At 31.7% G+C, this 118,268-nt stretch overlaps 2 protein-coding genes across 2 annotated transcripts; both read right to left on the bottom strand.

Moving 5' to 3' along the window:
- Nucleotides 1-23,769: 23,769 nt before the first annotated feature.
- Nucleotides 23,770-68,258, bottom strand: LOC129985049 (uncharacterized). Its single transcript, XM_056094974.1, has 7 exons — nt 67,705-68,258; nt 66,914-67,124; nt 65,303-65,510; nt 63,462-63,535; nt 26,250-26,457; nt 24,083-24,156; nt 23,770-23,805 (listed from the first exon to the last, which is right to left on the bottom strand). Exons 1-7 carry the CDS (start codon nt 68,256-68,258, stop codon nt 23,770-23,772), a joined length of 1,365 nt encoding a protein of 454 aa, XP_055950949.1.
- A 36,422-nt stretch (nt 68,259-104,680) lies between these two features.
- On the bottom strand, nt 104,681-111,450 carry LOC129985048 (probable cyclin-dependent serine/threonine-protein kinase DDB_G0292550). Its single transcript, XM_056094973.1, has 3 exons — nt 110,897-111,450; nt 110,107-110,317; nt 104,681-104,812 (listed from the first exon to the last, which is right to left on the bottom strand). The coding sequence occupies exons 1-3, from the start codon at nt 111,448-111,450 to the stop codon at nt 104,681-104,683; spliced, it is 897 nt and encodes a 298-aa protein (XP_055950948.1).
- Between the last annotated feature and the right edge of the window lie 6,818 nt (nt 111,451-118,268).

Here is a 118,268-nt window from a genome sequence, read left to right as displayed (position 1 = left end):
CCAAAGATCAGGCGACATTTGGAAACTTGGCACTTCTGGCGACTAAAATATTTCGGAAATTTAGCAATAGCACAATGGGGTCAATTCATGGTCACGTGTCAGGTACCAAACAAACCGCTTCTGTTCAATTTTCAACCGTTCTGCGCATGTCATGATGTCTGCCGATAACATTGACACTGTTTACATTGTTTAGTAAATATTAAGCTAGCCGATCAATTATTAAAAACTTCTGACTTTTTTAAAGATATTATTTTGAATTATTTTCTCCAAATTTTCTTAGTTATATAATTTTATTTCTTATATTAAAATTTTAATTAGTATTTTTAATAGAATTATTGTTTATGCAAAATTAACTAACATCGCTTTTTAATTCGTTTGGTGCCGCTTTATTCTTTTCTTTCCCATATCCCCCCGCCCCCATTTTTTTATCCGAAGGATACATTTTGACAAATGACTATGGCAGTGTTTTTGAAAAATTACATATGTTCTTTTTTACATATTATTTAAATAGTATTGAATGTTGAATTTTAGGAATATAGTTCCCCCAGTTAGTTCTTTTTTAAAATAATTATTACTCTTAGATAAGTTAATATTTTAAAGCTTACTAATGAAATTATTGTATTTTTTTTTCTTATGTAATTACTTTTATAAATATTGAGACTTTGATGTTTTCAGTTTGCTTAGAAGAAAGAACATGAAACTTAAATTAGTATATATTAAATAAATTATGTTTACAATTTCAAATTATGAAATGTAAAAGGTATGGATACCTTTTTTTAAATCTATGCAACTTATGGATAAATAATTTCATTTTAATTTGTAGAAATCATTAAAGGAAAACAAACAAAATCACGCTTTCATAATTTTTATTTACACATTACAAATTAAATATATATATATATATATATATATATATATATATATAGAGAGAGAGAGAGAGAGAGAGAGAGATAAAATATATGTGATAATTATTTGAAAAAATATGATCAAATATATGTTTCAATGTACTCACTAACACAAAAAACCAAAAAAAAAAAAAAAAACTATTAACTATTTATCAACATTTATTTTTCTAGACACTTAGAAATAATATAAACACAGTATGACAAGAATGTCAATGTAAATGATGAAATCAATTTTATTCAACAGAAACATCCTAGATACTAAAGAACAGGTTTTTTTTATCACTAATAAAAACATAATGTTGAACAGTATACTTTTAAAGCAGAACATTTATGAAATTTTTTTAAATGCTAAAGTTACATTGATAAAAACTATATTGAATTAATAAACAAGAATAAGGTCATGATATATATATATATATATATATATATATATATATATATATACAGCGAGAGAGAGAGAGAGAGAGAAGTTAAATAGGATATAAAGAGGAGTTGAAAGAAACACTTTTATGCTTTCACAGAATTTTATAATTCAAAATTGATATGTTAAAGAAATAGAAAAAAAAAAGTGAAGCATGCATGTAGCAATGAAGTTGGGAATAAAAATTATATAATAAATGCTGATATGGAAATTGATTTTCAATGAAAAGACCTTTATTTATAAAAACAGAAATAACTGAGGTGCACAGTGTTATAACAGGATATTATGAAAATAGTGAATTTCAGTTTAAATACAATAAACTATTGACATTTCAATTTTTAACAATGGAAAAGATATTTGATATAAATTCACTTTGAATCCATCACAAATGTGCAAATGTAATTAGAAAACTAGTAATATTCACTTCCACCTAAGTTTAGCATTATAGCAGTTGTTATTTTTGCAATAGGAGTTTGTTTACTTACATTAATTAAATTTAGATAAGATTTTGTAAAAAAATGCAATGTAATACTCATGTGAACATTTGAAAACCTTCTAAGCATATTCAAAATTATCAGAAATTTCATCAAATGTGAATGAAGTAAATTAGAAATGCACTCATGATTTTGTTTGATTGCTTTTGGTGGCAAATCGCTTACCGATTTCTTTTTCTTCGAAGAGTTTTTCTAACAAATTACTGGAACAGCTATCTATATACTTATAATAAAGCCCAATGTGTGTGTGTGTGTGTGTGTGTGTGTGTGTGTGTGTGTGTGTGTGTGTGTGTGTGTGTGTGTGTGTGTGTGTGTGTGTGTTGGCGCTCTACAGGCCAGACAGTTTGACATACAGCTACCAAATTTGGTACATGTATACCTTGGAGGTTGGGAATGTGCACCTGGGGTTTCGTTTTTCGAATTTTTAATTAGAATTTTAATTATTAATTAAGAACTAACTTTCCCGCCAAAAAAATCTTCCATTTTCCCCACCGCCAACTTTTCCGCCAAAAAAATCTTCCATTATCCCCAGCGCCAAACGAGAAAGGCTTCAGTTTTTTTTTTTCTCCCAACAGTAATGAGGCTAGGGTTAAAATTTTTTGACGGATTTTTTCAATCGGTTCTGTTTATTTTATTAATGTTTGATACATTTATAATTAAACATTGTTAATGAATCAATCTTTCAGATTCATTCTGAAGTACTTTTGAATTAAAATAAAACAGAATAAAGGAAATTAAAAATTTCTAATCCGCATAGCGTTACCCCAACTGGCGTAGAAAAAATCACGTATTTGCGTTACGTAACCGGCGAAGAAAATTCACGCATGCGCATTCTGTTCTGATTGTTGCCATGACAACGTTATCAATGGATGATTTAAATTATTTTTGGGTTAGTTGCATGCTTTTGTAAGTAAATTGTATTTATGTTATTTATATATTTTTTTTATATGCTTATAGTTTTAAGTACATCGTTTTTTAAGTAGTTTTTTTTAAACCTGTTTTCAACCGTTTATTTTAAACGATTCGTTTTATTTTCTTAGTGTTTGATGCATTTAAATTTAAACATTGTTAATTAATCGATCTGCTCATAATGAATCTAAGAAAATTTTGTTGACCAACTCTTGAGATATTACATAAATTTAAAAAGATATTCTTTAGTGCCCATAAAGTTTAAACGCTGAGTGACTCTATTTTCAGTAATCAGATTATAAAAAAATGCTTTGTTTCAGTAAAAAATATTATTATATTAATTGAAGATAAATTCTTTGCACTTTAATTTAAAGCATAAATTCTACGGGTGCTAACAGAAAATGAGAGAGATACATATTACGTTATGACTGAAGGCCTTTATAATATTATGAATGAATTATATGATAATCAAAATTTGAAGTTTTAAAATATTTTGATGAAGAAGCTATTAAAGTAGAAATTGCATAAAATATTTAATTATTAAAATTTTAACGAACATTAAGATTGGCAAACCGGCTGGTCGCCAAAGGCGGCTAGTATTTAATAAATGGACACACACTGAAGGAATTCTTCAAAATGATCGGAACATATCCCCGACTTCGAAGGCTTGAAAAAATCTATACCAAAGCTATCAACCCAAGTCAGGATTGTTGAAAGGAAATAAAAAAATTTATCATGACAGGCACTCTTGTATTTCGCATTAAAGCATGCATCCATCAGCACACCAGTATTTCCTCTGTTAACACATAATAAGAGGAAAGAAAACGACTCAAAAATTATAACTTCAAATGTAAACAAAAAAAAATCCGCTTCATACTCGGCGGAGAACGTTAATGGCAGACTGATCGACGAGAGCGGCGCGGATGAAACTTAAATGCCATGCGCAAGAGGTACATGACATGTGACTTTTACGTCACATGAATTGACCCCATTACATTTCTTTGCCCTTGTTGCTCTAAAGCGTTCGATGCCCTGTCATAGAGAATATGAAAATTCGAGAGATGCAGTCAGTCAGTCAGTAATCAGTTAGTAGATGAATCAGTCGAACCAAGAGAGTTGGGTAATTGTGTGAAATCTTCCCTTCGAGATTAAAACGAGTTTTCTCTAAACACTTGTGCTATCTGAGGTTGTTTAATAACGATTTTTTTGCTTGTGCGCTATTATGTATTACAAGTGTCGTTCTTGTGTATATTTTGACTGTGTTTTGTTGCTGAGTGTTTGTGTTTTCTGTTTAAATCAAGTGTTTTTATCCGGTATTCAACATATTGGATCTTTTCACTATACACGCCCACGGATGGGTATTGATTACATTTCTTACCAATATTGTATCCGAGTATCTTTTAGTCTCGCAACTATTAGAGTGTCCCATAAGTTTCGTTCCTATTTCAAATATGAAATGAATACACATTATTTACTGTATAAGATATTATTTATTTGTCATATAAGAATCCCTTTGCTCTATTACCTTTTTCCATTTTTCAGGAAGCCTCATCATGCCTTCTTTCCAAAATTGTTGTGTTTGTCGCAATAACGAGTCCTCGAAGCGCGCATTTTATTTCGCTGATGGATTTAAAGCGCTTATCGCAAAGATAATTTTTTAAGGAGAGAAAGAAGTAATAATCAGATGGAGCGAGAACTGGACAGTATTCAGGATGTGGTAATACCTCCAATCAAACTGTAAGAGTTTCTCTCTTACGATTAATGCAATATGTGATCTCGCGTTGTCATGGTGAAAAACAAAGCCTCGTCGTTTCATTAATTCTGGTCGGGTTTTTTTTGCTATAGCCGCTTTTAATTTATCCAATTAATGACTTTATTTCGTATAATTTATTGTTTCACATTGAAAAAAGAGCTCGTAAAAAATTACATCTTTCCAATCTTTTTTGAAAAAAAAAAATCTTTTTTGGGGTAGCACAAACGAAACGTATTGTAAAAGAGCTCTGTGCCTACTGAAACCGATGACATAGACGGCTAATAGATAAGCCTGCATATTTGCACAAAGGCAGCCAGATAAGATCATTCATAGCGCGATGAGAAAGAAACAATTAGGGACACCCTGATATAATATATTAAAGTTTATAGAATCATTTAAGTTATTAAAATCCATTTTTTGATTCATTTGTAAAACGGATTCATCGATGCATTAAGAATGATTATATTAAGATCGTTCTGTGCAAAGTGGCAGTAAATGAAACACGATGTAATAAAAACTATTTTACCCTTAAACTATAAATATTTTGTATTTGGCATATCATAAAGCTCTTTATAATGTTATTTTAAATATGAGCTTGCTTACATCCATTTTTCAATAATTTAGAAGTTGCAATAAAAAGTTGCGCCAAAAAGTATTAGAAGCCATTGCATATTATAAGTGTTTAGAAAAGATTTGTTAACGCTTTTTATGCTTTTTTTGGGGTGCAAGAATTATTAGTAAGAAGAATGCAGAATTAAAATCAAACTTCAGCAGCAATACGAATACTTTCTATAACTGTTTTGCATGCCCTTAAAATGTTTCAATAGTTAATTCCTCCTACTATTGTGTCGTAAAAGTAAGACTAATAATTGTTGAATTTTAACTTATAATTGTAAAATAGCGATAATTTGATACGTATATATTTTATTATGAATGGAAATAATATCTGGAATTATTTCTTTATTTTTCAAGTTTCAAGTCTATAAAAAATAGATTCGAACATAGTAAATCTATCTATACTTATATAAAGCTCAGTGTGTGTGTGTGTGTTTGTGTGTGTGTGTTTGTGTGTGTGTGTGTGTGTGTGTCTGTGTGTGTGTGTGTGTGTGTGTGTGTGTGTGTGTGTGTGTGTCTGTGTGTGTGTGTGTGTTGGCGCTTTACAGGCCAGACCATTCGACCTACAGCTACCAAATTTGGCACATGCATACATTGGAGGTCGGGAATGTGCACCTGGGGTCCCTTTTTTGAATTTTTAATTAGAATTTTAATTATTAATTAAAAACTAACTTTCCCGCCAAAAAATATTCCATTTTCCCCTCCGCCAACTTTTCCGCCCAAAAAAATCTTCCATTTTCCCCACCGCCAAATAAGTAAGGCTTCAGTTTTTCTTTTCCCACGTTAAAGAGGATAGGCTTAAAAAATTTTCGGCAGATTATTTCAAATGATTCTGTTTATTTTCTTAAGGTTTGATGCATTTTTAAACATTGTTAATAAATCGATCTTTCAGATTCATTCTGAAGTATTTTTGAATTAAAATAAAACAGAATAAAGGAAATTAAAAATTTCTAATCTGCATAGCGTTACCCCAACTGGAGTAGAAAATTCACGCATTTGCTTTACCATAATTGGCGTTGAAAATTCACGCATTTGCGTTACCATAATTGGTGTTGAAAATTCGCGCATGCGCATTGTGCTCTGATTGTTGACAACGGATACGGACTTACGGACTTTAAAGGCTTACTATGTTTTCGACAGATTATTTCAAACGATTCTGTTTATTTTTTAGTGTGTGATGCATTTAAAACTAAACATTGTTAATTATTCGATCTGTTCATGATGAATCAGAGACAATTTTGTTGAAAACTTCTTGAGATATAATATATATTAAGAAAAATATTCTTTAGCGCCCATAAGGTTTAAATACTCAGCGACTCTGTTTTCAGTACTCATATTTAAAAAAAATGTTTCGTTTCAATAAAAAAAAATATTATATTTATTGCAGTGTAAACATTTCCATTTTAATTTAAAGCATAAATTGTACTGGAGCTAATAGAAAATTGGACAGATACATATTACGTTATGGCTGAAGGCCTTTATAATATTATAAGTGAATTATGTGATTATTAAAATTTCAAGTGTTAAAATATTTTAATGAAGAAGCAATTAAAATGGGAGATCTATAAAATATTTAATTATTAAAATTTTAACGTGCATTAAGATTGGCGAACAGGCTGTTTGCCAAAGACGGCCATTTCTATAGTAAAATAACAAAAATATTAATGTTAAATAATAAATTGATTTTTTTATGTGTATTTAGAAATTAGTCTTGAAAAAGGACGGCCTAATCCATAAATACATTATTTTATTACTTATTAATTTATTTGAAAATGGTTTTTTTTTAAATGGTACGTTACCTATCATTCAGCATCATTACTTTTTTCCTATATATGAATTAACGTGTTTTCATATTTTCATCCAAATATTTCTTTTTTTTTTCGAACAGAATGCCTGCTTTATGATTATTATCTTGATTATAATGAAAATTATTGAACAAGATATTAAAATTTTAAATTCTGACTGCTGAAACATAGTGAGTTAACACTGCAACAACCTTACAGCAAATTTTATGAGTGTTGAAGAAATAGTTACATATGAACACTGCAGTCAAGCAGTACACAAATTTTTCCGTTTCTAAACAAATGTAGAAGGAATACTTCTAAAATGCGATGAAAAAGTATCTTATATCTACTAAGGCTGATGATTTCGCTATAGCAATCTCAATTAACGCAGTTTCAAAGTGTAATTATTTACCTAGAAAGAAGTTTTAAAAGCTTCAAAGAGACATACACAAAGAAAGCAGCAAAAACTGAGAAATGTCTCCAAATCAATCAAACGGAGAATTAAAAAAAAATTATAAAAAAAAAACGATGAGAGATTGGAAACTCAACAAGACAAATACTCCTCGAACTTTTTCATCCTGGTGAAAAAAAAAAATAAGTAAAGCTCCAGGAAATGCAATCAAGAGAATAAAAGATTTATCTTCTTTTATTTCAAACGGATGGCAGCAGCTAAGAAGTACGTTTCGTATTGGTTGGTAAGCCGTCCGTGTCCAGCAGTAGAAAAATAGTTATCAGTGGCTTTCAAAATGGTATATATGTGATCTATGTGGAACCTAACATTATCGGAATATATCATCGTGAGTTGAATTCTGTTCCTCATATCGATTGTGGCGGAATTATTTCTCGGGAACAGGTTTTTATTTATGTCGTGAAATGGAAACCAACCCAATTGGGGATCAATCTTAACAAAAGATCTCAACTAATTTCGCTTGTCTCGAGGACTAAGCTGTTAATTTTATTTCAGTTTCTTAGTTATTTTACTGTATTCTGGGAATTGTGAGGAATAGTTTCACTTTCTCATTTATTTAGATGTTTAAAAATGAACACATTTTGGACTGGTTCAAAATTTATCGAAACTCTGTATTTAACAATTATACTTCCAGGTTTGGGAAAAATCTTCTTCATAAATTAGTATTACCAAAAAATTATACGATAAATGATTTCTCTGAAAAGTTCAATTTGTTTAAAACTACGAAAACAATTAAAATTCATACAATTATTTGAGTCGGTCCATTATTTGTATATAAATATTTAACATTTCAGTTTTAATTTGTTTCTTGAAATATAACTTTGAAATGTTTTAAAATATGAATTTTAAATAAGTAAAAGTGAAATTTAAGTGAGTAAGTAAAAGTGAAATTTAAGTGAGTAAGTAAAAGTGAAATTTAAGTGAGTAAGTAAAAGTGAAATTTAAGTGAGTAAGTAAAAGTGAAATTTAAGTGAGTAAGTAAAAGTGAATTTTAAGTGAGTAAGTAAAAGTGAATTTTAAGTGAGTAAGTAAAAGTAAATTTTAAGTGAGTAAGTAAAAGTAAATTTTAAGTGAGTAAGTAAAAGTAAATTTTAAGTGAGTAAGTAAAAGTAAATTTTAAGTGAGTAAGTAAAAGTAAATTTTAAGTGAGTAAGTAAAAGCGAATTTTAAGTGAGTAAGTAAAAGCGAATTTTAAGTGAATATCAATAGTAAGTAAAAGTGAATTTTAAGTGAGTAAGTAAAAGCGAATTTTAAGTAAGTAAAAGTGAATTTTACGTGAGTACGAGTAGTAATGTAGCGATTTGGTAATAGCGAGGACCAAAGTCGTAACCTTATGGTTCGTAACATAACCATTAGACAAAAGTGATCATTCCATTCCAGAGGCTGTTATCTGGCTCATAAAGCTTCACCACAGTAAGTAAAATTGAATATTAAGTGAGCACGAGTAGTAAGTAGAATAGAATATTAAGTGAGCACGAGTAGTAAGTAGAATTGAATATTAAGTGAGCACGAGTAGTAAGTAGAATTGAATATTAAGTGAGCACGAGTAGTAAGCAGAATTGAATATTAAGTGAGCACGAGTAGTAAGCAGAATTGAATATTAAGTGAGCACGAGTAGTAAGTAGAATTGAATATTAAGTGAGCACGAGTAGTAAGTAGAATTGAATATTAAGTGAGCACGAGTAGTAAGAAGAGTTGAATATTAAGTGAGCACGAGTAGTAAGTAGAGTTGAATATTAAGTGAGCACGAGTAGTAAGTAGAGTTGAATATTAAGTGAGCACGAGTAGTAAGTAGAAATGAATATTAAATGAGTACAAGTAATAAAAAAAGTCAATATTAAATGAGTACAATTAGTAAGTACATGTGAATTTTCAGTACTTTTAATAAAATACGTTTAAAATAAAGTTCTATTCATATGCCTTAAGGTTAAAAAAATCTTTTAAAGAAACTATAATAAATCTGCTTCATAACAAAGGCATGATAGTTACTTGGAAAGACAAAGAAGAAATTTTTAGCTCTCTTATCTATCATTATCGACCTTCCTAAATGTCAACTCTTCTTTAATGAATGACGTATTACATCCCGACCCACTAAATAAACTCCATTAGCAGTTTTTTCCCTTCATCCTAAAAAGGAAGTACAAACGGGCAAGAAAAAGGAATTTTACGTTGTCGGAAGTAAAATACTTTGACATTTTTTCCACGAAGCTTATCTCTTAATAATTTACTATGGAAAAGATGATTTGAAAGCAATAATAAGAAACATTTAATTATTGTGCGAGTGAAGAGATTACGGAGAAGAAAACTTAATATAATTCCTTCAAGTTGCAGTTAAATTGCAACGGTATGAACTTAGTCAGTTATGCCTTGGAATCGGCTTCATAGTAGAAACTGGCTGATAATTTAAATGTAAAATATGAGCTTCATAATAGAGACCGATTGGCTATATAGTACAAATACTATACATGAAGCAAGTTTCAGAATTTCATAAATGATTTAGGTCAAAATTTTAGAAGAAAGTTTCAGATTTAGAATAACAATAACATAAAGCTTTAGAATAAGAATATAGTTAGCGAAGTAAAGTTATGACACAATTAAAAAAAGACCGTTCTTTTGTTCCTCTTGTCTTCTAACTAAAAATTATAATTAAAACGTATTTCAGAGGAATATTTGATAATCTCGGAGAAAAAGAATCAACAAGCTTGAATTAATTAATTAGATGGATGCAAATTCCATTTTTTATTTCAATTTTAAATTAAATTCTAATATTTAAAAATTCAAAGTATTTCTAAAAGAAAAATTCCCCAACTTTTTATATAGTTTCGTATTGGTAGAGAGTATACATTGAATGCAAATTATTAAAATATTTCATTAACAAAAAAAAATTACAAACGAATTCCCAAAAATATAAATATGCTTCTCCAACTAACTGTTAGACCAATATCTGGATTCTTTATATACTCAAATAAAACTTGTCTGAAATCTCTCAATATAATTACAATTATTTTTAAATAATACAAAGAAAGAAATCAACTAAATCTATGAAAATTTTTCTTTTCAAAAGAAATGGCGAATATTTTTTTTTATTTTCGAATAATCAGATGACAGCTAAAAAAAAAGAATCTCGGGTCATTAAAGTTGATTGTTTTTCGAAAAACTGCCCTTTTAAGAAACACGAGAAAAGGTTTTTAGAAAAATTTTCCATTTATCAGCAATAAAAAAAGATACATGTGAACCCCTCCCTTCATAAATCACTGATTATTGAAAAATTCTGTTCTTCAAAAATTCTGTTCTTCAAATTGATACGTATTACAGAAAGGCAACAAAAGAAGCTTATAGCGCATTGGAAGAGAGCCAAAACTTTTGTTTCTGGTGGAAGAATTTTTCTCTTACTTTTTCTTACGTGTATCGCGTGCAAATATTTCAATCGGGAATAGTAATGAGGGGCTGCAGTTTTGGTGAATGAATCTGTTTGTCAAATTCATTCTTCCTTCGTTGAGGTATGCGCTGTGGACAGAGACCGCAGAAGTCTGCTGATGCTTATAATTGCAAACGTTATAATTGCATTGTAGTGAAATTATAACTGTTTGAAATGTTCTTAATAAATTCCTTTTAACAACCTTTAGTTGCATACTAAGTCTTAAATCAATAGTTTTCTGATATATAATATTTGAACGTGCGAATGGAACGTTATTGAAGTATTAAAATAATTTCATACGAAAGTGAAGTTTAAATGCATCAATATTTAAATTAATTTTCTTTGGAGTCAACCCTTCTTCCCCGCCAGCCTTTCCTCCTACAGTAGTAACAGACAACCCGCAGAAGGAGACATATAAAGTTATACCAAAAATTAAATTAAATATCATCAGTATTGTATTACAGAATTTCTACATTTCTCTGCTTTGGGAATATTCAGTTATAATAGTAGAAAATTGCCTCACTTGGAATACTTGCACATTGTCAATTAATAGTAAAAAAAAAATGTTTCATGATTTCAGTTAAAAATTTCTTTTAAATTGAGCAATGAGTTTCTGGAGCAAAATTATCCTTTTTTCACCAAATTCACGTTTTTATAAATTGCATATATTAATATATGATATATTTTATGTCCTATATTATCATTTCTTTGTTTTTTCCTCACATTTAATATGAATAAAAAATCCGTAATTTTGCTCTTTATTTGAGTCGGCATTTAATGGTTTTAATGCCAAGACAAGTAAAATTGGTTAGTAATAGTACGTCATTTTGAATATTCTGAACTATTGAGCAATTCGTTTTCGTTTAATATTGTTACGGAACTCCAATTCCGCTAAGTCCGTAAATTCACTAGGTTCGCTTGTAATGGGTGTGTGGAGTGAAAGCAATCAACAGGCCTCAATAAAGAACGACGACTTTTATTAAGCACGAAGACAAGAATACGCATACAACAGATATACAGCTGAAACGAACAGAAACTCACAGCAGCACACTTCAACAAACAGTTGCCCACAAGTAGTAATCGGTAGTAATAACGACCACAGCACACAAAGCGGCTGTTTTGTGTGCTGTGTTTGTTATTATAGTTCCGGGTTGTGCTTATAGTTCCCAGGAAGTGGGCAGAGAAGGTTCTGGATGAATCAGGTGTATATCGGTTCCTATTTGAAGAATCGCTAAAATTCACGAAGTTTCCAGTAACACCTTTTTTTCTGACACTGAAGTCGTCACTATCGTTCTTCTTCTATCAATATATCATTCTTCTTTTCATTTAAAACAATTTCCATTTGGATTCATTTCCCTGTTTCCAATGTTTTAGAAATTACCTGTCTTTGTATAAAGATGAAACTGTCTATATTAACACTGATATTATTTCTTTACATCTTAAAAAGATTGCAAATATTAAATGTATATAATAAAATAGGGTTTTAATCAAAAGTTTTAATAAGTGTTTTGTATCAATAACATTTATGGAAGATTATTAAACGCAATACTATAAAACTACGCAATTTCTTTATCAGAATATTTCTATATATTTTTATTTATATTAATACATTTTAATCTCTATATATTTTATTTCATTTGTTTTATTTTCCTCTTTATTAAATTCTTCTAAGAAAATTGCTTCTTAATGCTTTGAAACAGCTCAGAATCTTTCAAATTCATCATTATTTTCAAAAAAGAATGGAACTCGTTTTAATTCACTTGTATCGAAGAAGAGGAAAAAGATGGAGATATCAGCCATAATTTATATTATATCCATATTCTAAGCTTTTCAATCTTTTTTTTCTATTGTGCTGATAAAGATTTTTATTCTTGACTTCTGCTTCAAAGTTTACAATAAAATGTTTTGAAAACCTAAACGTTGTATTCTTTGGATTAGGGTACTTCACTCGAACTTATTAGTTTACAAATCCAAACAAAATCATGCAAACTTTTACCTTAGAAATTGAATGTTTATTAGCAATATTAATGTGTTTTTGAAGAGAGGAAATGATCCTGCTGTTTTTTTTTATTTCACAGTAAACAGTTTGAAAATTGCATCGAATAGAAGCGCAGACATTTTCTTTTCATTAAAATTATTGGAAAAGAAATAAAACAGCAACTAATTTCTCAAGTCAATGCGTTTTGAAAAATCTTTCCCAAGTCTATTCAGTCATTGGAACGGAAGATCATAAGACCGACTGTTTTTGCATTTCTTATAATGGTATTTTGTCATTTCATTTTTTCATTCCTTCGCTTTATAACTTTTTCAATCTTTCTGGATAAAAAAAATGACATATCTCTGGATTTTTTCCAGAACAATTTTTTACATTCGCAGTTCTACTTTTATATAAATGATCGTTTTTTGTGTCTCGTCACTGAACGAGAGTGTTTTTAACTTTAAAAATATATTCTTTCGCTTTCGTTAATACCTCATCTGAAAATTCTTATGAATTATTCGTGATGAAGCAAAGAATATTCTGATTGTAATATATAAATTTCGAAGAAATTAAATTTTTTATCTAAAATTTTAGATAAAAGCCTACTTTGGAAAATGTGAAAAAAAAAAGAATCGTAAGAAAGTTCTAACATATACCGAGAAAGAATTAAAACTGTTGATGTGTGAATAATTCTAAAAAATACTAATTCCTGTTGCTTTTTTAAGTACAGAGGGCAACAAAAAATACTTTTTTGAAACTTATTTTAATTTTGGTAATTGATTGTTATGTTAGTTCTGATTCTCGTCTTATCACTGCAACCACACAAGTATAAATTTTTATAAGTATAATTTTAATATTTTACAAATAATAATAGCTAAATCCCTGTCATCCTATATCTGTCAAAATTGCCAAAGATTCTAAGAAATCAACCATTGCATTCGAAATTTACTCCGCTCCTTGATGCCATCCATCACTTGGTATTTAGTTTTAAAAGCGCCAATTGGACACAGACAAAAGATCCAGCGGAAACGCGTGAAAAAAATACTCACTCAATATCACCGAATCAATCTATCTTGAGACAGAAAAATTTCGAGTTATTGGAAACGAACGAGACATTCCCTCTCCTTTTCAGACTTTTTTATCTTGCAGAAAAAAAAACAAAGTAGGAACAAAATGTATGTGTGACCGGCAGAAGGAAAAAATATTCTTTTTTCCTTTTTGGTGGATGGCAACAAAAAGAAGTACGTTTCTTATTGGTTGGATAGCTATCCGTGTTTAATAATAGAAAAATACCGATCAACAGGTTTCAAAATGATATAGCTAATGATGTGTGGAACGTGGCAATATTAAAGTCTTAAATTCTGGGCTATATCAATTGTGGCAAAATTAATTTCTGGGAATTGGTTTACTTGTGATCTCTTATATAGTTCAATAAAAAAAAATTCCATTTGGAGAACAATCTATATTTTTAAGAAATTTTTCTGCCATTGGTAGAAATTATTAATTCTTTTCCAGTTGCTTTATTTAAATTAATATTATGCCTTAAAATAGCAATTTGTAGAAAATTTGATTCATTTTATAAATGTAAGTTTATTTTCTAACTGGGTATCAAGAGTCAGCGATTTGATTCACTAATTAACGGTCTTATCATGATTCTGTTGGAATTCAGTTAGCATAAACAAAATAATAATTTACGAATGATAAATTTTGCATGTATTTAATAATTGAATACGATGCGCATTTTTGATAAATATTTAAACTACATAACCTCTATGTAAAATGAAATTCTTTTTTCCCATCATTTCTAATTACAATTCGTTTGATCTTGTAGCATCTTCCGAATTGATAATTTTCTTAATTTTTTTCGGGTACATTATATAGGATCAGACATTTTAAAAAAATCCAGGGAAAATTATCGCTTGTTATATTTATTCGTAATGAAAAGATTATGTCTGCAATGAATTTAGTAAAAACATTTATAAAGCAAATTTTTTGTGTACTGAATTTTTTTTTTCTTTTTATACAATGTCAAGTTTTATCTCTATTTAGAGTTCATGTATTTTGGAATTTCGAAATCGTTTGTTTTAGTAATAGGAGTGGAATCAAAACATAATTAAATTGATCAATTTACTTTTAATTATTTCCTGAAAAAAGTAAAATAACATTGTCAGCGAGAATACATGCTTCTACTGCAATTAAAATCTATAGAGCTTTTTCCACTATTGAACCTAATTATCGCTGAATTCAACAATGCAGATTTTTGGATTTTTTTCCATAATAATATGAATTTCTCAAATTAGCTTATTCATATATTTTATTTCTCTTTGAAACTGAACAACAAAACAAATTCGATATTTTAAAGAATGGGAATAACTGATAAAAATAAATTGTTACAAGTTGTTGAAAATCATCACAAATTTATTTCACTGCACATATTTATTAACTTAATCCAAATCTCGCTCCTTCGAGAAAGCATTGGCATTCCCTTTTTTCTTGTTGTAACATCCCTTTCCAAAAGAAAAGAAATGAAGAAAATATCGAATCCCATCCAAAGGAAAGAAGGTTGGTAAAGAATCCTACAGTTACATTCAGGAATACACATTTTTGACACACCATCTTTCATCTGTAGCTGTAGCTTTACGTGCAACACAGGGGCACTCACATACACAATTCCGTTCTGAAGCATAGAACAGCCTCGTAGTATCTCTGAATCAATCTCTCAGTGGATAAAAAAAATATGAGTTATTGGTAAAGCAACGGCATGAGACAAGAATTCCTCTTTTAAGGCCTCCCAGTTCTGAAAAAAATAATGTTCGCGAAATTGCAAAAGGAAAGTATTTGAATAGATGTATGGCAATTATTTATCGGTTTAATTCAAAAGGCGTAATTTTTTATTTATTATTTTATTTGTTAATTATGTTATATATACTTATAATTTTACTTTAAAAGATTCGGAATCGAGAATCATTTTTAATTATTTTATCAAATTTGAAGAAAAAAATATCAGCATTAGCGTATAATATTTGAAAAATATCATCACACATACACACACACATTTAAAAAGATTCACAATTGAGACGATACAATTAATTTATACAATAAAATTATATAATATATTTGAAATTTTTTTCCACATTAGGAAAATATCAATATAATTTATTGTATTTGAAACAGTTTAATACTTCTCTTTCCTTCATTAGGAAAGTGAACTGCATTCGTCAGTAAGAGAATCATTGACGTTAATGTCAAAACTCCAATCCTGCAAAAAAAAACTGTTTCTTAGCTTTGTTTTTAACGTTAAACGTTTCTGGAATTGTTCTGACACCTTTTTCAAACTCGGTTCGCCTTCCCGATTGCCTTCGTATGAGCGGAAATAATGATCAACTACAATTACTTTTTCCTCCGTCGAGAGACCCATCTCCAACACTTCCTTTTCACTACTGCGTGTAGCTGGAGATATGCCTCGTCGACAAACACAGCCACGCATTCCAGATACGCAAGTTTAGGAACCATATATTTTGGCGCATACTGTACTTTACTTACTTTTTCCTCCTTTCCTTTTTCATGTATTCAAATTCCTACTAATTTAAAACGTTTAACTTGACTGTCTATCTTATTTTTTCTCTTTTTTGCAATTATTGACCTTAAAAAAATCAGATCATTACAAATTTAATAGATTAAAATGCATGTGCAAAAATTGGTTCATTTTTAGAGGCTGCAATATTGTCACACATTTTGCTGATATTTAAAGTTTATTATTTACTTTCGTTATATTAAATAATTAAAACCTTTCTTCCAATGAGAATGTAATGATGGGAGATATATCATGATAAAAATTTCTTTCTTTGCGTTTTGGGTGTGAAAACAACTAACGTTTCAAAAATTATAAAATCAAAAGACAAAATTAAAAAAAGCATGTTGCTTTGTAAATTAAATGAACCTATTATGCCTAGAAAATGGCGTCCATACATAGGAAAGCAGCATCACCGACTCCCTTTAAATTGTTATGGTGCTACAATAATTTGTTATTCATAAAAATTTACATATTGGCAATCAGCCAATACTTTTTCTTCGATACTTCTCTTATGCTACGTTTCCCATGCCATTCGAACTTCTTATGCAGTATAGATATCTTTGGTCTTTAAACCCTTAAAAAGTCATATTTTCAAGTTTGGAATTGACAGGAATTTTAGAAAGGAAATTAATTTAGCTAATTAAATAAAAGGAGTATGATTTATTCATTAAACTGATGGAATTATAATTTACACTGACTTAATAACAATCAATATAAGACCCCTGCTTTGATAAAATGGTCACTTTAGTTTCAAATTTTAGTCCTATATTTACATGCAAGTGTTTTATTTCATATCAGTATCTTTTATTTTATCCAATTTGTTTATGGTCGTTTTTGCTTATGATTGCGTAGCATCCACATTTATGTATAATACTATTGAAGCAGATGTCCGGTTTTATAATTATGCAAAAATAATGAAACACGTTGATTCATAAACATCTGTACTTCATAAAGAGAGTAATATAATTTTGATTCATAGAATTTATATATATTTTTTTAAATTTGTTTGTTTTGAAATAGAGAAATTAAGTCTTTTTTATCGATTTGCGTGTGGTCTTCTTACAGCCTATAAGCCTTAGGCAACTACCTAGTCTGCCTAATTGCTAATTAGAAGTTCTGCCACTGACAAGAAGTAAGAAATTGAATATCAAAGCTTTTCATTGAAAGGTCTAGCGAAAAAAGTTGATATTTTTTTCTACATTAAGGGCAGAGACATTATAATTTCAAAAAAACAGTAATAATAATTTATTTGCAGTAGACTGTAGAAACCATATCATTGGATAGAAGTTATTATATTCGTATTTCTGTAGTTTCAGCTGAGTTATTTGGTTATTAAGACCCTTCATATGGCAACAGAGGTGGCAAAAGAAACTAATAAAATTATTCCTAAGAACTTTTGTCCTTAAAAAAGGTCAATGAAATTTAGTTAAGTTTTTAAATATTTTAAGAACCGTTCTTTTTTTAATAGAAGGGAACCATTAAAAAAGATTGTTTAAATGATAATTCTGTTTAGCGTTTCTATTTAAGAAATAAATTTTTCTGTTAATGATTTAAATAGTGGGATAAAGGTAATACATTACACAAAGTATAATATCTCAGATAATATTTTTATAACCGCTTAAGAACAACTGGAATCAAAGTGCAACAATTTATACGATTAGGAAATAATGTTTCTTCTTTCAAAATAATTGTAAAAGTTTTAAAAGCAATATTTTTAAAATAAAAGTTAATTAATCTCTTTTTAATACAGTTGAATATAAAACATATAACTTAGAATAGGAGAATACTAATTTACATAGATCTCGAAAATATTACTTAATTGAAAAATATAACAAGAATAGCTACGATAGGCTAACTAGGAATACCGAGACACTGAAATGAAATTAAGAATGCCGATTTGATGTGTATGTTTTGAAGTTCAAGACTCTGCAATTTGACTTTAAGCAACTAAATGTAAAGAAATGCATTTTAATGAATAGAAATGGGTATTTCGGAATTATTTTTTATGATTAAAAACTAACATTTTGATATTTTTTGCAATGTCTAACGGTAACAATGACGAACAAAATTAATTTTTAAACCATTTTAAAATTTTACCTTTCAAATATAGCGATATAGTTGCCATGCTTGTTTTTAATAAATTTTTAAATGTTTTTAAAAATATATTTTGCATTATTTTCCAAAATGACTCCATTGCTGCGAAAAATTTCAAATCGTTTTCATTATTTCAGTTATTTAAATTACCGTTTTTAATTTCTTAATTTTGAAATCTAAGAAAGAAAAATAGAGTTTAGTATCTGAGCAATTTAAATGAAATAACAGAGAATGTGGTCAGAGCACCGAAAAAAAAATCCCACACTTTGAAATCAAGTTATCAAAGAACTTAAAATTTGAGCCTATTGCAAATAATCATGCATACATTAAACGGAATACAGAAAAGGCTATTTGTTAAACAAATCATATACTGAAACACTTCACTTTCATATTTAAATATTCTCTGTAGATTAATGACCGTCGTGTTTTGTAGATAGATATTTAATGTGACATCTCCGACGAACCAGCTAAGTCAAGAAGATGGTTAGTAATATGTACAATGATATCAATATAAATTCAGAAACAGAAGCAAATAACGAGACGTCAGAGGAAAGCAAATATATCTTTAATGTTCAATATGCAATAAAATAGAGAAAAGTAAAACAGTTTTTTTTCTAAAAATCTATAATTTTTTCAAAGGTAATTAAAATGCTGTAAGGAGAGAACATTCATCCTGAAAAAATAAATGAGAGTATCTTAGAGAGCCGTTATTTCGCCCAGAAAAAATATATCAGTAGCATCCGAGATCACATTGTCACATTTTCTACCGCAGTAGCGAAAAACATACACTAGATGAAAAAGAAATTAAACTCCATAAAGCTTTCTTTTATTAGAGGTCTTCCCTTGATCCTTTTACTTCTTTGTGCAGAAAAAGATAATAAAGAGAAAAAGAATTACAAAGAAATGGTTCCATTACACATGCTTAACTCCGTATTTCTAACTGGCCTTGCTATGTTTCAAGTAAAACAACTGAGAAAATCTTTCTTACAGTGACGTTTTTCGAGATTTCACACTTTCTGATTGATATTTTCACTTCATTGATTATAATATTTTTAGTGAAGGAACTGTAATAATTCAAATCAAATCAATAATATACTATATCAGATCGCTTTATTGCAATAGTATTTCCGGATCATATGTTAGAACTTCAGAAAGACGATATGAAAAGATGTCAATTCATCTCAAAATTATTTTCGGTAAGCAGGATTTCATATTGCGAAAACTTGTAGACAGAAAGAAATGAAGATAATATTCCATTTGTACTGGGAAGAAATTGTTCAATATCAGTGTCGTTTCCAATCTATATAAAAAAACCAAGTTCAAGAGAGCAAGGATATGAGTAATGTTAAACTTTTGGAGGAGAAAATCAAACAAATCTACATGCCCTCATCAATCTATACAATTGGACATGGCAATTGGCAGAAATGTGTATGAGCTTTGAGTAATAAATATAATGTGACAATTCATCCCAGACTACTGTCATATTGAGTCCATAGAATATGAAATTTCAGTTCGGTGAATAGGGAGTATAAAAACTTTAGCAATTCATTTCACTCCAAGCCAGCTTCAGTCCCTAGAGTCTGGCATTCAATTGAAAGATCAGAAGAAGGATGCTGTGCTGTTTATAAATGCTGCAATTCCACTTTTCTCAGTGCTTTTTCAGTCCCTAGAAATTACACTTTGAAAAGCTGAAGTAAGGAAGGATTTCAGTAATGCGGTTATCCCCGAGTATCTGATCCGTCTATATGCCTTCCTCAGTCCATAGAATCGGGCATGGTAGATGGTAGGGATGTATATGAATTTGGAGTAATAAATATTTTGCGATGATCCCATCCCAACTACTGTCATATTCAGTCCATAGAACATGAAATTGCAGTCGGAAAGAATTGTGAGTATTAAATCTTTAGCAATTTATTTCACCTCCAAGCCAGCTTCAGTCCATAGAGTCTGGCTTTAAACTGAAAGATCTGAAGAAGGATGCCGTGCTATTTATAAATATTGCAATTCAACTTTTCACAGTGCTTTTTCAGTCAATAGAAATTCCACTTTGAGAAGCTGAAGGATTGGAATAATTTTGTTACCGGCGAGAATCTGATCCATCCATATACCTTCTTCAGTCCATAGAATCAGGCATGGTAAATGGTAGGGATGTATATGAATAATATATAGCGATGTTTCCATCCCAACTACGATCATATTCAGTCCCTAGAATATGAAATTGCAGTCGGAAAGTATTGTGAGTATTAAATCTTTAGGAATTAATTTAACTCCAAGCCAGCTTCAGTCCATAGAGTCTGGCTTTCAGCTGAAAGATCTGAAGAAGGATGCCGTGCTATTTATAAATATTGCAATTCAACTTTTCTCAGTGCTTTTTCAGTCAATAAAAATTACACTTTCAGAAGCTGAAGGATTGGAATAATTTTGTTACCGGCGAGAATCTGATCCATTCATATGCCTTCTTCAGTCCAGAGAATCAGGCATGGTAAATGGTAGGGCTGTATATGAATAATATATAGCGATGTTTAAATCCCAACTACGATCATATTCAGTCCCTACAACATGAAATTGCAGTCGGAAAGTATTGTATTAAATCTTTAGGAATTCCTTTAACTCCAAGCCAGCTTCAGTCCATAGAGTCTGACTTTCAAAGGAGAGATCTTAAGAAGGATGACGTGCTATTTATAAATATTGCAATTCAGCTATTCTCAGTGCTTTTTCAGTCCTTAGACATTACACTTTAAAAAGCTGAAGGATTGGAATAATGGTGTTACCGGCGAGAATCTGATGCATCCATATGCCTTCTTCAGTCCATAGAATCAGGCATGGTAAATGGTAGGGCTGTATATGAATAATATATAGCGATGTATCCATACCAACTACGATCATATTCAGTCCATAGAACATGAAATTGCAGTCGGAAAGAATTGTGAGTATTAAATCTTTAGCAATTCATTTCACTCCAAGCCAGCTTCAGTCCATAGAGTCTGGCTTTGAAATGAAAGATCTGAAGAAGGATTCCGTGCAATTTATAAATGTTGCAATTCAAAAATTCTGAGTGCTTTTTCAGTACCTAGAAAGTACACTTCCAAACGCTCAAATAAAGAATAATTTGAGTAATGTTTGAGCCTTCTTCAGTCCGTTGAATCAGGCTTGGAAAATGGTAGAACTGTATATGAGTAATAAATATATTGCGATGATTCCATCCCAACTACGATCATATTCAGTCCATAGAACATGAAATTGCAGTCGGAAAGAATTGTGAGTATTAAATCTTTAGCAATTCATTTCACTCCAAGCCAGCTTCAGTCCATAGAGTCTGGCTTTGAAATGAAAGATCTGAAGAAGGATTCCGTGCAATTTATAAATGTTGCAATTCAAAAATTCTGAGTGCTTTTTCAGTACCTAGAAATTACACTTCCAAACGCTCAAATAAAGAATAATTTGAGTAATGTTTGAGCCTTCTTCAGTCCGTTGAATCAGGCTTGGAAAATGGTAGAACTGTTTATGAGTAATAAATATATTGCGATGATTCCATCCCAACTACGATCATATTCAGTCCATAGAACATGAAATTGCAGTCGGAGAGAATTGTGAGTATTAAATCTTTAGCAATTCATTTCACTCCAAGGCATCTTCAGTCCATAGAGTCTGGCGTTCAAATGAAAGATCTGAAGAAGGATGCCGTGCTATTCATAAATATTGCAATTCAACTTTTCTCAGTGCTTTTTCAGTCCCTAGAAATTACACTTTGAGAAGCTGAAGGTTTGGAATAATACGGTTATCGGCTAGAATCTGATCTATCTATATGCCTTCTTCAGTCCATAGAATCAGGCATGGTGAATAGTAGAACTGTATATGAATTCTGAATAATAAATATATAGCGCTGATTCCAACCCAACTAGGATCATATTCAGTCCGTAGAACATGAAATTGCAGTCGGAAAGATTTGTGAGTATTAAATCTTTAGCAATTCATTTCACTCCAACCCAGCTTCAGTCCATAGAGTCTGGCGTTCAAATGAAAGATCTGAAGAAGGATGCCGTGCTATTCATAAATATTGCAATTCAACTTTTCTCAGTGCTTTTTCCGGTCCTAGAAATTACACTTCGAAAAGCTGACTTAAGGAAGGATTTCAGTAATGTGGTTATCCCCTAGAATCTGATCCATCTATATGCCTTCCTCAGTCCATAGAATCGGCCATGGTAAATGGTAGAATTGTATATGAACTCTGAGTAATAAACATTTTTCGATGATTCCATCCCAACTAGAGAAATATTCAGTCCATAAAACTTGAAATTGCAGCCGAAAAGAATTGTGAGTATTAAATTTTTAGCAATTCATTTCACTCCAAGCCAGCTTCAGTCCATAGAGTCTGGCTTTCAAATGAAAGATCTGAAGAAGAATGCTGGGCTGTTTATAAATGCCAAGTTAGGAAGGATTTCAATAATGTGGTCATCCCCGAGAATCTAATCCATCTACATGCCTTCTTCAGTCCATGGAATGGGCATGGTAAATGGCGCAATAGTCTAGGGCATGTTAAATGGCAGAGATCCGAGTAATAAATATATTGTGATTATTCTATCCAAAACACTCTCGTATTGAATGTATAGAATGTGAAATAGCAGTTGGTTAAATTTTGACTAATAAAACAAAATTTCATTTCTTTAAATGAGAGTTTTCGTTCATAGAATCCTGAATTAGAATCATTAGATTTCAGCATTATAAGTGCCATGTTTATTCCTTATGATTACAGGTATTGAGAAATCTTTGCGTGTAAAGCATATATTTTCGAATTTCCATTCATTTGAATATTAATTTTAGTTCATTGTTTTTGACTCGGGCAACTATTTAAGCAAGAACAGAAGAAACAAGAATTGAATGCTTAGCTCAAATTAATTCTATATCATTATTAGTTTCAATTCAATCAATCAAAATTATGTATCGAATATTAGAATTAAATAACTGATGTTGACATGATCCTTTGAAGGAGTTCCAATCATACCAAATTATTTTTAGTTCATAAAATTATTAATCAAAAAGATGGTAATACGGAAGCTTTGTGGGTTAAACAGTTTCATAAGAATAATCGTATATATTACTGCAGGTATTTTGCTGGATTATATTTTGCGGCTTCAGTCATTTTTATGATGCATTAGAAGTCCGATTGTATTAAATTATTCCGAAGTTCTATTTGCAGTGGAAATAGTGAAATTTCTTCTTTGTCTTAATGGTACAAAAGTAGATTCTCTCATCCATATAATGAATGAATCAATTTTTTTCATATTTCTATTATGCTTAGATAACCTATTGTAGTGATAATGTTTCAGCAGAAAATAGATTTCTGAGCATACTTTTTCAGCAAGTGTATCCATCCTTGAATGTGTCTCCAGGCTAGAAATTATAGAGTATTCTCAAGAAGTTTGAAATAGAACCTTTCACATTATCATATCTGAAGGCAAATATTTTCATACCGTGTAAAATAGTTTTTTCAAAAAATTAATCATTTCTCAATATATGAAAAATATGATTATGAGAATAATTTTGGGGATAGTATTTTAGAGGTGAGCATACTTTCAAAAACGTATTATTAGTTCTACTTGATGCAGGGAATGCAATTTCGAAACATTCTGCGCAGAGAGGAACAGCGTCGCCTAAACCATTTACTCACCCTCCTTCTGATGGTTGGTCCTTCTATCTGATGATGATAAATCTTCGGGCCATAAATGCTCTCACTTGTCGGATCTATAAAATTGAAGTGATTTAATAAATTACAATAGAAATAATCCTCAATACATTTATTGCATATCAGATTTAATCGATCAGTTTTTATTCCAACATGAATTAATAAAAACTACACAATACGCTTGGAACTAATAGCACTTGATAAAAGAATATTTTTTTTAACTGTGCCCAGTAAAATGATTCAAAGTGTGGTGAGATGAATTAAATTCCGAATGAAAGTATATATAGTACACTACCGAGTATCCAGTTTTTGACTGTCAAGCTCCTTACAATCCGGCCTAGTATCCGTTTATCCTAATTAAATGAGAAAGGCATAGAGTCTATTAAGTTAATTATTAAAAATATTTTCACAACCTAAAATCTGTAATTTTTGACTCTTACTACACTTTGCCTTTTTATATCTGTGTAATGCTTTATCAATGAAAAATAAAATCAGTTTGAGCCAATTTTCTTAAAAATAGGCCTAAGATGTACGTTAATGCTTTGCTTATGTTTCCTGCATTTAAGTTGGACATTACAGAATTTATGTTAAAATAGGAACAGTTTATATCTTTTACTTACTTTTTTTTCTCAAAGAAATTCTTGAAACGAGCAGTGCAATATATAAACATATATAAACTACTAAACTAGACCTTTCTGTTTTAGGACGAAACGTTACAGGCTACTGCTTCTGTGACTCGCCGAACCGATGCGATATTTCAAAACCCTACACATGTTTTGAGAGGATAGCTTTTATCCACAATATCTATGCTATTTAAACTAATGATTGTTAAAGTAATTGCGAGAATTTATTTAAAAGATAACCGTGGATTTGTTAAATCTTTTGGAGATTTGCTGTTTTGCCAAGAATATTGGTTGTTCTTAATATGAATTTCATACGTTAATATTCACTTAGATCCGTCAAGATAGTATCTTGAAGGTCAAATTATGGTTGATATCGAAACCGTATAATTATAATAGCGTGTTATTAATTAATGAGAAAATGATCCTTTCAAGTGTATTCTTAATATTTCAAAAAATGTGTTTGGAATATAGTTTAAATTGCACATTTTCTTTTGCCGTAATGTGATTTCACCTTCTGATTTCTCATTTACACTTTAGAGAAGATTACCGTGATTGTTGAGCCGGCGTCCTTTCATAGGGGTAACGCGTCTTTCCCATGATCTAGGCGTCCCGGGTTCGCGATGTGGTTCGGACTCGGTTGATCTCTAACCTGTGTTATATCTGTGAGGTGCGTAAATGCCTCCCCCCCTGTAAAAAGAGGATTTTCCAATCGAGCTTGTGTGTACTATCTTCATATGAGCTAGAAGTCAGACTTCTGCCCTCGGGTACTCAGGGGTCTTTACCCTGAGAAGCTACTGCACAAAAACTTGGCTTAAATTAGCCACACGAAAAAAAAACCGTGATTGTTCTTCCTTAACTTTAAACAATGACAGAAAATCACACGATTAAATCTCTACTAATAATATAGATGAAACTGTGCAACTGTCTATGTGTGTGCGTGTTTTGGTATTTTACGAGCATTTGAAGAATAACAGTTTGCGGTATTGAAATTTCAGTATCTCAAAGATGTAAGATATCTGTCAACGGAAATTTAAATTTTAAGTGCATTAGATACAATGAGATTGGAGACTATTAAAATGCCTGAGCGAAAGTATAATTTAGTAAATAAGATAGGTGTAAGGTTAAAAGTAATGCGAATAGAATCTCTGTCAGAGCTCAGGTAGCACCATATTGCACAATACATTATATATTATTCAATATTATACGACATTGCTAATATTGTTTTATATCATAAAATATTGTACAATATAGGTGTGCTACTAGAGAACTTGAAATAAAAAAAAATTCTACCTAAACAAAAATATTAAAAGATTTGATATTTTTTGCAGCAGATTATGCCGTCAGATTAGCCGTTTGCTCAAGGTTAGTTTTAAATAAACATGATACAAATTTATTGAATTCTTATTTGATTGGACTGAAATACGATTGAGTGTATATATAACCATTTTAAAATATGTAAAAAAAATTTTGTATTTCTACGACTTGATTTAAAAAGTACATCATATGAAAAGATTTTTTGGAGAACTCACTTGGGCGTTGCCAGAGTGCATCAACATCGTTACAAACGAAATCTCCCTGCCCAAGAAACTTATGTTTCATGCCAGTTTCAGCCGTGATTCTTGCAGATGGATCGGATTTGAGGAATGAATGTATGAAATCCAGAGCCAGTTTTACATCCGCATAAGTGATTTCCACTGCAGGGAGTGCTGTTTTTATTTTGTCTGTGAAGGCTTCTTCCTGAAAATGAAGAAATCAGACTCAGATTCCCGAAAAAAATATGATTTTATGAAAAAACGTTAATTTTTATTCTTTGATTGTAATTTAAAGAAGATTATTATAAATTAGTCAAGAAAAAAAATGATTCTATTTGTAAATACAAGGCCGATCCAAATGTTTCGAATTTTTTTTTTTTTTTATTATTTACAATCATTTTACCATCCGTTTCATAACGTCATGAATTAATTCAATTCTATGAATTTCCCAAAGCCCTTTCTCGCAATATTAACCAATAAAATTTTTAAATTCAAATTTATATGTTATTCTATAATAATCTTGATATAAGAAAAGAAATTTTTTTCAGCATAAAAATTAAAATTTAAAATTTCTAAAATTATTAATATTTCTAATCTTGTACGTTTTTGCTTTTATCTTTCAATGCTTCGTACAACAGAAAGAAAAAAAAACCTTATTTGTTCTATCAACCGAATTCGAAGACAAGAGGGAGAAAATGAATCGTTTTCTATCTTGATTTGTTCTAATAAAAACGTATAAGTTTTATCCAAAATCGTTTTAAATTGCATCAATAATTTACATCTAAGAAACCTAATAGCTTATAAGTAGAAAAGTAGAATTAGCAAAAGTTATATTTAAATTTATTTTTTAAAAGTGATTAAAAACCTAGCAAAACAAGTAAGGAAATGATATTAATGCCACTCAGAAGTTTATTACCTGAATTTAGGATTTTTTGGTACTTTGTGATTATCCCATCGACCATTTTCGCCAAACCCCATATTATCGCCAAAATTTCTTTGTGCAAATAACCGCAACAATTATTAACTTTTTATTATGCTGGAGTCAAAGGATTGTGCCTTTTCGCCAATCCTTTGTCGCATTTTGAGAGGATTAGCGCATTTTCGTGATCGTTGACTCGAGAACGTTATATTCCCATAGTACCGATTTTTTTTATAGCTCAGAAACTTTTAAATCTCATTTAATCTTTCTATATGCTGGGGAATACATGTGCTAAATTTCGATTTAATCCATCAAGAGGTGTGGAATGGTTTAAGGTTAAAACAAGTGAATATTCAATATTAAGCACGTTGCAAGAAAGAAAGAAATGGATGCATCCGTCTAATATCGAGTATGGCAGCTTCATGAATGCAGAATTATTGAAACACGATGAAGCATAGACTCAACTAATAATTGAAGGTGACTTGGAGGTCCTTCACACCAAGAGTGTAGTCCACAAATATAAGGGAGAATGAGGCGGTGGAGATCTCTTCTAAGCAGCACGTTGCACGCCATACCAGACACAATAATATGAATGTTTGGGGATTTAGGAGACAAGGAAAGTGTGGAAATTCAGAAAACCCTCCCTCCCCCCGGAGCAACCTGGTAGTAACTATCGACATGCGGAGTGCTGCACTGTTCGTTTGGAAATATCAAAATCAATTGGAATGTTCATCGGATATGAATAGATGCAGGACGCACATGTGCTCGTCAACTATCAGAGTCATCTCCTGTCCCCATAGTACTCCAACTGCACAAGTTCTCATACCATGACAGTGCCTTCGCCAACTTGATGTTGCCCGTTGACACATAGGGTATGTACATGGATTCATGAAGTGCTCTCCATACCCATACACGTTCATCAACTGGATACAGCAGAATGCGAGATTCGTCAGCAATGCGTTCCCAGTCATCAACATTTCAATATAATTTTTGGTGCACAAAGACATGATGTAACGCTTTGGGCTTCCAGTCAACAACGGTAAAAAATTGACTTTCAGGACCGATAGCCCATATCGATAATGGTCCGTTGAAAAATTCACACATTGAAATTGGTTGATGCACCAGCATTAAAATCCACGGCAATGTGAGGAAGGATTGCTGGTATTTTACGTTTAATGATTTACATGATTTGCCGTTGGTCCTGTTCTTTCACGATTTTTTTCTCGGACACTTCGATGTCGAAGATTTGAAGATTAGATTCTCGATCATCGTACAATCTTGAAATGATCATTTGCGAAAATCGAAAATTTATCACTAACTCGGATATGATATGTCACATCTTCTTTGCGCCGACTATAGCATTTCATTGAAATTCGCTTAAATCTTGATAACCCGATATTTATCATCTCTCTAACAACTTTGACAGACACTTACAATCCTATATAGATGCTGCTGACCGTATCTCGTTACTCGGATCGGTTTCATAGCTCAATTATTTGCATAACCAATCCTATACCAAATTTTCTGGCCCTTCAATGTAAGCAGATCTGGGGTCACGGCAGTGCCCCCGCCAAGTCGAGCAAAAACAAGCGGCACGGCCGTACTATCCTTTTCTCGAAGCAGTTCAGGCCATTTTCAACCCCCTATAACTTCGTTGTGGTTAAAATTAGAAGCCTGAATTTTCAGTAACCAAGCAGGCATTATATAAACACTGTATATTTCAAATTTCATTAAATTTGAACCAGTAGTTTAAGAATTATAACTAGTCAAAGTTTGTGAATTTTGTCACTGAGTGACTGACAGATCATCAAAACTCTAAGGCACTTCTAGCAGACATAGAATCTTCAAATTTAGATTACAATTAGTGTTTAGTGTATAAATCAAGGAAAAACTAAAATATCCATGTAATAATGGACGGATCGATAAATTTTTCGAAGTTTCGAGCATTATCCATTTTGTCGGCAAATTCGTCGCCAAGTCGCCAAATGGTTGCCAAGTTTGTCACCAAGCTCTCGTATCACTGGCTCGGCATCCGGCAGCATCCAATACAGATTACTGTAAAACGGTCTTTCATATGATGACACTATTCTCGCTGGGAAAAATTAATTAAATCTCAAAATTACAGGTTTCTAACAATATCTAATTTGAAATAATTCAATTTGAAGCTGTGGAAGCTGCAAACGCAATGGGTGACTTTCAGAAAATCAATCTGGTAGAAGAAAGCAAACTGATCTTCAAAGTGAGATCGCAAAACTTAATGTCGATCAAAAAAGAGTCTTCGATATGATCACAAATAAAATGGACACAACCGATAATAACGCTGACGTTTTACGCTGTTTTGTGAGTGGAACTGGTGGCACTGGAAAGAGCTTTTTAATAAAAACTCTGAAAATTTGGGTTAAGACTTATTTAAACAAAAAAAGTGGCAGTTAGTACTCCAACAGGAATAGCTGAATATACATAGAATAGATTGACTATACATAGACTATTGCAATTGCCTGTAGAACACAAGCAAATACCGAAGTACAAACAACTTTCTGATGAAGTGTTCCTTCTGAGATCAGATTTGAAAGAAGTAGTGTTGTTTATAATAGACGAAGTGTCGATGATATCCAATGTTTAACATATATTTACTTACGCTTATCTGAAATATTCGACACAAGAGACGATCAGAATGGGTAGTTTGGAAAAAAACATCTTGTAGTTTTCGGAGATCTCTTACAGCGTCCGCCGTTAAGAGAAAAGTCACCTTTTGAAAAGCTATCAACTGATGAAACTAACAAGTTATTAGGTTCCCTCAGTGTACCGAATCTGTGGACTGAACTGTTCATATACGTTGAACTTACAATTAACATGCGACAGCTCAATGATTTTGACTTTGTTGAAATGCTAAATAGAATAAGATTAGGTGCGACTACACAAAAAGACTGCGACTTACTCTCGACTAGATTAATAACTCTCAAATCCAATTCAAATGAAAACAGATTAATTGAAATAATTGAACACATCTCGAAACTTCCTGATGATATCGTTTGCTTATTATCTACAAAAAACATGTGTCAACAATTAAATACTGCAATGCTTAAATCTCTTCCACATCCCGAAATAAAACTTACAGCTGTAGATAGCATAAATTTCCCCAGATACCTAACAAAATGAGCTCGTGAATGCATAAAAAAATATGAAGACGATGCTTCTATGACTGCAGGCCTGGAAGAGAACATAATTATAAAAATAGTAGCAAAATTCATGTTAAGACGAAATATTGACGTGAGTCTTGGTTTAGATAATGATTCTATCGGTATAGTGCAAAGAGTAAAGGTTGATCAGGAAAATACAAAAAATAATTAAGAAAATATACATTGCATTTAATAAAGAACATGTTTACGAGCTTAGTCCGGTCAAAACTAAATTTGAAATTATTAATAGAGCTTATGTTCATCACGAACCGTTTCCCATATGTATAGCCTCTGCTATAACTATACACAAAAGTCACGGTCTAAGTCTAAATAATGCACTGATGGATATTGGTTCTGCAGCGTTCACATCCGGTCAAGCTTACGTGGCACTTCCGAGAGTTACAAGTCTGGACGGCTTACATCTAATAAATGTCGACTTTGCAAGTATTAAAGCGCAGGAATCCTCAATTTGTGAATACAACAGACTAAGAAGCATTTACCATCCAGATTTGTCAAAAATTGTAACATCAAAGCTTACGAGAAAAACCCATAGAGACAGAGACTGGGCTTTGAGAAAAACTGTGGCTGAATCTCAAGAAGTAGTACCGGAAAAGAAAAAGGGGAAGACTACATACAAAGATAAGAAAAGGACTATCTACAAAAAGAAATGAGATGCCATCAAAAACATAACTTGTAAAAAAAAACAAGTCTCGCAACTCAGTTCTTCTGTCGTAAAAAGTTGTGAGATCCATGTAATACCAAGTCTGTCCATTTATTCAGTCCCTACTTAAGGGTCCTTCTGTCTTAAGTTATTACGTAATTAGCTAACCTAACATCTTATGGTGACCATATCAATATTAAAAATCTTTTATTGTTTAAATAAATAGATTGACTGGAATGAATCGCTACAATATTGTAACGAAATATTATTTTCCTTTGTTGAAATTCCTTTGTTAAAATCCTTGTAATAATTAAGCAACTTTTTAATAGTCACAGCAGCAGTTTGTTGAGAAATTAAGTGTTATACTCTTGGTTTGTTGATATATTTTTAAATACAAGAACTTAAAAAATGAGAATTAAATGAAAAATAATTAAAGTTTTAATTTCCGAAATTAAGACCATTAAAAATTATAACACGAACATTTTATCACATCATGTTATAAGGTTTTTTTCTCGAATACGAAGAACAGAAAAAGCATTGTATTCGTAAAAAAATTTAAATTCAAAATTTTATCGAATTCCTATGCTTGAGACCTCCATTTTTGGCAAATTGTCTGTATACTCTATTACAGTATAACTCAAGCCACTTTGTATATTTGTATCTTTTAATTTTATTACATAAACCAAGTTAAATTTGTATATTGCTATCAAATTTTAAAAGAAATCTATTCATTGAAAGTCAGTCCTTCTAAATAACTGCTACACATATAAAGTTAAATAAATAAAATTTGGTGCACAATTTTAGCACTTATAATATAGATTCTTAAATTTTGAACCAAATCTGTCAAATTATTCACCGTTTGTTGGTCTGTAATTCCCCATACGTGTAAATCGATTATCATAAACTTCATGACTTATATCAGTAAAATTTGAGATTATTTTGAATATCTGTAAATTAAACAAATAGTTTTTATTTCTTGTAAATGAATTAAATGCCTCATTTTAAATACTGTTGAAAGTGTATATGAACATTTTAAAGTTTGGTAAAATTATTGTTGGCTGATGTGAAAGTTGAAGCCGAGTGCATACAGATTTTTTCCGAAGTATATACATATTGTTACAATGATATACTAGTCGTATTTCCAGTACGACTAGTGCCATCGTAAGAAAGACAGGATGTACGATCTGTCCTGTGCGTGCTAAGCGTCAATGAACTCAGAGCTTGGCGACTATACCATTTAGTGACTTGTTGACAAAATCGCCAAATTCATCGCCAAAATGGATCATACTGGAAAGTTCGAGAAGTTTCACGACTCATCCAGAACTACATAAGACGCTGCTCCCTGCCGCCAACCTCTTTCAAGAACTTTTCCCACTCCAGTCTGAACCATCATCGCAATTCTCCAAGCCACAGTCGATCGGAGATGGCGCTCCTAATTAATTCCTTGTGTCCTTGTGCTGCGAGGCAGAAGAGTGGTGTAAGGGAAGTCGTGAGAGAAGTAGCGAGTCGGCAACTAAAGCGAGAAGTTCAGCCGTAGGAGAGACGGTAGAGCGAAGCTGCCAGGAACCCCTCTCCTGGTGGATTCTGTCTATCCTCTTCGTGTGCTGTTGTCTACTGAAGTGTGCTACTGTCATCTACTGTGTTCGTCTCTGCGATGTCCTGTAGACGTAGTCGTTGTCTTTGTGATGTCCTGTCTTCGTGTAAATAAACTTCGTTGTTGTTTTTCTTCTATTGCCACCTGCTGATTAAGCGTTCTCCACACCATATCACTTCCACTATCCAAACGAACCCGGAAATTTCGTAACAGTATATATATAAAGATTGTGTAATTTTGATAAAGTATAAGAATAGTATGGTGTAATTGTGAACCATCAAGCACAGCAATTTTTATATGTATTTTTTAATAATAGCGAGATGTTATATAGAATAAACTATTTAATGAATATTTGAATTATCTGCCGTTCTTTTTTTTCTTTGACAATTTATATCCCCTACTAAAAGTAAGAGTCGAGTGAAGCTTCAACTAAGATTCTCAAAGGGATCTTTTGCATATATAACTGTCAGCAATCGAATTCCACCTCTTAGTAAAGTTTCTGAGTCCGACTGCAAGTAACAGAAACGGAAAAATAGGAGAATTAGATATTCATATTTCGGAAACTGAACGCTCGTAATTATAATAAATGGAAAGTAGATTTGAATATAATTCTGATTGACGAAACAAAATGTTGAGAATTTATTGAAAATGAAGAAGTTGAAGACCCGTCATATGGAAACCAGGCAAAAAATATTGTATCAAAAAGAAAGAGCCTACGCCATTAATTAGTGTTTTTGTGAGATGACACCTTCAGATGACGCAAATAATTTATCATTCAGTTTCTTAGTTCTAATAAGTAATCTCACACCAGTAGCACTCTTAGTAAATATAAATGTTTCTCAAAGACTCTATAAATATATTGCAAATATTAGAATATAATTTTAATGTCAAAAAGTATTATATTTACTTCATTTTTCCATACATATAACAGCTACTAGAATATTCTAGTAATAGCGAATATGTAAATGTATGTCGGCGTCCTGACATAGGGGTAGCGCATCTTACCCGTTATCTAGGCGTCCCAGTTCAGGTATGGATGTTCTTCTGTGTTCTATCTGTGAGGTGTGGGAATTTGCCTCCCCTCCAATGTAAAAAGGGGTTGTGCAAGAGAAAGTGACTCATGAAGTAACTAAGTCGTACTCTTGGTCCTAGTTGGTACTACTGAAAAAACAAGAGGCGCTCACCCGGCTTACTTGCTGACAGATAACTGTCAGTGGTCTTGTAAAGAGACATAAGTCCCAACAAGACACACATAGAACGTATTACTTGCTACTACGTATTTCTTACTTTTATTTATTGCAACGCAAAACAATTGTCAACCATAATAAACCAGTGATCAGAAAGCAATTTCTTATTTCTTATGGGTAATGCTAGTGTTGCAACGGGAAACGAACAAACTTGATTTTTTTTCGTAGTTTCTTGTAATTCCTTTTTTTTTTATTTAATTTTATTTTTTTTATATGATGCATCTGTTCATTTCCGGTCTGGTGGGCCCAGAAGAGATTATTATTATATTGTTTTTTTTGGTATTAACTAGTTGTCGGTTAGAACTCCTAAAGGAGTGTTTGTATTTTAATAATCTGCATTAAAAATGTTAAAATGTTACAGAAAACGTCCTCACTGCTTTTGTCATGTAGTCAGTAGAGAAGTTATTGGATATTTTTAGTGCAGGCAAGCTATATCTCGGACACTTTGGTTCGAACTTTGTTCAGGAGAACGGTATGTGGATTCTTTTTTGTTGATCAGTAGTAATTAAAGAACATCAAATCCGCAATAGCTAGTGATGGAAAAGCATATTGTCACATTTTTCAAGCAAATTTCGAACCTAAATCAAGGACAGGACTGATAAGCTCAATCGTTCTCCTCTATGAACTAAGGCTCAAAGATTTGATTTGATTCGATTTAGTGGAGTATAGTGGCGCAAAACACATTCCTGATGAAAACAAAAATAATTTGTCTTTACTTGAGAAAAAAATTTTGCGAGTATTTTCAAATTTCCTTATGAGAAGAATATCTTCCTGTCTTTTTATAAGATCGAAATTCCGAAATAATTCGATAACATTTTGCCATTTACAACTTTTAAGATTTTTTTTTAAATGTCAATCCGAAGAAAATGATCGAAATACCGAGAAAGTTGAGAACAGACGTTTTCTATTATCCACCAAACTGGGAAATCACGATTAAGATTATATTCTGTTCAAGTCACGATTATTTTCAGTTAAACGCGATAAAAACTTAAATATTAAACGTTTCAACATAGTAACATAAATTTGATTGTTTGTTTGCTAATATTTTCGACCTAGATGTAAATTTCCCAGGTGTCAAATTATTATTTATAATTTTTGTGTAAAATTAGGATGGAAACTTATAGTTAAATGTAAAATCAATATATTTATATAAAAGTCTTAAAGAGAAAATGTATAAGATATATTCCGGATTATTCGAAACCAAATGAACATCATCTTTTCCAAAAAATCTATATATGGATTGAACTCATCGCTTGAAACTCATCCCATTTCATAAGGCCAATTGATTTCAGATTGGTATCTAAAATTATATTATAAATTTAAAAAATGATTCTGTTTTACTCATTTAGATGGATAATTGCATACTATTTGGTAAGAACAAAAATAATTTAAATAATATATTGTTTAAATTCAAATTTAAATTACATGCAATTGAATTTGGTAAGTAAAATGGTAGATGTAAATATTTAATCAAATGGTGGAGGATTGGGAATTTTTAATCAAATTTAAGTGTAAACTTATAAAACGACGTACCTTAATAAGTTAAAATTTGAAAATTTGGCAATAGGTTTTGCAAATCTACTTTTTAAAAACGACATAGTTCCCAAACTGTTTCAGATTCATTTATGGGGAAATGAATGGATGCAAAAGTTTCCCTACCAATCCTTAATGGCATGCATAATTTTAGGAGACAAAGTCGATCTGATATATTTCATTTAGTGTGAAACTATATCTCAGTTTCTAAAACAAAAATTTGTTTTATCATTTGTTAAAAATAGTTTGTTACATTTTCAGTCCTAATGGTTATAAAAAGGGTTTTTCCGAATGTACGTGATTGCAGTCTTACTGTAGACTTGGACGCAAACTAGAGAAGCAAACTGACAAATCTCTATTGAAATATTGGATATTTTGCAACTGCCATCAAAACTCCAGTTTCATGGAAACCACAAAAACAGAAGTGCATCGCACTTCGTTTTATGAAATCAAAATGTGTTGCGTTGATAGATCGTGCAGAAATTCTTATGGATTAAAATGTATTAAATAAAATCAATTTATTACGATATGAACGATAAATCTGCTATATATTTTAGTGAGAATAAAATTGAAAATGCTAAAACTAAACAAACCTATATTCATCAACATTACATTAGAAAATTATTAGATGGGAATAAAAAAAATGTTATAAAATGCAGACTTTGTAGATTTAGTGACTACGCCTTGACTATAAAATGCATATTTAATAGTATAAAAGATGAATGAAGATCTTTGTTGCATGTTGTTACTATTTGATTAAATTAATGAAGGTGAAAGTTACTTCGATTCAAAATTATATATATATATATATATATATATATATATATATAATATGTGAGTTGTTAACAACTTAGAAAATTATTGTGATTTCTACGTTCTTTTTTTCTTTTTTAAACTCTTTCGCTTAATGTTTCCCTCACATTCAATCATGCCTTGAAACTGTCTCAACGTCATCTTTCTCATGTAGAATAAATGATTTATAATAATAAGACTTCTTTCTTAATCTTTAAGGACAAAATAACTTCAATATTGAGAAAGGAATCATCATTTAACTTTTTTTAAAAAAATAATAACAAGAAGTTTATTTTAAGTTTACATTATAAGGACAATTATTATAATGAGGATATTTTAAAATCGCTTGTTTCTTGAGGCAAATAACGCATCTTAATAGGTTTAATCGAAATATACATGTTCATTGGACTTCACTATTTTTTAAATATATTAATAATATATATTAATTCGAAATAATATATTAATTTGAAATAAATTAGTAAACCCTAATCCACTGACTTGGCGACAGTATAAGGCCCCAAAAAACTTTGTCGTGTTTTGATTATTCCAAAAAGACATCCTCAAAATAAATATTAACGTATTTTTTTCAGCTTTAACAGTAATTATGATTCTAAAAGAGTAATAAAACGCTTTTCACGATTTTTACCTTTATTAAATTGTTAACCGGCGACCAATTCATATCGTTTCGAATCTGTAAAATCTGAGCTATTCCTGGGAACGAGGCTGCCGATTTTTTGGCTAAAAGGGATAAAACAGTCCTCGAGATATCTTTGAAAAGCCTTTCATTTCATTCAGTCAAACTCCTTATAAAAAGTAGATTTGCCTCCAGAATAAAGCAGAGAGCACTGTGTGACTCTGCCGGCAAGCCATTGGCCTCACTGCTTGAGGATACAGAGTTGATACCAGATTTTCCAACAATTGCAGCTATGGCACTTTCCCTCCTTACCACAGATCTTGATTCTTAGACGCATACATGTATTGGCCTGGACTTTGTGACTCTCCCTTATGTCCTCTATGCGGACAACATGAAATTTTTGATGCTACTCGTCTTGATTCGTGCTCTTCACTTGTATTTTTAAACTGTAAAAATTTAGAAATGTTGGAAGGCTGGAGATCTAATGACGTCATAGCCAATCTTCTGGGCATTTGTAATAAATAAACAAATCTGAAATATTACTTCCCCGCACAGTTGGCATCATGGTAAAGAAGATAATTTTATAAATAACTCGAACGAAGGGTAAATAGATGTTGAGTTGGCGCTTCCTAGCTCATACGATATTTTTAAACTCGGTGACTATTGGGAATTTTAGAGATAGCTGAATTAGAATTAATCATTTGTGTTGCTTTAAAACATTTGATGGCCTCATCATATATCTTCATACTATGCTAAGAGCTATTGAGAAGGCAGCAATGCGATTTAAGTTGCTTTCAGAAAAGAGTAAACACATTTTAAACCGATATTTTCATTTGATATTTTGCTTAACAATATTGATGAAGCGCCATTCCACCCCTGGTGGTAAGTTTTTGAACTTTCTTCTTTGGCATAAAAGAAATTCCAATGACCATTTTTAAACTATTACTGAGTTTGGTAACACTTTGTCCAGTAATTTTCTGGTTATGACCACTTCAAAATGGAACTTTAATTATAACCACTCTACATATCAAAGTGTTCAAAATCGTTTCAGTTAATGAAATACAATTTTTGATTCATTTGTAAAGCGGAATCATCGATGCATTAAGAATGATTACATTAAGATCGTTCTGTGCAAAGTGGCAGTAAATGAAGTTATGGAAAAAAAATTGATTATTGTTATCCCTTTCGATACTTACCACACAAATGGGAAAGTAAGTTATTTTGCAAAACCTAATAAAGAATAATTAAATAATTATTAGTTCACATATGAAAATTCCACATTCAATGTATTGAAGAAATGCGTTGAAGAGGGATTTCTCTTTTCATCTAATTTTAACTATTCCGCAAATGCCGTGCTTAAAGGCTTCTATTCAGTTGTTTTAATTTGATGCAGCTTCGCAGCTTCTTTTCACATTTACTTCAATTGAATAAAACTTATTCTTTATTAAAGCATTTTTTCCACAGTGGGTCTGAGATTTATCCAATCAGCAAATGCTGAGAGTAAATTCTTTACAATTAACAATTTCTTGAAAATGTTCCTTTTTTTAGCCGCTCTAAAAGTTTTTTCAAGTTTTTTATCCATGATAAATTTCCAACCATATTGAAGTACTCATAAACTACGAAACAAGTATTCATTGAATAAATAATCAATGCTCTGATTAAAATTCTTTTACCCTTGCCAATTAAATATATTCCGTCTCGTCTTTTCTCCGTTCATTTTATTCGTAAATTTTATCGTAAAGATAATCTAGTTCCTTCTAAGAAATGATCAAGATGGAAAAAAATGCTTACCTCTTTATAAAATGAAAAAAAAAATGGCATTAATTCAATATTCGTTTCATCGTTTGAAGTTATCAATATCCCATCTGCTATGCGCTGTTCTTCTATCAAATTCCAACGTTTCTAAAGCTAGATTTCCGCAAGTTTATACTTAAACAAATTGTATGTAAATTCAGTTCCTATAATTTTTATCAATAGCATTCGTACAGATATGAGCTCTAAATGGAGACTATTCGTTTTCATTTCTTTTATTTCATTATCGCTTTAAAGTTGCTTTTAATATTTAAATGAATCACAATTATCGCTTGAGAATTAACGATTATTTTTAACACACATTTGGATATGACAAATTTCGTGTTTCTGCATTGGTTTTGTATTTTAATAAATCAATCCGATTAGTAAAGTTAAAACTAATTTTTCCTTAAAGGAGTTAGAATGCTGTCGATTGAAAAATATTTAAAATAAAGGTTTGTTCTTAAAATGGCAACTGTTCTTCATAACTGAGACGACTAGTTAAATTTTCAGACGACTCAATTGAATATGTAAATATTTTCCTTGTTTAATCCTTTAATGTTTGAAAAATAAGCTGAATTTTTTTTAACTACTTGACACTTTTGCATATTTATAATGTTAGATAACTGAATCGTTCACTTTAATAGGAATTTTTTATGGATAGAAATCTTAATATATGTAAATCTTTAATTTCATACCATGTAATCTTAATAAATTTTAATAAATTGATGTTTAAACATAAAATGTTCTTTCAGCTTCGATATAATTATTGAAGAAAAGCAAATTTTCTTTTATTCAAAATATCAGTCTAGCCCCATTGATTTTAGTTAAACTATGTCTTGACATAATTAAAGTGATATTTGCAAATGCAATGAAAAAGTATCATATTTTTGCTAAAGTTCAGAATTCTACTATTGCTTTCAAAATTAATGTAGTTTCAACATGTAATCCTTTATCTAGGAATAGAATTTTAAACCTCCAAAGGGATACACAAAAAAAAAACTAGTAGAAAGGAATGAACGAACTGTGCAATATCTAAAAATCAATCGAAAGGAAATTTTTTTTAGAAAAATGAGAGATTGAGAACACAAGAAGACAAATACTCTTCAAATCTTTTCATCCTGCTGAAACAAATGAAGCTACAAAAAATGCGATCGGGAGAATAAAAAAATTATTTTCTTTCATTTAAAACAGATGGCAGCAGCTAAAAGTATGTTTCGTATTGGTTGCAAAGCCTTCCGTATCCAGCTGTAGAAAAATGGCTATCAGCTAATTTCAAAATGGTGTATATTTGATCAATGTGGAACCTAACATTATCGGAATATAATATTGTGAGTTGATAATTGCTTCTTTTAAAAATTGTGGCAGATTTAATTTCACGGAGCAGTTTTTATATTTTCTTATATAGTGAAATTGAAAAAGAAACTAATCCAGTTGGGGATCAATCATAACAAAAGATCTCAATTTAATTACGGTTATCATTAGGAGAAAGCTGTTGATTTTTTTTCAGTTTCTTAGTTCTTACTTTTGTTTAAACGGAGAAAGGGAGATAGACCATTATTGAAGAGTGGGCTCTAAAATGTGTGGTGACCCCGCCGGTGCGTTATTAGTGTATTTAAAATTAGATTCTTTTATTTTGATTATTTTCTATTTTATAATTTGATTTTCCAATCAGTATTACACATATTATGCCGTATAATCACACTCTTTTTTAATACCTTACTTTGTTTGTCGCTATGAGTCGAAAATCGAAGCCAATTATATTAGTAAATATATAAATTGAGACAGTATAAAAAAACTGTGTGTTGTCATCAATAGCATATAAATATATATAGCTCAAGCTGTAATAGATAATAAGTGAGTGAAAAAATGATTATACAATTCCATGTTTATGAGTACGATTCAAGGAAAATAAGTCGTTAAAAATTCAGAAATACTCCTTCTTAATCCTATTTTTTTTAAATGCATTAAAAATCCGTGCTTAAATTAAACATGACATGGCCTGATTGTGAATTTTCCTACATTTTTATTACATAACAATCTGTAATTTTCATTTTATATTCTTTTTTTTAAATTTATACTATTAGGCATTTTCCTAATAAATTCAATTTAATTATCTAGGGTTGGGAAAATTATCCTCATAAATTATTATCGCCAAAGGATAGAAAGTTAAAAAAGCCGTGTGGTTAATGATGTTTTTGAAAAGTTGAATCAATTTATTGAGAACTATGGAAGCAATTAAAATTCGATCAGACAACTGACTCGATCTATTGTTCATATGTAAATATTTAACATTTAAGTTTTAGCCTGTTCTTTGAAATAATGTGTTAATTTTCAAACACTTTAAAATGTGAGTTTTAAGTAAGTAAAAGTAGTAAGTAGAAACGAAGGTTAAGTAAATAAAAGTGAATGTTAATGGAGTAGAAGTTAGTGAAAGTCAATGTTAAGTAAGTAGTAGTAAGTAAAAGTGAATTTTCAGTAGTTTGAATAAAATTCTATTCCTATTCCTGAATATATATATAAAAAAAAACTTCTCAAGAAACTATAATAAATATGCTTCATACCAAAGGCAAGCGATTTTCTTGGAAGGACCAAGAAGAAATTTTTAGCTCTCTTGTCTGTCATTATCGACCCTCTTTAATGTCAACCCTCCCTTAATGAACGACGTATTACATCCCGATGCACTAAAAAAAGTCCGTTAAAAGATTTTTCCCCCCTTTATCTTAAAACAGAAGTACACGCGGGGAAGAAAAAGGAATTTTACGGTGTCGGAAGTAAAATACTTTGACATTCCGTAACACCACTTATCTTTTAAAAATTAACTATGAACAAGGATATTTGAAAGCAATAATAAGGAACATTTAATTATTGTGTGAGTAAAGAAGCCACAGAAATGGAAATTAAATACCAATCCAGTAAGTTGATAGAAATGTATCGTCTTTGACAATTATTGTTTTATATGGGTTTCATAACACAGATTTCTTTCACACAGATTGCTTACATAAACTCAAAATATATAGATCCGATTGCTGTTAGAGATATAATATGTCGAGTTTACAACATAAACAAAACGGATATATGTAATTGCTAAACATGAAGAAAATTTCAAAAAAATTTTGAGCTTATCATTTTAAGAAATAATTTCGAATGCTAGCTTTTATACAGTTAAAAATACATTTAGCGAAGTAATGTTTGATGCAATTTAAACAGAACATTCTAGTATAGAATAAAAACGTATTTCAAAGAAATATTTAAACATTATTCAGAAAAAAAAGTCGTCAATCTGGAATTAATTAATTTTCTTTGAATACATAGTATTGCCACTCAGTATAAGCTGAATGCAAATTATAAGAATATTTCATTCGCAGTGAACAAAAATTAATTTCCAAACATATAAATAATTGCCATCTCCAATAACTGTCAGACACATATTTGGATTCTTTGAACTCTCATTTAAAACTTGTCTGATATCTCTCAAAATAATTAAAATTATTTTTAGATAAGACCTACAAATTAATGAAAATCATTCCTTTCAAAAGAAATTACGAGTAACTTTTTTTTTCAAGAAATTAGCCGGTATCTAAGAAAAGATTCCCAGGTCATAAAATTTGATTGTTGTTTTTCGAAAACTAACGTTTTAAGAAACACGGGAAAAGATTTGTTTGAATGTTTTGAACAAATATCAGCAATATGGAAATACATGAGAACACCCTTCCCTCCATAAATTACTCATTAGTGAACCGCTTTTGAAAAATTATTTTCTTCAAAATGATACATATTACAGAAAAGCAATAAAAGCAGAAACTTATAGCGCATTAGAAGAGAGCCAAAACTTTTCTTCCCGCTGTTGCTTCTGGTGCAAGAATAAAATAATTTCGAATCCTGAGAAGCAGCATCCTATAGACCACTAAACTTTTCTCTCTTGCTTTTTCTTACTTGTATCGCGTGTAAATGTTGCCATCAGGAATAATAATGAGAGGCTGCAGTTTTGATGAATAAATCTCTTTATTAAAATCTTTCCTCTTTGAGGTAGGTATGCGTTGTGGGCAAAGCGTGCCGAAGTCTGTTGATGCTTGTATTCTCAAAAGTTATCAGTCAAGCTATAAAGTCAGATATATAGTGATATTATAGTTATTTGAAACGTCTATATTAAATTCCTTTTACAACTTAAAGAAAACTCCTAAATCATTAATTTTCTGACAGATCGTATTTTAACGGTGAATAAAACGCTGTTGAAATATTATAATAATTTCATGCGAAGATTAATTTTAAATTTATCAATATTCAGATTAGTCCTGTTTGGAGTCACCTTCGCCCCTGCCTTTCCATCCACTATAGTAACACGGATAAAGAAAAATAAAGTTAAACCATTAAATTATTTTTTTAAAAATTAAATTAAATTCAACATTATTACAAAAAGTATTATATTACAGAAATTCTCAGTTTTGGGAATATTCAGTTGGAATAGTCGAAGATTGCCTTACTTGGAATAGTGTTGCACATTTTTAATTAACAATTAGAAAAAAAATGTAATTTTAAAGAAAAAAAATATATTTTTTTAAAATTTATTGATCATCCTAACAATGAAATCAGCTTTCCAAAAATACATAATTTAAATAGTGAAAAAAAATATTAAAATTGTTTCATGATTTCAAATAAAAAATTTCTTTTAAACTAAGCAATGAGTTTCTCGCAGCAAAATAATCTTTCATTCATCAAATTCACGTTTTTACAAATTTCCAATATAAATACTTCATATGCCTTACATCATTTCTTTGTTTTTTCTTCAAACATAATATGAATCCAAAGTCCGTAGTTTTGCTCTTTATTTGAATCAGCTTTTGATAACTTTAATGCCTAGACTTGTAAAACTAGTTATTATAGTGCATGATTTTGAGTATTCTATACTATTGAACAATTCGTTTTCGTTTATTATGTTACAACATTGGTTCCCAAAGTGGTCCAGGTGGACCCCCAGGGGTCCATAGGAGACCACACGGTGGTCCACGTAGACGTGAAAAGAAAACAGGAGTTCACAAGTTGTAAGTGGGGGTCTACGAAAAATTTTCTGTTTTTTAATAACAAAGAACAAAAATTTTGGCTTGGATTTACCTATCAACGTAGGCAGGTAGCATCATTCACTAGGTAGGTACTCAAAAATATTCGAGACTCAGTTTAAACACAGAATTGAATAGAACAATAGATAATAGTACAAGTGTACACCACATGTCGATACTTGCAAAGTGCCGCCCGTGCGCCCACTCTTCCGGGATGTTTGTTTAGACCTGCAAAGGGATGAAATGCGACTTGCGCTGTGCTTGCAATCTACATTAGTATAAATACGAATGCCAAGAACAAAACGTTACTCATTTGTTTCCGGGATTTTGAACATAAAGGTGTGACAGTGAGTGAATCGATGTCAGTGTTTGCAGTGCCGGAAAAAGTAAGTATCTGCCTATTTGTTATACATATTTTTATTGTATATTGTAATTTATCAATCATATTATATTTGTTTTACTATTTGAATGTAGTAGGTAGTTATGTAGTAAAAATTAATTACTAGAGTTTATTCAAAACTTCTATAAAAGGACAAAAAGTCAGGGAAGATTAAACTTTAGGTACCAAGGTACTTTTTTGTTTAAAAATATTTATTTACGTGACGACGGCGATTAATTAAAAGAGGGGTGTTTCCGCAAGCATTTTTTTTATTGTAATAATTATATTCTGTTGTGTTATAATAGCCATATTCTGGTAAAATCGCCTCAAAAGCAAGCATTTTTTTTACAGGTCACAGCTGATACGGAAAATGGCTGAATCTAAGAAGAAATGTCGACAATACAATGTTGATTATTTGAAATTTGGTTTTCTTCCATCAACGGCAGACAAACGATTGCCCATGTGTCTTTTATGCAACAAAGTTTTGAGCAATGACTCTATGAAACCATCGAAGCTCGAAACCCATCTAAGAAGTTGTCATCCTGAAAAAATAGGTAAAGATCTGAAATACATTCAAACATTGAAGGGAAAATATGATAGAGACCTACCATAAATAGTATGTTTGCTTCAACGTCTCAAAGTAACGATGATGGCTTGCGGGCATCTTACAATATTTCGTTGCTTATAGCGAAATCTGGAAAACCGCACACCATCGGAGAAGAGTTAATTTTACCCGCTATTGAAGAGGTTTTAAAAACGGTTCTGCACAAACCTCCATTTGACGTACTCAAAAGAATTCCTTTAAGTAACAACACTGTACAAAGACGTATTGATGAAATGAGTTGTGATATAGAAAGCTTCTTGTGTAATTATCTGCAAACCACTCATTTTTCTATTCAATTGGACGAGTCTACTTTGCCTGGTAATGAAGCATTATTATTGGCATATGATCGATTTGTTATGGATGAAGAAATCCATGAAGAGCTGCTATTCGCAAAAACTTTGAAGTCGGACACTAAAGGCGAATCGATTTTTAATGTCCTGAGTGATTTTTTTTACAGAAAAATCTATTCCATTTACAAACATTATTTCGGTGGCAGCAGATGGAGCTCCTGCCATGTTCGGGCGATATCGTGGGTTTATAAGCCATCTTAAAAGAATAATACCAGGACTAATTGCAATTCACTGTGTCATCCACCGACAACACCTTGTAGCGAAAAATTTGAAAGATAGAATGCATCAATCGCTTCAATTTGTGATTAACGCAGTTAATAAAATAAGTAGAAATGCTTTGAATACCCGTTTATTGGCACTATTGTGCGATGAAAATGAAGATTTCCAACGACTGCTCTTACATACTGAAAGTTGCATGCCTATCGAGATTTTACTCACTTTTCGAATCAGTGATAGAGTGTCTGGAAACGAAAGCACCAGATTTAAAAGAAAATCTTATCAAATATAAAGCGGACATTGCGTACTTAAGAGATTTGTTTATAAAATTCAATGACGCTAACTTGCAGTTACAAGGGGACAGCTTTAATTTAATAAAAACAAAGGGTGTCATTTCGGCTTTTCTTGGTAAATTGAAATTAATGAAGCAAAATATTAGTCGTTTCTCCCAGTTTCCGCACTTGTCACAGATAGAATGTCTTGATTAAGATAATCAGACATACGCTCAATATTTGAATACCCTGCATGATGACTTCAAAAATGGATTTGAAGATATTCTGTCGATGGAAATACCACCATGGATCATAACCCCATTTGATGAAACGGAAGAGGCGAATGTGATATTACAAGAGGAGCTACTTGAGCTCAGCACCAACGAAGAACTGAAGGTGAAATTCAGAAAAGGCTATCAAACATTTTGGCTGCAAGCAGAAATCCCCGAAAAATATCCTGGGCCTGGGCTGTGGATAGCGTTTCCCTCGTCATATTTTGTTGAAAGAAGTTTTAGTGCCGTTACCAACCTGTTAACAAAAAAAAGGAGCAGATTGAACATCACAGAACGGAGAGATTTGAGATTACTTCTTACAAAACTGAAGCTGAATATTGATAATTTGCTGTCAATTCATCAAGTGCATCCGTCTCATTAGAAGTATGACTATTTTTTATTGTTGATTTACATTTCAGAGTTCATTGTTGATTTTTTTGTCAATTGTTGATTGTTTGTAATAATAAATGTTTATATTTTGTATAACCACAAGTATTATTTTAATAAATATGACACAAAAAAATGTGCTACTTTTTTTTTCTTCTTAACACCCCCAATTTAGGGTGATATTTTTAGGAGTTTTGGGAATACAGTACAAATGTAGCAGCAGGGGGTCTACCGAAAGTAGTAAAACTTTGAAAGTGGTCCACGAGAAAAAAAAAGTTTGGGAACCTCTATGATACAATATCAAAAATATCTTACTAAATTTGATAGATTAAACCAGGGATTAAAATGCATAATTTTTGAACTTTTTGACAAACATATTTATAGACTTAAGTAAAATGGTATATCATTCTTCCTTTCATTTAAAACATTTTCCATTAGGATCATATCCCTATTTCCAGTGTTTTAGAATGTAGCTATCTTAAGATAGAGTTGAAACTCTATTTGTTAACCCCGATATTGTTGTTTTATATCTTAAAATGACTGCAAATATATATAATAAGTTGAATTTTAATCAGTGTTATGAGACAATAACATTTATAGAAGATTATAAAATCCAATACCATAAAACTAAGCAATTTTTCGTCAGAGTATACTTATGTATTTTGATTGATATAAATATATTTTAATCCGCATATCTTTTATTTCATTTATTTTGCTTTCATCTTTAATAAGTTTTTCTAAGAGAATTTTTCCTTAATGGTGTGAAACAGCTTGGAATCGTCTGGAGGGATTATTTTAAAAAAAAGAATAGAACTCGTTTCAATTAACTTGCATGGAAGAAGATGAAAAAGATGCAGAAATCAGTCATAATTTATATTATTCCCATTTCTAAGCTTTACAATATTTGTTTCTATTGTGCTGATAAAGATGTTTATTCTTGACTTCTGCTTCAAAGTTTGCAGTCAAAATTTTTAAAGCTTAAATCTTGTAAACTTTGGATTAGGATACTTCACTAGAACTTACGTTAGTTTACAAATCCAACCAAAATCACTCAAATTTTTACCGTAATAATGAAATGTTCATTAACAATCTTAATATATTTTGGAATTAGCCTTCTGTTTTTTATTTCAATTTTAAAAGTTTGGAAATTGCATTGAATAGAAGATCAGACATATTTTTTTTTCATTAAAATTGTTGAAAAAGAAATAAAACAGCAACTAATTTCTCATTTTAATGTAATTTGAAAATCTTCACCATTTCTATTCAGTCATCGGAACGGAAGATTTTAAGACGATTGTAATGGGAAAATACTTAAATGGTATTTTCCGATTTCATTTTTTTAAAATTCTTTCGCTTTATAACTTTTTTTTCAAACCTTCAGGATAAAAAAGTAAAAATTCTTTGGATTTTCTCCAGACCAAATTTTTTTATTCAAAATTCTACATTTATATAAATGGTCGCCTTGTGTCTCTTTCATTGAGTGTTTTTAAGCATAAAAAGAAATTCTTTCGCTCGGGTTAACACATCATCTGGAAAAATTATTTTTATGAATTATATTTGTTTATGTAAGGAATATTGTGGTTTCAATATATATATATATTGAAGAAATAAGAAATAAATATTTTAGAACAATGTCTAACTTGGAAAATATCAAAAAAAGAATCATAAGAAAGTTTCGATTTATGCCGAAAATAATTGCTAATGTGTGAATAGTTCCAAAAAATACAAATTAATGTTGCTTTTTTAAGTACAGAGGGCAACATAAAATATTTTTTTAAAAATTGTTTTAATTTTGCTTACTGATTTTTGTTATTTTTAGTGCTGATTCTCGTCTTGTCACTGCAACAACGCAAGGACGTCCAAAAATATCTCTTATAATTTAAATATTTTTTTTCAAATAATAATAAGTAAGGCCCTGTCAATCTTTTTTTACCCAAACTATTGCATTCAAAATTGCCTAAGCATCGAAGAGTTCAATTATTGCGTTCGAAATTAACTCCGTTTTGACATGCCATCCAACACTTGGGATTCAGTCTTAAAAGTACCAATAGGACACAGACAATGGAGACAGCAGAAAAGTATGAAAAATGAATCACTCAGTATCTCCGAATCAATCTACCGGGAGACAAAAAAAATGAGTTATTGGAAACGAGCGAGCAGACACTCTTCTTTTCAGATTTCTTTTATCCAGAAGGAAAGTAACAAAGTAGGAACAAAATATATGTGTGACCGGCAGAAGGAAAAAAATGTTTGTTTGTTTTTCTCATTGGTGGATGGCAACAAAAAGAAGTGTGTTTCATATTGGTTGGATATTTGTCCGTTTTCAATAATAGAAAAATGGCGATCAATAGCTTTCAAAATGATACAACTGATCGTGTGTGGAACATGGCAATATTGAAGTCTCAAATTTTAGGCTGTTCGTTGATCCTTCTTTTCAATTGTGGCAAAATTATTTTCTAGCAATCTATTTACTTACCAGCCCGTATAGTTAAATAAAAGAACAATCAATAGTTTTAAGTATAATGATTTTTTTCGCTCAAAGAGAAAATTATTAATTCTGTTACAATTGCTTTATTTATTATACTCTATATATAGAAAACCATGAGAGTTTTTCCTTTTTAAAAAAAATTAATAATATGCCTTTTAAATGGCAAATTGTGTGAAAAGTTGGTTGATTAATTTTATTGATGTAAATTCATTTTGGAATTGAGTAACAAGAACGTGCAATTTGATTCGATTATTGATTATCTTATCTATGTTCCCTTTGAGATTCAGTTACCATAAAAAAGTAATAATTTGTAAATGAAAAGGTGCATATGAATTTAATTATTTAATATGATGCGCATTTTTCACAAATATTTAATTTAGATCACTTCTTAGTATAAGTATGTTTTTTTATCATTTCTATTTACAATTCATTTGAATTTCAAACTTCTTCGCAATTGATAGTATTCTTAAATTTTTTTTCGAATATGATTTTTATTTTACTAAAATAAAAAAAGAAACTTTTCTTATGAAAAATTAATGCTTTGTTGCCTTTAATTCGCTATGAAGAGATTATGTTTGCAATGGATTTGAAAAAAGCATTAAAAAACATTTCTTTCTGTTCAAAAACCTTTATTTTATATATTTTCACGTTTTATCTCTGTTTATATTTCGTAATTATATGTTAAAGGAAATTTAGAAAAAAAATTGTTTTTGAAATTCATTACTAGATGACGCAAGCGTGAAGGAAACAAAATGCAATTAAATTGATCTATTAACCGATAATTATTTCCTGAAAATATTAAAATAACACAATGTCATCGAGAATGCACATGTGTGAATTAATTTAAATATATGAAAAATCGAAAATGAAGGGAAAATTTAATTTATTTCTAAATTATTTTCTCTATGAAAGGAGTTCAAGTTAAATAAATATGTTTAAAAAATCATAGACATCAATTTAAAAAAAAAATTGGCACAAAAAAAATTCGAGTTTCATTCTCTCTTGAGATGGATGATAAGTTTCACTCTGTTCGCAGCATCTGTATTAGAAAAAGGAGATAAGAAAAATAAGAGAGAAAAAGAAAAAGATGAATAAAAGAATTCAGAAGATTGTAGCGTGTTAAGTTTTGACATGTTTTCAAATGGTTTCATTGTATCAACTGCTGGATTATATAGACAACGATTTTTTATTACACAAATTATGTAACGAATACGACCCGAAAAACATTGTTACTATTTTCTTTCGTAACATTTTTACAACAGCAAAGCTATTGTTACACATTTGTAATTTTGTTTCCCTGTATAATGGGATCCTGGTCAGAAAGATAGTTCTACAGATAGGCTACTTGCTGGCGCTTATGTTACAAATACGTGTGTCTTGCAGTGAACTTAACTTCGTTTCGCAGTTGTATTTTGTAAGAATGTTTGGAATGGCTACAACTGCTCTTCCGTGCTGATCGAATGTCTTCAGTCAGCATCATAATTAAGAATAAATGATAATATTTTCTTTTCATTCGGTTAAGTAATTCGAATTAGTATACAATGTCTGCTAAATTAAAAGAACCAAAAAAAAAAAAAAAATGGGAATGGATGACGAGTCCATGATTCTTGGCTCTGGCGATAAATTTGGCGACAAATTTTAAACTTCGACAGGAAAAATTGATGGATACGGAATATTTAAGAACCACAGCGATAATTCCATTTATGCTCAAATTCCGCCTGTTCATTCTAGAACTTTCTTTGCTCTAATAGAAATACATCAAAAGCCAAGAAATTGAGCTTGGGTTGTACAACAGTCGAGTAGAGAGAAGGATTGAGCTTTCACTAACGTTTTGTTGCATTGCCGTTTTTTTTTATTAGCTTTACGTTTTTTATATGATTTATTGTTTGTGTGCTACTGTTCATGGGTAGACACCGACGGTGTATTTGTGTTTCGCTGTTGTGTTTCTTTGAAAAATAGAGCGTATTTATTCGTTATTGAGTATATTAACCACGGAACCGGGATCTCGAGGATTTTGGATTTTTCCATAATAATAAGAATTTCCTATATTAATGTAATCATGTATATTATTTCTCTTTGAAACTGAACAACAAAATATATTCGATATTTGAAAGCATGGGCATACCAATAATAATAAATCGCTATATGATCCTTCCTCACTAGCTTTATTAATTTATTTCACAGCACAGATTTATTAAGATTTATTTTACTTTGTGCAGATCACGTCCCAAAGAGGAAGCATTGTCATTCTCTTGTTTTCTTTTGTGTACATCCCCTTTCAAAAGAAAAGAAAATGAAGAAAATGTTGAATCCTATCCAAAGGAAAGAAGGTCGGTAAAGAATCCTACAGTTACATTCAGAAATATATTTTTGACATACCATCTTTCATCTGCGGCTATAGCTTTACAAGCAACGCAGGAACTCTAGCACAGCATGCCGAAGCTTGGAACAGCTTCGCACTATTTCTGAATCAATCTCAAGGTGGATAAAAGAAATATGAGTTATTGGGGAAAAACAACGTCAGGGGACAAGAATTCTTTTTTTCAAGACTCTCAGTCGTGAAAGAAAAAAAATGTTCCAAAAAATAGTACAGCGGAAGTATTTTTTTAAATCGATGGCAGCATTAAATAGCGTGTTTCTTATTGGCTTTAAATCCTATCGGGTTCCAGTGGTAATAGAAATATAACAATCAATAGTAATAGAACATGATGTTATACACATTTGGCAAAATATTTGGAATATATATATATATATATATATATATATATATATATATATATATATATATATATATATATATATATATATATTGTTCGTTAAATATGAATCGCTTTAGCTTTATTAAATTTTGCCTCTTTTAGACATAGTTGTCACCAAGTAATCTGTATCGACCGGAGGTTAAAAACCTTGAGTTTAAGGACTCCTGTCATTCCCTTCAAATTGGCAAATCGACACAGTTGTTAGCTCTGAATTGGGTTTGGAGATATTCTTTTATCTCTTACATTTAGTTTTAGAAATTATTAATTTCTAAAAGTAAATGTGAAAAGTTTATTAACTAATAATAAAATGCTTTCAAAGGACAATAGTCTTCTTCAATAAGACAAAACAAGTTTTTAATTCTTTCACTTTAGTTGAAAAGTAAAAATTTTACATATTTATAAAATTAGCAGGAATGACGAGAAAGCTTAAAGGAGTTGGCATTCGCATTGAAATATCAGACTCTGCTTTTAATTCAGACATATTTTTTCTATGGTTGAAATGCGATGAATGTCAAGTATCGAATGAAAAAATATATATATATATATAAATATGTTTTCGAAACTTTGAAATTCCAGGAAAAATTGCGTCTTGGTATAATTAGAGACTCTCAGTACTTAATAACACTAAAGATAAAAATAAAAGTGCTTTATTTCAAAATAAAACTATGTGAAATATTTGTTTAATTTCGATTTTTTTTAATGTTTTCTAAAATTATCTGCAATGTTACTTCAGTGTATATTGGAAAAAAAATCTATTCTATGAACTTCTTATTCCTGGAATCGGTTTTATAGCATTTCTGACAGAAATTACAGAAAAAAAAAATTGTTCATATTTTAAATAAAGAATGCTAATTAATTTTTTAATTTAATTTTATTTTCTTGCATTTACCGTTTTTACATTTCTATTTCTTGCATTTACCGTTTTTACATTTCTATTTCTTGCATTTACCGTTTTTACATTTCTATTTCTTGCATTTACCGTTTTTACATTTCTATTTCTTGCATTTACCGTTTTTACATTTCTATTTCTTGCATTTGCTACATTTCCATCCTTTCTCTATAAGATTTGGAATAATCTTCATTGAGATGCATCATGATGTGAAAAACGTTTGATTAAATTATGATCAAAAAATATATTGTTTCAGAATACACCCTTTTCGTAAATTATATAATTAGAAATGTATATGGATAGAAAAAAATAACATATATTTTAGTTCGAGAAATTGAGTTAAAATTAATTTTTGTAAATAATTTGTTTCGATGATATTCATCAAATTTATTGTTTGTCTTAATTTAAAGAAGATTAAGATTGACCAATATTGTAGTTATTATTTGTTGAACAAATGATAGTTTGAAAATTTTACTGCGAACCATTTCCAATAATTTAGGGCTAAAGTTGAATTAAGTTAATTTCAATATCTAGAGAGGTTTGGATGACTCAATTTTCTATTGAAATTTGTATCAGTAGGTACTTTAAAAATCATGAAATCCTTATTTCAGTCTAACTCGTATGGGTTAAATTAAATTGAAAAAAAAACATGAAACATTTGAATTTATCTTCGGTAATTTTAATATTTATGCATTCAGTTACTGATTAGAATTTTAATAAAACTGACATTGTGTTTAAGAGACTAAAAAAAATGTACGGCTTTTTTTTTCTATTTTACTCATCCTAGAAATGCTTTTTTCTATGATATCTTATAAGGTTGGAAATTTAAAAACATTTTAGGAAATAATACATTTAACCATTTTAATTTGAAATTTTCAAACAAAATAAAACTAACATATAAATTCAATAATTCTAAAGGTTCATTTTCGATGTGAAAGACAATAGAAATTGCTATTTATGTATTTTCGAGTTTTTATGTCATCGTAGTTTCAAATATATAGACAGACGGAAGAAGATTTTTCAAACTCGAAGAGATATCTCAATCTTCCTGAAATTCAAAAAGTCAAAGTTTTTATTTATTTATTTATTTTATGATTCCAATTATTACTAACCTAATAATTCATGTGACAGAAAGCAATAGAAGGGACAAAACTTAAAAAATAAGAGAATGCCGATTTATGTTGTATGTTTTCAAATTACAGACTCAGCAGTGTAACCTTAAGCAACCAAATTTAAAGATATAAACTTAATTAAGGGACATAAATGCTTATTCCAGAATTATTATTTTCATGATTAAAAACTAAGATTTATTTTCCAATGTCCTACGGAAACATTGATGAACAAAATTAATTTTTAAACCTTTTTAAAATTTAGAAATTATCCTTTTAAGTATAACAATTTAATTACCATGATTGTTTTCAATAAATTTTTAAATAATTGTTTTTAATATATTTTGTATTATTTTAAAGAAGGATTCCGAAAAATTTCAAATCGTTTTTATTATTTCAGATATTCAAATTATCATTTGGAATTTCTACCATCTAAAATCTAAGAAAGGAAAATCTTGTTTAGAATCTGAGCAATTTAAATGAAATAACAGAAAATGTGATCGGCGCATTGAAAAAGAAAGCACAGACATTGAAATCAAGTTACCAAAGCATATAAAATTTTGACCGAATAGAAATATTCATACATACATTAAAGACAATACAGAAAAGACTATTTATAAAATTAATCGTATAATGAAACATTTTCAATTTCAGGTTTAAATATTCTATGTAAATAAACATATATAATGGGCGTCATGTTATGCAAGAGAGACTCACAAAATTTTCTATAAATTTTTAAAATATTTAACGTGACATCTCCCACGAACCAGCTGAGTCAAGAAGATGGTTAGTAATATGTACAATGATAACAATATAAATTCAGAAACAGAAGCAAATAAAGAGACATCAGAGGAAAGCAAATATATCTTTAATGTTTAATAAGCAATAAAATATAGAAAAGTAAAACAGTTTTTTTTCTAAAAATCTATAATTTTTTCAAAGGTTATTAAAAGGATCTAAGGACAGAACATAATTGTTGAAAAGAAAATAAATGAGAGTACCTTGGATCGAAATTGTTCAGAACAGAAAAGTTGAAGCGAGGAAGGATTTGAGCAATGTTATCGGAGGAAATCTGATCCATATACAAGCCTTCTTCAGTCCATAGAATCGGGAATACGGTAAATGGTAGAACTGTATAAGATCTCTGAGGAATAAGCATATTGTGATCCAAGCCACTGTCATATTCAGTCCATAGAATATGATTTTCAATTTGATGCATTGCAGTTATAAAAGCATTAGAAAGAGTTCTTTTCGTTCCACCCGAGCTTGAGTCCATAGAGTCTGGCTTTCAAATGGAAGACCTGATGAAATATGCTGTGTTATTCATAAACGCTGCAGTTCAACTTTTCTCAGTCTTCTTTCAGTCCCTAGAAATTTAAACTTCGAAAGGTTGTAGTTTTCGAAGAAAATCAGATCCATTCACATGACTTCTTCAGTCCATAGAATCGGGCATGGTAAATGGTAGAACTGTATAAGATCTCTGAGGAATAAGCATATTGTCATCCAAACCACTGTCATATTCAATCCATAGAATATGAATTTCAATTTGGTGAATTGCAGTTAATAAAGCATTAGCAAAAGTTCTTTTCGTTCCACGCGAGCTTGAGTCCATAGAGTCTGGCTTTCAAATGGAAGACTTGATGAAAAATGCTGTGTTATTCATAAATGCTGCAGTTCAACTTTTCTCAGTGTTTTTTCAGTCCCTAGAAATTTACACTTCGAAAGGTTGTAGTTTTCGGAGAAAATCTGACCCATTTACATGCCTTCTTCAGTTCATAGAATCGGGCATGGTAAATGGTAGAAAGGTATAAGATCTCTGAGGAATAAGCATATTGTGATCCAAACCACTGTCATATTCAGTCCATAGAATATGATTTTCAATTTGGTGAATTGTATTTATTAAAGAATTAGCAACAGTTCTTTTCGTTCCACGCGAGCTTGAGTCAATAGAGTCTGGCTTTAAATGGAAGACTTGATGAAAGATGCTGCGTTATTCATAAATGCTGCAGTTCAACATTTCTCAGTGTTCTTTCAGTCCCTAGAAATTTACACTTCGAAAGGCTGTAGTTTTCGGAGAAAATCTGATCCATTTACATGCATTCTTCAGTCCATAGAATCGGGCATGGTAAATGGTAGAACTGTATAAGATCTCTGAGGAATAAGCATATTGTCATCCAAACCACTGTCATATTCAATCCATAGAATATGAATTTCAATTTGGTGAATTGCAGTTAATAAAGCATTAGCAAAAGTTCTTTTCGTTCCACGCGAGCTTGAGTCCATAGAGTCTGGCTTTCAAATGGAAGACTTGATGAAAGATGCTGTGTTATTCATAAATGCTGCAGTTCAACTTTTCTCAGTGTTTTTTCAGTCCCTAGAAATTTACACTTCGAAAGGTTGGAGTTTTCGAAGAAAATCTGACCCATTTACATGCCTTCTTCAGTCCATAGAATCGGGCATGGTAAATGGTAGAAATGTATGAGATCTCTGAGGAATAAGCATATTGTGATCCAAACCACTGTCATATTCAGTCCATAGAATATGATTTTCAATTTGGTGAATTGTAGTTATTAAAGAATTAGCAACATTTCTTTTCGTTCCACGCGAGCTTGAGTCAATAGAGTCTGGCTTTCAAATGGAAGACCTGATGAAAGATGCTGTGTTATTCATAAATGCTGTAGTTCAACTTTTCTCAGTGTTCTTTCAGTCCCTAGAAATTTACACTTGGAAAGGGTGAAGTGAAGAAGGATTTCAGCAATGTTGTTATCGGAGAAAATCAGATCCATTTATATGCCTTCTTCAGTCCATAGAATCGGGCACGGTAAATGGTAGAAATGTATAAGATCTTTGAGGAATAAGCATATTGTGATCCAAAGCACTATCCATAGAATATGATATTCATTTTGGTGAATTGCAGTTATTAAAGCATTAGCAAGAGTTCTTTTCGTTCCACCCGAGCTTGAGTCCATAGAGTCTGGCTTTCAAATGGAAGACCTGATGAAATATGCTGTGTTATTCATAAACGCTGCAGTTCAACTTTTCTCAGTCTTCTTTCAGTCCCTAGAAATTTAAACTTCGAAAGGTTGTAGTTTTCGAAGAAAATCAGATCCATTCACATGACTTCTTCAGTCCATAGAATCGGGCATGGTAAATGGTAGAACTGTATAAGATCTCTGAGGAATAAGCATATTGTCATCCAAACCACTGTCATATTCAAGCCATAGAATATGAATTTCAATTTGGTGAATTGCAGTTAATAAAGCATTAGCAAAAGTTCTTTTCGTTCCACGCGAGCTTGAGTCCATAGAGTCTGGCTTTCAAATGGAAGACTTGATGAAAAATGCTGTGTTATTCATAAATGCTGCAGTTCAACTTTTCTCAGTGTTTTTTCAGTCCCTAGAAATTTACACTTCGAAAGGTTGTAGTTTTCGGAGAAAATCTGACCCATTTACATGCCTTCTTCAGTTCATAGAATCGGGCATGGTAAATGGTAGAAAGGTATAAGATCTCTGAGGAATAAGCATATTGTGATCCAAACCACTGTCATATTCAGTCCATAGAATATGATTTTCAATTTGGTGAATTGTATTTATTAAAGAATTAGCAACAGTTCTTTTCGTTCCACGCGAGCTTGAGTCAATAGAGTCTGGCTTTAAATGGAAGACTTGATGAAAGATGCTGCGTTATTCATAAATGCTGCAGTTCAACATTTCTCAGTGTTCTTTCAGTCCCTAGAAATTTACACTTCGAAAGGCTGTAGTTTTCGGAGAAAATCTGATCCATTTACATGCATTCTTCAGTCCATAGAATCGGGCATGGTAAATGGTAGAACTGTATAAGATCTCTGAGGAATAAGCATATTGTCATCCAAACCACTGTCATATTCAATCCATAGAATATGAATTTCAATTTGGTGAATTGCAGTTAATAAAGCATTAGCAAAAGTTCTTTTCGTTCCACGCGAGCTTGAGTCCATAGAGTCTGGCTTCCAAATGGAAGACTTGATGAAAGATGCTGTGTTATTCATAAATGCTGCAGTTCAACTTTTCTCAGTGTTTTTTCAGTCCCTAGAAATTTACACTTCGAAAGGTTGGAGTTTTCGAAGAAAATCTGACCCATTTACATGCCTTCTTCAGTCCATAGAATCGGGCATGGTAAATGGTAGAAATGTATGAGATCTCTGAGGAATAAGCATATTGTGATCCAAACCACTGTCATATTCAGTCCATAGAATATGATTTTCAATTTGGTGAATTGTAGTTATTAAAGAATTAGCAACATTTCTTTTCGTTCCACGCGAGCTTGAGTCAATAGAGTCTGGCTTTCAAATGGAAGACCTGATGAAAGATGCTGTGTTATTCATAAATGCTGCAGTTCAACTTTTCTCAGTGTTCTTTCAGTCCCTAGAAATTTACACTTGGAAAGGGTGAAGTGAAGAAGGATTTCAGCAATGTTGTTATCGGAGAAAATCAGATCCATTTATATGCCTTCTTCAGTCCATAGAATCGGGCACGGTAAATGGTAGAAATGTATAAGATCTTTGAGGAATAAGCATATTGTGATCCAAAGCACTATCCATAGATAATGATATTCATTTTGGTGAATTGCAGTTATTAAAGCATTAGCAACATTTCTTTTCGTTCCACGCGAGCTTGAGTCAATAGAGTCTGGCTTTCAAATGGAAGACCTGATGAAAGATGCTGTGTTATTCATAAATGCTGCAGTTCAACTTTTCTCAGTGTTCTTTCAGTCCCTAGAAATTTACACTTGGAAAGGGTGAAGTGAAGAAGGATTTCAGCAATGTTGTTATCGGAGAAAATCAGATCCATTTATATGCCTTCTTCAGTCCATAGAATCGGGCACGGTAAATGGTAGAAATGTATAAGATCTTTGAGGAATAAGCATATTGTGATCCAAAGCACTATCCATAGAATATGATATTCATTTTGGTGAATTGCAGTTATTAAAGCATTAGCAACATTTCTTTTCGTTCCACGCGAGCTTGAGTCAATAGAGTCTGGCTTTCAAATGGAAGACCTGATGAAAGATGCTGTGTTATTCATAAATGCTGCAGTTCAACTTTTCTCAGTGTTCTTTCAGTCCCTAGAAATTTACACTTGGAAAGGGTGAAGTGAAGAAGGATTTCAGCAATGTTGTTATCGGAGAAAATCAGATCCATTTATATGCCTTCTTCAGTCCATAGAATCGGGCACGGTAAATGGTAGAAATGTATAAGATCTTTGAGGAATAAGCATATTGTGATCCAAAGCACTATCCATAGATAATGATATTCATTTTGGTGAATTGCAGTTATTAAAGCATTAGCAACATTTCTTTTCGTTCCACGCGAGCTTGAGTCAATAGAGTCTGGCTTTCAAATGGAAGACCTGATGAAAGATGCTGTGTTATTCATAAATGCTGCAGTTCAACTTTTCTCAGTGTTCTTTCAGTCCCTAGAAATTTACACTTGGAAAGGGTGAAGTGAAGAAGGATTTCAGCAATGTTGTTATCGGAGAAAATCAGATCCATTTATATGCCTTCTTCAGTCCATAGAATCGGGCACGGTAAATGGTAGAAATGTATAAGATCTTTGAGGAATAAGCATATTGTGATCCAAAGCACTATCCATAGAATATGATATTCATTTTGGTGAATTGCAGTTATTAAAGCATTAGCAAGAGTTCTTTTCGTTCCACCCGAGCTTGAGTCCATAGAGTCTGGCTTTCAAATGGAAGACCTGATGAAATATGCTGTGTTATTCATAAACGCTGCAGTTCAACTTTTCTCAGTCTTCTTTCAGTCCCTAGAAATTTAAACTTCGAAAGGTTGTAGTTTTCGAAGAAAATCAGATCCATTCACATGACTTCTTCAGTCCATAGAATCGGGCATGGTAAATGGTAGAACTGTATAAGATCTCTGAGGAATAAGCATATTGTCATCCAAACCACTGTCATATTCAATCCATAGAATATGAATTTCAATTTGGTGAATTGCAGTTAATAAAGCATTAGCAAAAGTTCTTTTCGTTCCACGCGAGCTTGAGTCCATAGAGTCTGGCTTTCAAATGGAAGACTTGATGAAAAATGCTGTGTTATTCATAAATGCTGCAGTTCAACTTTTCTCAGTGTTTTTTCAGTCCCTAGAAATTTACACTTCGAAAGGTTGTAGTTTTCGGAGAAAATCTGACCCATTTACATGCCTTCTTCAGTTCATAGAATCGGGCATGGTAAATGGTAGAAAGGTATAAGATCTCTGAGGAATAAGCATATTGTGATCCAAACCACTGTCATATTCAGTCCATAGAATATGATTTTCAATTTGGTGAATTGTATTTATTAAAGAATTAGCAACAGTTCTTTTCGTTCCACGCGAGCTTGAGTCAATAGAGTCTGGCTTTAAATGGAAGACTTGATGAAAGATGCTGCGTTATTCATAAATGCTGCAGTTCAACATTTCTCAGTGTTCTTTCAGTCCCTAGAAATTTACACTTCGAAAGGCTGTAGTTTTCGGAGAAAATCTGATCCATTTACATGCATTCTTCAGTCCATAGAATCGGGCATGGTAAATGGTAGAACTGTATAAGATCTCTGAGGAATAAGCATATTGTCATCCAAACCACTGTCATATTCAATCCATAGAATATGAATTTCAATTTGGTGAATTGTAGTTATTAAAGAATTAGCAACATTTCTTTTCGTTCCACGCGAGCTTGAGTCAATAGAGTCTGGCTTTCAAATGGAAGACCTGATGAAAGATGCTGTGTTATTCATAAATGCTGCAGTTCAACTTTTCTCAGTGTTCTTTCAGTCCCTAGAAATTTACACTTGGAAAGGGTGAAGTGAAGAAGGATTTCAGCAATGTTGTTATCGGAGAAAATCAGATCCATTTATATGCCTTCTTCAGTCCATAGAATCGGGCACGGTAAATGGTAGAAATGTATAAGATCTTTGAGGAATAAGCATATTGTGATCCAAAGCACTATCCATAGATAATGATATTCATTTTGGTGAATTCTGGTTATTAAAGCTTTAGCAAGTGTTCTTTTCGTTCCACGAGAGTTTCAGTCCATAGAGTCTGGCTTTCAAATGGAAGAACTGATGAATATGCTGTGTTATTCATAAATGATGCAGTTCAACTTTCCTCAGTGTTCTTTCAGTCCCTAGAAATTTACACTTCGAAAGGTTGTAGTTTTCGGAGAAAATCTGATCCATTTACATGCCTTCTTCAGTCCATAGAATCGGGCATGGTAAATGGTAGAACTGTATAAGATCTCTGTGGAAGAAGCATATTGTGATCCAAACCACTATCATATTCAGTCCATAGAATATGATTTTGAATTTGGTGAATTGCAGTTATTAAAGCATTAGCAAGAGTTCTTTTCGTTCCACGCGAGCTTGAGTCCATAGAGTCTGGCTTTCAAATGGAAGACTTGATGAAAGATGCTGTGTTATTCATAAATGCTGCAGTTCAACTTTTCTCAGTGTTCTTTCAATCCCTAGAAATTTACACTTGGAAAGGTTGAAGTGAAGAAGGATTTAAGCAAGGTTGTTATCGGAGAAATTCTTATACATTTATATGCCTTCTTCAGTTCATAGAATCGGGCATGGTAAATGGTAGAAATGTATAAGATCTCTGAGGAATAAGCATATTGTGATCCAAACCACTGTCATATTCAGTCCATAGAATACGATTTTCAATTTGGTGAATTGCAGTTATTAAAGTATTAACAAGAGTTGTTTTCGTTCCACGCCAGCTTGAGTCCCTAGAGTCTGGCTTTCAAATGGAACACCTGATGAAAGATGCTGTGTTATTCATAAATACTGCAGTTCAACTTTCTCGGTGTTCTTTCAGTCCCTAGAAATTTAAACTTGGAAAGGGTGAAGTGAAGAAGGATTTGAGTAATGTTGTTATCGGAGAAAATCTGATCCATTTACATGCCTTCTTCAGTCCATAGAATCGGGCATGATAAATGGTAGAACTGTATAAGATCTCTGAGGAATAAGCATATTGTGATAATTCAATCCAAACAAATGTGATATTCACACCATAGAATATGATTTTCAGTTTGGTGAATTCTGGTTATTAAAGCTTTAGCAAATGTTCTTTTCGTTCCACGAGAGTTTCAGTCCATAGAGTCTGACTTTCAAATGGAAGACTTGATGAAAGATGCTGTGTTATTCATAAATGCTGCAGTTCAACTTTTCTCAGTGTTCTTTCAGTCCCTAGAAATTTACACTTCGAAAGGTTGTAGTTTTCGGAGAAAATGTGATCCATTTACATGCCTTCTTCAGTCCATAGAATCGGGCATGGTAAATGATAGAACTGTATAAGATCTCTGAGGAATAAGCATATTGTGATCCAAACCACTGTCATATTCAATCCATAGAATATGAATTTCAATTATTGAATTGCAGTTAATAAAGCATTAGCAAAAGTTCTTTTCGTTCCACGCGAGTTTGAGTCCATAGAGTCTGGCTTTCAAATGGAAGACTTGATGAAAGATGCTGTGTTATTCATAAATACTGCAGTTCAACTTTCTCGGTGTTCTTTCAGTCCCTAGAAATTTAAACTTGGAAAGGGTGAAGTGAAGAAGGATTTGAGTAATGTTGTTATCGGAGAAAATCTGATCCATTTACATGCCTTCTTCAGTCCATAGAATCGGGCATGATAAATGGTAGAACTGTATAAGATCTCTGGGGAATAAGCATATTGTGATAATTCAATCCAAACAAATGTGATATTCACTCCATAGAATATGGTTTTCAGTTTGGTGAATTCTGGTTATTAAAGCTTTAGCAAGTGTTCTTTTCGTTCCACGAGAATTTCAGTCCATAGAGTCTGGCTTTCAAATGGAAGACCTGATGAATATGCTGTGTTATTCATAAATGATGCAGTTCAACTTTTCTCAGTGTTCTTTCAGTCCCTAGAAATTTACACTTCGAAAGGTTGTAGTTTTCGGAGAAAATCTGATCCATTTACATGCCTTCTTCAGTCCATAGAATCGGGCATGGTAAATGGTAGAACTGTATAAGATCTCTGAGGAATAAGCATATTGTGATCCAAACCACTATCACATTCAGTCCATAGAATATGATTTTGAATTTGGTAAATTGCAGTTATTAAAGCACTAGCAAGAGTTCTTTTCGTTCCACGCGAGCTTGAGTCCATAGAGTCTGGCTTTCAAATGGAAGACTTGATGAAAGATGCTGTTTTATTCATAATTGCTGCAGTTCAACTTTTCTCAGTGTTCTTTCAGTCCCTAGAAATTTACACTTCGAAAGGTTGTAGTTTTCGGAGAAAATCTGATCCATTTACATGCCTTCTTCAGTCCATAGAATCGGGCATGGTAAATGGTAGAACTGTATAAGATCTCTGAGGAAGAAGCATATTGTGATCCAAACCACTATCATATTCAGTCCATAGAATATGATTTTGAATTTGGTGAATTGCAGTTATTAAAGCATTAGCAAGATTTCTTTTCGTTCCACGCGAGCTTGAGTCCATAGAGTCTGGCTTTCAAATGGAAGACTTGAGGAAAGATGCTGTGTTATTCATAAATGCTGCAGTTCAACTTTTCTCAGTGTTCTTTCAGTCCCTAGAAATTTACACTTCGAAAGGTTGTAGTTTTCGGAGAAAATCTGATCCATTTACATGCCTTCTTCAGTCCATAGAATCGGGCATGGTAAATGGTAGAACTGTATAAGATCTCTGAGGATTAAGGATATTGTGATCCAAACCCTTCAGTCACTGTCATATTTTGTCAAGTGTGTCCATCTTTTAATGTTTCTCGAGGCTATAAATTATGGACTATTCATAAGACATGTGAAGAAGGAACTTTCGGTTTATCATATTAAATGTCGAATATTTTCTTGCAGTGTAAAATATTTTTTCAAAAAAATAAATAAATAAATATTTTGTTCAGAATATAAAAAGAATGATAAATAATAATTTTGGGTAGAGTTTTTTGGAGGCGCGCATGTGATCACAAACATGTTGTTTGTTCTACTTGATGCAAGGAATACAATTTCTGAACATTCTGCGCAGAGAGGTGCAGCGTCGCCTAAACCATTTACTCACCCTCCTTCTGATGGTTGGTTCTTCTATCTGATGATGATAAATCGTCGGGCCATAAATGCTCTCAGTTGTCGGATCTAAAAAAATCGAAATTTTTTGATAAACATAATGGAAATAATCTTAATAGAATTTCTTTAAATTATATTTAACTTATCAGTATTTACTTCATCATGAATAAATGGATACTAGATTAATTAATGAAAAATAAAGTAGAATTATTCCGTTTCCTCATAAATTTACACCATTTCAAAATTTAAATTTTTTTTAAATAGTACGAATCAAATAGTATTGCAATTTTTACGCAATTAAAAAAAATCCTAATTTTCAAGATTAGCTTACCTTGTTGCACTGAAATTGAAACCACTTCAATGTTTCATCAAATATTTAATCGGATGATTTTTTTCGGGAAATTCGCAGTATCGAAGGCTATGGAAGAACTATTCTTCTTCGTATAATAGTTTGTAAGACGAATAGAAAGTGAAATTTGAATTTAGCAAAGATAGAAGATAGTTGTTACCGGACTTTTACGTTTTAAGAGCGTTTTTATACGATGGGTCTGATCTCTATTAGAAGGGCTCATGTACAAAATGAGCAAAACTTACCCAAGATATTTAAATAACATGTTTTTGTCTGAAGTGTCGTCGGAATGTTGAACATGAAATGATATCAAAATGTTTTCGCTGAAATTAAATGTGACAGATATATCTGCCGAATCAGCTGAACCCGAAAGGCAACTAATATGGATATAAATATTTAAAAAGGCTCATATTAAATAGACCTATGCATTTTATCATCTGTAATAAAATATTGGAAACAAATTTTCATAACAACAGTCAAGAATCCGTTTTTAAAAATTATGTGACTAAATATTTTTAAAAATTGCTAAAATATAGCAGAAGTTTGTGTATTTATATTGATAGGATTAAAAAAGATTTAAATTTTTAATATCATTTTCAATATTTTAAGAAAGATGAAATCATTTCTAAAAAGTAGAGTTTTTCAGAATTATTGCGATAAAATTCCAAAATCCATCATATATTTGAATTGCTTAAAATTACAAAAAAAAAGTTTGAAAAACATAGTTTCATTTAAAAATATTTTCATACCAAAAATTTGGCCATTCCAATTGGGATGATCTGCATTCTAGAATGGCAACACAAAAATATCAATAGATAATTTCCTTTCTTTTTAATCGATATAAATGTTTGTATTTTCAAAATATCAAACACAGACAACATGATATGGATAGAATGGATAGAATTTTCTTATTGTTATTAAACCATCAAAGTTGTGCATTCTTTTTATCTCAATATTTTAAAGAGATATGCACTTTTATTAAACACATTATACTATCACAGAGTAGGAAGAAAATTCTATCCTTTAGTGCTTTATTCAAAGATGGCAGTATCTATATTCATTATCCTTATATTTCTAGAGATTATATGAAGATTAAGAAAGGAATTGATTAAATTAGTTTAAATTTAATCATTATCCTTTTCAGATCAGCATTCCTTAATTTGGGAATGAGCGAGACAAGATAGGTGTAACATTCTAAAATAGTATGAATAGAATGTCTGCCGGCATTTGAATCTAAAAAGTACTTCTCAAGTAAAATCATTAATAAGAGTTGTAATTTCTTTTGTTGTATATTATCCGACAGAACAGCTGTTTCACGAATGTCGGAAACAGATAAAAATGCATCGAATTTATTGAATTTTTATTTGATTCGACTGAAATACGAATGAGGGTATATAACCATTTAAAAACTTGTAAAATATTCTTTTATATTTTCACGACTTTATTTAAGAAGTATATCATATGAAAAGATATTTTGGAGAACTTACTTGGAAGCTGCCAGAGTGCATCAACATCGTTACATACGTAATCTCCCTGCCCCAGAAATTTATGTTTCATGCCGGTTTCAGCCGTGATTCTTGCAGATGGATCGGATTTGAGGAATGAATGTATGAAATCCAGAGCCAGTTTTACATCCTCATAAGTGATTTCCACTGCAGGGAGTGCTGTTTTTATTTTATCGGTGAAGGCCTCTTCCTGAAAGTTAAGTAATCAGACTCAGATGACCGAAAAAAATATGATTTTATGAAGAAAGGATAATTTTTATTCTTTGTTTGTATTTTAAAGAAGATTATTATGTATTAATTATGTAGAAAATAAATAAGTGGTTCTCTTTGCAATGAAATGATCGTTCCAAATGCTTCTAAAATTAAATAAATTTTTTGATATTAACAATCATTTTATCATCTGTTTTTTCATTATTTCGGGATCTAATTCAATTGCATGAGATCTTCAAAGTCTTTTCTCGTAATTTTAAACAATATTTTTTTAATTCAAATTTATATGTAATTTATAATAATCCTCGAATAGGAAACATAATTTATTTCTTCAACATAAAAATTTAAAATTTCTCAATTTATTAATATTTATTTTCTTACAAGGTTTCAGCATTTATCTTTCAATGCTTCGAACGGCAAAAATAAAAAAGTACTTATTTGTGGCTATCAAATCCAGAGAAAGAAATTACATCCTTGTCTATCTCGATTTCTTTTCATTAATCTTATAAGTTAGCTAAAATCGAGGTAAATTGCATCAATTCACATTTACTGTAACTTGTAACCATACCTCTTCTTTACAAATAATTGGAATACTGCCGTAATAGCTGCTGCAGTTACACTTGACCTGCGTCTGTTTGTTCAAAGACGAACAAACTAATAAAGAAAACAAAGAATAAATAAGCTTATTCTTTGAGTCGTATAGATTAAATACGTACTAAAAATAAAATGGTGCAAATATGGGAACCTCGAGGAGGCATAATTATTGAAACACGACGTGGAATAGACTAAACTAATGATTGAAGGCGAGTTGGAGGTCATTTTTCCCATGAATCCTTCAGAATAGTCCACAAATCCAAAGGAGAGTGAGGTAGTGGAGATCTCATCTGAACAGCACATTTCAGGCCATTCCAGATACGCTCAATGATTTTAATGTTTGAGGATTTAGGAGACAAATAAAAAATTCAAAAGAGCTTCCATGGAGCCACTTGGTAATAACTTTGGAACATAAGGGGTATCACACTAATTTTCTGGAAATGTCAAAATCCGTTGGAATGCACATCGGTCATGAATGAATGCAGGGAATCAGACAGGATGTTTATGTGCATGTCACCTATCAGAGTCATCACCTGTCGCCATATTATTCAACTGCACACGCCGCATACTATGACAAAACCATTACCAGCTTGAAGTGTACCTTTGGCACGTAGGTACATGGATTCATGAGATTATCTCTGTATCCGTACCCATTCTCCCCCCCCCCCGATTCAACTGGATGCAAGACTCGTCAGACCGTCAACATTATATTCATTCAGCCGTCTATTCATTCAGAAAATTAAACGATGCAAAATTTTAATTAGGGTAAAAATTATTGTATTTGCTTACCTGCAAGGCTCCCCTTATTGAAGCATGACGAAGTTCTGTGCCCAAATGTCGGCAAGCGAAGGATCGTACCATATGGAAATTACTGAGTACCTCGAAGGACATGAGGCCGTATGTCCACAGGTCAAAGGCACGACCATCGATTGATTCACCCTTTTTAAGCACACGAAAGGCTTCTGGTGGTTGATACATAATAGGCAAGCCGATGTCGTCGCTAAATCAAAAAAAATAATGTAGATGACTTTTAATAATAAAATTGCTATAATTCACTTTACGAAACTTATTTAAAAAATAGCAATATTAGAAAGAAAATTTTGCTCAGTTCCAGTATACGGCCTACGCTAAAATGCAATAAATGGTAATTTCTGGGTGCTCTAAGCAGCATCCGTACTTTTCTTTATTGTAACCGTAATGTAGACTTAAAACTGACTTAAAAAGGGACTCGTGCATTTTGTAAGTTATAGGATTAAGCCAAGCATGCCTTAATGAATCATAAGATATTAAATACGCAATATTGGCGAATTCTTGCCGAAGCAAAAATGACCCTAATAGGCCGTATACTTGAGCTGCTGCCATATAATTTTCAAATACATTTATTAATTAATTTTTTAAAAAAAATAAAAAAATAAATAAATTTATTTCAAAACTGTTTTCTAATAATTTTGTTATAAAACGCATTGTATATGTCAAAATAAATGTATCATTAAAATATTTTGAATTTAAAAATCGACCTGCACTTCAAATGAATTTAAACAATTTAATATTTTAATTTATTTCCAAAGGACATTTCTTACCTTCCTATGCAGGATGTCGTTCTGTTGAGGAATGTGAAATCTGCTATCATTGCCTTGGAAGCTCGCCGTGATATCAGAACATTATCCGACTTCATATCCAGGTGGCAAAGATTCTTATAGTGTAAATAGTCTAATCCACTTAATACTTGATGTAGCCATAATTTTAACTGATTGAGGGAATCTGTGTTTTCGAGGTACTCATTTGAGGTTACCGCTTTCATCAGGTCGTAAGGGTAGACCTGCATTTCGAAGCAAGCAATATTGAGTGTTGGGAACATGGTTAATCTTTGAAGTGGTACAATATTTTCGTGGCGTAATCTAATCCAAAGTTTTCGCTCACTCTCATTGACCTCTTTTAAATACAGCAATTTCACGGCCACTCCGTCTTCATTTTCTGGATGGTTAAAGCGAATCACAGATCCAAATGAGCCTTCTCCAAGAATTCTGGGGTTATTGTATCCAAAATGTTTTTTCATTAATTGCGTGGTTCTTAAATATGCTGTTTCTGGGTCACGAATCGGGTCCAAATCTTCATACAAATCTTCAGTAGACATTGCAGATGTGTTAAATTATCCTTGAGAATCGCTGATAGAAAACTTGGTTAACTGTGCGAATACCAAACGGCTATGAACTCTGTTATCAGAGCAGCAAAGAATGAATGGCAACAGTATTGCATCACAATATAATTTTCCTTTATTGAAATTCAATTGTTAAAATTCTTGAAACTCATAAGCAACTTTTTAACTATCACAACAGCAGAACATTTATAACAAATGTATTTTATTGCATTGTTTGAATTTAGTGTTATACTCCTGATTTGTTGACATATTTCCAAAAATAAGACAGTTTTTAATGAAAAAAATAATTAAAAAATTACTAAAGTTTTGGTTTCCGAAAGTAATACTCTAAGAAAATCTATAACATAATGAAAAATTAGAATTTTTTTCTCATATACAAAGTATAGAGAAAATATTCTATTAAAAAAATTAAAATTAAAAATTTTGTGGGATTTCCTTGCTTTTGAATTCCCTGATTTCGAAAAATCTATCTTTGGCAAAAAGTGTATCTATTTTTCTCTCTCTCTCTCTGTTGCAGGATAAATCAAACCGCTTTGATGTGTGAAACTTACTAATATGTTGATATGAAAATTTATATATTTTTCTCCAATTTTAAATGAAATTCAATCGTAGGAATCGTAGTCCTTCTCTATGGCTACTAAGAGTAAAGATTTAAATAAATAAAATTTGGTGCACAGTCTTAGCCCTTATAATATAGATTCTTAAATGTTGAATCAAATCTGTCAAAGAATCCACTGTTTATTGGTCTGCAATTCACCATATATGTAAATCCATTATCATAAACTTGATTACTTATATCAATAAAATATGGCATTATTTTGAATATCTATAAATTAAAAGCATTGTTTTTATTTGTTATAAATGAATGAAATGCCTCGTTTTAAATAATGTTGAAAGTATATATGAACATATTAAGGTTTGGTAAATTTATTGTTGGCAGAAGTGAGAGTAGAAGCCAAGTGCATACAGATTTGTCATATATAAATATGTAATGATGTTTTAAATTCTAATTTCAATTTAATTAATTTGCATGGCTTTATCTTAATTTAGCCCATAGTAACTTCATTCTAAAATATTATCTTATTTCCTGATCCAATTCCACTTTCTCTACTTAATTAATTCAAAAGAAGCTTTATAAAATTGCTGAATCGGATAAAAGCCTCACTTTCCCACACTCCGAGTGAAGGGACAGAATACCGCTGACTTGACAAATTCTTTTTTGAAAGATCCCACTGTTTCCCTTGCCTCGTTGGCGCGTGTACCGAAAATTCCTATCGAAATCTCATTTTATATAAGCACTACGGAGAAATATTTTCCTATCAATATATCATGTTATATAAGAGCAGGGAGAAAATGTTCAAGAGCCCTTTCCTCATTTCTGTCTGTGTTTTGTGTGTTCTCGTCGCTCCTGCTTATACATAATGCGTTCTTCTCCAAGAGATAAAGATATATATAAAACAACGTCACCAAATCGAAAGTCCCTTCACTGTCTTCGAAGCTGCATTCTGCTTCACATAAAATAATGCTTACATATATGAGAGAGAGAGAGAGAGACTGCATAATTTTGATAAATTATGAGAGCAGTATTGTGTGTTTGTGAACAATCATGCGCAGCTGCTTTTTATATGTAATTTTTATTAACAGCAGATGTTACATCGAATAAAATATTTAATGAATACTTTAAATATTTGCTGTACATTTCACCTTTTTGAAATGTACATCCTATATTAAGGTTATAGGATAAGTGAAGTTTCAGCTATGAGCTTTAAAGGGATCCTTTCATAAAGAAGTTTCAGACATCGAATCGCACCTCTTTGTAAAATTCCTGATTCCGACTACAGGTAACACAAACAGAAAAAGTGTAGAATTAGATATTCGTATTTTCAAAACTGGACTATCTAAATTATAATGGATAGAAAGAAGATTTCAAAATAATTCTAACTGACAAAAAATACTGAGAATTTATTTAAAATGAAGAAGTTGAAGACCCGTCCTTATGGAAACAAAGTAAAAAAAAATATTCATATAGGAAAAGGAAAAAGCCCACATTAATGTTCGGTGTTTTTGTGAGATGACACCTTAAGATGTCGCAACTGATTTATCGTTCGGTTTCTTAGTTCTAACAATTACTCTCACACTAGTAGCATTCTTAAGAAATGTAAGTGTTTTGTCAGACGCTATAACTATATTGTAAATATTAGAATATAATTTTAATGTAAAAATGCATTGTATATATTTCATTTTACCACACATATAACAGCTACTAGAATATTCCAGTAATAGCGAATATATAATAGTATTACTTGATACTACGTATTTTCTACTTTCAATTATTGCAACGCAAAACAATTGTCAATCTTAATATACCAGTGACATGAAAGGTAATTCTTATTATAGGTAATTCTAATGACGGAAAAGCAGCTTGGCACATCCTTCAAGCAAATTTCGAACATAAAGCAAGAACAGGACTAATAAACTTAATTTTTCTTTTCTTTGAATAAAGGCTCAATGATTTTATTTTATTTAATGACGTTAGTGGTGCAAAAACCATTCCTGATTAGGCCATATGGTAGGAATTAAAACTTCGTATTATAAATCGTATCATATGTCATGTTAACTTTAATTTAATACGATAAAAAAGCAGTAAAAAGACACTAAAACTGGACTATTTTAAATTTTTTCACACCAAAAAACCAATCAATTTTAAGAAAGTAAGAAGATGTGTGTGATTTATTTTTGTGAAGAATGTCTTTTAAAATGATAGTGGAAGACCGGATACGTTGGAAAATAAATTGCGGGCATTCAATTATAATGTGTTGAACTGACAATTGGCATTGGCATTTTGTACATTTTTTACCGGGTTCTTCCAACGACAAATGTCGCTGGGCGAGTCGAGTGTGACCTATTCTTAATCCAGTAAGTGTTGTGTCATGCTTTCTATTAGAAAAGCTGCGCCAGTGATCAATAATGTTTAATTCAATGACATTTATTTGTATTATTGAGTTCCCACTAAATTTGCCATTTTGAGTGGAGGTTGATTTTAACATATATTTTTATATCATTGAAAGGGACAGGACAGTTTAAAATAGAAGTGGCAGATTCTTCAATTCGTTAGCAAGTTCATTACAAGCTCTCCCGAGGTGAGAGGGGGCCCAGCAAAGGAGAATACATGATTCTAGTCATGTTAGAAGATCATGAAAGAATCAATAAAAATGGGCAAAAGACTTTAATATTTTACCAAAGCGTACAAGAAAACAAGCTACTCATTAGAGGAGCAACTCAATTTTGAGATCCATGAATGTCACCTATGTTTTCTATGAATCCAAAAACTACCCATCGAGGACGATAAACAGTTCGAATTTACAAATATTGAAAGTCAACTGGTAAACGAACCCGGGAGAATATTACAGAGGATGAAAGACCGAGGTGAAGAAGCACTAGCCAACGGCCTATATTTCGAATCTTGCCTTTTAAACGGAAAAGAACCTTCAATCTGCATTTGAACAGCTTTTGGCCAGCCTAAAGAACTAAAAAAGGTAGCACTTTAAACAACCTATATTGTAATTTTTACAAACACGAAGGTCTTCATGTTGTTTTGAAATTTATAATTATTATTTTTGTGTGATTATTCATATGCTAAATTGGTTAATTAATTTTGATAATAGATGGCGCTGCATGTATTCTCTAAACTGTATAGTTGAGAGTGAGTGGTGAGCACTTGTGTTTTGTCACTTCCGTGTCTGTTCTGGAATAAACTGCGGTAACTGGGCACAACTCGTTCATTGTTAGCGGAAATGTTGAATGTGATGTCTAATTGCAGAGATTAATTAGCAGAAGGCAACTATGAATTGCTCATTAGAAAACATTCCGCACACCCAGCAGGAAAAATGTACTGGATTAACAGCTGCTATAGTAAAAAGAAAGAGAGAGATAGAGATCGAAATCAGAATGCTCTATTTTGAGATGTGCAACGAGACTTTTGCAGTGATGATCAGAGCCATTTCTATTCTATTACCGAAACTGTAGACTTGGATGAACAAGTAGTGGGCTCAGCGGCTACATTACACTTCTTTATCGAACGTTAATGGTTCGATGACTTTATAGAACTGTTGCCATTCGAACTTTGATCGACGTAAAAGACGGGGAATCGAAAATTGTAGTAACAGATAAAAAAATTTCTATATTTATAGTTAAGATTTATATTTTAAGCTAATCTTCAAGAATGTTTTTTTTTTGCACTGAATATGTTAAGAATTTTATTTAATTAGAGGCGTAATGTTTGATGTAGCGAGTTTTAGTATTATTTAACTTGATAATAAAATGATTACCTATGATAATAAAAGTAAAGATTTCATGACAATTCCAACTATTGAAAAACTGTAGCTTGCATCGGCATTACCAGTTAAAGGTGTATATTTTTAATGAAACAGTGGGGAAAGTGGTATCACATAAAATGGCTTATCTTAAAAGTAAAAGTTTAAAAAAGCTTTGCAAATCTACTTTTCAAAAGCGACATATTTCTCAAGCTGTTTCAGATTGAAATATGGGAAATAAAATTAACGCAGAACTGCCCTTTCAATCCTTAGTTAGATGCTTATTTTTAGGACACAAAGTAGACCTTCATTTAGTGTGAAATGATATCTCAATTTTAGAATAATGATTTGTCTAATCATTTGTTAAAAATATTTGTATAAATATTGTTTTATCAAATGTACGTGATTGCAGTCTTGCTGTTTAGTTCGATTTAAACTAGAGATGCAAACAGGCAAATCGTTATTGAAATAGTGGATAAGTTATGTGTGCAAGCAACACTCCAGTTTCATGGAAAGCAGGACAACAAAAGCATTGCATTCAGTTCTATGAAATTATAATTTTTGTTGCTTTGATACACTGCGCATAATCTCTTATGGATTAAAATATATTAAATAAAAAAAATTATTATCTAAACTAATTTTGTATGAAGCGATAAATCTGCTATATATTTTAGTGAGAATAAAATTGAAAATGCTAAAACTAAATATATTGGTAATCATTCATGTTTCAAAAAGAAATTATTAGGTAAGAATAATTTACATTAAAATTCAAACTTGGCTTTATATTTACTAAACCTCCATTGTTAAATGCAAATTGAAGGGCATAAAATATCAATTTACATTTTTTAATTGAGGTTACATGTCACGTTGTTAAATGTAATTCTTTGGTGAAATCAATAAAGAATAAAGATACTTTACTTCAAATTTAGTTTTCATTTTCCTTGAATTGTTAAGAATTTGGAATGTGATAGTGAAATCTGGGCTCTTTTTTCAACAGTTAGTTAAACGTTCTCCTTTGATCCTGAGAATCAACTACTGAGACTGAAGCGCATTTTAAATTAATTTAATTATTAGACATGACTGAAAGATAAATGACTGAACAATGTGAACATGTCTTGCTAAACGAGACATTAAAACGAGTTTTCTCTAAACCCTTGTGCTGTGTGAGGTTGTTTAATGACGGCTTTCTGCTTACTGCTTACTGCTTACTACAAGTCCTGTCCATGTGTACGTTTTGACTGTGTTTTGTCACTGTGTGTTTTTGTTTTCTGGTAAAATCAAGTGCTTTTATCCGTTATTGAGCTTTTTGGACTTTCCCACTGTACACCCACGGATGGATATTGATTAGATTCCTTAACAATATTGAACCCGAATACCTTTTAGCCTCGCAATTTTAATATATCAAAGTTTTCAAAATCATTCAAGTTAACAAAATCCAATTTTGTATTAATTTGTAAAGTGGTGTCATCGACTCATTAAGAATGATTGCATTGAGATAATAGTAAATAAGTTATGCATAAAAATTTGATTAATGTTATCTTTTTCGATACTTATCGCTCATCTGGGAAAAGTAAGTTTTTTAAAACCTGATGAAGAATAATTAAATAATTATTAGTTTACATTAGAAAATTCAGTATTTAAAGTATTGAATAAATGCGCTGAGGAAGGTTTACTCTTTTTATCTAATTCAAACTATCTAGTAAATACCGTACTTAAAGACCGCAATTCAATGGCTGTAATTTGATATAGCTTTTCTGTTTCTTTTCACATTTACTTCAAACAAAAAATTATTTTCGCTAAGTGGTTCTGAGAATTATTCAACAAGCAAATGTTGAAAATTCATTCTTTATAATCAACGGTTTCTTGAAAATATTGGATTTTTCAGCCGCTTTAAAAGGTCTTTCGAGTTTTTTTTTTTTTTAATCCATACTAAATTTTCAGTCATATTGAAGTACTCATAAACTGAGGAACAAGTATTCATTCAATAAATAATCAATGCTCTGATTAAAATTCTTTTACCTTTGCCAATGAAATATATTCTGTCATGTCTTTTCTCAGTTTTTCTTTATTCGTAAATTTTATAGTAAAGATAATCGAATTTCTACTGACAAAAATGATTAAGATGAAAAAAGGTTAATGATTGGGTCTTGTTAAAAGGAATAAAAATAGTACAAATTCTATATTGGTCTTATCGCTTGAATTTACCAATAACCCCTTCGCAACGCGCCGTTTTTCAAAAAGATGTTTAAACATTTCTATAACGAGATTTCCGAAAATTTGCCATTAAACAAATTATGTGTCAATTTCTCTACCATTTTTGAATGACATTCGTACAAATAAGACATCTAAATGGAGACTATACATTTCTTTTATTTGACTATCGTTTTAAAGTTGCTTTTAATATTTAAATGAATCAGTATTATTTTTTGAGAAATATCGATTAATTTTAACGCTGCTTTGGATATGATAAATTTCGTCTTTCTGCATTGGACTTGTGTTTCAATAAATCAATCCGATTAGTCAAGTTAAAACTAATTTTTCCTGAAAGAAAGTAGAATTCCGTTGATTGGTAAATATTTGCAATAATAGTTTGTTGATAAAACAGTTTCATAACCGAGACTGCAAGTGAAATTAGCAGATTTCTTGGTTAAATATGTAAATATTTTCCTTGTTTAATCCTTTAATGTTAGAAAAATAAGCTGACACGTTTTAATTATTCGAAGCTCTCGCATATTTATGAATTTAGATAACTGAATCATTCATTTTAATGGAAATTATTTTATGGTTTAAAATCACAATATTTATAAATCTTTATTTTCAACAAATATTTCTTAATAAATGTTTTAAACATTATTCATTCACTTTCGGTATAGTTATTGAAGAAATGTAAATTTTCTATATATCAAAATATCAATTTAACCTCATTTGAAAAATTTTATGAAATTCCCATTGATTAATTTTCTTATTATATATAATACTTCATTTATATATATATATATATACAGTGGCTCAAAAAATTGAGAGTACACCTTACTTTTACTCGATAAATCCGACTTTCAATGTAAATAACACATTACCGAGAAGTGCAAGCATGTTTTTATTTCTAGATATAACAAATGGTTTAATTTAGAGTAAAAATAAAGAAAAATCAGCGAAAAATTTCTAATTTGAAATTTTTTAGAGGCATTTTAAATAAACATACGCAGAATTTTGCCTTAAAAAATTGAGAATACACCAATGAAATTTTTGCAATATCACGCATAGAAACAAAGTGTCACTATTAAATTGCATGTTTTTTGGCTCTTATAATGGTCTCTAAACGTCATGGTACCGATTCGACCCATTTTTGGTGGTATCTGAAGATATTTTACCCTATTCTTCTTGCATCACTTGTTTTAAATGGGTTTTGTTTCTAATTTTGTATTTTTGAACCACTTTTTTGAGTATGGCCCACGAATATTCAATGGCATTGATGTCAGGGTACTGTAGTGGTGTGTGTAACTGTTGTTTACAATGAAAAAGACATCATATTTTGACGTTACGTGCATTCTGTTTGGGGTCGTAGTCCTGCTGGAAAATGGAATTTCCATCTAAACCCAAATTTGTAACACTTTCCTTTAGATTGCTGCTACCATATGGTTCCTCCAACTTGTTGCAGAAATTTTTCAAATCATAGGCAGAAGTGTGAGTGCTGAAACTGTGCTAAATGCCATTAGACAAGCTGGATATAAAAGTAGCATAGTTAGAGAGAAACCGTTCATCAGCTTGCATTTGAAGCATTTGAAGTTTGCAAAAACTCATCAATTGAAGACCAATAACCTTTGGAAAAATCTATACTTAGTAATGAAAGAAACCTCAACATTTTTGGCAGTGGCAACCATCTTACTGTATGGAGAAAACCTAATACTGCTTTGGATCCAAAAAATTTACGTCCTACAGTTAAACATGATGGTGACTCCGTGATTATTTGAGGTTACATGGTTTTATCCGGGGCAGGAAATTTAATTTTTATAGATGGCATTATAAATGATACAGTTTATTTAGATATCCTTCGCAGCAATCTAAAGGAAAGTGCTATAAATTTGGGTTTAGATGGAAATTTCATTTTCCAGTAAGACAACGACCCCAAACCGGATACACGTAATTTCAAAATATGGTGTCTTTTTCATTGCAAACAGCAGTTACACACACCACCACAGTACCCCGATATCAATGCCATTGAATATTCGTGGGCCATACCCGAAAAAGTGGTTCAAAAATCCAAAATTAGAAATAAAACCCATTTAAAACAAGTTGTGCAAGAAGAATAGGGTAAAATATCTTCAGATACCACCAAAAATGGGTCAAATCGGTACTTTGATGTGTAGAGGCCATTATAAGAACCAAAAGACATGCAATTTAATAGTGACACTTTATTTCTATGCGTGATATTGCAAAAATTTCATTGGTGTATTCTCAATTTTTTGAGGCAAAAATCTGAGTATGTTTATTTAAAATGCTTCTGAAAATTTTCAATTTAGAAATTTTTCGTTGATTTTTCTTTATTTTTACTCTAAATTAAACCATTTGTTATGTGTAAAAATAAAATCATGTTTGCACTTCCCGGTAATGTGTTATTTATATTGAAAGTCGGATTTATGAAGTAAATGTAAGGTGTACTCTCAATTGTTTGAGCCACTGTATATATATATATATATATATACACACATATGAGTTAGAACATATTTCAATTAGTTACAGGGCTTTTCAATTATCCAAATCTAATACATTCGATATAATAAAACTATTTTACTCTTAACTTTAAATATTTTATATTTCATATTATCAAACTCGTAATAAAGTTATTTGGAAAAAAGATCTTGCTTGCATCCATTTTTCAATAATATAGAAATTGAAACAAAAATTGGGCCAAAAAAATTTTAGAAGCCATTGCATACGATAAATGTTTAGAAAGGATTTGTCAACGATTTTTAGACTTTTTGGGTGGGTGAAAGAATTATTAGTAAGAAAAATGCTGAATTAAAATCAAACTTCAGAAAAGATACAAATATATTCTATAACATCTTAACTGTTTTTCATGCTCATACAATGTTTAAATACTTAATTCCTTCTACATCTTGTGTAGTAAAAGCAAGACTAATAATTGTTGCATTTTAACTTATGATTGTAAATTGTCGATAATTCGATGAGCATATATTTTATTATGAATGGAGATAATGCCTAGAATTCATTTCTTTATTTTTCGAACGTCAAATCTATGAAAAATAGACTCGAATATAGTAAATTTATAATAAAAAAACAAAAATATTAATATTAAAAAATAAATTTATTTTTTTTATGTGTAGCTAGAAATGAGTCTTGAAAAGGACAGCTGATAAATGTATTATTTTATTACATTTTAATTTATTTGAAAATGATTTTTTTAATGGTATGTTAACTGTCATTCAACATTGCAACTTTTTTTCTATATATGTATTCAAGCTTATTCATATTTTCATCCAATTATTAATTTTTTTCGAACCGAATCCGTGCTTATGGATTATTTTCTTGATTTAAAATGAAAATTATTGAAGAAGGTAAAATTTGAAATTCTGACAGCGAAAACTTAGTGAGTTACCAATGCAACAACCGGAGCAGTAAATTTTATGAGTGTTAAAGAAATAGATACATATGAACACTGCAGTCAAGCAGTGCACACATTTCTTCGTTTCTAAACAAATGTAGAGGGAATACTTCTAAAATACGATGAAAAAGTATAGTATATCTGCTACGGCTATTGCATTCTAAATTAACGCAGTTTCAACGTGTAATAATTTACCTAGAAATAAATTTTAAAACCTCCAAAGAGACATCCACAAAGAAACCATAAAAAAAGAATGAAAAACCTGAGGAATATCTTCAAATCAATCAAACGGAGAATAATAAAACGATGAGAGATAGGAATCTCAACAAGACAAATACTCCTCGAACTTTTTCATTCTTCTGAAAAAAATATATAAGTAAAGCTCCATAAAATGCAATCGAGAGAATAAAAGATTTATCTTCTTTCTTTTCACACGGATGGCAGCAGCTAAGAAGTACGTTTCGTATTGGTTGGTAAGCCGTCCGTGTCCAGCAGTAGAGAAATAGCTATCAGCGGCTTTCAAAATGGTATATATGTGATCTATGTGGAACCTAACATTATCGGAATATAAGATCGTGAGTTGAATTTTGTTCCTCATATCAATCGTGGCGGAATTATTTCTCGGGAACAGTTTTTTGTTATGTCGTGAAATAGAAAACCAATCCAATTGGGGATCAATCTTTACAAAGGATCTCAATTAATTTCGTTTGTCTCGAGAACTAAGCTGTTAATTTTATTTCAGTTTCTTAGTCCTTTTACTGTATTTTGAGAATTGTGAGGAATGGTTTCACCTCCTCATTTATTGAGATGTTTTAAATTTAACAAATTTTGGATTAGTTCAAAATTTATCCAAACTCTGTATTTAACAAATGTACTTCCATGTTTGGAAAAAATTTTACTCATAAATTAGCATTACCAAAAAATTATATGATAATTGATTTTTCTGAAAAGTTCAATTTGTTTAAAACTACGAAAACAATTAAAATTCATTCAAATATTTGTGTCCCTTGTTTGTATATAAATATTTAACATTTCAAATTTAATCAGTTTCTTGAAATAAAACTTTAAAATGATTTTAAATATGAGTTTTAAATAAATAAAAGTGAATTTCAAGTGAGTAAAATAGTAAGTAAAAGTGAATTTTAAGTGAGTAAAATAGTAAGTAAAAGTGAATTTTAAGTGAGTAAAATAGTAAGTAAAAGTGAATTTTAAGTGAGTAAAATAGTAAGTAAAAGTGAATTTTAAGTGAGTAAAATAGTAAGTAAAAGTGAATTTAAGTGAGTAAAATAGTAACTAAAAGTGAATTTAAGTGAGTAAAATAGTAACTAAAAGTGAATTTTAAGTGAGTACGAGTAGTAATATAGCGATTTGGTAATAGCGAGGACCGAAGTCGTAACTTTGTCGTTCCTAGCCGCGTAACATAACTACTAGACAAAAATGATCACCCTGGTCCTGAGGGTGTTATCTGGCTTATAACGGTTCACCACAGTAAGTAAAAGTGAATTTTGCGTGAGCACGAGTAGTAAGTAAAAGTGAATATTGAGTACGAGTAGTAAGTGTAAGTGAATTTTCAGTACTTTTAATAAAATACGTGTAAAATAAAATTCTATTCATACGCCTTAATGTTATAAAAAATCTTCTCAAGAAACTATAATGTGTTTCTTACCAAAGGCAAGAGAGTTACTTGGTAAGACAAAGACGAAATTTTTAGCTCTCTTATCTGTCATTATCGACCCTCTTAAATGTCAGCTTCTTTAATGAACGACGTATTACATCCCGACCTACTAAAGAAACTCCATTACCAGTTTCTCCCCTTCATCCTAAAAAGGAAGTACACACGGGTAAGAAAAAAGAACGGTGTCGGAGGTAAAATACTTTGACATTTTTTCAACCTCGCTTATGTCTTAACAATTTACTATGGAAAAGATTATTTGAAAGCAATAATAAGGAACATTTAATTACTGTATGAGTGAAGAGATTACGGAGACGGAAACTAAATATAATTCCATCAAGTTGAAGTTAAATTGCAACGGTATTAACTTAGCCAATTATGCCTTGGCATCGACTTCATAGAAGAAACCGACTGATAATTGAAATGAAAAATTTCGGCTTCATAATAGACTTTTAAAAAAAATAACTTTTTTTTTCTTTTTAAATATTCAGATGACAGCTAAAAAATAATCTCAGATCATTAGAGTTGATTGTTGTTTTTCGAAATACTGCCCTTTTAAGAAACACGAGAAAAGGTTTTTTTAAAAAATAATTTTCCAAATATCAGCAATAAGAAAATACCTGAGACCCCCTCCCTTCATAAATTACTGATTATCGAAAAATTCTGTTTTTCAAATTGATTCATAATACAGAAAAGCAACAAAGGAAGCTTATAGCGCTTTGGAAGAGAACCGAAACTTTTTTTTTCTGGTGGAAGTGCGAAATAATTTCGAATCCAGAGAGGCAACATTCGACAGACCGCCAAACTTTTTATTTTTCCTTACGTGCATCACATGCAAATGTTGCCATCAGGAATAGTAATAAGGGGTTGCAGTTTCGACGAATAAATCTGCTTATTAAATTCTTGCTTCGCTGTGGTATGCGTTGTGGACAAAGAACGCAGAAGTCTGCTGATGCTTATATTCTCAAACGTTATAATTGTATTGTAGTAAAATTATAAATATTTGAAGCGTTCTTAATAAATTCCTTTAACAACCTCTACATATTTTTTGCTCCTCCGCGAATTTCTACATTTCTTTGCTTTTGGAATATTCAGTTGTAATAGTGGAAAATTGCATCACTTGAAATACTTGTCAATTAATAGTAAAAAAAAAGAGAAATGTAATTTTAGAGAGAATTTTTTTGACATTTATTGATCATAAAACAATGGAATCATCTGTACAAAAAATGTAATTTAAATAGTTAAAAAAAATTAGAATTGCTTCATGATTTCAGTTAAAAATTTCTTTTAAATTGAACAATGAGTTTCTCGTAGCAAAATTATCTTTTTTTTTACCAAATTAACGTCTTTATGAATTGCATATATTAATATATGATATTTTATGTCCTATATAATTTTTTTTCCTCACATATAATATGAATCAAAAATCTGTACCTCTTGATTTGAGTCGGCATTTAATGATTTTAATGCCAAGACAAATAAAACTAGTTATTAATAGTACCTTATTTTGAGTATTCGGAACTATTGAGCCATTCGTTTTCGTTTAATATTGTTACGGAACTTCAATTTCACTAAGTCTGTAAATTCACCAGGTTCGCTTGTATTGAGTGTATGGTTTGAAAGCAATCAACAGGCCTCAATAAAGAACTACGACTTTTATTAAGCACGAAGACAAGAATACGCAGACAACAGATATGCAACTGAGACGAACACAAAAACACAGCAGCACAATACAACAAACAATTGCTTACAAGTAGAAATCGGTAGCAATAGCAACCACAGAACACAAAGCGGCCAGACAGAATTCAGCAGGAGGAGGGAATCTACGTAGCGTCACCCTATGGTCTTTCGAAATGCTTGCAATTCCCCACTGTCTCCTTATTTTAGCTGTGTCCAACTGCCGACTCACCACCACACAACTGGCTACTCCACGCACGACTCGGTACACAGCTCATTTCAGCGATCATTAAGCTCCACAAAACGCTTACTCTTTTTCGGACTTTGTCGACGTTGACTCTTCCCACGATTTCGACTCATTTCACGACTACGACTGACTGCAGTTTGAGACTGCCGACCTTTTATAGTTTTCGAGAAGCGGGCAGAGAAGGTTCTGAACCATCAACCGTATCTCGGTTCCTATTTGTAGAATCGCTAAAATTCTTGAAGTTTTCAGTAACATCTCTTTTTGTCAATTAACTCGCCAATATCATTCTTCTTCTATCAATATATAATTCTTCTTTTCATTTAAAACAATTTCCATTTGGATTCATTTCCCTGTTTCCAATGTTTTAGAAATTAACCTATCTTTAGATAAAGTTGAAACTGTCTATATTAACTCTGATATTATTTCTTTACATCTTAAAAAGATTGCAAATATTAAATATGTATAATAAAATTGAGTTTTAATCAGTTTTATAGATCCATAACTTTTATAGAAGATTTTTAAACGCAATACTATAAAACTATGCAATTTCTTTATCAGAATATCCCTATATATTTTTATTTATATTAATACATTTTAATCTATATATTTTATTTCATTTGTTTTATTTTTCTCTTTATTAAATTCTTCTAAGAAAATTGCTTCTTAATGCTGTGAAACAGCTCAGAATCTTTCAAATTCATCATTATTTTTAAAAAAAGAATGGAACTCGTTTTAATTCACTCGTTTTAATTCGAAAAAGACGAAAAAGATGGAGATATCAGCCATAATTTATATTATATCCATATTCTAAGTTTTTCAATCTTATTTCTATTGTGCTGATAAAGATTTTTATTCTTGACTTCTGCTTCAAAGTTTACAATAAAATGTTTTGAAAACCTAAACGTTGTATTCTTTGGATTAGGGTACTTCACTAGAACTTATTAGTTTACAAATCCAATCAAAATCATGCAAACTTTTACCTTAGAAATGAAATGTTTATTAGCAATCTTAATGTATTTTTGAAGAGAGGAAATGATCCAGCTGTTTTTTTTATTTCAGAGTAAAAAGTTTGAAAATTGCATTGAATAGAAGAGCAGACATTTTCTTTCCATTAAAATTATTGAAAAAGAAATAAAACAGCAACTAATTTCTCAATTCAATGCGTTTTGAAAAATCTTTCCCAAGTCTATTCAGTCATTGGAACGGAAGATCATAAGACCGACTGTTTTTGCATTTCTTATAATGGTATTTTGTCATTTCATTTTTTCATTCCTTCGCTTTATAACTTTTTCAATCTTTCTGGATAAAAAAAATGACATATCTCTGGATTTTCTCCAGAACAATTTTTTACATTCGCAGTTCTACTTTTATATAAATGATCGTTTCTTGTGTCTCTTCACTGAACGAGAGTGTTTTTAACTTTAAAAATATATTCTTTCGCTTGCGTTAATACCTCATCTGAAAATTCTTATGAATTATTCGTGATGAAGCAAAGAATATTGTGATTGTAATATATAAATTTCGAAGAAATTAAATTTTTTATCTAAAATTTTAGATAAAAGGCCTACTTTGGAAAATAAAATGTGAAAAAAAAAAGAATCGGAAGAAAGTTCTAACTTTTACCGAGAAAGAATTAAAACTGTTGATGTGTGAATAATTCTAAAAAAATACAAATTCCTGTTGCTTTTTTAAGTACAGAGGGCAACAAAAAATACTTTTTTGAAACTTATTTTAATTTTGGTAATTGATTGTTATGTTAGTTCTGATTCTCGTCTTATCACTGCAACCACGCAAGTATAAATTTTTATAAGTATAATTTTAATATTTTACAAATAATAATAGCTAAATCCCTGTCATCCTATATCTGTCAAAATTGCCAAAGATTCTAAGAAATCAACCATTGCATTCGAAATTTACTCCGCTCCTTGATGCCATCCATTACTTGGTATTTAGTTTTAAAAGCGCCAATTGGACACAGACAAAAGATCCAGCGGAAACGCGTGAAAAAAAATACTCACTCAATATCACCGAATCAATCTATCGGGAGACAGAAAAATTTCGAGTTATTGGAAACGAACGAGACATTCACTCTCTTTTTCAGACTTTTTTATCTTGCAGAAAAAAAAAACAAAGTAGGAACAAAATGTATGTGTGACCGGCAGAAGGAAAAAATATTCTTTTTTCCTTTTTGGTGGATGGCAACAAAAAGAAGTACGTTTCTTATTGGTTGGATAGCTATCCGTATTCAATAATAGAAAAATACCGATCAACAGCTTTCAAAATGATATAGCTGATGATGTGTGGAACGTGGCAATATTAAAGTCTTAAATTCTGGGCTATATCAATTGTGGCAAAATTAATTTCTGGGAATTGGTTTACTTGTGATCTCTTATATAGTTAAATAAAAAAATTCCATTTGGAGAACAATCTATAATTTTAAGAATTTTTTCTGCCATTGGTAGAAATTATTAATTCTTTTCCAGTTGCTTTATTTAAATTAATATTATGCCTTAAAATAGCAATTTGTAGAAAATTTGATTCATTTTATAAATGTAAGTTCATTTTCTAAATGGGTAACAAGAGTGAGCGATTTGATTCATTAATTAACTGTCTTATCATGATTCTGTTGGAATTCAGTTAGCATAAACAAAATAATAATTTACGAATGATAAATTTTGATGTATTTAATAATTTAATACGATGCGCATTTTTGATAAATATTTAAACTACATAACCTCTTTGTAAAATGAAATTCTTTTTTCCCATCATTTCTAATTACAATTCGTTTGATCTTGTAGCATCTTCCGAATTGATAACATTCTTAATTTTTTTCGGGTGCATTATATAGGATCAGACATTTTAAAAAAGTCCAATGAAAATTATCGCTTGTTATATTTATTCGTAATGAAGAGATTATGTCTACAATGAATTTAGTAAAAACATTTATAAAGCAAATTTTTTGTGTACTGAAATTTTTTTTCTTTTTATACAATGTCAAGTTTTATCTCTATTTAGAGTTGATATATTTTGGAATTTCGAAATCGTTTGTTTTAGTAATAGGAGTGGAATCAAAACATAATTAAATTGATCAATTTACTTTTAATTATTTCCTGAAAAAAGTAAAATAACATTGTCAGTAAGAATACATAATTCTACTGCAATTAAAATCTATAGAGCTTTTTCCACTATTGAAAATAATTATCGCTGAATTCAATATACAGATTTTTGGAATTTTTTCCATGATAATATGAATTTCTCAAATTAGCTTATTCATATATTTTATTTCTCTTTGAAACTGAACAACAAAACAAATTCGATATTTCAAAGAATGGGAATAACTGATAAAAATAAATTGTTACAAGTTGTTGAAAATCATCACAAATTTATTTCACTCCACAAATTTATTAACTTCATACAAATCTCGCTCCTTCGAGAAAGCATTGGCATTCCCTTTTTTCTTGTTCCAACATCCCTTTCCAAAAGAAAAGAAATGAAGAAAATATCGAATCCCATCCAAAGGAAAGAAGGTTGGTAAAGAATCTTACAGTTACATTCAGGAATACACATTTTTGACACACCATCTTTCATCTGTAGCTGTAGCTTTACGGGCAACACAGGGGCACTCACATACACAATTCCATTCCGAAGCATAGAACAGCCTCGTAGTATCTCTGAATCAATCTCTCAGTGGATAAAAGAAATATGAGTTATTGGTAAAGCAACGGCATGAGACAAGAATTTCTCTTTTTAGGCCTCCCAGTTCTGAAAAATTAATGTTCGCGAAAATGCAAAAGGAAAGTATTTGAATAGATGTATGGCAATTATTTATCGGTTTAATTCAAAAGGCGTAATTTTTTATTTATTATTTTATTTGTTAATTATGTTATATATATACTTATAATTTTACTTTAAAAGATTCTGAATCGAGAATCATTTTTAATTATTTTATCAAATTTGAAGAAAAAAATATCAGCATTAGCGTATAATATTTGAAAAATATCATCACACACACACATTTAAAAAGATTCACAATTGAGACGAAACAATTAATTTATACAATAAAATTATATAATATATTTGCAATTTTTTTTCCAAATTAGGAAAATATCAATATAACTTATTGTATTTGAAACAGTTTAATACTTCTCTTTTCTTCATTAAGAAAGTGAACTGCATTCGTCAGTAAGAGATTCACTGACGTTAATGTCAAAACTCCAATCCTGCAAAAAAAAAAAAAAAAAAAAAAAAAAAACTGTTTCTTAGCTTTGTTTTTAACGTTAAACGTTTCTTGGAATTGTTCTGCCACCTTTTTCAAACTCGGTTCACCTTCCCGACTGGCTTCGTATAAGCGGAAATAATGATCAACTACAATTACTTTTTCCTCCGTCGAGAGACCCATCTCCAACACTTCCTTTTCACTACTGCGTGTAGCTGGAGATAGGCCTCGTCGACAAACACAGCCACGCATTCCAGATACGCAAGTTTAGGAACCATATATTTTGGCGCATACTGTACTTTACTTACTTTTTCCTCCTTTCCTTTTTCATGTATTCAAATTCCTACTAATTTAAAACGTTTAACTTGACTGTCTATCTTATTTTTTCTCTTTTTTGCAATTATTGACCTTAAAAATATCAGATCATTACAAATTTAATAGATTAAAATGCATGTGTAAAAATTGTTTCATTTTTAGAGGCTGCAATATTGTCACACATTTTGCTGTTATTTAAAATTTATTATTTACTTTCTTTATATTAAATAATTAAAACCTTTCTTCCAATGAGAATGTAATGATGTGAGATATATCATGATAAAAATTTCTTTCTTAGTGTTTTGGGTGTGAAAACAACTGACGTTTCAAAAATTATAAGATTAAAAGACAAAATTAAAAATAAACATGTTGCTTTGTAAATTAAATGAACCTATTATGCCTAGAAAATGGCGTCCATACATAGGAAAGCAGCATCACCGATTCCCTGTAAATTGTTATGGTGCTACAATTATTTGTCATTCATAAAAATTTACATATTGGCAATCAGCCAATACTTTTTCTTTGATACTTCTCTTATGCTACGTTTCCCATGCCATTCGAACTTCTTATGCAGTATAAATATCTTTGGTCTTTAAACCCTTAAAAAGCCCTATTTTCAAGTTTGGAATTGATAGGAATTTTAGAAAGGAAATGAATTTAGCTAATTAAATAAAAGGAGTATGATTTATTCATTAAACTGATGGAATTAGATTGATTGTTTATTAATGTTTCATCAACAAATCAAGACATTCAAGATTTAAGGCAGAAACGGATTAAGGTACTTTATGTCCTAGTCAGTATAAATTATGAGACCCCCTGCTTTGATAAAATAGTCACTTTAGTTTCAAATTTCAGTCCTATTTTTACATGCAAGTGTTTTATTTTATGTCAATATCTTTTATTTTATTCAATGTGTTTATGGTCGTTTTTGTTTGATTGCCTAGCATCCACATTTATATATAATACTATTGAAGCAGATGTCCGGTTTTATAAATATGCAAAAATAATGAAACACGTTGAAATCTAAACATCTGTACTTCATAAAGAGAGTAATATTATTTCGATTCATAGAATTTATATATTTTTTTTAACGTGTGTTTTGAAATAGAGAAATAAAGTCTTTTTTTATCGAATTGCGTGTAGTCTTCTTACATCCTATAAGCCTTAGGCAACTACCTAGTCTGCCTAATTAGAAGTTCTGCCACTGATAAGAAGTAAGAAATTGAATATCAAAGCTTTTCATTGAAAGGTCTACCGAAAAAAGTTAATATTTTTTTCTACATTAAGGGTAGAGACATTATAATTTCAAAAGAACAATAATAATAATATATTTGTAGTAATAATAATAATATATTTGTAGTATTTGTAATAATAATATATTTGTAGTATTTGTAATAATAATATATTTGTAATATATTTGCAATGTCTGACGGTAACAATGACGAACAAAATTAATTTTTAAACCATTTTAAAATTTTACCTTTCAAATATAGCGATATAATTGTCATGCTTGTTTTTAATAAATTTTTAAATGTTTTTAAAAATATATTTTGCATTATTTTCCAAAATGACTCCATTGCTGCGAAAAATTTCAAATCGTTTTCATTATTTCAGTTATTTAAATTACCGTTTGGAATTTCTCCTTTTTGAAATCTAAGAAAGAAAAATAGAATTTAGTATCTGAGCAATTTAAATGAAATAACAGAGAATGTGGTCAGAGCATCGAAAAAGAAATCACACACTTTGAAATCAAGTTATCAAAGCATTTAAAATTTGAGCCTATTGAAAATAATCATGCATACATTAAACGGAATACAGAAAAGGCTATTTATTAAACAAATCATATACTGAAACGCTTCACTTTCACATTTAAATATTCTCTGTAGATTAATGGCCGTCGTGTTTTGTAGATAGATATTTAATGTGACATCTCCGACGAACCAGCTAAGTCAAGAAGTTGGTTAGTAATATGTACAATGATATCAATATAAATTCAGAAACAGAAGCAAATAACGAGACGTCAGAGGAAAGCAAATATATCTTTAATGTTCAATATGAAATAAAATGGAGAAAAGTAAAACAGTTTTTTTTCTAAAAATCTATAATTTTTTCAATGGTAATTAAAATGCTGTAAGGAGAGAACGTAATTCTTGAAGAAAATAAATGAGGGTATCTTAGAGAGCCCTTATTTCGAACAGAAAAAATAACAATAGCATCCGAGATCAGATTGTTATATTTTCAGCCACTGTAGCAAAAAAAACATACACTAGATGAGAAAGAAATTAAATTTCATAAAGCTTTCTTATTAGAGGTCTTTCCTTGATCCTTTTATTTCTATGTGCAAAAAAACATAATAAAGAGAAAAAGATTTAATAAGAAATGATTCCATTACACATGCTTAACTCCGTATTTCTAACTGGCCTTACTATGTTTCAAGTAAAACAATTGACAAATTCTTTCTTACAGTGACATTTTCTGAGATTACATACTTTCTGTTTGATATTTTTAATTCATTGAAAATAATATCGGAAGTGACGGAACTGTAATAATTCAATTGAAATCAATAATATACTACATCAGATCGCTTTATTTCAAAGTACTTCCGGATCATATGTTAGAACTTCTAAAAGACGATATGTGAAGATATCAATTCATCGCAAAATAATTTTCGGTCAGCAGGATTTCATATTGCGAAAATTTGTAGACGGAAATAAATGAAGATAATATTCCATTTGTACTGGGAAGAACTTGTTCAATATCAGTGTTGTTTCCAATCTATATAAAAAACCCAAGTTGAAATGAGCAAAGATATGAGTAATGTTAAACTTCTGGAAGAGAAAATCAAATAAATCTACATGCCCTCATCAATCTATACAATTGGACATGGCAATTGGCAAAACTGTGTATGAGCTTTGAGTAATAAATATATTGTGACAATTCATTCCAGACTACTGTCATATTGAGTTCATAGAATATGAAATTACAGTTCGGTGAATAGGGAGTATTAAAACTTTAGCAATTGTTCGTTTCGTTTAATGCCAGCTTCAGTCCATAGAGTCTGGCTTTCGAATGAAAGATCGGATGCTGTGCTATTTATAAATGCTGCAATTCCACTTTTCTCAGTGCTTTTTCAGTCCCTAGAAATTACACTTCGAAAAGCTGAAGTAAGGAAGGATTTCAGTAATATGGTTATCCCCGAGAATCTGATACGTCTATATGCCTTACTCAGTCCATAGAATCGGGCATGGTAGATGGTAGAACTGTATATTAATTATGAGTAATAAATATTTTGCGATGATTCCATTCCAACTACTGTCATATTCAGTCCATAGAACATGAAATTGCAGTCAGAAAGAATTGTGATTACTAAATCTTTAGCAATTCATTTCACCTCCAAGCCAGCTTCAGTCCATAGAGTCTGGCTTTCAAATGAAAGATCTGAAGAAGAATGCTGTGCTGTTTATAAATGCTGCAATTCAACTTTTCTCAGTGCTTTTTCAGTCATTAGAAATTACACTTCGAAAAGCTGAAGTAAGGAAGGATTTCAGTAGTGTGGTTATCCCCGAGAAGCTGATCCGTCTATATGCCTTACTCAGTCCATAGAATCGGGCTTGGTAGATGGTAGAACTGTATATTAATTATTTATAATATATATTTTGCGATGATTCCATTCCAACTACTGTCATATTCAGTCCATAGAACATGAAATTGCAGTCAGAAAGAATTGTGATTACTAAATCTTTAGCAATTCATTTCACCTCCAAGCCAGCTTCAGTCCATAGAGTCTGGCTTTCAAATGAAAGATCTGAAGAAGAATGCTGTGATGTTTATAAATGCTGCAATTCAACTTTTCTCAGTGCGTTTTCAGTCCCTAGAAATTACACTTCGAAAAGCTGAAGTAAGGAAGGATTTCAGTAGTGTGGTTATCCCCGAGAATCTGATCCGTCTATATGCCTTACTCAGTCCATAGAATCGGGCTTGGTAGATGGTAGAACTGTATATTAATTATGAGTAATAAATATTTAGCGATGATTCCATTCCAACTACTGTCATATTCAGTCCATAGAACATGAAATTGCAGTCAGAAAGAATTGTGATTACTAAATCTTTAGCAATTCATTTCACCTCCAAGCCAGCTTCAGTCCATAGAGTCTGGCTTTCAAATGAAAGATCTGAAGAAGAATGCTGTGCTGTTTATAAATGCTGAAATTCAACTTTTCTCAGTGCGTTTTCAGTCCCTAGAAATTACACTTCAAAAAGCTGAAGTAAGGAAGGATTTCAGTAGTGTGGTTATCCCCGAGAATCTGATCCGTCTATATGCCTTACTCAGTCCATGGAATCGGGCTTGGTAGATGGTAGAACTGTATATTAATTATTTATAATAAATATTTTGCGATGATTCCATTACAACTACTGTCATATTCAGTCCATAGAACATGAAATTGCAGTCAGAAAGAATTGTGATTACTAAATCTTTAGCAATTCATTTCACCTCCAAGCCAGCTTCAGTCCATAGAGTCTGGCTTTAAAATGAAAGATCTGAAGAATAATGCTGTGCTGTTTATAAATGCTGCAATTCAACTTTCCTCAGTGCTTTTTGAGTCCCTAGAAATTACACTTCGAAAAGCTGAAGTAAGGAAGGATTTCAGTAATATGGTTATCCCCGTGAATCCGATCCGTCTATATGCCTTACTCAGTCCATAGAATCGGGCATGGTAGATGGTAGAACTGTATATGAATTCTGAGTAATAAATAGTTTGAGATAATTCCACCCCAACTACTGTCATATTCAGTCCATAGAACATGAAATTGCAGTCGGAAAGAATTGTGAGTATTAAATCTTTATCAATTCATTTCACCTCCAAGCCAGCTTCAGTCCATAGAGTCTTTCTTTCAAATGAAATATCTGAAGAAGGATGCTGTGCTGTTCATAAATGCTGCAATTCTTTTCTCAATGCCTATTCAGTGACTAGAAATTACACTTCGAAAAGCTGAAGTAAGGAAGGATTTCAGTAATGTGGTTATCCCCGAGAATCTGATCCGTCATTTTGCCTTACTCAGTCCATAGAATCGGGCATGGTAGATGATAGAACTGTATATTAATTATGAGTAATAAATATTTTGCGATGATTCCATTCCAACTACTGTCATATTCAGTCCATAGAACATGAAATTGCAGTCAGAAAGAATTGTGATTACTAAATCTTTAGCAATTCATTTCACCATAAGCCAGCTTCAGTCCATAGAGTCTGGCTTTCAAATGAAAGATCTGAAGAAGAATGCTGTGTTGTTTATAAATGCTGCAATTCAACTTTTCTCAGTGCTTTTTCAGTCCCTAGAAATTACACTTCGAAAAGCTGAAGTAAGGAAGGATTTCAGTAGTGTGGTTATCCCCGAGAATCTGATCCGTCTATATGCCTTACTCAGTCCATAGAATCGGGCTTGGTAGATGGTAGAACTGTATATTAATTATGAGTAATAAATATTTTGCGATGATTCCACCCCAACTACTGTCATATTCAGTCCATAGAACATGAAATTGCAGTCGGAAAGAATTGTGAGTATTAAATTTTTAGCAATTCATTTCACCTCCAAGCCAGTTTCAGTCCATAGAGTCTGGCTTTCAAATGAAAGATCTGAAGAAGGATGCTGTGCTGTTCATAAATGCTGCAATTCCACTTTTCTCAGTGCTTTTTCAGTCCCTAGAAATTACACTTCGAAAAGCTGAAGTAAGGAAGGATTTCAGTAATATGGTTATCCCCGAGAATCTGATCCGTCTATATGCCTTACTCAGTCCATAGAATCGGGCATGGTAGATGGTAGAACTGTATATTAATTATGAGTAATAAATATTTTGCAATGATTCCATTCCAACTACTGTCATATTCAGTCCATAGAACATGAAATTGCAGTCAGAAAGAATTGTGATTACTAAATCTTTAGCAATTCATTTCACTCCAAGCCATCTATAGTCCATAGAGTCTAGCTTTCAAATGAAAGATCTGAAGAAGGATGCTCTGCTGTTGATTAATTGCTGCAATTCAACTTTTCTCAATGCTTTTTCAGTCCGCAGAAATTACACTTCGAAAAGATGAAGTAAGGAAGGATTTCATTTATGTGGTTATCGCCGGGAATCTGATCCATCTATATGCCTCCCTCAGTCCGTAGAATCGGGCATGCTAAATGGTAGAAATGAATACGAAGTCTAAGTAATAAATAATTTGTGATGATTCCATCCCAACTACTGTCATATTCAGTCCATAGAACATGAAATTGCAGTCGGAAAGAATTGTGAGTATTAAATATTTATCAATTCATTTCACCTCCAAGCCAGATTCAGTCCATAGAGTCTGGCTTTCAAATGAAAGATCTGAAGAAGAATGCTGTGCTTTTTATAAATGCTGCAATTCTACTTTTCTCAGTGCTTTTTCAGTCCCTAGAAATTACACTTCGAAAAGCTGAAGTAAGGAAGGATTTCAGTTATATGGTTATCCCCGAGAATCTGATCCGTCTATATGCCTTACTTAGTCCATAGAATCGGGCATGATAGATGGTAGAACTGTATATGAATTCTGAGTAATAAATAGTTTGAGATGATTCCACCCCAACTACTGTCATATTCAGTCCTTAGAACATGAAATTGCAGTCGGAAAGAATTGTGAGTATTAAATCTTTATCAATTCATTTCACCTCCAAGCCAGCTTCAGTCCATAGTCTTTCTTTCAAATGAAATATCTGAAGAAGGATGCTGTGCTGTTCATAAATGCTGCAATTCTTTTCTCAATGTCTATTCAGTGACTAGAAATTACACTTCGAAAAGCTGAAGTAAGGAAAGATTTCAGTAATGTGGTTATCCCCGAGAATCTGATCCGTCTTTTTGCCTTACTCAGTCCATAGAATCAGGCATGGTAGATGATAGAACTGTATATTAATTATGAGTAATAAATATTTTGCGATGATTCCATTCCAACTACTGTCATATTCAGTCCATAGAACTTGAAATTGCAGTCAGAAAGAATTGTGATTACTAAATCTTTAGCAATTCATTTCACCTCCAAGCCAGCTTCAGTCCATAGAGTCTGGCTTTCAAATGAAAGATCTGAAGAAGGATGCTGTGCTTTTTATAAATGCTGCAATTCAACTTTCCTCAGTGCTTTTTCAGTCCCTAGAAATTACACTTCGAAAAGCTGAAGTAAGGAAGGATTTCAGTAATGTGGTTATCCCCGAGAATCTGATCCGTCTATATGCCTTACTCAGTCCATAGAATCGGGCATGGTAGATGATAGAACTGTATATTAATTATGAGTAATAAATATTTTGCGATGATTCCATTCCAACTACTGTCATATTCAGTCCATAGAACATGAAATTGCAGTCAGAAAGAATTGTGATTACTAAATCTTTAGCAATTCATTTCACCATAAGCCAGCTTCAGTCCATAGAGTCTGGCTTTCAAATGAAAGATCTGAAGAAGGATGCTGTGCTTTTTATAAATGCTGCAATTCAACTTTTCTCAGTGCGTTTTCAGTCCCTAGAAATTACACTTCGAAAAGCTGAAGTAAGGAAGGATTTCAGTAGTGTGGTTATCCCCGAGAATCTGATCCGTCTATATGCCTTACTCAGTCCATAGAATCGGGCTTGGTAGATGGTAGAACTGTATATTAATTATGAGTAATAAATATTTAGCGATGATTCCATTCCAACTACTGTCATATTCAGTCCATAGAACATGAAATTGCAGTCAGAAAGAATTGTGATTACTAAATCTTTAGCAATTCATTTCACCTCCAAGCCAGCTTCAGTCCATAGAGTCTGGCTTTCAAATGAAAGATCTGAAGAAGAATGCTGTGCTGTTTATAAATGCTGAAATTCAACTTTTCTCAGTGCGTTTTCAGTCCCTAGAAATTACACTTCAAAAAGCTGAAGTAAGGAAGGATTTCAGTAGTGTGGTTATCCCCGAGAATCTGATCCGTCTATATGCCTTACTCAGTCCATGGAATCGGGCTTGGTAGATGGTAGAACTGTATATTAATTATTTATAATAAATATTTTGCGATGATTCCATTACAACTACTGTCATATTCAGTCCATAGAACATGAAATTGCAGTCAGAAAGAATTGTGATTATTAAATCTTTAGCAATTCATTTCACCTCCAAGCCAGCTTCAGTCCATAGAGTCTGGCTTTAAAATGAAAGATCTGAAGAATAATGCTGTGCTGTTTATAAATGCTGCAATTCAACTTTCCTCAGTGCTTTTTGAGTCCCTAGAAATTACACTTCGAAAAGCTGAAGTAAGGAAGGATTTCAGTAATATGGTTATCCCCGTGAATCCGATCCGTCTATATGCCTTACTCAGTCCATAGAATCGGGCATGGTAGATGGTAGAACTGTATATGAATTCTGAGTAATAAATAGTTTGAGATAATTCCACCCCAACTACTGTCATATTCAGTCCATAGAACATGAAATTGCAGTCGGAAAGAATTGTGAGTATTAAATCTTTATCAATTCATTTCACCTCCAAGCCAGCTTCAGTCCATAGAGTCTTTCTTTCAAATGAAATATCTGAAGAAGGATGCTGTGCTGTTCATAAATGCTGCAATTCTTTTCTCAATGCCTATTCAGTGACTAGAAATTACACTTCGAAAAGCTGAAGTAAGGAAGGATTTCAGTAATGTGGTTATCCCCGAGAATCTGATCCGTCATTTTGCCTTACTCAGTCCATAGAATCGGGCATGGTAGATGATAGAACTGTATATTAATTATGAGTAATAAATATTTTGCGATGATTCCATTCCAACTACTGTCATATTCAGTCCATAGAACATGAAATTGCAGTCAGAAAGAATTGTGATTACTAAATCTTTAGCAATTCATTTCACCATAAGCCAGCTTCAGTCCATAGAGTCTGGCTTTCAAATGAAAGATCTGAAGAAGAATGCTGTGTTGTTTATAAATGCTGCAATTCAACTTTTCTCAGTGCTTTTTCAGTCCCTAGAAATTACACTTCGAAAAGCTGAAGTAAGGAAGGATTTCAGTAGTGTGGTTATCCGCGAGAATCTGATCCGTCTATATGCCTTACTCAGTCCATAGAATCGGGCTTGGTAGATGGTAGAACTGTATATTAATTATGAGTAATAAATATTTTGCGATGATTCCACCCCAACTACTGTCATATTCAGTCCATAGAACATGAAATTGCAGTCGGAAAGAATTGTGAGTATTAAATTTTTAGCAATTCATTTCACCTCCAAGCCAGTTTCAGTCCATAGAGTCTGGCTTTCAAATGAAAGATCTGAAGAAGGATGCTGTGCTGTTCATAAATGCTGCAATTCCACTTTTCTCAGTGCTTTTTCAGTCCCTAGAAATTACACTTCGAAAAGCTGAAGTAAGGAAGGATTTCAGTAATATGGTTATCCCCGAGAATCTGATCCGTCTATATGCCTTACTCAGTCCATAGAATCGGGCATGGTAGATGGTAGAACTGTATATTAATTATGAGTAATAAATATTTTGCAATGATTCCATTCCAACTACTGTCATATTCAGTCCATAGAACATGAAATTGCAGTCAGAAAGAATTGTGATTACTAAATCTTTAGCAATTCATTTCACTCCAAGCCATCTATAGTCCATAGAGTCTAGCTTTCAAATGAAAGATCTGAAGAAGGATGCTCTGCTGTTGATTAATTGCTGCAATTCAACTTTTCTCAATGCTTTTTCAGTCCGCAGAAATTACACTTCGAAAAGATGAAGTAAGGAAGGATTTCATTTATGTGGTTATCGCCGGGAATCTGATCCATCTATATGCCTCCCTCAGTCCGTAGAATCGGGCATGCTAAATGGTAGAAATGAATACGAAGTCTAAGTAATAAATAATTTGTGATGATTCCATCCCAACTACTGTCATATTCAGTCCATAGAACATGAAATTGCAGTCGGAAAGAATTGTGAGTATTAAATATTTATCAATTCATTTCACCTCCAAGCCAGATTCAGTCCATAGAGTCTGGCTTTCAAATGAAAGATCTGAAGAAGAATGCTGTGCTTTTTATAAATGCTGCAATTCTACTTTTCTCAGTGCTTTTTCAGTCCCTAGAAATTACACTTCGAAAAGCTGAAGTAAGGAAGGATTTCAGTTATATGGTTATCCCCGAGAATCTGATCCGTCTATATGCCTTACTTAGTCCATAGAATCGGGCATGATAGATGGTAGAACTGTATATGAATTCTGAGTAATAAATAGTTTGAGATGATTCCACCCCAACTACTGTCATATTCAGTCCTTAGAACATGAAATTGCAGTCGGAAAGAATTGTGAGTATTAAATCTTTATCAATTCATTTCACCTCCAAGCCAGCTTCAGTCCATAGTCTTTCTTTCAAATGAAATATCTGAAGAAGGATGCTGTGCTGTTCATAAATGCTGCAATTCTTTTCTCAATGTCTATTCAGTGACTAGAAATTACACTTCGAAAAGCTGAAGTAAGGAAAGATTTCAGTAATGTGGTTATCCCCGAGAATCTGATCCGTCTTTTTGCCTTACTCAGTCCATAGAATCAGGCATGGTAGATGATAGAACTGTATATTAATTATGAGTAATAAATATTTTGCGATGATTCCATTCCAACTACTGTCATATTCAGTCCATAGAACTTGAAATTGCAGTCAGAAAGAATTGTGATTACTAAATCTTTAGCAATTCATTTCACCTCCAAGCCAGCTTCAGTCCATAGAGTCTGGCTTTCAAATGAAAGATCTGAAGAAGGATGCTGTGCTTTTTATAAATGCTGCAATTCAACTTTCCTCAGTGCTTTTTCAGTCCCTAGAAATTACACTTCGAAAAGCTGAAGTAAGGAAGGATTTCAGTAATGTGGTTATCCCCGAGAATCTGATCCGTCTATATGCCTTACTCAGTCCATAGAATCGGGCATGGTAGATGATAGAACTGTATATTAATTATGAGTAATAAATATTTTGCGATGATTCCATTCCAACTACTGTCATATTCAGTCCATAGAACATGAAATTGCAGTCAGAAAGAATTGTGATTACTAAATCTTTAGCAATTCATTTCACCATAAGCCAGCTTCAGTCCATAGAGTCTGGCTTTCAAATGAAAGATCTGAAGAAGGATGCTGTGCTTTTTATAAATGCTGCAATTCAACTTTTCTCAGTGCTTTTTCAGTCCCTAGAAATTACACTTCGAAAAGCTGAAGTGAGGAAGGATTTCAGTAGTGTGGTTATCCCCGAGAATCTGATCCGTCTATATGCCTTACTCAGTCCATAGAATCGGGCTTGGTAGATGGTAGAACTGTATATTAATTATGAGTAATAAATATTTTGCGATGATTCCACCCCAACTACTGTCATATTCAGTCCATAGAACATGAAATTGCAGTCGGAAAGAATTGTGAGTATTAAATTTTTAGCAATTCATTTCACCTCCAAGCCAGTTTCAGTCCATAGAGTCTGGCTTTCAAATGAAAGATCTGAAGAAGGATGCTGTGCAGTTCATAAATGCTGCAATTCCACTTTTCTCAGTGCTTTTTCAGTCCCTAGAAATTACACTTCGAAAAGCTGAAGTAAGGAAGGATTTCAGTAATATGGTTATCCCCGAGAATCTGATCCGTCTATATGCCTTACTCAGTCCATAGAATCGGGCATGGTAGATGGTAGAACTGTATACGAAGTCTAAGTAATAAATAATTTGTGATGACTCCATCCCAACTACTGTCATATTCAGTCCATAGAACATGAAATTGCAGTCGGAAAGAATTTTGGGTATTAAATATTTAGCAATTCATTTCACTCCAAGCCATCTTCAGTCCATAGAGTCTAGCTTTCAAATGAAAGATCTGAAGAAGGATGCTCTGCTGTTGATTAATTGCTGCAATTCAACTTTTCTCAATGCTTTTTCAGTCCGCAGAAATTACAGTTCTAAAAGATGAAGTAATGAAGGATTTCATTTATGTGGTTATCGCCGGGAATCTGATCCATCTATATGCCTCCCTCAGTCCATAGAATCGGGCATGCTAAATGGTAGAAATGTATACGAAGTCTAAGTAATAAATAATTTGTGATGATTCCATCCCAACTACTGTCATATTCAGTCCATAGAACATGAAATTGCAGCCGGAAAGAATTGTGATTACTAAATCTTTAGCAATTCCTTTCACCTCCAAGCCATCTTCAGTCCATAGAGTCTGGCTTTCAAATGAAAGATCTGAAGAAGAATGCTGTGTTGTTTATAAATGCTGCAATTCAACTTTTCTCAGTGCTTTTTCAGTCCCTAGAAATTACACTTCGAAAAGCTGAAGTAAGGAAGGATTTCAGTAATATGGTTATCTCCGAGAATCTGATCCGTCTTATATGCCTTACTCAGTCCATAGAATCGGGCATTGTAGATGGTAGAACTGTATATTAATTATGAGTAATAAATATTTTGCGATGATTCCATTCCAACTACTGTCATATTCAGTCCATAGAACATGAAATTGCAGTCAGAAAGAATTGTGATTACTAAATCTTTAGCAATTCATTTCACTCCAAGCCATCTTCAGTCCATAGAGTCTAGCTTTCAAATGAAAGATCTGAAGAAGGATACTCTGCTGTTGATTAATTGCTGCAATTCAACTTTTCTCAATGCTTTTTCAGTCCGCAGAAATTACACTTCGAAAAGATGAAGTAAGGAAGGATTTCATTTATGTGGTTATCGCCGGGAATCTGATCCATCTATATGCCTCCCTCACTCCATAGAATCGGGCATGCTAAATGGTAGAAATGTATACGAAGTCTAAGTAATAAATAATTTGTGATGATTCCATCCCAACTACTGTCATATTCAGTCCATAGAACATGAAATTGCAGCCGGAAAGAATTGTTATTACTAAATCTTTAGCAATTCATTTCACCTCCAAGCCAGCTTCAGTCCATAGAGTCTGGCTTTCAAATGAAAGATCTGAAGAAGAATGCTGTGTTGTTTATAAATGCTGCAATTCAACTTTTCTCAGTGCTTTTTCAGTCCCTAGAAATTACACTTCGAAAAGCTGAAGTAAGGAAGGATTTCAGTAGTGTGGTTATCCCCGAGAATCTGATCCGTCTATATGCCTTACTCAGTCCATAGAATCGGGCTTGGTAGATGGTAGAACTGTATATTAATTATGAGTAATAAATATTTTGCGATGATTCCATTCCAACTACTGTCATATTCAGTCCATAGAACATGAAATTGCAGTCGGAAAGAATTGTGAGTATTAAATTTTTAGCAATTCATTTCACCTCCAAGCCAGTTTCAGTCCATAGAGTCTGGCTTTCAAATGAAAGATCTGAAGAAGGATGCTGTGCTGTTCATAAATGCTGCAATTCCACTTTTCTCAATCCTTATTCAGTCCCTAGAAATTACACTTCAAAAAACTGAAGTAAGGAAGGATTTCAGTAGTGTGGTTATCCCCGAGAATCTGATCCGTCTACATGCCTTCCTCAGTCCTTAGAATCTGGCATGGTAGATTGTAGAACTGTATATGAATTCTGAGTAATAAATATTTTGCGATGATTCCATCCCAACTACTGTCATATTCAGTCCATAGAACATGAAATTGCAGTCGGAAAGAATTGTGATTATTAAATCTTTAGCAATTTATTTCACCTCCAAGCGAGCTTCAGTCCATAGAGTCTGGCTTTTAAATGAAAGATCTGAAGAAGAATGCTGTGATGTTTATAAATGCTGCAATTCAACTTTTCTCAGTGCGTTTTCAGTCCCTAGAAATTACACTTCGAAAAGCTGAAGTAAGGAAGGATTTCAGTAATGTGGTCATCCCCGAGAATCTGATCCGTCTATATGCCTTACTCAGTCCATAGAATCGGGCTTGGTAGATGGTAGAACTGTATATTAATTATGAGTGATAAATATTTTGCGATGATTCCATTCCAACTACTGTCATATTCAGTCCATAGAACATGAAATTGCAGTCAGAAAAAATTGTGATTACTAAATCTTTAGCAATTCATTTCACCTCCAAGCCAGCTTCAGTCCATAGAGTCTGGCTTTAAAATGAAAGATCTGAAGAATAATGCTGTGCTGTTTATAAATGCTGCAATTCAACTTTTCTCAGTGCTTTTTCAGTCCCTAGAAATTACACTTCGAAAAGCTGAAGTAAGGAAGGATTTCAGTAATATGGTTATCCCCGAGAATCTGATCCGTCTATATGCCTTACTCAGTCCATAGAATCGGGCATGATAGATGGTAGAACTGTATATGAATTCTGAGTAATAAATAGTTTGAGATGATTCCACCCCAACTACTGTCATATTCAGTCCATAGAACATGAAATTGCAGTCGGAAAGAATTGTGAGTATTAAATCTTTATCAATTCATTTCACCTCCAAGCCAGCTTCAGTCCATAGAGTCTGGCTTTCAAATGAAATATCTGAAGAAGGATGCTGTGCTGTTCATAAATGCTGCAATTCAACTTTTCTCAATGCCTATTCAGTGACTAGAAATTACACTTCGAAAAGCTGAAGTAAGGAAGGATTTCAGTAATGTGGTTATCCCCGAGAATCTGATCCGTCTACATGCCTTCCTCAGTCCTTAGAATCTGGCATGGTAAATGGTAGGTCTGTATATGAATAATATATAGCGAAGTTTCCATCCCAACTACTATCATATTCAGTCCGTCGAACATGAAATTACAGTCGTAAAGAATTGTGAGTATTAAATCTTTAGCAATTCATTTCACTCCAAGCCAGCTTCAGTCCATAGAGTCTGGCTTTCAAATGAAAGATCTGAAGAATGACACTGTGCTGTTTATAAATGCTGCAATTCAACTTTTCTCAATGCTTTTTCAGTCCCTAGAAATTACACTTCGAAATGCTGAAGTAAGGAAGGATTTCAGTAATGTGGTCATCCCCGAGAATCTAATCCATCTACATGCCTTTTTCAGTCCATGGAATATGGCTTGTTAAATGGCAGTGCTCCGAGTAATAAATATATTGTGATTATTCTATCCAAAACACTCTCATATTCAGTGTACAGAATGTGAAATAGCATTTTCTTAAATTGTGACTAATAAAACAAAATTTCATTTCTTTAAATGAGAGTTCTCGTTCATAGAATCCTGAATTAGAAACATTAGAATTCAGCAGTATAAGTGCCCTCTTTATTCCTTATGATTACAGGTATTGAGAAAGCTTTGCGTGTAAAGCATATATTTTCGAATTTCCATTCATCTGAATATTATTTTAGTTCATTGTTTATGGTACGGGCAACTATTCAAGCAAGAACAGAAGAAACAAGAATTGAATGCTTAGCTCAAATTAAATCTATATCATTATTAGTTTCAATTCAATCAATCAAAATTATGTATCGAATATTAGAATTAAACAACTGATGTTGACATGATCCTTTGAAGGAGTTCCCATCATATCAAATTATTTTTAGTTCATAAAATTATTAATCAAAAAGATGGTAATACGGAAGCTTTGTGAGTTAAACAGTTTTCACAAGAATAATCGTACATATTACTGCAGGTATTTTGCTGGATTATATTTTGCGGCTTCAGTCACTTTTATGATGTATTAGAAGTCCGATTGTATTAATTACTCTGAAGTTCTATGTGCAATGGAAATAGTGAAATTTCTTCTTTGTCTCTATGGTATAAAAATAGATTCTCTTATCCATATAATGAATGAATCAATTTTTGCATATTTCGTATTATGCTTTGATAACCTATTGTAGTGATAATGTTTCAGCAGAAAATAGATATCTGAGCATACTTTTTATATAGGTATTTACATACTTTGAATGTATCTCCGCGCTAGAAATTATGGAATATTCTTAAGGCGTTTGAAGTAGAATTTTTCACTTTATCATATCGAATATTTTCATGCTATAAAATAGTTTTTTCAAAAAATTAAATATTTCTCAATATATGTAAAGTATGATTATGAGAATAATTTTGGGGATTGTTTTTTAGAGGTGAGCATACTTTCAAAAATGTATTATTAGTACTACTTGATGCAGGGAATGCAATTTCTGAACATTCTGCGCAGAGAGGAGCAGCGTCGCCGAAACCATTTACTCACCCTCCTTCTGATGGTTGGTTCTTCTATCTGATGATGATAAATTGTCGGGCCATAAATGCTCTCACTTGTCGGATCTATAAATTTTAAGTTATTTAATAAATTATAATACAAATAATCTTCAATACATTTATTGCATATCAGATTTAATCGATCAGTTTTTATTTTAACATGGATAAATAGAAATTACACGATAGGCGTGAAACTCATTGTACTTGATAAAAGAATATTTTTTTAATTGTGCACAGGAAAATGGTTAAAGGTTTGGTGATATGAAATAAAATCCGAATCAAAGTTTATATAGTACACTCCCGAGTATTCAGTTTTCGACTGTCAAGCTCCTTACAATCCGGCCTAGTATCCTTTTTTCCTAATTAAATGAGGAAGGCATAGCGTCTATTAAGTTACTTACTAAAAACTTTTTCACAACCTAAAATCTGTAATTTTTGACACTTACTTCACTTTGCCCTTCAATATATGTGTAATCCTTTATCAATGAAAAACAAAATCAGTTTGAGCCAATTTTCTTAAAAATAGGCCTGAGCTTTACGTTATGTTTGCTGATGTTAAGTTGGGCATTACAGAATTTTTCTTAAAATAGAAACAGTTTATATCCTTAAACTTATTTTTTTTTTGAAAGAAATTCTTGAAACGAGCAGTGCAATATATAAACATATATAAACTCCTAAACTAGACCTTTCTGTTTTACCTCGAAACGTTACAGGCTACTGCTTCTGTGACTCACCGAGCCGATGTGATATTTCAAAACCCTATACATGTTTTGAGAGGATGGTTTTTATCCACAATATCTATGCTATTTAAACTAATGATTGTTAAAGTAATTGTTTGAATTTCTTTAAAAGATAACCGTAGATTTGTTAAATCTTTTGGAGATTTGCTGTTTTGCCAAGAATATTGGTTGTTCTTAATATGAATTTCATACGTTAATATTCACTTAGATCCGTCAAGATAGTATCTTGAAGGTCAAATTATGGTTGATATCGAAACCGTATAATTATAATAGCGTGTTATTAATTAATGAGAAAATGATCCTTTCAAGTGTATTCAACTCTCATGACTTCATAATATTTCAAAAACTGTGTGGGGAATCTAGTTCAAATTGCACATTTTCTTTTGCCGTAATGTGATTTCACCTTCTGATATCTCATTTACACTTTAGAGAAGATCACCGTGATTGTTGAGGCGGCACCCTGGCATGTAGTAGCGTGTCTTTTCCGTGATCTGGGCGTCCCGGGTTCGAGTCCTGGTTCGGGCATGGTTGTTCTCTACCCTGTGTTATATCTGTGAGGTGCGTAAATGAGCCACCCCCCTGTAAAAAGGGGGTTGTGCAAGCGAGTGTGTGTGTACTATCTTCATATGAGCTAGAAGTCAGACTTCTGCCCTCGGGTGCTGAGGGTTCTTTACCCTCAGATGCTACTGCACAAAAACTTGGCTTAAATTTGCCACACGAAAAAGAAACCGTGATTGTTCTTCCTTAACTTTAAACAATGGCAGAAATTCACATGATTAAATCTCAACTAATAATAAAGATAGAACTGCGTATCTGTCTATGTGTGTGCGTGTTTTGGTGTTTAGCGAGAAGTTGAAGAATTACAGTTGGCAGTTTTGAAATTTCAGTATCCCAAACATGTCAGATAATTGTCAACGGAAATTTATATTTTAAGTGCGTTGGATGCAATGAGATTGGAATCTATTAAAATGTTTGAGCGAAAGTATAATTTAGTAAACAAGATAGGTATAAGGTTCAAATTAATAAGAATAGAATCCCTATCAGAAATCAGGTAGCACCATAATGCACAATATTTTACATAATATTATTCAATATTAAACAATGTTATACAATATTGTGAATATTGTTTTATGTCATAAAATATTGTAGAATATATGTGTGTTACTAGGAAACTGGAAATAAAAAAAAATACTTCCTGAATAAAAAAATATTAAGATAATTCATCTTTCTTTGTAGCAAATTATTACACCAGTTTAGCCGTTTGCTCAATGTTAGTAGGAAATGAACATGATTCAAATTTATTTAATTCTTATTTGATTGTACGATTGAGTGTATGTAACCATTCTAAAACATGTTAAATTTTCTTTTGTATTTCTACGACTTTATTTATGAAGTATATCATATGAAAAGATATTTTAGAGAACTTACTTGGGCGCTGCCAGAGTGCATCAACATCGTTACAAACGAAATCTCCCTGCCCAAGAAATTTATGTTTCATGCCGGTTTAAGCCGTGATTCTTGCAGATGGATCGGATTTGAGGAATGAATGTATGAAGTCAAGAGCAAGTTTTACATCCTCATAAGTGATATCCACTGCAGGGAGTGCTGTTTTTATTTTATCGGTGAATGCCTCTTCCTGAAAGTGAAGAAATCAGACTCAGATTCCCGAAGAAAGGAAGATTTTATGAAGAATCGATAATTTCTATTTTTTTATTCTAATTTAAAGACGATTATTGTAAATTAGTCAAGAAAAAGAAAATTATTCTATTTGTAAACAGAAGACCGGTTCAAATGTTTTGATTTTTTTTTTTTTATAATTTATCATTATCTACAATCCTTTTACCGTCCGTTTCATAACGTCGTGTGTTAATTCAATTGTATTAATTCCACAAAGTCTTTTATCGCAATATTAACTAATAAAATTTTTAAATTCAAATTTATATGTAATTCTATAATAATCTTCAGGTAAAAAAAAGAATTTCACCATAAAAATTAAAATTAAAATTTTCTAAAATTATTAATATTTCTAATCTTGTACGTTTTTAGGTTTTATCTTTCAATGCTTAGTAAAACAGAAAAAAAAAACACTTATTTGTGCTATCCACCACATTCGAAGCCAAGAGGGAGAAAATGAATCGTTTTCTATCTTGATTTGTTCTAATAAAAGCATGTAAGTTTTATCCAAAATCGTGTTAAATTGCATCAACCATTTACATCTAAGAAACCATTTAACCATGCATCGTATTTAATAACTCGAATGCAATAGCTGTTGCCCCCGTGCTTGACCTGCGTCTGTTTGTGCAATGAAAAACACAATAATAAAGAAAAATAACAGAAATAACAAATAATTTTTCCTGGTGTATAGCTTATAACTATAGGGAAAAAAAAGAATTGTCAAAAGTTATATTTAAATTAACTTTAAAAAAGTGATTAAAAACCTAGCAAAACAAGTGAGGTAATGATATTAATGTCACTCAAAATGTCATTAACTGAAATTTAGGAATTTTTGGTACTTTGGGATTATCCCATCGACCATTTTCGCCAAACCCGATATTATCGCCAAAAGATAGCTTTGCGCAAATAACCATAATAATTTTTCCTTATGGTGATGTCAAAAGATTGCGCATTTTCGCCAATATTTTGCGCATTTCTCGAGAATTGGCGCAGTTTTGTAATCGTTGACACGTCAACGTTACATTCCCACAGTACCGATTTTTTTTTATTGCTCAGAAATTTTTAAATATCATTTTATCTTTCTATGTACTGGGGAATACATGTGCTAAATCCATCGAGAGATGTGGAATTTTTTAAGGTAAAAACAAGCAAATATTCAATATTAAGCACGTTGCAAGAAAGAAAGAAATTGATGCATCCGTCTAATATCGAGTATGGCAGCTTCGAGGATGCAGCATTATTGCAACACGATGAAGCCTAGACTGAACTAATAATTGAAGGCGACTTGGAGATTTTTCACACCATGAGTGTAGTCCACAAATCCAAGGGAGAATGAGGCGGTGGAGATCTCTTCTGAGCAGCACATTGCAAGCCATACCAGACTCAATAATATGAATGTTTGGGAATTTAGGAGTCAAAGAAAGTGTCAAAATTCAGAAGAGCCTCCCTCCTCCCGGAGCAATTTGGTAGTAACTATCGACATGCGGAATGCTGCACTATTCGTCTCTAAATATCAAAATCCATTGGAATGTCCATCGGATATGAATAGATGTAGGACGCACATGTGCCCGTAACTAATCAGAGTCATCTCCTGCCCCATAGTACTCCAACTGCACAAGTTTTCATACCATGACAGTGCCTTCGAAAACTTGATGTTGCCCGTTGACACATAGGGTATGTACATGGACTCATGATGTGGTCTCCATACCCGTACACCTTCATCAGCTGGATGCATCAGAATGCTAGATTCGTCAGACCATGCAATGCGTTCCCAGTCATCAACATTTCAATATAATTTTTGGTGGACAGAGACATGATTTAACGCTTTGTCCGTCCAGTCAACAACCGTATAAAAGTAGATTTTCGGGACTGAAAGCCCATATCGATAATGGTCCGTTGAAAAATTCACACGTTGAAATTTGGTTGATGCACCAGCGTTGAAATCCACGGCAATGTGACGAAGGATTGCTGGTATTTTACGTTTAATGATTTACATGATTTTCCGTTGATCCTGTTCTTTCACGATTTTTTTCTGGGTCACAGCGATGTCGAAGATTTGATGTTTTATTAGATTCTCTATATTCATGGTACAATATTGAAATGATCGTATGTGAAAATCGAAAATGTATCACTAACTCGGATATGCTATGTCTCATCTTCCGCGCGCCGACTATAGCATTTTATTGAAATTTGCTTAAATCTTGATAAGTCGACATTTATTATCGTTCTAACATCTTTTACCTACACTTACGGTCCACAGCATCCTCTCGATTCCAGCGGAGCGGTTTGAGAATTTACCCTATAACATCCACGTGGGTCGGTTTGGGGCGGCTGCTAGCCGTTTTAGGGGAGATGGGTATTAAAAGCGGTACTCTACTGACCACTCCAGGAGGTCCTCGTTATCTTCGACAATCGCGGCTTTTTCACAGTAGTTTTCCCTGAGCCTTAGGGCGGTAGGGGTTGAGGAGGAATTCACTAAATAGGTTGTTGGCGTATATTTTGTATTTTGAAAGGGTTTTAGTTTCTATTTCCACGTGTTGTTAGCTCAAAATTGGAAAGATTTTATGGCCATTTAAAGAAGAATATTTCAACTGAAGTTCTCTGGTAACGATGAATGATATATAAGGATACCGACACGTTGTTTATTTTTCGTACAAGCATCAGAAGCCCTTTTCAGTAGTAAGACTATTGTAATGATATAAAGACAAACCATTGCATTGTCAATGCGGCCTATTCACATCGAAGTTTTCTCACAAAATGGGTAGCGACACTTGTTACTATGGAAGAAAGTCGTTTTACACTCCAAGCATCTTATTCTGTCATCAAAGGACTGTCGAAAATTCTGAGGCCGTGTACAAACTACCGCTTTTAAAATAGAATTAAAAGACAAAAAAAAAAAAAAAAGATTGGGAGTATTCTTTATCGCCCTCTTCAAAGAGTGAGATAAGTTATATAAATACTGAGTTCCTTTTTAGAATGCCATTCTGAAAGTTTCTCCTCAGTTCTGAATTTCTACTCTTTATTTTATGTACTGTGAATAGGGTGTTTGGATTATCAGAGTAATTTTTGTATTGAAACGCTTATTATTTCTTCATTATGAGTAAAAGAAATCGTGAACACACTGAAGAAGAAATTAAAGCAATTTTACTTGATTCTGATGAAAGTAACAGTGATCTATCAGCGAAGATGATGGTTGGCCAAAAAATGATACTTTAGCTGATCTCTCGTTTATTCTAAGCAAAGAAGCAGGAGATGAAACTAACGAGGGTCAGATGAACGAGAGAGATAGAGATGAGGAGTCAAAAAATGTTATATAATGTACATATTATCAAAAATTTGCAAATGATTCCCTCGTGTGTAAATTTGTGGAAATTTAATATGAAGCTTTCGTTCAAAAATTTAACAATACTATAGAAAACTTCACATAACATTTAAAAATCAGAAATTCAGCTTGAAAAATTCAACATGACAGTTCATACTAGAAAAATAATATTTATGATGAATGTAATTTTAAATGTGTTAAATCTTCATATTTAGTTTATGAAGAATGTATTGTTTTAGTAAAATGTTCAGGCTGAAAACTGAAGGAATGTATTTTCGAAATATATTTCGCTGAGTAATTTTTCCCCCGAATTTTATTTCATAAATTTTTGTATTTCAGTATTAAATGAAGTTTTAAAAATATGTTATCTCATCTATCGAAACAATTCGATAGATGAGATTTATAACGTTTGACGTAATATATTCCCTTGGTTAAAAAAAAATTTTAATAGTTATATTTTAAAAGATTAGTAAAAATGAGTGGCAAAATGAAGATATTTTTGGAATTTGTATTTACCCTACATTCTTTTTCGATTTTTAATGTAAAAGCAAGATCGCGTAAGGTTTTGGTAAAAAAAATGTGAAAACTTCTTTAAAAATTTAATTAAAGTTTTAAAGCTCTTAGTATCACTATCGAAAATGCAAAATAATATTTTATATTTGAAAATTCAAGAAAGATAATCGTTTATACTAAAAAAATGCTAAAGACAATAAAAAAAAATCTTAGATGAGTGTTGAAAGAACATATTATTTTCGAAACATCTTTCAAAAAGAGCAATAACATTTTTTTTATCCAACGATTGTTTTTATTTCGGTATTAAATGAAGATTGAAAAGCATTGACATCTATACTATGTAAAAAAATGTACTAATTGCATTGATATATGTATAATGTATGTTTTACATTACTATGTAAAAATTTTTTACATGGTAATATATGACATATTGTTTAATTTTGGCAACAAAAAAAATGTAAAAGCCTATTGAGAATTAATTGAAACATAAAGATGTTTTTGAAATTGCTAGTAAATCCAGTTTTTATTTAAATGGTTTGGAAGCCTAACATGAAAAAAAAAAAAACCTATTTTCTAAATTATAGAATAAATTTCAAATTTTTTTGTAAAAAAAAATACACCACAAAGATGATGAGCGAAACAATTCACACTAAAAAATATAAATACATTAGAATAAAACTCTTAAGCTGATGGAAAATGAATCTCGTTGTTGAAAACCGCAAGGCAATTATTCAAGGTAGAGCGTCGACAGTTTTATTACTTCAGAGTGCGGAGGGTAACTGCCCCTCAGTAGGAAGAGTCCATGTCTTTCAGAGACACGCTGAGAAAATCTGGATGTTAAAGGGAGTGCCACTTGAAAAGTGCTTGGATATTAAAGAGATAAGATTGTATCTCGTTACTCGAATCGGTTGCATAGCTCAATTATTTGCCATAATCAGTCCTATACCAATATTTCTGGCCATTCAATGTAAGGAGATTAAATTTTTCAGGGTAATAAATGGAATCAAATGTCAACACTGACATTTCTTTTTATTATATTTATATTATTTTATTTATTATATATTTATTCTTTTTATTATATAACTTTAAAAATTAAAACTTATCAAATTACTTAAAAACCACAAGGATTCTAGTTTTCATAATTAAACTCAAAGTTAAGATAAAATATTTTTCTGATTCAGAAGAAAGGGAGAATTTGGCTCCATAATTTGTATAGAAATTAAATTTTAAAGATTGTGAAAAGAAATTTTCAAGCATACAGATACGAAAATTATTTGGAATATTCCGCTTTCAGAATTTTACATTTGAAATGTGAATTCATTCTATTTGTTACTTCTATTATTATTCATTCTATAAAAAATCATCTAGAATATTAAATGGTGCAAACTTTAATTAGTTGGAAAATTATTATATTTGCTTACCATCAAGGCTCCCCTTATTGACGCGTGTCGAAGTTCTGCGCCCAGATGTCGGCAGGCGAAGGATCGCACCATATGGAAATTACTGAGAACCTCGAATGACATAAGTCCGTACGTCCATAGGTCAAAGACACGACCATCTATTGATTCACCCTTTTTGAGGACACGAAAGGCCTCTGGTGGTTGATACATAATTGGCAAGCCGATGTCGTCGCTAAATAAAAAAAAAAAGTAATGTAGGTGACTCAATAATTAATTGCTGTTATTCACTTTACAAAACTAATAAAAAATTACAATAATAGAAATAAAATTTTGCTCATTTCCAGTATACGGTCTACGCCAAATTGGCGATAAACGGTAATTTCTGGCTGCCCTAACCAGCATTCTTATTCTATTTTATGGTAACCATAATGCAGACTTAAAACTGACTTAAAAAAAGTCTCGTGTATTTAGTAAGTTATAGGATTAAGTCTAACATGGCTTAACTAGTTGGTCACGAATCATAAAATACTAAACACGCATCATTGGCGACTTCTTGGCGAAACAAAAAGGGTGTCAATAGAGCGTATACGTGAGCTGCGGAAATATAATTTTGAAAAATATTTATTAATTAAATTTAAAAAAATCAATAAATAATTTCCAAAACTCTTTTCCAACAATTTTGTCATAAAACGTAATGTGTATGTCAAAATGAACGTCTCATTAAAATATTTTGAATTTAAAAATCGACCTACACTTCAAATGAATTGAAACAATTTAATATTTTAATTTATTTGCAATGAACATTTCTTACCTTCCTATGAGGGATGTCGTTCTGTTGAGAAATGTAAAATCTGGTATCATTGCTTTTGAGGCACGCCGTGATATCAGAACATTATCGGATTTCATATCCAGGTGGCAGAGGTTCTTATAATGCAAAAAGTCTAATCCGCATAATATTTGATGTAGCCATAATTTTAGCTGATTAAGGGAATCTGGGTTTTCAAGGTATTCATTTGAGGTAACCGCTTTCATTAGGTCATAAGGGTAGACCTGCATTTCGAAGCAGGCTACCTTGAGCGTTGGGAAAATGGTAAATCTTTGCAAAGGCACGATGTTTTCGTGCCGCAGTCGTATCCAAAGTTTACGCTCTCCTTCATTTACCTCTTCTAAATGCAGCAATTTTATGGCCACTCCTTCTTCATTTTCTGGATGGTTAAACTGAATCACGGAGCCAAATGAGCCCTCGCCGAGGATCCTGGGGTGAGTGTATCCAAAGTGTTTTTTCATTAATTGCGTGGTTCTTAAATATGCTATTTCTGGTTCACTAATCGGGTCCAAATCCTCATATAAATCTTCTGTAGACATTGCAGATGTGTTAAATTATCCTTTTGAAATCGTAGATAGAAAGCTTGTTTAACTGTGTGAATATCAAACGAATATTAACTCTATTATCAGAGCAACAGGGAATGAATCGCTACAATATTGTAACGAAATATTATTTTCCTTTGTTGAAATTCCTTTGTTAAAATCCTTGTAATAATTAAGCAACTTTTTAACAGTCACAGCAGCAGTTTGTTGAGAAATTAAGTGTTATACTCTTGATCTGTTGATATATTTTTAAATACAAGAACTTAAAAAATGAGAATTAAATGAAAAATAATTAAAGTTTTAATTTCCGAAATTAAGACCATTAAAAATTATAACACGAACATTTTATCACATCATGTTATAAGGTTTTTTTCTCGAATACGAAGAACAGAAAAATTTAAATTCAAAATTTTATCGAATTCCTATGCTTGAGACCTCCATTTTTGGCAAATTGTCTGTATACTCTATTACAGTATAACTCAAGCCACTTTGTATATTTGTATCTTTTAATTTTATTACATAAACCAAGTTAAATTTGTATATTGCTATCAAATTTTAAAAGAAATCTATTCATTGGAAGTCAGTCCTTCTAAATAACTGCTACACATATAAAGTTAAATAAATCAAATTTGGTGCACAATTTTAGCACTTATAATATAGATTCTTAAATTTTGAACCAAATCTGTCAAATTATTCACCGTTTGTTGGTCTGTAATTCCCCATACATGTAAATCGATTATCATAAACTTGATGACTTATATCAGTAAAATTTGAGATTATTTTGAATATCTGTAAATTAAACAAATGGTTTTTATTTGGTGTAAATGAATTAAATGAATAATTTTAAATACTGTTGAAAGTGTATATGAACATTTTAAAGTTTTGTAAAATTATTGTTGGCTGATGTGAAAGTTGAAGCCGAGTGCATACAGATTTTTTCCGAAGTATATACATATTGTTACAATGATATACTAGTCGTATTTCCAGTACGACTAGTGCCATCGTAAGAAAGACAGGATGTACGATCTGTCCTGTGCGTGCTAATCGTCAATGAACTCAGAGCTTGGCGACTATACCATTTAATGACTTGTTGACAAAATCGCCAAATTCATCGCCAAAATGGATCATACTGGAAAGTTCGAAAAGTTTCACGATTCATCCAGTAGGAACCGAGATACACACAGAGACGTCCTGATTGGTCTGGAAGATTCTAGCCCCGCCTGCCGGAACTATAAAAGACAGGCACTCTGAAGCTGCGAGGCAGAACATTTTCCTCGGTCTCCAGCCATGGAAGGAGACGGACGTTCTGATAGCAGGTTCTCAAGCAATCTCTCAACGAGCAGCTCAGGCAGAAATCGTAGAATTATGGTAGTAGGCTTTAAAGGTGATGATGATGATCTCTATTCTCCTAGGGGAAGCAACTACTCATACAAACACACAGCACCATTGGGAAAGGACAACAAATCAAGGAATGTTGCAAATCCCAGGGCTAGTAGTCTGAGTAGCAATAAAGAAAAACAGGGAACTTCGGATTTATTGAATACCCCATTTAGAGAGGAAGTACGAAAAGCTTTGGCAACCATAAGAGCAAGGAAAAACATCGACGGCAATTATCCCAACTTTGAGATTGATCTAGCTGTAAAGGATGATAAATAAATGGAAATTGATAACGCATCCCAAGAAAAACACAAGTTTGATGATGATAACGCCGAAACTTTCTAACAAGTTAACCCCAAAAAGGCAGCTAAGATCAAGAAAATTGAGGAAAACATTGAAAGCATGGACACATCTAACAGATATGAAGTACTGAGCCAAAACCAGGAAAACCAAGAAAAATCTATTAATAGGCCCGCTGCAATAAACATGAAATTATCAAGCAAATACAATATTACGCTCCAAGAAATCCATAGGAAATTCCCCCGAACAGAAAACATACTCATCAGAAACATGATTGCAATACACCCAGCAGCCGAAGAAGAGAGAATCAAAATCATAGAAATTCTAACTGAGAAATAAGAAGAATTTATTTTATCAGAAAATCAAGATGAAAGACCCTTAAAAGTTATCCTTAAAGGACTCCCAATTAACTCAGATAAAGAGGAAATCAAAAAAGAATTTGAAGAAAGAAATTGCGAAATCATCAGAATCTCACAACTTAGAAATTATAAGATGCAATCACTATATCCAATTTTCTTTTCTTTAAAAAAACTAGAAGTGCCATCAACATATACAATGAAAAATCTCTCCTACACCTAAAAATCAAGATAGAAAGCTACCAACGAAAATCAACTGCAACAATGTGTTACAACTGTGCAGGTTTTTTCCATGCAGCCAGGAATTGCAGATTGGCGCCCAAGTGCATCAAGTGTGGTGAAAAGCACACAACTAGAAGCTGCAATATCACTGAAAAAATCAAAGACCCAGTGTGCGTTAATTGCAATGGAACTGGTCATACAGCTGCCTGGAAAGGATGTCCCAAATATCCCAAGCTGACAACTATCAACGGAAGATTCTCCTACACAGAAATAACCAAGAAAAATCAGAGAAAACAAGACTCAAAACCCATCTCCCCACCCAGCAAACAGAACACGGAGCCCACTTTGACGGCTAACGAAGAAATCTCCTCACTCCAAGAAACCATGCAAATAATAAAAGAACTTAGAGAAATACTACAGGAATTCCCCAAGTTAATGGAAGCGGTGAAACTTGCAAGGAAAACAAGTAATAAAGAAGAGAAAAAGCTAATTATCCTTAATGCTCTGATCGGCTAAGTCCCAACAAAAGTAAAGTTAATCCTCTGCAATAACCCAGCTTTCTGATTGGTCACCTATCTACAATAGTTTATCCCGCACCGAGCTCCGAGAACCCACTCCATCACCCACTCCTACTCCCCTGACAACCTGCTTTCCTATTGGCCGAGACATCTCACCCACTCTCCCTCACCTGCAAAGACCAAATTTCGTTTGAAGTTATAAGGCAGTTTCTCTCCTTCCACCGTAGAGTCAAGACCCATCACAGTTATCATGGCAATATACTAGAAGTCATGTTTTCCACCAGTAATGCCATTAAGGGGATAGTCCTATTCCAAGAACGGGTGCCCCGATAAGCCACCATCGAGATCGAGATCGCTGCAAGGCAGAAGAGTGGTGTAAGGGAAGTCGTGTGAGAAGTAGCGAGTCGGCAACTAAAGCGAGAAGTTCAGCCGTAGGAGAGACGGTAGAGCGAAGCTCCCATGAACCCCTCTCCTGGTGGATTCTGTCTATCTGCTTCGTGTGCTGTTGTCTACTGAAGTGTGCTACTGTCATCTACTGTGTTCGTTTCTGTGATGTCCTGTAGACGTAGTTGTCGTCTTTGTGATGTCCTGTCTTCGTGTAAATAAACGTCGTTGTTGTTTTTCTTCTACTGCCGCCTGCTGATTAAGCGTTCTCCACACCATATCACTTCCACTATCCAAACGAACCCGGAAATTTCGTAACCGTATATATATAAAGATTGTGTAATTTTGATTAAGTATGAGAATAGTATGGTGTATTTGTGAACCATCAAGCACAGCAATTTCTATATGTATTTTTTAATAATAGCGAGATGTTATATAGAATAAACTATTTAATGAATATTTGAATTATCTGCCGTTCTTTTTTTTTCTTTGACAATTTATATCCCCTACTAAAAGTAAGAGTCGAGTGAAGCTTCAACTAAGATTCTCAAAGGGATCTTTTGCATATATAACTGTCAGCAATCGAATTCCACCTCTTAGTAAAGTTTCTGAGTCCGACAGCAAGTAACAGAAACGGAAAAATCGGAGAATTAGATATTCATATTTCGGAAACTGAACGCTCGTAATTATAATAAATGGAAAGTAGATTTGAATATAATTCTGATTGATGAAACAAAATGTTGAGAATTTATTGAAAATGAAGAAGTTGAAGACCCGTCATATGGAAACCAAGTAAAAAATATTGTATCAAAAAGAAAGAGCCTACACCATTAATTAGTGTTTTTGTGAGATGACACCTTCAGATGACGCAAATAATTTATCTTTCAGTTTCTTAGTTCTAATAAGTAATCTCACACCAGTAGCACTCTTAGTAAATATAAATGTTTCTCAAAGACTCTATAAATATATTGCAAATATTAGAATATAATTTTAATGTCAAAAAGCATTATTTTTACTTCATTTTTCCTTACATATAACAGCTACTAGAATATTCTAGTAATAGCGAATATGTAAATGTATGCCGGCGTCCTGACATAGGGGTAGTGCAATTCCTTTTTTTTTATTTGCTTTTATTTTTTTTATATGATGCATCTGTTCATTTCCGGTCTGGTGGGCCCAGAAGAGATTATTATTATATTGGTTTTTTTTGGAATTAACTCATTTAGATGGATAATTGCATACTATTTGGTAAGAACAAAAATAATTTAAATAATATACTGTTTAAATTCAAATTTAAATTATATGCAATTGAATTTGGTAAGTAAAATGGTAGATGTAAATTTTTAATCAAATGGTGGAGGATTGGGAATTTTTAATCAAATTTAAGTGTCATCTTATAAAACGACGTACCTTAATAAGTTAACATTTGAAAATTTGGCAATAGGTTTTGCAAATCTACTTTTTAAAAACGACATAGTTCCCAAACTGTTTCAGATTCCTTTATGGGGAAATGAAGGGATGCAAAAATTTCCCTACCAATCCTTAATGGCATGCTTAATTTTAGGAGACAAAATCGACCTGATAGATTTCATTTAATTTGAAACTATATCTCAGTTTTTAAACAAAAATTTGTTTTATCATTTGTTAAAAATAGTTCGTTACATTTTCAGTCCTAATGGTTATAAAAAGAGTTTTTCCGAATGTACGTGATTGCAGTCTTACTGTAGACTCGGACGCAAACTAGCGAAGCAAACTGACAAATCTCTATTGAAATATTGGATATGTTACAACTGCCATCAAAACTCCAGTTTCATGGAAACCACAAAAACAGAAGTGCATCGCACTTCTTTTTATGAAATCAAAATGTGTTGTGTTGATAGATCGTGCAGAAATTCTTATGGATTAAAATGTATTAAATAAAATCAATTTATTACGATATGAACGATAAATCTGCTATATATTTTTGTGAGAATAAAATTGAAAATGCTAAAACTAAACAAACCTATATTCATCAACATTTCATTAGAAAATTATTAGATGGGAATAAAAAAAATGTTATAAAATCCAGACTTTGTAGATTTAGTGACTAAGCCTTGACTATAAAATGCATATTGAATAGTATAAAAGATGAATGAAGATCTTTGTTGCATGTTGTTACTATTTGATTAAATTAATGAAGGTGAAAGTTACTTCGATTCAATATATATATATATATATATATATATATATATATATATATATATATATATATAATATGTGTGTGTGTGTGTGTGTGTGTGTGAGAGAAAGAGAGTTGTTAACAACTTAGAAAATTATTGTGATTTCTACGTTCGTTTTTTCTTTTTTAAACTCTTTCGCTTAATGTTTCCCTCACATTCAATCATGCCTTGAAACTGTCTCAACGTCATCTTTCTCAAGTAGAATAAATGATTTATAATAATAAGACGTCTTTCTTAATCTTTAAGGACAAAATAACTTCAATATTGAGAAAGGAATCATCATTTAACTTTTTTTTAAAAAATAATAACAAGAAGTTCATTTTAAGTTTACATTATAAGGACAATTATTATAATGAGAATATTTTAAAATCGCTTGTTTCTTGAGGCAAATAACGCATTTTAATAGGTTTAATCGAAATATACATGTTCATTGGACTTCACTATTTTTTAAATATATTAATAATATATATTAATTCAAAATAATATATTAATTTGAAATAAATTAGTAAACCCTAATCCACTGACTCCGTCGCTGCTCTGCTAATCCCTGGAAGATCAGTTCTTCACCGTCGCTTCCGACTACGACTACTCTGGCAGCTGCAGCTGCCTCGTTTTATAAGTCTTAGGAGGTGGGGCTAGAAACCTCTCAACCAATCAGGAACGTTCGAGGCGTATCTCGATTCTTACTGGACAGATAGGGAAAATTCTCGATGTTTCGGGTATAATCTATTTTGGCGCCAAAGTCACCAAATTCGTTGCCAAGTCGCCGAATGGTCGCCAAGTTTGTCGCCAAGCCCTGGAACCTCCGACGCGACACCGGACTCCGTCCAATACAGATGACTGTAAAACATTCTTTCGAATGGTAGAACCAACTATGCTGGGAAGCAGCATTACAGATTCGTAACAATATTAATTTGAAATAAATTAGTAAACCCTAATCGACTGACTTGGCGACAGTATAAGGCCCCAAAAAACTTTGTCGTGTTTTGATTATTCCAAAAAGACATCCTCAAAATAAATATTAACGTATTTTTTTCAGCTTTAACAGTAATTATGATTCTAAAAGAGTAAGAAAACGCTTTTGACGATTTTTACCTTTATTAAATCGTTAACCGGCGACCTATTCATATCGTTTCGAATCTGTAAAATCTGAGCTATTCCTGGGAACGAGGCTGCCGATTTTTTGGCTAAAAGGGATGAAACAGTCCTCGAGATATCTTTGAAAAGCCTTTCATTTCATTCAGTCAAACTCCTTATAAAAAGAAGATATGCCTCCAGGATACAGCAGAGAGCACTGTGCGACGACCACTTTTTGAGGATACACAGCTAATACCAGCTATGTCACTTTTCCCCATTACTATAAATCATGATTCTTTGTCCGCATACTTGTATTAGCTTGGGATTATTGATTCTTCATGTCCTCTATGCGGACAACATGA

The sequence above is a fragment of the Argiope bruennichi genome, chromosome 9 (assembly GCF_947563725.1).
Source record: "Argiope bruennichi chromosome 9, qqArgBrue1.1, whole genome shotgun sequence".
Lineage (NCBI taxonomy): Eukaryota > Metazoa > Arthropoda > Arachnida > Araneae > Araneidae > Argiope > Argiope bruennichi.
Note: the sequence above shows the minus strand (reverse complement) of the source record. Positions and strands in the feature narration are given on the sequence as shown.

Bases quoted from the DNA above. Each gene is read 5' to 3' on its own strand.
- LOC129985049 (XM_056094974.1), bottom strand. From the start codon at position 68,258: ATGTCTACTGAAGATTTGTATGAAGATTTGGACCCGATTCGTGACCCA. The intron at 65,511-66,913 runs GTAAGCAAATAC...CTTAACTTTCAG, and splicing joins CAATAAGGGGAGCCTTGCAG to GAAGAGGCCTTCACCGATAA. The intron at 24,157-26,249 runs GTGAGTTCTCCA...TCAATTTTATAG, and splicing joins TGCACTCTGGCAACGCCCAA to ATCCGACAAGTGAGAGCATT.
- LOC129985048 (XM_056094973.1), bottom strand. From the start codon at position 111,450: ATGTCTACAGAAGATTTATATGAGGATTTGGACCCGATTAGTGAACCA. The intron at 110,318-110,896 runs GTAAGAAATGTT...TTTTTTATTTAG, and splicing joins ACGACATCCCTCATAGGAAG to CGACGACATCGGCTTGCCAA. The intron at 104,813-110,106 runs GTAAGCAAATAT...CTTCACTTTCAG, and splicing joins CAATAAGGGGAGCCTTGATG to GAAGAGGCATTCACCGATAA.